The 144,179-nt window shown below is 39.9% G+C and overlaps 4 protein-coding genes across 7 annotated transcripts in view; 3 read left to right on the forward strand and 1 right to left on the reverse strand.

Moving 5' to 3' along the window:
- The first annotated feature begins 24,593 nt into the window (after positions 1-24,593).
- Positions 24,594-83,404, forward strand: wnt4 (wingless-type MMTV integration site family, member 4). Of its 2 annotated transcripts, none has more exons than XM_088339067.1 (6): positions 24,594-25,035; positions 73,738-73,819; positions 77,302-77,455; positions 78,568-78,699; positions 80,289-80,431; positions 81,688-83,404. In XM_088339067.1, the coding sequence occupies exons 1-6, from the start codon at positions 24,959-24,961 to the stop codon at positions 82,156-82,158; spliced, it is 1,059 nt and encodes a 352-aa protein (XP_088195193.1). In that variant the 5' UTR covers positions 24,594-24,958; the 3' UTR covers positions 82,159-83,404. The 2 variants fall into 2 exon arrangements, with proteins under 2 accessions (XP_088195193.1, XP_088195194.1); XM_088339068.1 differs by lacking the exon at positions 24,594-25,035 and adding an exon at positions 62,890-62,943.
- A 21,648-nt stretch (positions 83,405-105,052) lies between these two features.
- On the forward strand, positions 105,053-120,641 carry rtf2 (replication termination factor 2). Its single transcript, XM_088339071.1, has 9 exons — positions 105,053-105,220; positions 107,307-107,401; positions 107,658-107,751; positions 107,852-107,991; positions 108,641-108,719; positions 113,642-113,752; positions 115,743-115,794; positions 119,729-119,794; positions 119,880-120,641. Exons 1-9 carry the CDS (start codon positions 105,152-105,154, stop codon positions 120,059-120,061), a joined length of 888 nt encoding a protein of 295 aa, XP_088195197.1. The 5' UTR covers positions 105,053-105,151; the 3' UTR covers positions 120,062-120,641.
- Positions 108,498-113,202, reverse strand: gcnt7 (glucosaminyl (N-acetyl) transferase family member 7). 2 transcript variants are annotated; one of them, XM_088339069.1, is made up of 5 exons: positions 113,043-113,202; positions 110,993-111,248; positions 110,168-110,909; positions 109,364-109,459; positions 108,498-109,072 (listed from the first exon to the last, which is right to left on the reverse strand). In XM_088339069.1, the coding sequence occupies exons 2-5, from the start codon at positions 111,221-111,223 to the stop codon at positions 108,861-108,863; spliced, it is 1,281 nt and encodes a 426-aa protein (XP_088195195.1). In that variant the 5' UTR covers positions 111,224-111,248; positions 113,043-113,202; the 3' UTR covers positions 108,498-108,860. The 2 variants fall into 2 exon arrangements, with proteins under 2 accessions (XP_088195195.1, XP_088195196.1); XM_088339070.1 differs by lacking the exon at positions 109,364-109,459.
- A 17,081-nt stretch (positions 120,642-137,722) lies between the features above and the next one.
- Positions 137,723-144,179, forward strand: part of tfap2c (transcription factor AP-2 gamma (activating enhancer binding protein 2 gamma)) — a 45,031-nt gene continuing 38,574 nt past the window's right edge. For both annotated transcript variants that reach the window (XM_088339072.1, XM_088339073.1), the window contains exon 1: positions 137,723-138,046. In XM_088339072.1, coding sequence (XP_088195198.1) covers positions 137,999-138,046 — 48 coding nt within the window. In that variant the 5' untranslated portion in view covers positions 137,723-137,998. The remainder of the gene's footprint in view (positions 138,047-144,179) is intronic.

The following is a 144,179-nucleotide window of genomic DNA, read 5'->3' on the forward strand; positions in this document are numbered from 1 at the left end:
CTCAAAGGACTGCACAGGATTACAATGACACGATCACCTGATCTTAAACCAACATGCGGGCAAGGAAAAACTCGAAACCTCAGCGTAAGGAAAATAAGAAACCTTGAGAAGGGGCCTCACAAGTGTTAATCTCCCTTCCAGGATGACCAGGGTGGAATAGATTTAGCATTGGGTCACAGTAACCAAACATAGTAAACATCAATCAAAGAGAACACTAGGTAACATGTTGAAATTTGTCCGGAAAGTGCATGACTGCAACGACGCCTTAAACCTGTAAAAGTGTCCAAAAAAAATCCATAACAGCAATGATGCAGCCTCCCATCTCTGCCAGGTGGTCCATACAGGCGTTCACATGCTTCAGGTCAAACGCTGGTCCGCTGACTCATCTCAAATCATCCTTCTCCTTCGTATCACCACCAGGCAGGCGGTCGGAAAAAGACAAGACAATACAAAATATGAGGTGGGCATCAATCATAAGCTTTTGAAGAGAAGTATGTCTTAAGTCTGGATTTAAAAACTTCCACTGAGGTTGCAGATCTTATTTCCGGAGGCAAAGCATTCCAGAGCTCGGATGGAGAACGCTCTAGAGCCTGCAGACTTTTTCTTGGCTCTTGGAGTCACAAGTATACCGGCATTTTCAGAGCGGAGGCTCCGTGCAGGAGCATAGGGGGAAATCAGATCTGAGAGATAAGAGGGCGCAAGTCCATGCAAACATGTGTCTGTTAGTAAGAGAACCCTAAAGTCACATCTTAAGTGGACTGGGAGCCAGTGCAAGTTGGCCAATGCAGGAGTAATATGCTCAAACTTTTTTCTCTTAGTCAAAAGTCTCGCTGTTTTTAATAGTGGGAACCTGCTAAGGTGATTGCATAGGATGACAGTTATTTTGACCATTTTTGAACACTGTTGTTTGTTGTTTTGATTATTAGGCATTGTTGACATTGTAACTCTCAGCAAATCATGTAGCATTTCTTTGATTTCCACACCCTTTTGAGCAGCTCTGCTTCTTTAACCTGGGGGTTTTAATACAAAGAGAGAGCTCTGTGAGAGTTTTTAGAACAGGTTGGAATTTCTTATCCAACATTTGAGCTCTCTTCCTGTTTTCCTTGCAAGTTCGATATTTATTGTTGTCTTCTCTCCTTATCTTAAATATCTACTGAACAGGGTTGGTTAGGGTTACTTTAACTGGATTACTTTCATTTACTTTTGGATTACTCCAACACCAAATATGCTAATAAAAGACGAACAAAATATGAACAAAATGACTGAATTTTTGTGCAGGCTTGGGGAGTAACGGAATACATGGAACGGCAAAAATGATGTTGGCAAGCTGTTTGGATTTATTTTTATTTTGTTTCTGTCGTATTTTATGTTAGTTTTGCCGGAGATCAAAGAGATCAAAGCCAGGAAAGAAAGCTTACCACGTGTTGGGAGTCATCATTTTATTCATATTTAGTTTCTTTTGTCTTTTATTAGCATATTTGGTATTGGAGTCATCCAAAAGTCATTGAAAGTAATCCAGTTAAAATAACCCTACCCAACCCTACTACTGAAATGATCTCCTCAAACTTGTTTCACGGACAGACTGAGGAGGTCATTTCTTCCTCATGCCATGAGGCTCTTTAACTCCACCGGGGGGAGTAAAAGCCACACCCCTCATTGCATATTACCGTAATTTTATTACATCTATCTATCTATATATCTATCTATCTATCTATCTATCTATCTATCTATCTATCTATCTATCTATCTATCTATCTATCTATCTATCTATCTATCTATCTATCTATCTATCTATCTATCTGTCTGTCTGTCTGTCTGTCTGTCTGTCTGTCTGTCTGTCTGTCTGTCTGTCTGTCTGTCTGTCTGTCTGTCTGTCTGTCTGTCTATCTATCTATCTATCTATCTATCTATCTATCTATCTATCTATCTATCTATCTATCTATCTATCTATCTATCTATCTATCTAAACTTTAAACGTATGAGTTACCACGAATCATGTCTTAGATGCTTGAACCAAAGTTTATTTTCATATTTTCTTTTCAAGAAAAACGTTAAAAAGATGTTAGATGGAGGTTCATTTCTTTGCAAATCTGTGTTTCACCAGACACATGTTTCACCACACATGAAATATATAAACAATACAATTTTTTCGTTTTCTTTATTTAAAAAAAATATTGTAATAAATGTAACACGGGTGCTTAGAATGATAGAAAAGTGTGGGCTTTGATGACGTACAACCTGCAAAAAAGGGAGACAAGTTAAAAAAACCCCACAGGTTTAGATTTTTACAGAAATTACTTTTTTTGCGTAATGACTGAAAAAAAAATAAGTTTTTGTGTGAGTTAATTTCAGCAGAAGCCACTTGTGCAATGCACACTAGCGACTATCACTGACAATCACATTTACTGGAGCATTTTGCCCTTTTATGTACAGAGCACCTGGGCTGCAAAAGAAGTGCACCCTTTGGCTGAGTTTTCGCAACAGTGAAAAAAGACGCAGTTGAGCACCTTAAGAAAACAGAGGCTGGAAGAAAATTAAACTCTGTCCCATGCAGTGTTCCCTCTAAGCTGCTCGCACATTCTCTGCGCACAAGAAAATCTAGCCGCCGCACAAAAAAGAGAGCTCAAATTGCTAATTAAGAAGCAACTTAAGTCTAAGTTACAGTGCATGAAGGTAAAAATACACAGGTTGCCCTGACGTTGTGTCCTAAATGCGGTATTTTGAAGTCGAGTAGAAGTAGAACGAAGTTGAGTAAAGTTAGTAGAGTTGGTTGAGAACCGGCTTCTTCGGCTCGGCTCACTAAATGGAACCGGCTCTTTCGGGTCCTAAACGGCTCTTCAGGTTGTTTTTGCTTCTTTAATCCCAACATGACCAAATATTATGTAAAACTATGCACAAAATGACTTAAAAGAAGGGGGGAATACAACAAAAAAGAAAAAAAAAAGAAAAATGAAAAAATACGGAAACATTTTTTAAAAAAGCCAGAAAAAAAGAAAAGAAAGAAATGTAGGAAAAATGCAAACAGAGAACAAAAAGAAAAAAGTAACAGCTCGGAAAAAATAAACAAAGGAAGTTAACAAAAAGTAGAAAAAACACAGAAAAAATAACTAAAAAGTTTGTGTCGCATTCAAATAATTTCCAATTATATCAAGTGAATCTTGTTGCCAACATTATACTTCCACTAAAAAAATGATTAAGTAGAGTTCTTAATCTTACAACCGACTCAATAAGCCCCCAATAATGTTAATATTATGCGACAAAATATATCGGGAAATAAAAAGAAATGGATATCTTGTGAAAGAATTGTAAGAACAAACAACGTTTATAGGCCGTACAACCTTTGCAATAGTACATGAGTCAATTCATTCAAAAGAGAAAAATAATTTTGCATTGCCAAAAACTCATCAAAATGTAACGTGATGTCAAGTTTTGGACATGTTTGATAATGATTTAGTTGCCACACTTGGGATTGCTGTCGCTCACTGTTGTTTCAAGCGTTGCTCACCGACTTTGTGTGAACGCTCAGACCTGTAAGGAAAATTACAGGGAACATTGGTCCTATGTTTTTTTTTTTGTGCTGGACAAAATGACATTGGCTCGGATAGCGAAGGAAACCTCACGTGCACTTGCGTCCCGGAGCTGTCGACCATTGTTTTCACACTGCTCTTCTGGTTTTGGCTTGGAATACTTGGGCGGACTTTTGTAGCTGAGCGCAAAATATATGATTTCCGGGTCTAAGGCACAAACCTCTGATAAGATTTGTGAACATGCCCTTAGGAAAAGGAGCTTCTGCCATCTAATACGCTCCTGACATTATAGCCTTAACTCCGCTTCTCCTGTTCATGCAGACAGGAAATTGGAACTTACGGTTGAAAAACACAGCCCGTGAATGCATGATATTACCATTTTCCCATCACTAGTAGGAAAATAGAGCGATGCCTAGGCGTTAACATGCATAGCTGTGGCTTCTGTCAAAAAACAGGAAGTCACAGACAGTAAACTTGTGGAAGGAGAACAAAACTGACTGTCATCTGATAGAAAAACGTCTTCAATTATAATGAGTTCAACAATGGTGGGCTGTCAGGGCCTGCAAGGACTTCTCTGCTAGTCTAAAATATATCTGAATAATCTCATCTCATCTCATCAGCTGCACCGCTTATCCTCAGTAGGGTCGCGGGGATGCTGGAGCCCATCCCAGCAATCATCGGGCTGTGGGCAGGGGACACCCTGAACTGGTTGCCAGCCAATCGCAGGGCACACAGGGACAGACAACTCGCTCGCTCATTCACACCTAGGGACAATTTGGACCGGCCAATCCACTTGAAATGCATGTCTTTGGAATGTGGGAGGAAACCGGAGTGCCCGGAGGAAACCCACGCAAGCACGGGGAGAACATACAAACTATGTTAATTAGATTTTGGCCATCAATAATTTGTATATAATTCCAAATTGTCCGTCAGCTTCCTTTCATTGCTTCTCTCTGGTCGCGCTGCTTTCAGATGTCTCATCATCTCTCATCAGCTGCATCGCTTATCCTCAGTAGGGTCGCGGGGTGCTGGAGCCCATCCCAGCAATCATCGGACAGTGGGCACGGGACACCCTGAACTGGTTGCCAGCCAATCGCAGGGCACACAGGGACAGACAACTCGCTCGCTCATTCACACCTAGGGACAATTTGGACCGGCCAATCCACCTGAAATGCATGTTCTTGGAATGTGGGAGGAAACCGGAGTTCCCGGAGGAAACCCACGCAAGCACGGGGAGAACATACAAACTATGTTAATTAGATTTTGGCCATCAATAATTTGTATATAATTCCAAATTGTCCGTCAGCTTCCTTTCATTGCTTCTCTCTGGTCGTGCTGCTTTCAGATGTCTCATCATCTCTCATCAGCTGCATCGCTTATCCTCAGTAGGGTCGCGGGGTGCTGGAGCCCATCCCAGCAATCATCGGACAGTGGGCAGGGGACACCCTGAACTGGTTGCCAGCCAATCGCAGGGCACACAGGGACAGACAACTCGCTCGCTCATTCACACCTAGGGACAATTTGGACCGGCCAATTCACCTGAAATGCATGTCTTTGGAATGTGGGAGGAAACCGGAGTGCCCGGAGGAAACCCACGCAAGCACGGGGAGAACATACAAACTATGTTAATTAAATTTTGGCCATCAATAATTTGTATATAATTCCAACTTGTCCATCAGCTTCCTATCATTGCTTCTCTCTGGTCGCGCTGCTTTCAGATTTATACTTTCATATTTAATGTCACAGACCAGAACGGACACAGGACTCAATTGCATGTGTTTCTCAGATTTTATTGAAAAGAGTAAGTGTTAGGTTTGCTTGATTGCTGGATCCGTGGACTGGCGGAGAGCGTGATCGAGCAAGGCGGGGGTGACACTTCCGTGTTGGAAGACGTCAGGCGGGAATGGCACGTCGTTTGACCAGGGCTGGAGATCAGAGGCGATGTTGAGTTCGTAATTGTGATCCCAGGCGGGCGGCAGGCAGAACAGGTGTAGTCAGGTTCAGAAATGGGTCGAAAACAGGGATCAGGCAGAAAACAGATTTAACAGGGACGGAGTCGGACGGGAACGCTCACTGAGTGAAACACAACAGCTCGCAACGATCTGACAAAGTTTGAACTGAAGTCGGGGCTTAAGAAGGGTGAGGCCACCAATCAGCTTGTCCGGGCTGTTGGCGCCAATCAAGCTGCCACAGGTGTTCCAGATAGGGCAATCATGACAAGGATTTAACCAGTAATATTTGAGCCTTGCTAGGCTCAGAAATGTACCTGTAAGCCTTCACAAAGACTTCTGAAGGCCATGAGACATATAACATCAGTGTTCGAGAAAGCTGTTGGTTAAGCCCGGTGGTTCTCATATAGTGGGCGCCCCATGGGGTGGCTTCATCAAGGGGTCACGATAATAATCGCCTGACGAATGCTTTGTCTGTAGTACCCACTATTTGGATTTACACTGGAACACCGCCCCATCCCCTAAATCTTGTACCATGAAATGAAAGGAAATGATTTGCATTCATATAGCGCTTTTCAAGTCAAGACTTCCCAAAGCGCTTTACAGTGTGCTTCACATTTGCCAATAGCGGCTGTGCAGCCATGTAAGGCGCTAACCTGCATATTGGGAGTATTAGGGGTTCAGTGTCTTACCCAAGGACACTTCAAAATGTAACACGGAGGAGCCGGGATTCGAACTGCGATCTCTTGATCCCAAGACGAGCGCTCTACCTCCTGAGCCACTGCCGCCCCATGATTTTTGCCTTGCTACCCAACTGTGTACCGAACCCTGCCTGAATAAAATGACAGTTTGCTGTACTAATCAGTGCTGGTTCTGGACAGTTTTCGTTTTGGATTGACTTTTAATGATGCCAAACCTCTTGGACAGCAGGGTTGGGTAGGATTACTTTAACTTGATTATTTTCAATTACTTTTGGATGACTCCAATACCAAATGTGCTTACAAAAGACAAAATAAACTAAATATGAATAAAATGATGACTCACTACACGTGGTGAGCTTTCTCTCCTGGCTTTGATCTCCGGCAAAACGAACATAAAAGGTGACGGAAACAAAATTAAAATAAATCCAAACAGCTTGCCAACATCATTTTTGCCGTTCCATGTATTCCGTTACTCCCCAAGCCTGCACAAAATTTAGTCATTTTATTCATATTTAGTTTCTTTTGTCTTTTATGAGCATATTTGGTATTGGAGTAATCCAAAAGTAATTGAAATTAATCAAGTTAAAGTAACCCTACCTAACCCTGTTGGACAGTTATATAAAATAGTATGCAAAATTACCAGGGTAACTTTACAATCTCCAGACATCTATCTGATAGGTTGTTCATTTTAGTTGTCCAATTTTTGTATGTTTTTGTCCGTTTTTGTTTTATCCTGTTTTTCCAGCAAGAGACATTCCTTGGAGGAGAGAAAGTTTTTTTCCTTGTTTGAAGGTGTTTGCCTCTCCGTGTGATTACCAATCTATTTTTTTTAATTCTTCGAGATTAACAACAGAGGGGAAAATGTCAGGTTTTCAATGTAATCTCTCGAATTTCTGTCTCAAGGTAATTAGCTTGTTTTTATATTACTAAATATAAAAACAATGTTTCTCATACACACACACACACATGAAGTAACGTTTCAATAATCAGTCTAATTGCATCTCTTGTACGTTTATCAATCTTATATTCTTTTATTGTGAAATGCTCATGTGAACTTTCCTGAAGTATAATAAATCACGCCCATGTTGTGGGCGGGGTCTCTTTCCCTTGTACCGACATCACATGGAGGACGTGAGTGAAATCTGCTCTTGGGTATGATTAGATTTTAACAATATATATGTATTTTATTTGGGTAAATATGGCCACGAAATAGTCTTAATAATGATTGACTTTAACACTATCAAGTACAACATACACCCAGACAAGAAACACTTTCCCCCCTAACCTTGAAACCGAATGTGTATGCAGTTTTGTGATCGGTGTTAGCTTTTTTGCTTCAAGCTAAAGCGCCTCCAAAGCCACAGACAAAGCCACAGCAGGTGGATGGGTTGCAGCACGGAGGAAAGGAAAGGAACAGGGTGGGCTTCGGACCAGAGGGGCATGGATTACAGGAGGCTCTGTGCCTCTCCTCATCACGCTCCTCGACTCTGAAGAAAAGGTTGATTAATCGGAACCTAATAGGCTGGATGGGCCACACTTGCCCTTTCACTCTGCCTGGACAGGCTTTCAGGACATGAAAATGGAACGGGACTGTCTTGAGACGGGTCGGGAAGCAGGAAGTAGGAACTCATTTGCGTAGATGATCTGTCACTTTATCGTATCGATCGTAGATTTAGCCATGCTGTATTCCCTAGCAAGATCAGACACTCGCACACTTCTTTCATATTTTGCTATTATTTCTTTCTTAAATGCAATAGTTGTACGCACTACTTTTCTTTTTTCACCTGTAGCAACTTTGCTGCCTGCACTGACTTTCTTCGGAGGCATAATAAGGGGCTAAAACACCCGTACGCCGCTCAGCATCGCACCCTAGCGAACGCACTTACGCATTACCGGCGTTCGAACTCCGATATTTTGACCGGACAGCGAAGCAAGAATTTCTGGAAATTTTTGGTCGGACTCCGGTTTGTTCGAACTGAGAGGCGTTCGAAAACCCAGGTTCCACTGTATTGTACTTTTATCTGTTAAACAAATGCTCGAGCCTTAAAATAGGGTTTGATATGTGGTTTTGGTGTGTTGAATAAATGATTCAATGAATAAATGAATACATGAATGAATGAATAAATAAATGAAGGTTTCTACATTGCAGATATTGACTATCATGGGGACTTCTGTATCATTTTTCAAAGTTGTTCTCTGTCATGTCCAGCATGGTCGCCGTGGCGACCGGCTGGCCCCGCCCCTTGGCACCGGCTGTAGCAGATTTTCTAATTTGCGTGTGTGCTTCTTAAGGGCGGTTTTTGGGGATTGCCGGTTGCGGGTTCATTGCATTACTTTGCATTATTCTGTTCTGTTTGACTTAAGGAAACCTGTACTTGCCCGTTCTGAGTAAAAGCCTGTTTTGTGAGTATTCCTAGTCTGAGTTCCTGTTTTCCTGTAAGCCTGTTTTTGTTTTTGTCCCTGAGTGTTGGACGACTTTTATTTCCTTAATAAAAGTAACTGATCGTCAACGCGAATGAGTTCACCCTTCCTGCCTCTTGCCTCAGATCTGGTCCGGTCCCGTGACAGTTCTCTAAAGTTCTGTTTTTCGAACGTTCAACTTGTCCAACTTAAATAAGGGATTAGATTTCTAATGCAACTATCATATAGAAAAAAGGTTTCTCATCATGTTATGCAGCAGCCTTGCCCTTGCATAAACAGAAGTGACAACACAAACAAGACACAAGAATAGATTGATAGTAAAAGTGAATTTTAAAATGAGTCAGAGGCTATCAAAGTTCAAAGGTTTGGTACAATGGCAAAAAAAAAAAGTGCTATACCGTGGCTTTGGAATCCCACACAGAGCTAACATCTCCCACAGAGATTAACGCTGGCCTGCCAGTTTTCGAGCACATTAACAAAAACAATCCAACGCCAATTTTTGACATCCCTCATCCTGTGTAGGGTGACAGGGCGTTTGAGCCTATCCCACTCAGACAACGATGTGGCTCATGGATGGGGAGGACAGTCTTACTCGCAGTAGTCCGGTGATGTCTGACAGGCTTTGTAATGGACACCTCTTTGGGTCTTTCAATTGAGCCCAGTCTGGCCCCTGGACCTTCACAAGACCTCTGGGTGCCCTCCATTGACTCTCCATTGTCTGCATAAGCGTGTGTGTATGGTTGTGTGCGTGTCTTTGGAAGCCTCCTGGGGCCCGGGGACTTCTCTTTGTCTCTGCTTGGCTTGCTGTCAGATTGTGTCTTTGTTATGACAGTTGGGCTGCTTCTATACGGGCTAAATCACCTCTCTCAGCTGTTCATTTACTGACCTAACCTTTGAAAAGACACACATACACAAGAATTCTCACATTGAACACACACACAAATGAAATTCAGACTTTTCGTCTTCACTAGATCTGATTTCCCCTATGTTCCGGCCCGGAGCCTTCGTTCTGTAAGCGCTGGTCTACTGATGATCCCAAGAGCCAAGAAGAGTTCCGCTGGTTCGAGAGCGTTCTCCATCCGGGCACCGGTGCTGTGGAATGCTCTTCCCCCTGAGATCCGATCTGCAACCTCAGTGGAAATGTTTAAATCTAAGCTTAAAACACACTTCTACTCTATAGCATATGAATAACCTATACTTTTCTTGGACAATAGCTCTGTATTATTTGTGATTGCAACATCCTTTGCTGTCTGGTCATCCTGAAAGGGGGATGACCTCATGTGCCGGTCCCCTCTCAAGGTTTCTTCATTTTCCTCATGTTGAGGTTTTTGAGTTTTTCCTTGCCCTCATGTTGGTTCCAGATCAGGGGATGGTGTAATGATAGTCTGGAAAAATAGTCTGTGTAATAACCTGTGAAGCCCTTTGAGACTCTTTGTGATTAAGGGCTATAAAAATAAAAATGACTTGACTTGACTACACCAAGTGAAAATCTTCACATTTTCCAAGAAAAAGAACAGAGGAAGAAGACAACAGGAGGATGATACGGAGCAGCAACAAAGTGAGGGAGGGTCGGGCCAAAGGGCATTTGGCCTGTGACCCCTGTGTTGTTGGTGGGACTTTAGGGGCCACAGACCACAACAACCTTAGCTAATGAGTAACTACACGCTTGGAACAACACACAAATAGCCAGAAAAAGGAAAAAGGAGTTCAATTTCAATCTGGTGAATTTGGATGACAGCAACCATTCCCTTGCTGTCAAACAGGGTTGGGTAGGGTTACTTTAACTTGATTACTTTCATTTACTTTTGGATGACTCCAATACCAAATATGCTAATAAAAGACAAAAGAAACTCAATATGAATCAAATGATGACTCACAACACGTGGTAAGCTTTCTCTCCTGGCTTTGATCTCTTTGATCTCCGGCAAAACAAACATAAAATGCCAACATCATTTTTGCCGTTCCATGCATTCCGTTACTCCCCAAGCCTTCACAAAATGTAGTCATTTTATTCATATTTAGTTTCTTTTCTCTTTTATTAGTATATTTGGTATTGGAGTCATCCAAAAGTAATGGAAAGTAATCCAGTTAAAGTAACCCTACCCAACCCTGCTGTCAAAGCAGTCGAATGTCCATTTGAGAGGCATTTTAAGCATCACAAGCTCAAGATTCCTCTTTCAATTCAGCCACTCAGACAGGCATTTAAAAGCCCTCCCAGGGATTTGAGGACAAATGAAAGGTAATTTGAAGACCACGCTTGCAGAAAATCTTCCCAATGTGAAATGAAATGAAATGTTCTGCATTGATATAGTGCTTTTCAAGTCAAGACTTCCCAAAGCGCTTTACAGTGTGCTTCACATTTCCCAATAGCGGCCGTGCGGCCATGTAAGGCGCTAACCTGCTTATTGGGGGAATTAGGGGTTCAGTGTCTTACCCAAGGACACTTCGACATGTAACACGGAGGAGCCGGGAATCGAACCTGCGATCTCTTGATCCCAAGACGAGCTCTCTACCTCCTGAGCCACTGCCGCCAGTGTTCATCATTTATTTTAATGATTATTGTTGGATGGATGGATGGATGCACTTAAAAGTACCGGTGTGCTAAATTGAGTTGCAAATACAGTCATACTACTAATTGTACCAATAAATGTATATTGTAAATGTAAATGCCGTATATAATGAAACGCCGGTATATAAATCCCAGCATACACCGCAGACGACTTCACCTTCGGGGGAAAATCTAGTCGGCGGCTGCTTGCCTTAGTTACAAGGCTTTGCGACTTAATATTGATCCATATATAAGGCGCACTGTATTATAAGGCGCATGGTCAGATTTTGAAAAAAATAAAGGCTTTTAGGTGCGCCTTATAGTGCGGAAAATACGGTAAGCTTTTTTCTTGATTACTATGCAAACCTTTTTTGTGCCGAAGAGCAAATAGCAAGGCCCAAAGTATGGCAAGTTACAGTGCAAGTCATAAAAAGTAGCCAAGGATTGACATCAGGGAAGGGTCAGCAAGTGAAAAAGGAAGGACTTGTCAGAACTGACATAACTCTTGCTTGTGTTCATGTGCATCGGTGCGTACGTGTGAATGTGCGATTGTGTTTCTCGCAAGAAAGTAAATGTTAGAGTTCTGAGAAGCGCCGATGTTGCCCGGGCAATGGCCTGGGAGCGTAAAGCCGACCCCAATATAAAACCTGCGTTTTACCCCGATGCCTTTGTGCCGGTGTGTGTGGCGGATCGAGTTGCCATGGGGATAAGAGGTCGATAGGGTAACACCTCCGAGCCGGGCCATTTTCTCTCGTGACCCCTTTTGCGTCGTCTTTATCTCTCATCAAGACGTAGAATGCAATTGTCCTGAATATAGCTTAACTACCAGCTCATGCCACAAACCGTCGTTGAAACGGATTAAGAACAACTCTGTAAGGTTGAGATTTTCCAACATTGCAATGACCCAAAAAGAGGCCAGGAACTGTCAGCAGCAATGTTCCCTGGAATTATCCTTACGGGTCTGAGCGTTCACACAAAGTCGGTGAGCAACGCTTGAAACAACAGAGAGCAACGGCAATCCCAAGTGTGGCAACTAAGTCATTATCAAACATGTCCAAAACTTGACATCACGTTACATTTTGCTGAGTTTCCGGCAATGCAAAAAGAAATTTCACTTTTGAATGAATTGACTAATGTATTATTGCAAAGGTTGTATGGCATACAAACGTCATTTGTTTTTACAACAATTCTTTCACAAGTTTTCCATTTCTTATTTTTTTCCTGGTATCTTTTGTCGCATAATACTAACATTTTTGGGGGCTTATTGAGTCGGTTACACGATACACAGCTGTATTTAATCACTTTTTAGTGGTAGTACAATGTTGGCAATGAGATTGACTCGGTATAATTGGAAATAACTTTACTTTTTCTTCTTTTTCCCTGTTTTTTTTCTCCTTTTTTCTAAATTCCTTTAAAAAAAATCTCATTGTGTTTATTTTTTCCGAGCTGTTATTTATTTTTTTTTTGTTCTCCATTTTCTTGTTTTCCTTTGTTTCTTTCTTTTCTTTTTTTCTGGCTTTTTCTGAATTTTTCCTTCTTTTTTATTTTCCTTTTGTTTCTTTTTTCTCAGCTTTTCACTACTTTTTCATTTTGGTATTTTTTTCTTTTTTATTCTATTCCCCCTTCCTTTAAGTCATTTTGTGCATAATTTTACATAATATTTAGTCATATAGGGATGAAGGAAGCAAAAACACCCCGAAGAGCCCTTTAGGACCCAAAAGAGCCGGTTCCTTTTAGTGAGCCGAGCCGAAGAAGCCGGTTCTCGAAAAACTGACTTTACTCAACTTCGTTCTACTTCGACGTTGACTTCAAAATACCGCATTTAGAACACAACGTCAGGGGAACCCGTGTATTTTTACCTTCATGCATTGTAACTTTGACTTAATTTTCTTCTTAATTAGCAATTTTGAGCCCGGATTTTTGTGAGCTGGCTAGATCTTTTTGTGCGCTGAATAGCTCTGGGTAGTGCGCAATTGCGCACACAAGCAGCTTAGAGGGAAGATTGCGCTGGATAGATTTTCTTGTGCGCTGAGAATGTGCGCAGCTTAGAGGGGACGTTGATCATGTGTATTGAAAACTGTTATGTGCTCTACCGTAAAGTTTATATTGCTGGAATGAGCTGTCAAATCCTCAATGTATAAAACTGGAGACGGATGTTCAGAAGATAGGCTAAGGTGTCATATCGCCAAAGTACCGTATTTTCCGCACTACAAGGCGCACCTAAAAGTCTTAATTTTTTTCAAAAGCTGACCATGCGCCTTATAATACAGTGCGCCTTATTTATGGATCAACATTAAATCACAAGGTCTCGCAATTTACGCAACAGCCGCCGACTCGATTTCCCCCCGAACGTGGAGTAGTCCGCGGTGTATGCTGGGATTTATTTACCGGCGTTTCATTGGCTAACCAATGTGTCAATCATCATTTGAATCGATCACTATTGGCTAAAGTTATTCGGAGGTAAAGGGGGCGGATCCTTTTTATCATTTACAGGCTGGCATAGGCTTAAGCTGTAAAACAAAACCTGCAATTGGACAAAAAAGATGTGTCAATCATCATTTGACTCGATCACTATTGGCTAAAGTTATTCGGAGGTCAAGGGGCGGATCCTTTTTATCATTTCCAGGCTGGCATTGGCTTGAACGGCAAACAAAGCCTGCAAGTGGCCGAAAAAGATGAATGCGTATAGCATGTGGCTGACGGCATAGAGAAAGCATTTTTTTCTATTCTGTATTTGTAAATATTGTATTCTCTTGGATTTACTACCCTCACGGATATAAGAGGACATTGGCTGCACATTATTATTGAATACAACGACTTCGGTGAGCTACTTCGGCTATATATTTTCCCTGTATCTTGTTTCAGACTGAACTCTATGTTTCTGTGATAAGCGGTGCAGATAATGGATGGAATGGAGTGTCTATTTTTAAATTAAACTCAATTCCAAGTGTTTATTGTCATATGCACAGTAAAGTTGCGAGTGAAAATAGAAACTAAGGAATGGTTGGCATTTCTTGAATCCCAAGACTTTAACCTTCCGAATGATGGAACGATGCATTTGAGTGACATCGTACGGACACCGCATCCGCACGTGTTCTAGACACGTATTTGCGTCTTTGCAAGCTTTGGGAATGTTAAGGGGGTAATAAGTTGGACTGAACTATCTGACTTTTTTGTCGACGTTCCCATTGTAGCGCCTTATGATCCGGTGCGTCTTATGTATGTCAAATATAGGACCAAAAACTATTAATTGGGGGTGCGCCCTATAACCCGGTGCGCCTTATAGTGCGGAAAATACGGTAAGTATTTTCCACTCGCTCACAAGTGATTTCTATACAAGTTGCAAGTTCTCCAGAGTACTTTGAGGGATGCTCGTCCCTCCCATTGATTGCAGATATGCGTCACCATCTTCTGTCTTCATCAAAAGGGATATGATAAAATGCCCAGTTGGGCTTAGAACCTTGCCGGTTCTCACATCCAACCATGCAGCAAGAAATAAATCTATCCATTTTCTGCACCGCTTATCCTCACTAGGGTCGCGGGGGGTGCTGGAGCACATCCCAGCCATCGTCGGGCAGTGGGCAGGGGACACTCTGAATTGGTTGCCAGGAAGATTTCAGACCAAACCATTAACCTAACTGGCATTTTTGGGGGGAACATGGAAGGATACTGTGTGCCTGAAAAAACCCAGGCAGGCACAGAGAGAACATGCAAGCACAGCAAGAATTTGCGATGCTAAAAAGTGGTTGTTATATATAAAACACACTTCTACACTATAACATATGAATAACCAATACTTTTTGTGAACAAAATTATTTGTAATTGCAACATCCTTTGTAATCCTGAAAGGGGAATACCACATGTGCGGTCCCTTCTCAAGGTTTCTTCATTTTCCTCATGTTGAGGTTTTTGAGTTTTTCCTTGCCCTCATGTTGGTTCCAGATCAGGGGATGGTGTAATAATAGTCTGAAATAATAGTCTGTGCAATAACCTGTGCAGCCCTTTGACACTCTTTGTGATTAAGGGCTATATAAATAAAAAAGACTTGACTTGACTATTCGTCCGCCGTGGTTATTGATAATTGTTTCAACTCAACTGTTCATTCAACTGCTGTCCACTAGGGTGCTTCTGCGGTCCATCGTGGAACTTATACCCCTGGCCAATGCAACGTGACATTACGTGCAAAGGGTGAATAAGAGGCAAAAAGCCAAACCAAATTCCAAAAAGTGGCTCGTACTGTCGTGATTACCTAACTGGAGCCACCTGAGGTAATCAGCTGGTGTGCTGGAACGCGATTTCCTGATTGGTGGAAGCTTTCTACATAAGCTGTCAGCGTCCAGAGATGGACGTTCGAGTGTACTCCTCGTTTCCCTGAGTGAGCCTCCAACATTTAAGGTACCACGACCCCTTTATGTATTCCAAGTCTGATTCTCGTTGCCTGACCCTTGTCTGTTAAAAGTTTACGATCCACTCTTCCGTCCCGGCCACCGACTTACCTGCTACGTTACTCGTCACGCGTTTTCACCACGGAGTTGCCATATCGTCCAAAGAGGCTTTCTGCTACCAAGAGACGACGTCCCAAGCCTGCTCCACCGAACCTTGTCCAAATAAATCCTTTAACTGACGCTATTGGATCCGAGTGCTTGTTCTGGTCCCTGAAAGAACACTCGAACCAAAAAATGGATCCAGCGTCATTTTTTCCCACCTCCGAGAAATGCGGAAATGCCGAGCAGGAATCCGCGCTACAGCGCCTACTACATACCGAAGGCGCAGTACAACAGATCGCCCATGACGTATCCACACTGGTCCGGCAAGTACAACGTCACCAACAATTTTTTGAGCAACAGTGCGAAGCTTCCCCGGCAACACGACCACAAGATCCGGTTCCGCCTCTTTCTGATCAGGTCGGCAGTGTTGAACCACGAGTAGGTTCGCCAGAGAGATTCAGTGGAGAGCCCGCCCAGATCCGCCCCTTTCTCATAAATTGCCGATTAATTTTTGATCTACAACCGCGAGCGTTTGTGAACGAAAAGACGAAGGTGGCCTATGTAATAAATCATTTGACTGGCAGAGCCCGCCTTTGGGGAACGGCAGAATACGAACGAGGGGCGACAGCATGCACCTCTTTTAGTTTGCTAAGCCAGGAAATGATTAAAGTATTTGATTCTGGTTCCTCATCAGTCGATGCTGCTCGTTCCATCTTGAACATCCGCCAGGGGAGACGCTCCATTGCCGACTATGCCATTGACTTCCGCACTCTAGCAGCCCAGAGTCACTGGAACGAAGAGGCGCTGGTCGACGCCTACCTCCATAGCTTGTCCGGTTATCTCAAAGACGAATTGGTATCCCACGCTCCTCCGGTAACTCTTGACAACGCTATCGAACTGACCGCCCGGATCGACCGTAGGGTCCAGGCAAGACGCCGAGAGAGAGAAGATCCCAGCCAATCCATCACCAGGCAAAGTCAAGACATGAGTAAGATACCGAACCCCCCAACCACTTCTACCGCACTTCATGAGATGATGGAGGTGGACCGCACCTTTCTCTCCGTCGAAGAGCGCCAGCGAAGGCGTTCCGAACGGTTATGTTTTTACTGCGGCGGCCAGGGACATAGGGTGGTCAATTGCCCGTTAAAAGCCAACGCTCGTCGGATATAGGGGACGTCCGATTGAGCTCGGCTTTAGTATCGTCCCCCAAGACTGATAGACCTGTTCTCCGGGCAAATCTCATTATTTCCGGTTCATCTCAGCCCTTCCATGCCCTGATCGATTCTGGCGCCGAAACAAATATCCTGGATTTGTCACTCGCACACAAGATGGGGATACCTGTTAAAACCCTTCCTAACCCGGTATCAGCTCGGGCTTTGGATGGTCACCTATTAGGCACCGTATCCCAAATAACTGAACCCATAGAACTACAGTTGTCTGGAAATCACAGAGAGAAGATCCGATTTCATTTACTCCACTCCCCTAACCAACCCCTTGTTCTGGGTCATCCTTGGTTGGTGCAACACAACCCCCATTTCGACTGGCGCACTGGGTCGATACTTGAATGGGGCATGGACTGTCACCAAACCTGTCTGCGAGCCGCTCCTTACCCAAATCATCCTGTTTCCACGAGGGCCCCACCCAATCTGTCCAAGGTCCCAGCCTGTTACCACCACCTACGGGAGGTCTTCAGTAAAGCTAAGGCCTCTTCCTTGCCCCCTCATAGACCTTATGACTGCGCGATTGATCTCCTGCCAGGGTCCGCTCCTCCTCGGGGCCGCCTCTACTCCCTGTCCATTCCCGAGAGGAAGGCCATGGAGGAGTACATTTCCGATGCCTTGGCGGCTGGTATCATTCGACCCTCCTCTTCTCCTGCAGGGGCGGGGTTCTTTTTTGTGGGAAAGAAGGACGGGTCACTCCGGCCCTGTATAGATTATCGGGGCCTTAATGAGATCACGGTTAAAAATCGCTATCCCTTGCCTCTGCTTGCCTCTGCATTTGAGCTTCTACAGGGGGCCACGATCTTCACTAAACTTGATCTGCGCAACGCCTACCACTTAGTCCGTATCCGGGAGGGTGATGAGTGGAAGACAGCATTCAACACACCCACCGGTCACTACGAGTACCTGGTAATGCCGTTCGGATTAACCAATGCTCCAGCCGTTTTCCAATCCTTGATAAATGACATTTTACGAGATGTGCTTAATCGTTTTGTTTTTGTGTATCTGGACGATATCTTAATTTTCTCAAAGTCCCTCGATGAACACCGAAAACATGTCCAGCTGGTTCTCCGTCGTCTCCTAGAGAACTCTTTATTTGTTAAAGCAGAGAAGTGCGAGTTTCACGCCAAGACAGTCTCGTTCCTGGGCTACATCGTGGCGGAGGGGAACCTTCAGATGGATCCTGCGAAGGTATCAGCAGTCACCTCTTGGCCTGTCCCTGAGTCTCGGAAAAAACTCCAACAATTCCTTGGTTTTGCCAATTTCTACCGGAGGTTCATCAGGAACTACAGTTCGGTGGCAGCTCCTCTCACGCTTCTTACCAGCCCTAAAGAGCCATTTCGGTGGTCTTCCGAGGCTAATGCAGCTTTCAACCGTCTAAAAACTCATTTCTCTACGGCCCCCATACTCCAGGTGCCTGATCCTGCGCGCCAACTGGTGGTGGAGGTGGACGCCTCAGATGTGGGAGTGGGTGCTGTCCTGTCCCAGCGGTCTGACAAGGACCAGAAGATGCACCCGTGCGCCTTCTTTTCCCGGCGGTTGTCCCAGGCCGAACGCAACTACGACGTGGGGGATCGTGAGTTGTTGGCCGTCAAGCTAGCCCTGGAGGAATGGCGACATTGGTTGGAGGGGGTAACGGTGCCGTTCATAGTTTGGACTGACCACAAGAACTTAGAATATATTAGATCGGCCAAGCGGCTCAACCCTCGCCAGTCACGTTGGGCCCTGTTTTTCACCCGCTTTAACTTTACTCTGTCCTACAGACCCGGATCTCGTAATGTGAAGCCCGACGCGCTCTCCCGGCAATTCCCGAATTCCAATGAAACACCTCAGGATCCCGCAACGGTCCTTCCAGCTTCCCGTATGGTGGCAGCAGTTTCCTGGGATATCGAGTCCCGAGTCAGAGAGGCGTTACCCGATCAGGCGGGCCCCAGCTCCTGTCCCGAGGGTCGACTATTCGTCTCCGAACCCTTACGGTCCGAGGTCCTCCAATGGGGGCACAATTCTCACTTTTCTTGCCATCCGGGGTCGGCTCGGACTCACAGTTTCTTGTCCCGACGCTTCTGGTGGCCTACCATGGCCAAGGACGTTAGGGAATATGTCTCCGCCTGTCAAGTGTGCGCCCAGAACAAAGCATCCCACCAACGTCCGGCCGGTCTGTTACATCCACTTCCGGTTCCCCGCCGCCCATGGTCCCACATCTCCTTGGACTTTGTGACGGGGTTGCCAGTATCCGAGGGGATGACGACTGTACTAACTATCGTGGACCGGTTCAGTAAGATGGTCCATTTCGTGGCACTACCAAAGCTCCCCTCCGCCAAGGAAACTGCATTGATAGTCCAGCAACATGTGTTCCGCCTCCATGGCATCCCTCTGGACATTGTTTCTGACCGGGGTCCCCAATTCTCATCCGCGTTTTGGAAGGAGTTCTGTCGTCTGTTGGGTGCCTCAGTCAGCCTCTCATCGGGGTTCCACCCTCAATCCAATGGTCAGTCTGAGCGAGTGAACCAAGATTTGGAAACGGCACTTCACTGTATGGTCTCTAGTGAACCGTTGTCTTGGGCTCGGCAATTGGCATGGGTGGAGTATGCTCACAATTCCTTGGTTAGCTCCTCCACTGGAATGTCCCCCTTCCAGTGCGTATATGGGTACCAACCCCCTATGTTCCCTAGTCAAGAAGAGGAAGTAAACTGCCCGTCAGCTACGGCGAACGCACGCCGTTGTCGGCGAACTTGGGCTCGTGCTCGGGCCACACTCCTTCGGGCAAGCAAGGCTCATTCCGTCGGGGCTAATCGACGGAGGAGTCCTGCTCCGAATTACCAGGTGGGCCAGAAGGTGTGGCTTGCATCAGCTGATCTTCCACTGAAGGCTGAGTCGAGGAAACTGGCTCCTCGGTATCTTGGTCCGTTTCCTATAGTAAGAATTATCAACTCCTCAGCAGTCCGTCTCCGTCTACCAAGATCTATGAGAGTGCACCCCACGTTTCATGTCTCCCGAATCAAACCCGTCTGCCAGAGCCCGTTGGCACCCATTCCACCTCCTCCCCCGGCTCCACGCTCCTTGGACGGGGAGCCTATCTATACAGTGCGCCGCCTGCTCCGCTCCCGACGCAGGGGTCGGGGCTTCCAGTACTTGGTCGATTGGGAGGGATATGGTCCGGAGGAGAGATCATGGATTCCCAGCAGGCAGATCCTGGACCGATCTCTTGTGGCAGAATTCCATCGACTGCATCCTGACCAACCAGCGCCACGCCGTGGTCGTCGTCGTAAGTCCGGTGCTGCTACCCTTCCACCGGCGGACCCACCCGCTACCGCCCCTTCAGATGCGGACGAAGGGGTGTCTATTCACTCGGAAGAATTCTGAGGTACTGTGCTGTTTGTTCTCAGTTTACCTGTGGATATTTTTTTTTTTGTTTTGTGCACTGCAAACGGATTTATTATCAGTCCCCGGGGATCGCTGGTGTGATGGTGACCTTCTGGGGTTCATCGGACGACCTCTGGGCCCTCCATTTTGGATTATTGGTGATGTATTTTGGGTTTTGGGGGATTATTCGTAACTGGCCTGTGACTTTTGTTCCTTGGATTACCGGTGTTTCCATGTGACGTGTTTGGATTATTTTTTTTTCCCTGGGGGACTTCTGGAGCCGTCCCTTGAGGGGGGGGTTCTGTCGTGATTACCTAACTGGAGCCACCTGAGGTAATCAGCTGGTGTGCTGGAACGCGATTTCCTGATTGGTGGAAGCTTTCTACATAAGCTGTCAGCGTCCAGAGATGGACGTTCGAGTGTACTCCTCGTTTCCCTGAGTGAGCCTCCAACATTTAAGGTACCACGACCCCTTTATGTATTCCAAGTCTGATTCTCGTTGCCTGACCCTTGTCTGTTAAAAGTTTACGATCTACTCTTCCGTCCCGGCCACCGACTTACCTGCTACGTTACTCGTCACGCGTTTTCACCACGGAGTTGCCATATCGTCCAAAGAGGCTTTCTGCTTCCAAGAGCCGACGTCCCAAGCCTGCTCCACCGAACCTTGTCCAAATAAATCCTTTAACTGACGCTATTGGATCCGAGTGCTTGTTCTGGTCCATGACACGTACAGTCTGTTAAGTGCCGATGAAAAAGCATTTTTGTTTTTTCAACTTTGCTCTCTAAAATAAAGTCTTTTTGCTTGCACATACTTTGTGCTTATAGTATTTGAGAGGTTACTGTCAGCGATCCACGCTCATTTTGTGTTAATTGGCTCGTATAAACTGACATGAGTTCCGCTGTTCTGCTTTAACAGCTTGGCAATGTCACTTGTTTACAAACACGAAAAGGGGTTTATTTACTCACAGCATGACCAAATATATAGAATAAAAACTGAGAGAATTTTATAAGTTTATTTCATTTACCGAGTCAACAACACAAAAATGTCTTTCAGCAACTTATTTTTCCCCCAATTGCAGTAAATTTCGTGTTGCTTGAGTAGCAGTATTTTTTTTTCTGTACATTTTTATAGCGCACACACAATTTGAAATTTAAAAAACGTATAAAATATAGGGGAACATATAAGTTGGGGGTTTTGGTACAATGTTATCTCAACGCATCTTCATCAAATTATGTTCCCCGCCTGGATCATGTTTGTCAGATTACCCCAATTTTAGCTAACCTGCATTGGCTCCCAGTTAACTTAAGATGTGATTTTAATCTTCTGTTGGTAGTACACAAAGAAACTAAACTAAATATGAATAAAATGATGACTCACAACACGCGGTAAGCTTTCTCTCCTGGCTTTGATCGCTTTGATCAAACAGCTTGCCAACATCATGTATTCCGTTACTCCCCCAACCTGCACAAAATTTGGTAACTTTATTCATATTTAGTTTCTTTTGTCTTTTATTAGCATATTTGGTATTGGAGTAATCCAAAAGTCATTGAACGTAATCAAGTTAAAGTAACCCTACCCAACCCTGCTTACAAAGTACACTGCATTGTTGTCATTGCCAATAAAGACAATTCAATTTGCTGCACTACACCCCAAAGATGCTGACATCAATTACCAGGGACCTTCACATTTTCTCATTAGTGTTAGTTTGATTTGCAGGCTTCAACTCAGAAGTTAAGCCTTCAACCTTCGGATTGCTCATCGACAATGTTCCCCCTAATTTTCCACAGGTCTGAGCGTTCACACAGTTGGTGAGCAACGCTTGAAACAACAGTGAGCAGCAGCAATCCCAAGTGTGGCAACTAAGTCATTATCAAACATGTCCAAAACTTGACATCACGTTACATTTTGCTGAGTTTCCGGCAATGGAATAAAATGTTTCACTTTTGACTGAATTGACAAATGTATTTTTGCAAAGGTTGTACGGCCTACAAACGTCATTTGTTTTTACAACAATTCTTTCACAAGATATTCTTTTTTTTTCCCTGGTATCTTTTGACGCATAATACTAACATTTTGGGGGGCTGATTTCGTCGGTTGTAAGATACAGAACTGTACTTAATCACATTTTTGAGTGGAAGTACAATGTTGGCAACAAGATTCACTTGATATCATTGGAAATTATTTGTATGCAACACAAACTTTTTCTTCTTTTTTCCTTGATTTTTTTCTACTTTTTTTAAAATTCCTTTAAAAAAATTAATTGTGTTTATTTTTTCCAAGCTGTTACTTTTTTTCTGTTTGTTCTCTATTTACTTGTTTCCTTTGATTCTTTCTTTTTTTTTTATTGGCGTTTTTTTCTGAATTTTTCCTTCTTTTTTCTCTTCCTTTTGTTTCTTTTTTTCTCAGTTTTTCACTACTTTTTCATTTTGGTATTTTTTTTTCTTTTTTGTTCTATTTCCCCCCTTCCTTTAAGTCATTTTGTGCACAATTTTACATAATAGTTGGTCGTGTAGGGATTAAAGAAGCAAAAACAACCTGAAGAGCCGTTTGGGACCCAAAAGAGCCGGTTCTTTTTAGTGAGCTGAGCCGAAGAAGCCGGTTCTTGAAAAACTCTACTGACTTTACTCAACTTTGTTCTCCTCAAACCGTGTATTTTTACCTTCATGCACTGTAATTTTGACATAATTTGCTTCTTAATTAGCAATTTCGAGCCCTGATTTTTGTGATAGATTTTCCTGTGCGCGGAAAAGCTCTGGGTAGTGCGCAACCGCGCACACACGCAGTTTAGAGGGAACATTGCGCTGGATAGATTTTCTTGTGCGCTTTGAATATGCGATTGCGCACGCGCACAGCTTAGAGAGAACACTGCTCATCGACCGCAAAAAATTAGGTAAAGTGTGAGACGGTGAGCGTCAGCTCCTGCCAAAAAAGTGGTTTCTTGTGCGCGTGCTTGTGCGTAAGTGTGTTTATGTGAGTGTTGGAAAGTGGGGATAGATGGGGAGGGCATTAGTGAATGGCTGTGCTATTGCATCTTCCCAGGAGACCTCTAAAACACATAGTGCCGTCTACACAAATGCATACTTGGACACACTGGCTCATGAACCCGCCCCCATTATACCTCCTCAAATTCCCATCTTTTTGCCATACCCAGTGTTGGGCGCCTTACTGAAAAAAAAAAGGTAATCACCATATTTTCCGGATTATAAGGAGTGTTCATTTGACCTGTGAATAGTGATGGGTCCCAGGGATCTATGGGTCCCCAAAATGTTGTGTTATCCAGGTTGAAATTGTAAATCGGCGACAAATATATAATATAAATATAAATATTCATTCAGTTTGAATCATCATAGTTTATTGGTAATACAAATCAGTTATCACTTCAAGATTTTTCACTCCACAACAATATTTTACATTATGCAAAATAATATTGCTGAAATAATTATATGAATCTATATTTTCATTCAGTTTTAATCATCACAGTTAATTGGTAATACAAAGCAGTTATCACTTCAGATTTTTCAGTTCATATATTCTTCGTGGTTTGCTGTCCCGCCACAGTTGTATTGCCTTCTCAAGGTCCAATCCATTATCATGCTCCTCATAGCATAACCAGGAATATAATTTCTCCATTTTGGCAGAAGAGTCCTTTTCTTTTGTTTATTTTCTTTTGTCGAATCGTTCCAAAGAATTTCTCCACTGTTTTTTCGTGCCGGAATTATTGGTTATCACATTCTGCATTATGTTTCTATTTATTACCGACACTGAAGAAATTACCAATTTTGTGTTGATTTTCACATATATATATATATATATATATATATATATATATATATATATATATATATATATATATGTATATATATATGTATATATATATAATTAAAATGATGACTCACAACACGTGGTAAGCTTTCTCTCCTGGCTTTGATCTCTTTGATCTCTGGCAAAACTAACATCAAATGCAACTGAAACAAAATAAATCCAAACAGCTTGCCAACATCATTTTTGCCGTTCCATGTGTTCCGTTTCTCCCCAAGCCTGCACAAAATTGAGTCATTTTATTCATATTTAGTTGTCTTTTATTAGCATATTTGGTATTGGAGTAATCCAAAAGTCATTGAAAGTAATCAAGTTAAAGTAACCCTACCCAACCCTGTAAGTGTCAGTAGTAGGATGGGGGATGTGGTGATTTGGTGCGCAATTGCTTTTTAAAAGAAGTAACTAATAACAGTAACTAATTACTTGTTCAGGAACGTGCCAAACAGTACTCATGAACCCGCCCCCATCATACCCCCTCAAACTCCCATCTCTCTGCCATACCTCCACATCTTCGCACCGCCCCTGAACTAAGTCAGCATGCGCGCTCTCTTCCCCTCCAAATGGACCCACGCGCGAGTTTTTGCAAGTGTGTGTCTGTTACAACTCTTTTGTGATGACAGGGTAGACACGCAAGCTTTTCAGGACGTTTCCCTGTTTGGTTACCCCAACTGGGGGAATGTAAAGTGCCTATTTTGAGAAAATCCCATCATTATAGACGCGCAAGAAAGAAGCGGACGAGAATTTTTGAGTCACCTTGTAGCTGCGCGCCGGAGCGGCCGTGGCCCGAGCGCTGGATGCGAATGCGATGGATTAGCAGCAGAAGCCTCCTCGGAACCGAGCCGGTTTTTCTATCCAATCCAGGGCAAGCGCTCCAGGGGATTATTTGCACTCTCCAGGAGCTTCTCCTGTACGTTCAGCTGAGATGACAGAGGAGTGTGTGTTGCGGTGCGCGCTGATGCTCTGCTGCGTGCTCCTCTCGGCCAATGCCAGCAATTGGCTGTAAGTTCAAGTCCATTTTTTTCTGTTCATGGATCATTTTAATATCGAGTGTCTCCTTTTTTAATCCATTCGTTTAAACTCGGATTGTGGAAGACAGGGTTGGGTAGGGTTACTTTAACCGGATTACTTTCAATCTCTTTTGGAGGACTCCAATACCAAATACGCTAATAAAATACAAAAGAAACTGAATATAAATACAAATATGACTCACAACACGTGGTAAGCTTTCTCTCCTGGCTTTGACATATTTGATCTCCGGCAAAACTAACATAAAATGCGACAGAAACAAAATGAAAATAAATCCAAACAGCATTTTTGCCGTTCCATGTATCCCGTTACTCCCCAAGCCTGCACAACATTGAGTCATTTTATTCATATTTAGTATCTTTTGTCTTTTATTAGCATATTTGATTTTGGAGTAATCCAAAAGTAATTGAAAGTAATCCAGTTAAAGTAACCCTACCCAACCCTGTACATCCATATACTTAATCACTTATTCAAATGCCTGATTGTGATATCCAATCCTCGCAAAATCTATACATTTTCAATTGAATGAACCAGGGTTTGGTAGGGTTACTTTACCTGGATTACTTTCAATTACTTTTGGATTACTCCAATACCAAATATGCTAATAAAAGAGAAAAGAAACTAAATATGAATAAAATGACTACATTTTGTGCAGGCTTGGGGAGTAACGGAATACATGGAACGGCAAAAATGATTGGATTTATTTTCATTTTGTTTCTGTCGCATTTTTTGTTCGTTTTGCCGGGGATCAAAGAGATCAAAGCCAGGAGAGAAAGCTTACCACTTGTTGTGAGTCATCATTTTATTCATATTTAGTTTCTTTTGTCTTTTATTAGCATATTTGGTATTGGAGTCATCCAAAAGTAATTGAAAGTAATCAAGTTAAAGTAACCCTACCCAACACTGATTATTAGTTACTTCATTTAAAAAGTAATTGCGCACCGGACCACCACATCCCCCACCCTATTACTGACACGCATAAGCACCACGTTACTTTGAAAGTAGCTATCTAGTTACAAACAGGGTTGGCTAGGGTTACTTTAACTGGATTACTTTCAATGACTTTTGGATTACTCCAATACCAAACATGCTAATAAAAGACAAAAGAAACTAAATATGAATAAAATGATTCAATTTTGTGCAGGCTTGGGGAGTAACGGAATACACGGAACGGCAAAAATGATGTTTGGATTGATTTTCATTTTGTTTCTGTCGCATTTTTTGTTCGTTTTGCCGGGGATCAAAGAGATCAAAGCCAGGAGAGAAAGCTTACCACGTGTTGTGAGTCATCATTTTATTCATATTTAGTTTCTTTTGTCTTTTTTTAGCATATTTGGTATTGGAGTAATCCAAAAGTAATTGAAAGTAATCAAGTTAAAGTAACCCTACCCAACCCTGTAAAAGACTATGATAATGACATGTATTTTGTAAAAGTGTAAATTAGTATTTTTTTAATATTTGAGTGTGCAGGAAAAGTTGTTTGCTGACATCATCACACTTAGTAAGAAGAGAGACTATAATTACAGATTACAGAAAATACAAAATTGGAGCCGCGCAAATAAGCATTTGCGGGAAAAAAAATATTTGTTGGGATTCCAGCTAGCAAGGAAGATTTTGTTGGGAGTAGAGTACGATTATGTTAATGTGACGTATTTGTCCCGATCAAGTGACCCCAAAGCAAGTGTTGTGTATGCTGGTGTGATGAAAATGGTTGTGCGCGTGCGCACACTGCACTCATGTGGTATACTATTAGCGGGTTTGTCGCATTCCTCCACATGTATGCACTCTTTTTTTTGGCATATACAGTAATCCCTCGTTTATCATGGGGGTTGTGTTCCAAAATGAACCAGTAATGGGCGAAATCCTTCTATTAAAAACCTTTATTTTTCATAATTGTTTTGCAATTACCGTAAATTCCGGACTATAGAGCGCACCTGATTATAAGCCGCACCCACCACATTACGAGAGGAAAACCAATTTTGTACATACACAAGCCGCACCTGTATATTAGCCGCATGCGCCCACATTGAAAATATGCAACACAAACACAAAATTAACCCATACCCGACACAGTCCAAAAATCACAGCCGGCAAAATGAATGGAAAATGATACCGGTACTTAAGGTTTGAGGCAGACCTGCAAAGTAAATACTCTTGTATGCACTGAAACCAATTCTTTTTTTTTTAGACAGGCTTAAGCATTTGGTTATGAAATAAAAGTACTATATGAATCTCATCTCATCTCATTAGCTGCACCGCTTATCCTCAGTAGGGTCGCGGGGGTGCTGGAGCCCATCCCAGCAATTATCGGGCAGTGGGCAGGGGACACCCTAAACTGGTTGCCAGCCAATCGCAGGGCACACAGGGACAGACAACCCGCTCGCTCATTCACACCTAGGGACAATTTGGACCGGCCAATTCACCTGAAATGCATGTTTTTGGAATGTGGGAGGAAACCGGAGTGCCCGGAGGAAACCCACGCAAGCACGGGGAGAACATACAAACTCCGCACAGGAAGTCTGGAGCTGGATTTGAACCCACGCAAGACATGAACTGTGCCGCACATGCGCTAACCACTGCGCTGCCGTGCTGCCCTATTATTATTATTATTATTATTATTTCACAAATAACTACTGTACCGTTAAATGATAATTCGTGGGGAGACTCTTTAGCCAATCAGAATGCAGAATACAATGCACGATGCAAATATGAGAAGTCGCGACACTGTAAAGAGTGATCCAAGGGATTAATGGACTCTCTTATCTAACAAGTGGCCGAGATCATTTATAGACCTGCCCTTTAAAATGTACTTCACACAAAGATGACTTTTTTTACTCATTGGAAATAGGTTGAAACAACGTTAAATAGACGCACAGTTCCGTACAAAAGGCATCTCTATTGGGTTATATTGGGTACTACAGTGCTACAGTGTTATTGTTACTGTACAGTGACTTGTTTACCTGACTGCCCATTTTGCACATCTGGTTAGTTGCTCCTCTTGCACTCTTTGCACTATTGTATAATACTATACATAGCCATAATTATTTAGTATATTATTAGTACTTCAATACTCCAACTCAATACAACATTTTATTTATAGCTGTACATTCAAGGAAACTGTGCGGGTCAGATGTATCGACATTTCGTTCTGTATACACGTGTACTAGAATGACAATAAAGTATATCTGAATCTGAATCTGAAAAAAATCTCAATCTTAAAAGGTTTGAGTGGAAAATGCGGATGTTTCAAAGAATTAAAAAGACAACTTTTTTTGTGGGCCAAATTTGGATATTGTTCAAGAGACACTATGTAATATTTGACCAATAGATGTTGCTGTATTAGTAGTGCAACCAGAAACAACCACATCAAGAATACATGGAAGAATACAAACCGAAATTCAGTGACCAAAAAGCACTTTTTTTGCCTTTTTTTGTCCGGCCTTTCACAAGGTTTTTGTTTTTTGGAGAGCCTTGTGTTATGTTAAGTCAAGTTAAGTTCTTTTTATAGCCCTCAATCGCAAGGAGACTCAAAGGGATGTACAGACTGCAGACGACCATTACACTATCCCCTGATTTAAAACCTACATGAGGGCAAGGGAAAAAAAAAACAAAAAATCAAAAATCAGCATGCGAAAATGAAAAAAACCTTGAAATAAATACAAATTTCATAACTCAAGAGTATTTACAAAAATACACATTGATGCAGTAGTGTTTTTTTGTGCTTATTATTCAAATGTATATTATTACATCTTTTTTTTGTGAATTACATTTTTTTTTACCATTAATAGGCGCTAAATAAAACAAAATGTCCTTTGATAGTAAAGACGTACAACTGCAACCATTTTCGACAACAATTTAGTGGTCATTTTTGGACTAAAGCATGCCTAAAACAGACCTGACCAGATACTGCCCAAAATCAAACGTCCAAAACAGGGGTGGCGAACAAATTTGACACAAATTTTTAACTGTGAGTCAAAGAGAAATGAAATGATTTGCATTTATGTAGCGCTTTTCAAGTCAAGACTTCCCAACGCGCTTTACAGTGTGCTTCACATTTCCCAATAGCGGCCGTGCAGCCATGTAAGGTGCTAACCTTCTTATCGGGGGTATTAGTGTTCAGTGTCTTACCCAAGGACACTTTGACATGTAACACGGATGAGCTGGGATTCGAACTGCGATCTCTTGATCCCAAGACAAGCGCTCTACCTCCTGAGCCACACCATGCACTGACCAGCAGTAGACGTAACCTAACCTGCGTTGGGTAGGGTTACTTTAATTGGATTACTTTCAATTACTTTTGGATTACTCCAATACCAAATAAACGGATACATGGAACGGCAAAAATGATGTTGGCAAGCTGTTTGGATTTATCTTCATTTTGTTTCTGTCGCATTTTGTGTTAGTTTTGCCGGAGATCAAAGAGATCAAAGCCAGGAGAGAAAGATTACCGTGTGTTGGGAGTCATCATTTTATTCATATTTAGTTTCTTTTGTCTTTTATGAGCATATTTGGTATCGGAGTAATCCAAAAGTAATTGAAGGTAATCCAGTCAAAGTAACCTTACCCAACCCTGTCAGAACGCTTATTTTGTTATTTTCCCCATTTTAGCAGGGTTGGGTGGGTTACTTTGACTGGATTACTTTCAATTACTTTTGGATTACTCCAATACAAAATATGCTCATAAAAGACCAAAGAAACTAAATATGAATAAAATGACTCAATTTTGTGCAGGCTTGGGGAGTAACGGACAGCAAAAATGATTGGATTTTTTTTCATTTTGTTTCTGTCGCATTTTAGCTTAGTTTTGCCGGAGATCAAAGCCAGGAGAGAAAGCTTACCACGTGTTGTGAGTCATCATTTTATTCATATTCATTTTCTTTTGTCTTTTAATAGCATATTTGGTATTGGAATAATCTAAAAGCAATTGAAAGTAATCCAGTTAAAGTAACCCTACCCAACCCTGGACGTAGCCTACGCAGATGATTGGCAGTCAGTTATGTGTCCGGAGCAGCATAAAAACAAAAAATCTGCCAAATTAATTTCAAAATATTATTTATCATTTGTTATTAACTCTGATGGATTCAAGTGTGTTTTAAGAGGGGGAAAAAAGTAAACATGAAACGAGGGAAAGAGCCACTGTATATAGAAAATATGATCAGGCAAAGAGCTGCATTCTGATTGGCCAAGAGCCACCCCAGGTCCAAAAGAATGATTCTGTATGGAGGGTACTTAAAACCTATAATGAATTACCCCTGCACGTTGACGTTCCGATATCATGAGAAGAAGTTTGACGATGAAAGCTTTGCCCAACACCTTGAACTCTGCTACGGAGTGCAGAGTAATTGGGCTGTTTGTGAGTGAAGGTGTGGTGACAGCAGACATGTGCAGGCAAGCTTGCGGAGCTGCCAGTCTACGAGGCGGGATTACTACACCACAGCGCCTCCGATTTCACCGGCAGATTTTAAACGGGTGCGCGATGAAATAATTTCATCAAGATTAGCCTCATCTATAACTATAAATCGATCCAAACATCGATATTATCGATACAGAGAACTTGGAGAGGATCGATACTATTGTCTTGGAAAGGTAATGTCTTCCCATTTTAGCTATCACTATAATAAGTTTGTTCAGTGTTCATTTGAGCTGTGAAAAGTGAAGGGTCCCGGGGACTCGCATGCTCAAAAATCTATGGGTCCCAACAGAGATCTATGGCTCCCCAAAATTGAGTCTTATCGACGTTGAAATTGTAAATCGGCGACAAATATATTATATAAATCTATATATTCATTCAGTTTTAATCATCACAGTTAATTGGTAATAGAAAGCAGTTATCACTTCAGATTTTTCAGTTCACAATATTGTACATTATACATAATAATATTGCTGAAATATTGGCTGGCAACCAGTTCAGGGTGTCCCCTGCCCACTGCCCGATGATTGCTGGGATGGGCTCCAGCACCCCCGCGACCCTACTGAGGATAAGCGGTGCAGCTAATGAGATGAGATGAGATTAATCTATGTTTTCATTCAGTTTTAATCATCACATTTAACTGAGGCGTGTTCAGGAGAGTGAGCGATTGCTATCGCTAGCTATCGCTAGCTTCTGAACGGCCAATGATTATTGAGCGCTCGCGTGCCCGAGTAATCACGGGAGAAAGACCGCTTACTTTGATTTCCAACATGGCGTCGACAGTGCTGAACATGGAGGATCTCACCCTGACGAGTGCTGTTGGCGATGTAATATATCGTCTTACATTGCCTGGTAATGTTTGTGAACAATGCAAGACAGGTATGACCCTTCCACTGCGTTTAGGATAACCTTAACTGTGTCAATATGCGAACTGTCGCTCATATCAGCCAACTCGCTCAAAGCAAGCTGTAGAACGAAATCCATTGTACTGTCGTCGGCCATTTTGGATCAGTAAGGCAATCACAGTGAGCGATTACAAAACGTTCAGCAGTGTGCGGCAAGCGATTAACAAGCGACTACATGTCTGATTACTCTCCTGAACACGCCTCTGGTAATACAAAGCAGTTATCACTTCAGATTTTTCAGTTCACAAAAATATTGTACATTATACAAAATAAAATTGCTGAAATATTAGTCTATATATTCATGCAGTTTTAATCATCACAGTTCATTGGTAATACAAAGCAGTTATCACTTCAGTTTTTTCAGTTCATATATTCTTCGTGGTTTGCTGTCCCGTCACAGTTGTAATGCCTTCTCAAAGTCCAATCCATTATCATCCTCCTCATAGCGTAACCACGAATATAATTTAGTCCATTTTGGCAGAAAAGTCCTTTTCTTGCTAGGAGAATTCTTTTGTTTATTTTCTTTCGTCGAATCATTCGCTTCACCACACGTGTTATCCTTGCCTCCGCGATCTTCCGAAGAATTGCTCCGCCGTTCTTTCGTGCCGGAATTATTGCCGTTGTTATCACTTTCTGCATTATGTTTCGACTTATTACTGAGAGTGAAGAAATTACCAATTTTGTGTTGATTTTCACCTTCCCTTGACGACAAGCACCACAACAATGACGTCATCTCGAAGCAACTAGATCTCGTTGGCCGAGATCGGCGTGCAGACAAATACTCGAACCGCGAGACTTATTCATAAATGCTTACTGTATTTAGAACTGTATTTACTGTATATACAGTATATTTTTTTGTACAACCTATTCAATTAAAAGTTATTGTCTACTGAGGGTAGTGATTGAAAAGCAAGGGACTCGCCAACCTGTTTTCTATTAATGGTACAGGCATTTTTGAATTAATGAATGAACGAATGAATAACAATGAATGAGTGAATGAATAACACTAAACGAATGATTAAATCCATGAATGAATGAATAAATAAATGAATGAATGTTTGAATAAATAAAGTGTTTTAGCCACAACACTAAAACAACAGCAACAGCCACTAATTAACGATCCCAGGACAATAGTTTTCATCAAATCCAAGTACTTGCTTGGTATCGATAATCTCAATACAGTGGAACCTCGGTTCTCGACCATAATCCGTTCCAGAACCCTGTTCGAAAACTGATTTGTTCGATTACCGAAATCATTTTTCCCATTAAAAATAATGTAAATCGTTATAATCCGTTCCAACACCCTGAATGTTTACCTTGAATGTTTTACGTAAACATAAAGCTAACCCAGGCTAATCGTACGTTCGCGTTATCGTAATCTTCCTACGAAAGATTACGCTAACATGAACGTATAAAAATAAAAAAAAATCAGGTCGTTTACAAGTCATTTACCACCCGGGTCTTCACAACAAGTGGTGAGCGGTTCATTGGAAAGGGGGCTCCGTTCCAACACCCTGAATGTTGGGCTCCGTTCCAACACCCTGAATGTTTAACGTAAACTTAAAGCTAACCCAGGCTAATCGTACGTTCGCGTTATCGTAATCCTATGAATAGGATTTCTTACCTTTGTGGTGGTCAGCAGAAGGCGCTCGCACACCTCCTTCATATTTGGCTATTATTTCTTTCTTAAATAGTTGTACGCACTACTTTTCTTTTTTCACCTGTAGCAACTTTGCTGCTTGCACTGACTTTCTTCGGAGACATAATTAGGGGCTAAAACACTTGGTACACCTATATTAAAAGCGAAAGCAAAATGAAGCACCTCCGGACGCGATAACGGTCGGTCAGGAAAAGAGCGATCTACACTCGTACGCCGCTCAGCATCGCACCCTAGCGTACCGGCGTTCGAACTCCGATTTTTTGACCGAACAGCGAAGCAAAGAATTTCTCGAAATTTTTGGTCGGACTCCGATTTGTTCGAACTGAGAGGCGTTCGAAAACCGAGGTTCCACTGTGTTTGGGTCGATTTGCCCAACCGTACTTAAAATTCGAAACAGCCAATCATTGGAAAAGAACTTGAAATTCTTCATTCATGAAAACAAATCTGAATTGCTACTGCTAGAAACCACTGTTTGCATAAAAACATAAAAAAGCAGTAGTGTATAACAATTCTGTAGCTGTTTTTCATGTGCAATGCTGTAGCCAGCAGATGTTGCTAATGTTTCTGTTCAGTGTTATCACAAAAAGCAGTGTGCATGGCTCGAGGATAGTGTTCCCTCTAAGCTGCGCGCGTGCGCAATCGCGCACTGCTCGCACATTCTCAGCGCACAAGAAAATCTAGCCAGCGCACAAAAACCAGGGCTCAAAATTACTTATTAAGAAGCGACTTAAGTCAAAGTTACAGTGCATGAAGGTAAAAATACACAGGTTCCCCTGACGTTGTGTCCTAAATGCGGTATTTGGAAGTCGAGTCGAAATAGGACGAAGTTGAGTAAAGTTAGTAGAGTATGTTGAGAACCGGCTTCTTCGGCTCAGCTCACTAAAAAGGGTCCTAAATGGCTCTTCAGGTTGTTTTTGCTTCTTTAATCCCAACATGACCAAATATTAAGTAAAATTATGCACAAAATGACTTAAAGGAATGGGGGAATAGAACAAAAAAGAAAAAAATATCAAAATGAAAAAGTAGTGAAAAGCTGAGAAAAAAAGAAACAAAAGGTAGAGGAAAAAAAGAAAGAAAAATTGAGATAAAAGCCAGAAAAAAAGTAGGAAAAAGGTAAAAACAAAAAGAAAAAAGTAACAGCTCGGAAAAAATAAACACAATGAGATTTTTTTTAAAGGAATTAAAAAAAAACAAAGTAGAAAAAAACCCACCGAAAAAAGAATAAAACGTTTGTGTTGCATTTAAATAATTTCCAATGATATCAAGTGAATCTTGTTGCCAACATTGTACTTCCACTCAAAAATGTGATTAAATACAGTTCTGTATATTAAAGCCAACTAAATAAGCCCCCAAAAATGTTAAGATTATGCTACAAAATTTATCAGGAAATAAAAAGAATTGGATATCTTGTGAAAGAATTGTAAGAACAAACGACGTATGTAGGCCGTACAAGCTTTGCAATAGTACATGAGTCAATTCATTCAAAAGAGAAAAATCATTTTGCATTGCCGGAAACTCAGCAAAATGTAACGTGATGTCAAGTTTTGGACATGACTTAGTTGCCACACTTGGGATTGCTGTTGCTCACTGTTGTTTCAAGCGTTGCTCACCGACTTTGTGTGAACGCTCAGATCTGTGGAAAATTAGAGGGAATATTGCTCGAGGACTCATTCTAATACTGTTTTCATAGATCCACATAGGAAAAAATGGATGCATGTGGCGGAGAGAGAATAAAGACAACAAACCAATCAAGGCGTCTCCTCACATACCCTTTAAAACAGGAATGTCAAACTCGGTTTGTCTCGTTTGCCGGATCCAGACTTTCTCTTCTCAAGAGGACCGGATCGGTAAAAGAATCTCAAGTCCAAATATTTAGCTCACCGTGGTCAATTGATGCGTTATTATTCAGCCTATTTTAGTAGCCTCCAATGTTCCCTCTAAGCTGCGTGTGGGCGCAATTGCGCACTACCCGGAGCTTTTTCACGCACAAGAAAATCTAGCCAGCTCACAAAAATCAGGGCTCGAAATTGCTAATTCAGAAGCGAATTACGTCAAAGTTACAGTGCATGAAGGTAGAAATACACGGGTTCCCCTGACGTTGTGTTCTAATATTTGGAAGTCAAGGTCGAAGTAGAACCAAGTTGAGCAAAGTCAGTAGAGTTTTTCGAGAACCGGCTTCTTCGGCTCGGCTCACTAAAAAGGACCGGCTCTTTCGGGTCCCGAACGGCTCTTCAGGATCTTTTTGCTTCTTTCATCCCTACATGACCAAATGATATGTAAAAATTATGCACAAATTGACAAAGGAAGGGGGGGAAATAGAGCAAAAAAGAAAAAAAATACCACAATGAAAAAGTAGTGAAAAGCTGAGAAGAAACAAAAGGAGAGAAAACAAGAAAAAAAAAAGATTTGGCTTTTGGTGATGAAAAGACTTTCCTCAACATCCATCAATCAATTATCTGCACCGCTTATCCTCAGTAGGGTCGCGGGGGTGCTCGAGCCCATCCCAGCTATATTCGGGTAGTGGGCAGCCAATCGCAGGGCACACAAGGACAGACAACTCATTCGCTCATTCACTCCCAGGGAAAATTTGGACCCTCCAATTAACCTGACATGCATGTTTTTGGAATGTGGGAGGAAACCAGAGTGCCTGGAGGAAACCCGCGCAAGCACGGAGAGAACATGCAAACTCCACACAGGGAGTTCGAACTCACGACCTCAGAACTGTGCCACACTTGTGCTAACCACTGCGCCGCCGTGCTGCCCCTTTCCCCTACAATTTCTTACTTCTATTTAACACATGTAAGATGCAAATTAGTCTATTTCATCTTCCATATTAATATCAATTAAAGGGAGAGTTTTTATTGAATATATATCATTTTTTGATCCATTATTTGTTTTTTATTGAACAGTTGCAAAACGTTAGAATATGCTTAATGGAAGCTCTGCAATGCAGAGAATGTACTGGCAGGAGTGTTCACTCAAAAATGGCATGATTTACTGGTGAAGAAATGTGCTTGTTTTTACAGTAGAGGTGTAAATGTTTGGTGGGCTCGGCCCAGCTGTGAGCAAGAACAATTTGGACTTGTGAGGCCTCCTTTCACTCATGCTGGAGCAGCAACCGATGCCGAGCAGTTCGAGGAGTCCCCTTAAGGCACAGGTGTCAAACAGGCGGCCCGCGGGCCAGATCAGGCCCGCTAAGGGATTGAATCCGGCCCGCGAGACAACACTCAGAGAAGCGCAAGAGAAAAACAAGCTGCAGGTTGAAATATGTCAACTTGATGTTGCTAAAGAAAGGTGCCTCCAACAAAGACACTGTACTTGTATTTCTTTTTCTTTCTCACTCTCCCTGTTTTCCACCCCCTTTCTCCCACTCTCTGTCTCTGTCTCTTTCACTCTTTGTGTCTCTCTTTTTCGCTTTCTTTGTTGCTCTTTGTCTCTTTCTCTCTCTGTGTCTTTTTAACTTCTTTTGCTCTAACTTCCTTTTTTCCTTTTCTCTCTTTTCTCTTTCTCTCTTCCTACCCTTCACGCTTTCTTTTCTGTTTTCTCTCCTGTCTTTCTATTTCTCTTTGGAATTCTTTCTTCATCTCCCTTTCTTTTCCCCTTCTCTCACGACTTTGTATCTTTTGTTTCTCACGCTCTCTCTCTCTCCCTCTTTTGCAGCCCTTTTCTTCCACTCTCTGTCTTTGTCTCTTTCACTCTTTGTGTCCCTCTTTTTCTCTTTGTTTGTTGCTCTTTGTCTCTTTCTCTCTCTGTGTCTTTTTAACTTCTTTTGCTCTAACTTCCTTTTTTCCTTTTCTCTCTTTTCTCTTTCTCTCTTCCTACCCTTCGCGCTTTCTTTTCTGTTTTCTCTCCTTCTGTCTTTCTATTTCTTTTTGGATTTCTTTCTTCATCTCCTTTTCCTTTCCCCCTCTCTCACGACTTTTTATCTTTTGTTTCTCACGCTCTCTCTCTCTCCCTCTTTTGCACCCCTTTTCTTCCACTCTCTGTCTCTGTCTCTCTCACTCTCCGTGTCTCTCTTTTTCCCTTTCTTTGTTGCTCTTTGTCTCTTTCTCTCTCTGTGTCTTTTTAACTTCTTTTGCTCCAACTTCCTTTTTTCCTTTTCTCTCTTTTCTCTTTCTCTCTTCCTACCCTTCACGCTTTCTTTTCTGTTTTCTCTCCTGTCTTTCTATTTCTCTTTGGAATTCTTTCTTCATCTCCCTTTCTTTTCCCCTTCTCTCACGACTTTGTATCTTTTGTTTCTCACGCTCTCTCTCTCTCCCTCTTTTGCAGCCCTTTTCTTCCACTCTCTGTCTTTGTCTCTTTCACTCTTTGTGTCCCTCTTTTTCTCTTTGTTTGTTGCTCTTTGTCTCTTTCTCTCTCTGTGTCTTTTTAACTTCTTTTGCTCTAACTTCCTTTTTTCCTTTTCTCTCTTTTCTCTTTCTCTCTTCCTACCCTTCGCGCTTTCTTTTCTGTTTTCTCTCCTTCTGTCTTTCTATTTCTTTTTGGATTTCTTTCTTCATCTCCTTTTCCTTTCCCCCTCTCTCACGACTTTTTATCTTTTGTTTCTCACGCTCTCTCTCTCTCCCTCTTTTGCACCCCTTTTCTTCCACTCTCTGTCTCTGTCTCTCTCACTCTCCGTGTCTCTCTTTTTCCCTTTCTTTGTTGCTCTTTGTCTCTTTCTCTCTCTGTGTCTTTTTAACTTCTTTTGCTCCAACTTCCTTTTTTCCTTTTCTCTCTTTTCTCTTTCTCTCTTCCTACCCTTCGCGCTTTCTTTTCTGTTTTCTCTCCTTCTGTCTTTCTATTTTTTTGGGATTTCTTTCTTCATCTCCTTTTCTTTTCCCCCTCTCTCACGACTTTTTATCTTCTGTTTCTCACGCTCTCTCTCTCCTTCTTTATTTGTCCGGCCCTCTCTCCTTTTCACTCCCTCTTTCTCTTATTCCTTTCTCTCTATTTTTCTTTCTCTTTAATCTACTAGTCCGGCCCCCGACAGAATGTTTGTTCTATCGTGTGGCCCCCGAGTTAAAATGAGTTTGAGCAGTAGGGGTGGGCGGATCCCTGCACACAGAGCAAGGCACTTCCTTCTCTCTCTCTCTCACTCAGTGCAGTCTACACCAGAAGTGAATATGACCATATGCTTATCGTTTGCAGTCATTTGTGACATTTTTACAAAAGAACTTTGCATGCACATTGTTTTGAAACCGTCATTAAGGACAAATTTCATGGGAAAAAATGGCCTCAACACTCTTAACTGAAGGTGGAAGACAAATTGTAAATGGCACATGTACATTGATTTGGGACACATGATTAGGCATTATTATCATTTCATACATTTGATTAAATCATCAAATGACACACAGTGAAATAAAATGTGCTGAAGGATTAGCTTTAGTCTAGAGAGCGTGTTTGGTAGTTTTTTCAATTTTGTCTGAAAAGATATGATGTGGCTCTCTCAATTTCTTTTTAAAACATTGTTTTGCTTATATGGCTCTTTGGGTTAAAAAGGTTCCTGACCCCTGGTATACAATAATAAAAGTGTGAGTAGGGTTAGTGACTGATAGTATTCCTGTTCCTGTTATGAGATCAAAACTACATTACATTCTTATTTTTGGGGTCCAATGTACCTCAATTTAAGGTAACTATATTTAGGTGCATAAGACTTGATATTTCTTTTGAATATGGTTGGTTTCTGCTCTTGGTGATGAGCAATGTTCCCTCTAAACTGCATGTGTGCACAACTGCGGACTACCCAGAGCTTTTCCGCGCACAAGAAAATCTAGCCAGCTCACAAAAATCAGGGCTCGAAATTGCTAATTAAGAAGCGAATTAAGTCAAAGTTACAGTGAATGAAGGTAAAAATACAAGGGTTCCCCTGACGTTGTGTTCTAAATGCGGTATTTGGAAGTCAAGGACGAAGTAGAACCAAGTGGAGTAAAGTCAGTAGAGTTTTTCGAGAGCCGGCTTCTTCGGCTGGGCTCACTATAAGGAACCGGTGTTATGCCGAGAAATGCATCCCTGCCAAGATTTGCATCCCTAGCTACTATAAACACTTTTACCTGGTTTCATCTCAATTTTATATCACTTTTCGGGAATGTAATGGCGAACATATAACCAAAACCACTTCGTCTTGCATTTGTTGGGAATGTAATACAACTTAAACCATTGCGTCTTTGTATTTGTTGTGAATGTCATCGAACGGTAATGCACACCGTATATAAATCGCTTTTGAGAACTGTTATGCACTCTACCATAAAGCTTATTATGCTGAAATAAGCTTTATGGTAGCGTGCATAACAGTTTTAATACGAGCGATTTGAGTAGAAAAAGGCAAAATAAACATGTTACCTGCTCAAAAGTTTAATGTCAAGATGAATTATTTTGATAGATTAAACTGAATGACCAAGCAAATAAGGCAAATACAGCCATTTTGTGTTTTATAACCATGGTCGAGCAGATAAAACATGTTTAACACAAAGAATAATTCACCAAAGCTTATTTGCGAGGTGCATGCATTGTCCTTTGGGCTTCATTTATACCACAGTGATGATCTACTCCCCGAAATTAACATCCATATCAAACTCTACTTTAACTTGCATATTCAGACAAAGGGCCTCAAAATATCCTCTTGTGGCTTGCAACTGATGCTCGTGGTGCGTGTTTGTGACCCCTGCTTTTGGATGTTATAAGAGAATTCCTAAGTGAGATGCAAAATCAGCAGAAGTTACATTTATCTGTAAAGCCTTTAATCACAAAATGTCTCAAAGGACTGCACAAATACACTATCCCCTGATCTTTTTGTCACCAACATGTTGGTTCATTAAGGACTCTATATCTGAACTATGACAAGATAGAGGGTGTTTCACAAAATTGGATATCCTTTGAGCTGTAAATATAAGTACATGATCAAGTCAGAATAAATTAAAAAGCATTATTGTGAAATGTAATGATAATATAATACATTGGACCCCATCAGTGTTCATTTGACCTGTGAAAAGTGATGGGTCCCGGGGACTCGCATGCTCAAAAATCTATGGGTCCCAACAGAGATCTATGGCTCCCCAAAATTTAGTCTTATCCAGGTTGAAATTGTAAATCGGCGACAAATATATAATATAAATCTATATATTCATTCAGTTTTAATCATCACAGTTTATTGGTAATACAAATCAGTTATCACTTCAAGATTTTTCAGTTCACAACAATATTGTACATTATACAAAATAATATTGCTGAAATAATTACATTAATCTATATTTTCATTTAGTTTTAATCATCACAGTTATTTGGTAATACAAAGCAGTTATCACTTCAAATTTTTCAGTTCAAAATATTGTACATTATACAAAATAATATTGTTGAAATATTAGTCTATATATTCATGCGGTTTTAATCATCACAGTTAATTGGTAATACAAAGCAGTTATCACTTCAGATATTTCAGTTCATAGTATTGTACATTATACAAAATAATATTGCTGAAATATTAGTTTATATATTCATGCAGGTTTAATCATCACAGTTAATTGGTAATACAAAGCAGTTATCACTTCAGATTTTTCAGTTCATATATTCTTCGTGGTTTGCTGTCCCGCCACAGTTGTAATGCCCTCTCAAGGTCCAATCCATTATCATCCTCCTCATAGCGTCACCAGGAATATAATTGAGTCCATTTGGGCAGAAAAGTCCTCTTCTTGCTAGGAGTATTCTTTTGTTTATTTTCTTTCGTCGAATCGTTCGCTTCAACACACGTGTTTTCCTAGCCTCCGCGATCTTCCGAAGAATTTCTCCGCCGTTTTTTGGTGCCGGAATTATTGCCGTTGTTATCACTTTCTGGATTCTGTTTCGACTTATTACTGAGACCGAAGAAATTACCAAATTTGTGTTGATTTTCACCTTCCCTCGACGACAAGCACCACAACAATGACGCCATCTCGAAGCAACGAGATCTCGTTGGCAAAGACAGGCGTGCAGATGAAAACTCGAACCGCGAGACCAAAACAACAATGGCGGATCTGCCTGACGAAAAGTTTGGAGTGCGGTAAATCTTTGTCTAAAAAAAAAAGTAATGTGACATTTATGTTAGTTTTGCCGGAGTTACATTAATAATGACAATTTTGTGTCGAAAAAGTTGCGTCCCGGGGACGCACGTTGATTTGAGACTATGCGTCCCCAGCAAAAATGATGCGTCTAGGACGCAGGGACGCGGGCAAACAAGAGCATTGCCTAAAACAGTAATGATAGAAATGGTGACTATAAATCAAACATGTCTCTTATTGTTCACATCATCGCTAGCTCCACTGTGCATGTCCTGCATAATCATTGTGAGGTTCTAAATAGATGAGAAGGTAACCAGAGAAAGAGGAGACCTTGGCAGTCCAGGCTGGCGTCTCACACTTTCTTCACGTGTGCATGACTGCAAGAAGGTTGCGACATGTTATTCTAAGGCCTCTTGTCACCGCCGGGTGTGCAATTATCATGGGACAATTGAATCAGTGAAGGGGATGGGGATTTCTTGGGATGACCAGATGAGGACTAGAATTAGTGGCCTGTCAATATGTACAGGCCAGTGGGAGGCTGGTCTGCTCCACAAAGGGCTTAGTCTTATTGTATTATTTTTATTAAAAATATAAAGAGACAAGCAATGTTCCCTCTAAGCTGCGCACGTGCGCAATTGAGCACTACCCACAGCTTTTCCGTGCATAAGAAAATCTAGCCAGCACACAAAAATCAGGGCTCGAAATTGCTAATAAGGAAGCGAATTAAGTCAAAGTTACAGGCCATGAAGGTAAAATACAAGGGTTCCCCTGACGTTGTGTTCTAAATGCGGTATTTTGAAGTCCAGGTTGAAGTAGAACAAAGTTGAGTAGAGTCAGTAGAGTTTTTCGAGAACCGGCTTCTTCGGCTAGGCTCACTAAAAGGAACTGGCTCTTTCGGGTTCTTAACGGCTCTTCAGGTTGTTTTCGCTTCCTTAATCCCTACACGACCAAATATTATGCAAAATTATGCACAAAATGTCTTAAAGGAAGGGGGAATAGAACAAAAAAGAAAAAAATACCAAAATGAAAAAGCAGTGAAAAGCTGAAAAAAAAGGAACAAAAGGAAGAGAAAAAAGAAGGAAACATTCAGAAAAAAAGCCAGAAAAAAAAATAAAGAAAAAGGAAAAAAGAAAATAGAGAACAAAAAGAAAAAAGTAACAGCTAGGAAAATATAAACACAATGAGATTTTTTAAAGGAATTTGAAAAGTTGGAAAAAAAACAGGGAAAAAGAAGAAAAAGTTTGTGTTCCATTCAAATAATTTCCAATTATACCAAGTCAACCTTGTTGCCAACATTGTACTTACACTAAAAATGTGATTAAATGCAGTTGCAACAAAAGATACCAGGAAAAAAAAGAAATGAAATCTTGTGAAAGAATTGTTGTAAAAACAAATGACGTTTGTAGGCCGCACAACCTTTGCAATAATACATGAGTCAATTCATTCAAAAGTGAAAAATGATTTTGCATTGCCGTAAACAGCAAAATGTAACGTGCTCCGCAAAGGGCTTAGTCTTGTTGTATTATTTTTATTATTAAAAATATAAAGAGACAAGTGTGGTTTACTTTCATTATAGCCTGTACAGTTAGTCTATGTAGCTAAGTGATATAACCTACCTACATTACTACGTCAATGTTCCCGTGCACACCGCTGCACAATTTGTTTTTGCTAGTGACTGTCTCCAGTAAAAAATTCAAACGACTAGAAACAAGCGTGGGAACAGGCGAGGGCTTAAACAAGCATGAAACTTTAAAAGAACATTTAGCCTGTAAAACAATGTGGATATATTCGGAAAAAACATAGAAAAACAAGAAAAGACATGTCCACTCTCTTAAATTCAGAACAACTGGCTTACAACGGATATTACAGCTCAGACGTAATTGATATTGTGGAATTTTTAGCTTCCAATAAACTGCCGTTATGAGGAGATAATGGTTTGCAAGAGTACAGAGAGTCCATGGTGATATCTTGTCTCTCTTTCAGTATTCCATGCTCGAACATCCAGAACTGAATACAATTACAAGAACAATCCAAGCCCAAAGATACGGAACGAGATAATAGAAATGATGAGCAAACTTGTGAGAGGACATAGTGAGACAAGTACAGGATAGCTAGTATTTTTTTAAAGTAGATGGCACAAGGGATCCTATAGACCAGGGATGTCAAACTCAATTGCACAAGGGGCCAAAATTCAAAACACACTTAGGGTCGCGGGCCAACCAGGATAAATATTTATTGAACACACTTAAACTAAATGTTTTTAGAACATAAATATGACTAAAAACAGACAAAAATATAACATTTAAACCTTAAATCGCTTATACAGTATTCATTATTTTGCTGTAAATAAAAATATCTTGTTAAATTATACAAATTAGAACTTAACTTAAACCACTTAACATTAAAATAGCATTCAAATGCCTTTGCTCCTATGTCAATGTATATATTAAAAAAAAAAAAATATCCCAAATGATTTTGCTCTCCTTAATATAGCTCCTGTCAAAAGTAGAAAGTATGAAAATGCTACACAAGTTATTTTGTAAAAACGTCACAACATTCTGAGAACACGGAGCCTGATGTGCTTACCTTTGGCGCAGACGGAGTAGGGCGAGATGGGAGGGAGTGCTTGCACTTTTTGCATAGCTCCACCCATCCCTCCCACTCACCCAATCAACTTGAAATTCTCTTCCGGTGTTTTGGCGTAGTTACAATTTGCTCCATGGATTCATTAAAAAGTATCTGAACACTGAACACAGATTATATAGTGAGCTTTTATATAAAGGATTCTTTAGCGTTGTACAGCCAAAACGAGCTGTTTTTTGTGTGACACATTGACTGTAAATTGTAGTGAAAACGTGCCCGATATATTTTGAAAGGTACTGCTTTATGATTCAGCCTTGGTTTGGCTTTGCGTGTATCTGAACAGGATCAATGGCTCAAGTTTTGAACGAGATGGAGAAAATTTGCATGCAATTAAATCCGTCCCTGAGCAATAGGTACTCATAGAAAGTGACGTCTGGCTCGCGAGCCATAGGTTCCCGACCCCTGGTATATAGTATAGTATAAATAAGGAATAGGTACAGTGACTAAAACGTCAGAATATGATGTCCAGAGATGAGATGGCGTTGTTCATATTGACGGGCCATTAATAACAATAATGTAAGATGGTCTTGCGGGCCGGATATGATTACACAGCGGGCCGGACGTGGACCTGGGGGCCGGGGGTTTGACACATGTGCTATAGACCAAGAAAATATATCTATAGTTGTGCGTTTCATTGACGAAATATGTGCTGCCGGTGAGCGCCTGTTGGAAAGGGTTACATCGGAAAAAGGCGGTGCAGAGGCTCTGACAGGTGTAACGATTGATGAACTGACCAGCGTTGGACTGTTTCAAAGCGCATCCACTGCAGTGCTTTTTCTCTTTGAAAGATGCTTTTGCAGATGGATGTGTTAAGTAGATATTGAAAACATTTCTTCTTTCTTTTGTTTTCATTAATGAAGTCTGATGTAAGCTGGTGCTTGATGTGCAGTTGGTCTAACTTGCAGTGTACTGGTTCGCCCGCGTCCCTGCGTCCTAGACGCATCATTTTTGCTGGGGACGCATAGTCTCAAATCAACGTGCGTCCCCGGGACGCAACCTTTTTGCCACAAAATTGTCATTATTAACCGATTACTTTTTTTTTTTTTAAAAATTGACCGCACTCCAAACTTTTCGTCAGGCAGATCAGCCATTGTTGTTTTGGTCTCGCGGTTCGAATTTTTGTCTGCACTGCCGATCTCGGCCAACGAGATCTTGTTGTTTCGAGATTACGTCATTTTTGTGGTCGATTTCAGGTGAAAATTGGTAATTTCTTTAGTGTCAGTAATAAGTCGAAACATAATCCAGAAAGTGATAACTGCAATAATTCCGGCACGAAAAAACGGCGGAAAAATTCTTCGGAAGATCGCAGAGGCTAGGAAAACACGTGTGTTGAAGTGGACGATTCAACGAAAGAAAATAAACAAAAGAATATTCTTAGCAAGAAAAGGACTTTTCTGCCAAAATGGACTAAATTATATTCCTGGTTACGCTATGAGGAAGATGATAATGCATTGGACCCTGAGAAGGCATTACAATTGTGGCGGGACAGCAAACCACGAAGAATATATGAACTGAAAAATCTGAAGTGATAACTTGCTTTGTATTACCAATTAACTGTGATGATTAAAACTGCATGAATATATGGACTAATATTTCAGCAATATCTTTTTGTATAATGTACAATATTGTTGTGAACTGAAAAATCTTGAAGTGATAACTGATTTGTATTACCAATAAACTGTGATGAATAAAACTGAATAAATATATAGATTTATATTATATATTTGTCGCCGATTTACAATTTCAACCCCGATAACACTAAATTTTGGGGACCCATAGATCTCTGTTGGGACTCATAGATTTTTGAGCATGCGAGTCCCCGGGACCCATCACTTTTCACAGGTCAAATGAACACTGAACTTGCATCAGTGTTCCCAAAAAGTTTTTGCATTTGCCCCCCTCAGACTGATGTCTGGTGATGGCCCTGAGGGGATGGCAGATCAGGACTGACAGGCGAATAAGGGAGGCTTGACTGAAAGATGAGATACAATCGCAACACTCAGCAGAAAAGTGTACGAGGCTTTCGGGAGAGACAAAAGACAATCTCTTGCTGCTATCAAGTTGGCCTGACGTTTACCGACGACGATGACTCTGAACAGCTGATTGCAGATAGGCTGTGCACTGTCATTGCATCTGTTCAATGCAGGTGGGCAGTATCAAAAATAAGATGTGACTTTCACTGCCATTGTGTTCGTTTTAAAGGGCTGCCGTCTGTAATTTAAAAAAAAGTAAAGAACACGTTTCTGTTCAGGTAGATATATATATAGATAGATACTTTATTCATCCCTGCAGGGAAATTCACATTTCCAGCAGCATCCCTGCTCTGAGAACAATACAATAATAAAGCAAAAGGAATACAATATACAAATACCTAATGTGACGTGCTAATACCCACTGTAGCGTGTTGTATAGAGTATTTAAATAGTGCTACATAAAATACACACTACAATAAAAGTACGGTAATATGCAATGTAGGGGGTGTGGTTTAATGTGGGCCTTTACTCCGCCGGGTGGAGTTAAAGAGCCTCATGGCATGAGGAAGAAAAGATCTCTTCAGTCTGTCCGTGGTACAAGACAGTCAAAGCAGTCTGTCGCTGAAGCTGCTCTTCTGCCTGGATATAATGCTGTGTAGTGGATGTGATGAATTGTCCATAATTGACCGCAGCTTTTTCAGTTCCCGTCTCTCAGCTTCTGTTGTCAGGCTGTCTAGCTCCGTGCCCACAACAGAGCTCGCTTTCCTCGCCAGTTTATTGAGATGAGAGGCAATGTGTAATCATCACTTCATTGTTAAACATATAATTAAATGTGTGTTATAAAATTAACAACCCACATTTACGTGAAACATGTAATTAGCCTTTTTAGCATACTAGAAGAATCAGCCACAAGCGCTGTGTCATCTGCAAACAACCACAAAGATAACAAAGGTGATGAAGTGTTCACGTGATGGAGTGGGCATGGCGTTGGATATAAGGTGCTAGAGAAGTTGAAAGCTTTAGGTACTTAGGTTGTGATGTGGCTGCAGTTGGTGGAATGGGGTGCGAGGTAGTGCACAGAGTGACTCAAGGAAGCAAGGTTTTCGGTGTTCTGAGGAGAGTATGAGTATGGATGTTAAGAGGGGACTCTATGAGAGTGTGATTGTGCCGACTGTGTTGTATAGTGCAGAGACTTGGAGCCTGAACGCAGATTTGAGAAGGAAATTAAATGTTTTTGAGATCAAGTGTTTGAGGAGTATGTTAGGAGTGACAAGATTAAAGAGATTGAGAAACTCAGTTGGACCAAAACAACAATGGCGGATCTGCCTGACGAAAAGTTTGGAGTGCGGTAAATCTTTGTTAAAAAAAAAAAAAACTAATCGGGTAATAATGACAATTTTGTGTCGAAAAAGTTGCGTCCCGGGGACGCACGATGATTTGACACGATGCGTCCCCCAGCAAAAATGATGCGTTTAGGACGCAGGGACGCGGACAAACAAGAACGCTGCCTCATTGAAGGTACCTTTAGTTTATTCTTCTTCAATATTATTTTACGTATTTTTTGTCATACTTCCTCAAGCTTGTGCAGGTTACATAAAAACCTATATTTTTCACAATTATCATATAATTTAATACTATTTCATACATTGAAAACAACATACAAAACCTTTTTACAAGCACAAACATTCATTAAACAACTATGACTAAAAACTGTATACCGTATTTTCCGCACTATAAGGCGCACCTAAAAGCATTATTTTTTTCAAAAGCTGACCATGCGCCTTATAATACAGTGCGCCTTATATATGAATCAATATTTAGTCGCAAAGTCTTGCAACTAATGCAGCAGCCGCCGACTAGATTTTCCCCCGAAGGCGAAGTCGTCTGCGGTGTATCCTGGGATTTATATACCGGCGTTTCATTTCCTAACCAATGTGTCAATCATCATTTGAATCAGTCACTATTGGCTGAAGTTATTCGGAGGTAAAGGGGGCGGATCCTTTTTATCATTTACAGGCTCGCATAGGCTAAAGGGGCGAAAAAAAGCCTGCAATTGGCCGAAAAAGATGAATTTGAATCACACGTTGGGTTGCACTACGGCACAGAGAAAACATTTTTTACTATTCTATATTTGTAAATATTTGACTCTCCTGGATTTACTACACTCACGGTTGTAAGAAGACCATGGTTACGTATCATTAATGAACGTGATGGCCGCAAGAGAACTTAGGTGGCTTTATATTTTCCCGGTATCTTGTTTTACAACGATCTTGATGTTATTGTGATGAGTCTATTTTTAAATTCAATTCAATTCAAAGTGTTTATTGTCATATGCACAGTAAAGAACCCCGTTTCCCTGCACAATAAAATTCTTACTTTACTGTCCACACAGTTGCCAGCAAAAAAATAAATGGAAACTAAGAAATGATATTTGGAACGATGCATTTGAGTGATTGGTGACATCGTACAGACACTGTTTCCGTACATGTCTGAGACACGTATTTGCTTCTTTGCTAGCTTTGGGAATGTTAAGGGGGTAATAAGTTTGACTCAACTGTCTGACTGTTTTGTCCACGTTCCCATTGTAGCGCCTTATAATCCGGTGCGCCTTATGTATGGAAAATATAGGACCAAAAACTATTTTTGGGGGGTGCGCCCTATAACCCGGTGCGCCTAATGGTGCAGAAAATACGGTAAAAATTTGTTCCCAAAAACTACTCTTTTCGGGACTGTTCAACCTATAACAATTTAGAACACATTGAGTGATGAAATCCTTGAAGCAGCAAGACCATAAAAGGTGAACAGTGTTATAGGGAGGGATAACGGTATTTCTATCATCAAGTGTATAATCGTAACCAAGGTGTACCTGTCCCACCAAAGATCCACATTCACGCTGGACTGGATGATGAGGTTTTTATTACAGTTGCTGCAAATGAATGGGTCACAACACAACACGTGGTAAGCTTCTCTACTGGCTTTGATCCCGTTGACCGCACGCTGTTAGACTGCCAAAAGCATATCAAAGGGCTTTCTTTTCAGTTTACATAAAATACATTTTAGAATATCAACCATCACAATACATTTTTACATCCATTTTAACAAGATACTTTTAACAAGAGATCGTATAGTGTTTTTTTAACGTTTACAATGAATTCAACATATTTTTCTTTAAATAGAATTTTAACCAACATCATCCTTTTTATATATAGGAGAAATAATAACAATAATGAGTATAAAAACGGGTACAATTTACCTGCAAATGAATGAGTCACAACACAACACAACAGAACACAACACATGGTAAGCTTCTCTGCTGGCTTTGATCTCTATAAGGGGAATTAGCATTTTAGCACAACATGCAACGTCCGGCAAAACTAACATAAAAGGCGACAGAAACAAAACGAAAATAAATCCAAACAGCTTGACAACATCAATCACATTACTGTGCATGTTGAGAGATGTGTCAGCTGTGGTTTTAATGTTTAAAATTAACTTTTTTGCGGAGCACCAAAAGATCGTGGCTTACCGTTGACAGCACGCTGTTAGACTGCCAACAAACCCCGCCTTCCGGTCTAAAGCCAAACCAAACCTTACCCCATACCAACAGGTGGCACTGCTGGACTCATCATTGCAGGAGACTTACACAAAAACTATACAACATATTTCCGCAGGAATTTCAATAAAACAAAAGTTATTATTACACCCGTAATCACCATTTTTTTTACATTTTTACTTTCAAAGCAGTCACATTTAATGGAAAACTTTGCACATTTGTGTGTGTGTCACTATCAGTTATCGTGTTTCACCCTGACTCAATGCACATACCTGACCCTCTCATGACCTTCATCCACATTTCATCCTGATCTGAGGTTTAAAAGGCAAAGTTTGAAGAAGGAGTTTCAGCGCAAACGAGTTGAGGGCCAAATATGTATTCTAGCCTCCTGCACAGATACGTCTTTATTCATACAAATATGTGTGTACAACACATAGTTTACACATGTGTGATAACTGTGTAAATAGAAAGCTGGATGGTGCGTGCCCAAACGTGCCCACTTTGCATGAATGATCGCAATTCCGCAAGCAGGGACATTTCCACATCTCTCCGATGAATGAATGTTAGTCTTAGAAATGCTCTTTTAACTAATCACCTTAATTGCACACAATCCATAAATTGTTTATGGGACTGTGTGAATAAACGCTGTACTCAAGCAGTTATTTGCAGAGGAATGGCACATTTAAGCAGTTCATTTTAAATCTTATTCAATGCAGGAAACTGTTGGAAGAGCTTTGGCTGTTTACCTGGGATCACGCTTAAACAGGGTTGGGTAGGTTTACTTTAACTTGATTACTTTCAATTCCTTTTGGATTACTCCAATACCAAATATGCTAATAAAAGACAAAAGAAACTAAATATGAATGAAATGACTAAATTGTGTGCAGGCTTGGGGAGTAACGGAATACACGGAACGGCAAAAATGATGTTGGCCAGCTGCTTGGATTTATTTTCATTTTGTTTCTGTCGCATTTTATGTGAGTTTTGCCGGAGATTAAAGAGATCAAAGCCAGGAGAGAAATCTTACCACGTGTTGTGAGTCATAGTTTTATTCATATTTAGTTTATTTCGTCTTTTATTAGCATATTCGGTATTGGAGTAATCCAAACGTCATTTAAAGTAATCAAGTTAAAGTAACCCTACCCAACCCTGCGCTTAAATTGTCCAATTATAAAATAGACAGAAGTAAAAAAAAAACAAGTAAAATCTCTTTGTTTTGCTGAAATGTCATTTTTGCTCATTCAAATACTGTTTTTTTGTATTTTATGACTAACTTTAAGATCATCTTTTGGAAAATAATACTTCTAATCAACCATAATAAACATATTTATCATTTTAGGTAAAAAATTGTGTCATATAAAATTACTAAAAGACAGAAATATTGCTTAAAACAAAAATGATGTAGAAAAATTAGCAAGACGATGAATGAATGTTAGTTTTAGAAATGCTCTTTTAACTAATCACCTTAATTGCACACAATCCACAAATTGTTTATGGGACTGTATGAATAAAAGCTGTACTCACGCAATTATTTGCAGAGGAATAGCAAATTTAAGCAGTTAATTTTAAATCTTATTCTAAATCTTTTAGGTATTATTTTATTCATCTAAAATTACTAAAAGAAAGAAATATTGCTTAAAACAAAAAATTTGTAGAACAATTGGCAAAACGATCTACTTAAAAAACATTTTAGAAATAAATATATGCTTAAAAATAACCAAACTTTCTGGTGGTGCCATGCATAAGGTTACACATAGGCTGCAGTCAAACTTTAAACCACATTTGGCAATTGTGAGTTAAAAAATAGACAGACAACTTATGCAATGTTTAATTGGACATTCTCAGATTCAGATTCAGATTCAGATATACTTTATTGTCATTTTTATACACATGTATAAAGAACGAAATGTCGATACATCTGACCCGCACAGTTTCCTTCAATGTACAGATATAAATAAAATGTTTTATTGAGTTGGAGTATTGAAGTACTAATAATATACTAAATAATTATGGCTATGTATAGTATTATACAGTAGTGCAAAGAGTGCAAGAGGAGCAGCTAACCAGATGTGCAAAATGGGCAGTCAGGTAAACAAGTCACTGTACAATAACAATAGCACTGGAGTATGATAGTGCAGAGGAGAACAGATGTGCAAAGGAGTGGCTAGGTATAAGAGAACTGCCAGTAGTGCAAAAAAATTCTTTAGCACCTCCTGGTTGTAAAAAAAGAAAAAAAGAATTGTCATTTAACCGTGTATTTTTAAATTACTTCTGAGTCAAGAGTGTTTTAATTGATTTTATTGTCAGGCAGGACAGAAGGAAAACTGAGATCACTTGCAATCGTTTCTTGGTTTTTATTGGAAGGAAGGAATGACAAGGCGTGATTCTTCGATCCGTTGTTTGACGGATTGACGAAGCTTGACAGGCGGGCGAAGGCTTGGCAGGGAATGGTCGCGGACAGGCGGAATCGTCGTGTTGTTGGTCGGGGCTGGAGAAGAAGGGCGTCGTCGTGTTCGGAAATGTGATCAGAAATCAGACGGGCAGGGCAGGTCGTAGGCAAATTCGGAAACGGGTCGGCAACAGAGATCAAGTAAAAACAGGAGGCAGGCAAAGAGTCGGAGGTACGGGCTTTCTGAACAGATGGCAACAGGTAGCATAGTACAATCAGACAGCTTGTTTCCGGAAGCTGAGGATTTAAATGGACAGGGTGCGCCAATCAGCTGTCCTGGCTGTTGGCGCCAAATCCTGAGCACAGGTGTTACAGATCCGGGTGATTGTGAAATTTATATAACATAAGGCTCAACTTGAGGGAGCTGGCATAGCCGTCTGCCATTTTGATGCTACGTTTACACCCCAAGAAAATTGGCAAAATATTGTGAATAAAAATGGTTCGATTTGGTCAATTTGAGTGTCCATAGTTTGCTTTCTTTCTAGTGATTTGTGGCACACCTTTTTGTTCGCATAACTTAAAGTTTAGTAGACACTTGAAAAAAATTCGAAAAGGCATCTATGGATTTTAAACTTTCAAGGAGAACAGGGGAGCGAGCCCTCTGATTTGAAATTTCAACTTGTTCTAAAGGCTGAGACCTTTTTTTTTTAAATAATAAAAGTAAAGACGCCCTTAAGGGTGTGGAATCAAAGAATGGCAAAATGATTGTCTGCTAGAGACAATCATGATAATCAAAACAACGATCAACAGTGCACAATAACAGTCAAAATAACAAACTGGCATCGTATGCAATCTCCATTTATTAAAAAAACCGAATAAATGTAAAGTAAGCTACTTTTAGTTGTGTATTTCTCAGACTCCTATGCTATGAAATTAACCTGTTTTTCTATTCTTAATATACAAGTAATCATCACATACACAGTCACATTTTCAAAGATCTACGTTTTCAGTCTAACTCCATTGTTTTTAATACATTTTCAATGTTTTTCCGTTGTATGAAATGTAATACGCATGCGCGACTCCATTGTCAGGGTTTGGTAGGGTTACTTTAACTGGATTACTTTCAATGACTTTTGGATTACTCCAATATCAAATACGCTAATAAAAGAAAAAATAAACTAAAAATGAATAAAATGATGACTCAAAACACGTAGTAAGCTTTCTCTCCTGGCTTTGATCTCTTTGATCTCCGGCAAAACGAACATAAAATGCGACAGAAACAAAATGAAAATAAATCCAAACAGCTTGCCAACATCATTTTTGCCATTCCATGTATTCCGTTACTCCCCAAGCCTGCACAAAATGTTGTAATTTTATTCATATTTAGTTTATTTTGTCTTTTATTAGCATATTTGGTATTGGAGTCATCCAAAAGTCATTGAAAGTAATCCAGTTAAAGTAACCCTACCCGACCCTGTCTACAGAATACAGGGGCATTTTGTGGTCAAACATTACACAGTGTCCCTTCAATATTGCTGGTGCTTTATTAAACGTAGGTGCCAGTATTGACAAAGATCTTCAACTCCGAAGAAATAAAAAAAAACGAAGAATTTGGGGTCTCACATTGGAAACATAGCTTTGCTTATCGTCAGGGAAATCGTGACTGGCACGATATGAGGGCGGTACGCCAGCCTTAGCTGCTAAAGGTGCAACAAGAGAGAACAAGCTGGCACAACTAAGATATCTTCTAAGAATGCTGACGTGGCACAACCAGTTTCGTCTGTTGTTTGCATTGCATACAATACAGTTTTGTAGACTTGGGAATCATCAACATGCAGAACTTAATACTGTGTTGTTTTTTTTTTTTTAATTATCTGATTTATTGAAAAAAAAAAGGTACACTGTAGCCATCGTATACCATAGAGGAGAACTATTGTACAAGGCTCTCAGTCTTGCTTCAAATTAAAGCATCAGTAGACAAAAATCTCATTCACAAGTCACGTTTTTTTTCCTATAGGAAAGCATTTTTAAGTGGAGAAAAATGGTAGTCTTGTACTTAAAGTGTTGGGAGGTACTGGGACACACTAAATAAAAATCTGATTTCATAGATAATGATTGGAAGACCAAAGAAAGAATGAAAATTACTCTACCAGTCAATTAGATCTCATCGTCCATCCATCCATCCATCCATTATCTGCACCGCTTATCCTCAGTGGGGTCGCGGGCGTGCTGGAGCCCATCCCAGCTATCTTTGGGCAGGGCATGGGACAATCTGTACTGGTTTCCAGCCAGTCGCAGGGCACACAGGGACAGACAATTCGCTCGCTCATTCACACCTAGGGACAATTTGAACCGACCAATTCACATGATAATGCATGTTGGGAGGAAACCAGAGTGCCCGGAGGACACCAACGCAAGCATGGGGAGAACATGCAAACTCCACACAGGAAGGGTGGTAGCTGGATTTGAACCCATGACCTCAGAATTGTGCTGCACACGCGCTAACCACTGTGCCACCGTGCTGCCCCAGATCTCTGTCACGCGACCGGACCAGAACAGAGGCAGGAGGCAGGAAGGGAGAACTCACTCGCGTTAACGATATTAAGGAAATAAAAGTCGTCCAACACTCAGGGACAAAACAAAACAAAAACAGGCTTACAGGCAAACAGGAACAAAGACTAGGGATACTCACAAAACGGGCTTTTACTCAAAACGTGCAAACACAGGTTTCCTCCGAATCAAACAAAACAGGACCGAGCAAAACAGAACAGAAAATGCAGTGAACCAGCAACCCGCAATACCCACAACCCACCCTTAAGTAGCCCACACGCAAATTAGACGATCTGCTCCAGCCGGTGCCCAGGGGGCGGGGCCAGCCGGCCGCCACGGCGACCATGCTGGACATGACAATCTCATTGTTTTTGCCAGGTATATGTTCCAACATAGCAGTCAACAATATGTCTACATTTGCTGGAATATTCAAATACAGTCGGATTTAAATACTATTTTAGTTCATTAACAAATAAAAGCAAATCCTGAATGATGATTGGTTTGTTTCATTTAAACGTGTGCATCACTCGTCAATCTCCTTCCACGTGCGAAATGGTGAAAATATCCAATACGAAACATGGCGGGATCACCTCTTCAACCTATTTAGGCGTAGTATTAATAATAATCGAGGAATTAAATAATAGAAACATAGTAAACACAATATAATAACATGAAAACAGTTGTTATTTCAGAAATGCACATTGTTGGAATATTGTCATCAGGGTTACGTAGGGTTACTTTAACTGGATTACTTTCAATTACTTTTGGATGACTCCAATACCAAATATACTAATAAAAGACAAAAGAAACTAAATATGAATCAAATTATGACTCCCAACATGTGGTAAGCTTTCTCTCCTGGCTTTGATTTCTTTGATCTCCGGCAAAACTAACACAACATGCGACAGAAACAAAATGAAAATAAATCCAAACAGCTTGCCGACATCATTTTTGCCGTTCCATGTATTCCGTTACTCCCCAAGCCTGCACAAAATTTAGGCATTTTATTCATATTTAGTTTATTTTGTCTTTTTTTAGCATATTTGGAATCAGCAAGTTTGGAATCAGTCAGCTGATCCAACCTCTGTTTCCTAGGAAGCAAAAGACCTGAAACATGGAGGTCACGACCAATGTTCCCTCTAAGCTGCGCGCGTGCGCAATCGCGCACTGCCGGCACATTCTCAGCGCACAACAAAATCTAGCCAGCTCACAAAACTGAGGGATCAGAATTGCTAACTGCATAAAGGTAAAAGAACACGGGTTCCCCTGATGCTGTGTTCTAAATGTGGTATTTGGAAGTCAATGTCGAAGTAGAACGAAGTTGAATAAAGTCAGTAGAGTTTTTCGAGAACCGGCTTCTTCGGCTCGGCTCACTAAAAAGAACCGCCTCTTTCGGGTCTCAAACAGCTCTTCAGGTTGTTTTTGCTTCTTTAATCCCAACATGATCAAATATTATGTAAAATTATGCACAAAATGACTTAAATGAAGGGGGTAATAGAACAAAAAAAGAAAAAAAAAATACCAAAATAAAAAAGTAGTGAAAAGCTGAGAAAAAAGAAACAAAAGGAAGAGAAAAAAAGAAGGAAAAATTTAGAAAAAAGCCAGAAAAAAAAGAAAAGAAAGAAATGTAGGAAAAAAGTAAATAGAGAACAAAAAGAAAAAAGTAACAGCTCGGAAAAAATAAACAAAATGAGATTTTTTTTTGTAAGGAATTTTAAAAAAAGTAGAAAAAAACAAGGAAAAAGAAGAAAAAGTTTGTGTTGCATTCAAATAATTTCCAATTATATCAAGTGAATTTTGTTGCCAACATTGTACTTCCACTCAAAAATGTGATTAAATACAGTTTCAAATCGTGCAACCAACGAAATAAGCCCCCAAAAACTTTAGTATTATGCAACAAAAGATAATAGGAATAAAAAAAAATGGGAATTTTGTAAAAGAATTGTAAAAACAAATGACATTTGTAGGCCATACAACCTTTGCAATAATACATTAGTCAATTCATTCAAAAGGGAAACAATTTTTTGCATTGCAGCAAGATGTAACATGTCAAGTTTTGGACATTTTTGATAATGACTTAAATGCCACACTTGGGATTACTGTTGCTCACTGTGGTTTCAAGCGTTGCCCACCGACTTTGCGTGAACGCTCAGACCCGTAAGGAAAATTACTGGGAACATTGGTCAGGACTGGTGTTATTATTACATTACCTGGAATACCCCAGTGGCTGATTTTCAATCCATTGTGAAATGCGGCACAAAGGTAACAGACACACATAGACACTAGCAATAAGAAATATTTCCCAACCTTATTGGGTGATGTCTCTGATGGCAGGTGAAAGGTTAGTCCAAGGATTTTCCTGTCTTTAATTGATTTTCCCAATTTGGCATGAAGCGGCGGGTATATGAATGTGCCTGTGTTTCAGCATATGAGAGAGGTTTGGTGTTAGTGCAGCATTTTATTTTTAGAGCGCAATGAGCTCTCATGGAGCCACTGGCTTATAAATACACCCAGACACACGTGTAAGCTCATAAACACGCCAACAAACACACATATTACCATCGTATCGTCCACGGTAGTGCACATTTACGAGGGCTTGACTTCCACATTGTGATGTGTTCATCGAGTGACTTCACCATGTTTCTTTAAATGCTCCTTGTATCCATCCCATATGAAGTAATCAGGGTTGGGTAGGGTTACTTTAACTGGATTACTTTCAATTACTTTTGGATGACTTCAATACCAAATATGCTAATAAAAGACAAAAGAAACTAAATAGGAATAAAATGACTACCGTATTTTCCGCACTATAAGGCGCACCTAAGAGTTTTATTTTTTTTCAAAAGCTGACCATGCGCCTTATAATACAGTGCGTCTTATTTATGGATCAACATTAAATCACAAGGTCTCGCAACTTACGCAACAGCCGCCGACTCGATTTTCCCCCGAACGTGGAGTAGTCCGCGGTGTATGCTGGGATTTATATACCGGCGTTTCATTGGCTAACCAATGTGTCAATCATCATTTGAATCGATCACTATTGGCTAAAGTTATTTGGAGCCTCGGATAGGCTAGAGGGCCGAAACAAACCCTGCAATTGGCCGAAAAAGATGTGTCAATCATCCGTTAAATCGATCGCTATTGGCTGAAGTTTTTCGGAGCCTCCGATTGGCTAGATGGCCAAAACAAACCCTGCAATTGGCCGAGTTTAGCAATGGCGTAGCAAGCTTAGCAAGCTTGCTAAAGTACACCATAAAGAAACATGTTTCATTAGTCTGTATTTTACTCTCCTGGATTAACTACACTCACGGTTGTAAGAAGACCATGATTGCGTATCATTATTGAACGTGAGAACTTAGGTGAGTTATGCGGCTTTATATTTTCCCGGTATCTTGTTTTAGAACCATCTTGATGTTGCTGTGATGAGTTGAGTGAATTAAACTCAATTCCAAGTGTTTATCGTCATATGCACGGTAAAGTTGCGGGCGAAAAAGAAAATAGAAACTAAGGAATGGTTGGCATTTCTTGAATCCCAAGACTTTAACCTTCCGAATGATATTTGAAACGATGCATTTAAGTGACATCGACACGTATTTGCTTCTTTGCAAGCTTTGGGAATGTAAAGGGGGTAATAAATTTGACTGAACTATCTGACTGTTTTGTCGACGTTCCCATTGTAGCGCCTTATAATCCGGTGCGCCTTATCTATGGAAGATATAGGACCAAAAACTATTTTTTGGGGGTGCGCCCTATAACCCGGTGCGCCCTATAGTGCGGAAAATACGGTACATTTTGTGCAGGCTTGGGGAGTAACTGTCAGGCGGGACGGAAGAAAAACTGAGATCACTTGCACTCGTTTCTTGGTTTTTATTGGAAGGAAGGAATGACAAGACGTGAATCTTCGATCCGTTGTTTGACGGATTGTCGAGACTTGGCAGGCGGGTGAAGGCTTGGCGGGAATGGTCGTGGACAGGCGTAGTCGTCGTGTTGTTGGTTGGGGCTGGAGAAGAAGGACGTCGATCAGGAGTCAGGCGGGCAGGGGAGGTCGTAGGCAAATTCGGAAACGGGTCCGCAACAGAGATCAGGAAGGAAAACAGGAGGCAGGCAAAGAGTCGGAGGTACGGGCTTTCTCAGCAGATGGCAACAGATCGCATAGTACAATCGGACAAAGTGTTACCGGAAGCTGGGGATTTAAATGTACAGGGTGCGCCAATCAGCTGTCCTGGCTGTTAGCGCCAAATCCTGAGCACAGGTGTTCCCAATCCAGGTGATTGTGACAGTAACGGAATACATGGAACGGCAAAAATAATGTTGGCAAGCTGTTTGGATTTATTTTAATTTTGTTTCTGTCGTATTTTATGTTAGTTTTGCCGGAGATCAAAGAGATCAAAGCCAGGAGAGAAAGCTTACCACGTGTTGTGAGTCATCATTTTATTCATATTTACCGTAAATTCCGGACTATAGAGCGCACTTGATTATAAGCCGCACCCACCACATTTTAAGAGGATAACCGCTTATGTACTTACACAAGCCGCACCTGTATATAAGCCGCATGCGCGCACATTAAAACATGTAACACAATCACGAAATTAACCCCAACCCGACTTTGAGTCCCGCAATTGTAACTGAATATGAAGGTCACAGTTCAAAAACAACAGCCGGCAAATTGAATGTAAAATGATACCGGTACTTAATATATGACGCAGACCTGAAGAGTCCGGGTCCCGTTGAAAGTAATCCAAGGAAAAAAGTGTATATTTCCAAAGGTAAGGGTGGGAAAAATATATATCCACTATTGTCCGCTGCGTCCACAAACACGTCTCACCTTTACTCCACTTTCCATCAGCCCCCGTTGTATTTGCCCCTTCTTTTTGATTCGCCCGTGGAAAACATATCAGAATAAGTCTCTAAAATAAATACATTACAAAAATAAACAGTTGCAAATACATATTATACATGGTTACACACATTTACAAAGAAAGACGGTACACGGAGAGAGTTTTCAAAGCTTTAATAATAATATTATAATTTTCATCCTAAACCGTGTCTGTGAAGGGTAGCAAAACGCTCCTAGAAACACGCTCGCAACACGAGGAGACGGGTCTGTCAAAAAAAAAAATACGGTATTTGTAGAAATCATGGTAAACCGTGCTCATCTTCCTCCTTATAACTGACGTCATTAAAGTCGTCTTCCCCAGTATGGGAAAGAGATTTTGTCATATAGGCGTCGTCCTACGCTCCTTTATTCAAAAACACGCTTGCAGCACACTCGCATATATTCCACCGGACTAAATCTTACCTTTTGTACTCGAGCGCCGCTGGCGGCTGTTAGAAAAAATACATAAATTGGCCGCATCACTGAATAAGCCGCAGGGTTGAACATTTTGGGAAAAAAGTAGCGGCTTAAAGTCCGGAATTTACGGTAGTTTCTTTTGTCTTTTATTAGCATATTTGGTATTGGAGTAATCCAAAAGTAATTGATGGTTATCCAGTTAAAGTAACCCTACCCAACCCTGGAAGTAATTTACGATTTACTAGTCCTGGTGTGAATAGATTTCATCTGCAAGGACCGCGCACAATAAAAACAAATGGTGAAATAGTGCCCTCTACAGGTTTTAGAATCGCTTAAAACAGCATAGTTATCTTTGCTAGTCACATCATTGAGGAGGCTTGTACTGACATTTTTGGCTCTGCACGCCAGTTACTGTCTGATGTCTTCCAAAAACAAGGGGAGAGTTTTACATATGTGTCCATTTTTGATGATTGTTTTAATACTGATTTATTACAAATTGATTAGGTATTTATTTAGATATTTTGGGGGTGTTGCATTTGTTTGAGTTTTATCAAATGACTAGAGCATATAACAGTATAAAATACAGTACTATATCCTGCTTTTACATTTTTTCATAGAATTCCATCTACAAAATTCCATCCATTCATTGCCTGCACCACTTATCCTCAGTAGGGTCGCGGGGGGTGCTGGAGCCAATTCCAGCTATTTTCGGGCAGTGGGCAGGGGACACCCTGAACTGGTTGCAGAGCACACAGGGAAAGACAATTCGCTCGCTCATCCACACCGAGGGACAATTTGGACCAATTAACCTAACATGCATGTTTTGGAATCTATCTACCCTGGTCGAGAAGGGTGACTGACAGAGGACTGAAAGTGGCGGACAAAAAACCTTTTCCTGGTTGCAACAGTCTTGCCAGCTTCGGAGTTGTCCGACCTTTCTTAATGACTTCCAGGTATTCTTGAAGGGTCCATCTTTGAAAGGGCTTTGACGGTAAATCCGCGCCCAAATCAATTTCTCCTCATTCAGCCATCAGGGTTGACAAAATTGCTATTAAATCAACACAACAATAAATTTGCTTGTGCAGGTTTCTACATATAGTTTCATAGCACTGGCGAGTACACTCTATTAATAGCCACTAATTATTCTTCAAGTTTAACAGCGGTTGGCACTACGACTGTGGTGAATTACCGCCCCGAGCCGATCATGGCTTGTGAAAACGCTGAAGTTTACCTACGCCTGCTAGAAGGCCCTGGTGTTCCCGACTCAAAATCTGATTTGTTAAAGCAACAACTTTATTTACTATTCATATACTAATTTTCAGAGTTGGGTAGGGTTACTTGAACTTGATCACTTTCAATTACTTTTGGATTACTCCAATACCAAATATGCTAATAAAAGGCAAAAGAAACTAAATATGAATAAAATGATGACTCACAACACGTGGTAAGCTTTCTCTCCTGGCTTTGATCTCTTTGATCCAAACAGCTTGCCAACATCATTTTTGCCCTTCCATGTATTCCGTTACTCCCCAAGCCTGCACGAAATGCAGTCATTTTATTCATATTTAGTTTCTTTTGTCTTTTATTAGCATATTTGGTATTGGAGTAATCCAAAAGTAATTGAAAGTAATCAAGTTAAAGTAACCCTACCCAACCCTGCTAGTTTTATGCAACAGGATTTGCAACACTAGCTGTGAATTCCCCCAGGTACATTTCTGACCTTGGCTGAAATGTGATGGGTTACATGCTCAAATAAAAAAAAAAAAAATCTGAAAGCCGCACAACCAGTGGAAAGGAAATAAGAGGAAGCTGACAGACATGTTGGAATTATTTTATAAGTATTAGTGGACGAAATATAATTAAAATCACACAATTTAGTTGTTTTGGGCCCACAGAGAAAGCCCTGCAGGCCCTGATGGCCCACTACCAGTGTTCCCTCTAAGCTGCGCGCGTGCGCAATTGCACAAGAAAATCTGGCCAGCGCACAAAAATGAGGGCTCAAAATTACTAATTAAGAAGCAATTCAGTCATAGTTACAGTGCATGAAGGTAAAAATACACGGGCTCCCCTGACGTTGTGTTCTAAATGCGGTATTTGGAAGTCAAGGTCGAAGTAGAACCAAGTCGAGTAAAGTCAGTAGAGTTTTTCAAGAACTGGCTTCTTCGGCTCGGCTCACTAAAAGGAACCGGCTCTTTCGGGTCCTAAATGGCTCTTCAGGTTGTTTTGCTTCTTTAATCCCTATATGACCAATTTCTATGTAAAATTATGCACACAATGACTTAAAAGAAGGGGAAATAGAACAAAAAAAGATAAAAATACCAAAATGAAACAGTAGTGAAAAGCTGAGAAAAAAGAAACAAAAGGAAGAGAAAAAAGACGGAAAAATTCAGAAAAAAGCCAGAAAAAAAGAAAAGAAAGAAACAAAGGGAAAAAAAATGAGAACAAAAAGAAAAAGTAACAGCTAGGAAAAATAAACACAATGAGATTTATTTTAAAGGAATTTAAAAAAATAGAAAAAAACAGGGAAAAAGAAGAAAAAGTTTTGTTGCATTCAAATAATTTCCAATTATACCAAGTCAATCTTGTCCCAACATTTTACACCCACTAAAAAATGTGATTAAATAGAGTTTAGCATCGTGCAACCGACTCAATGAGCCCCCAAAAATGTTAGTATTATGCCAAAAAAGATATTACGAAAAAGAAATGGAAATCTAATAAAATAATTTTTGTAAAAACAAATGACGTTTGTAGGCCGTACAGCCTTTGCAATAATACATAAGTCAATTCATTCAATAGTGAAAAAAGAATTTTGCATTGCCGGAAACTCAGCAAAATGTAACATGATTTCAAGTTTGTGACATGTTTGCTAATGACTTAGTTGCCACATTTGGGATTGCCGTTGCTCACTGTTGTTTCAAGCGTTGCCCACCAACTTTGTGTGAACGCTCAGACCCCTGGAAAATTACAGGGAACATTGCCCACTACTCCTGTATACATGCATGGACACACTTTACACTCCATACATCGAATTCAATCTGCACGTTTTAAAAACATGACATAAATATTGTTTTTAATAGTGACCGATTTCCACTGAAGTTACTCTCCCCCCAAGATAGAAGTCACCCTGGTTTTGTTTTATCTCTTTTTCATAAAGCCACAGGGGGTTCTAAGTGGGAGGCTGGCTTTATTCCACCTGGACCCAAGCGCATCTCGTGGCTATTTGTGGGTTTTTGTTGCATTACCCATTGCGGGGTGCACAATAACGCCGGCTCTATAGAGTTTCGGTCGGTAAGATTTGCACAGGAAGGAAAAGACGTCAGAAGGATTGCCAGCATCTGTGTGCTTGTGTGTTGCTTTGCCCTTCTAAGGGTGGACTCCTCTGCCGCTAAGATGAGGTGTTTTGTTAACCTCGTCTGAGGGAAGCAAGGGTAAACGCTGCAGAATGAACAGATAACCGGAAAGGAGGGCTCAAAATCTCATACGCTTGCTCAAGGTCTGTCTGTTTCTTTCCCATGACTTAATAGCGAAAACAAATGTTCAAAATCACAATAAACGTGTATATATATAGATAGATAGATAGATAGATAGATAGATAGATAGATAGATAGATAGATAGATAGATAGATAGATAGATAGATAGATAGATAGATAGATAGATAGATAGATAGATAGATAGATAGATAGATAGATAGATAGATAGATAGATAGATAGATAGATAGATAGATAGATAGATAGATAGATAGATAGATAGATAGATAGATAGATAGATAGATAGATAGATAGATAGATAGATAGATAGATAGATACTTTATTCATCCCCGCAGGGAAATTCACATTTCCAGCAGCATCCCTGTGCTGAGAAAAATACAATAATAAACCAAAAAGAATACAATATACAAATACTCAATGTGAGGTGCTAATACCCACTGTAGCGTGTTATATAGAGTATCTAGATAGTGCTACACAGAATACACATTGCAATAAAACACAGTAATATGCAATGTAGGGGGTGTGGTTTAATGTGGGCCTTTACTCCGCCGGGTGGAGTTAAAGAGCCTCATGGCATGAGGAAGAAAAGATCTCTTCAGTCTGTCTGTGGTACAAGACTGTGACAGCAGTCTGTCGCTGAAGCTGCTCTTCTGTCTGGAGATAATGCTGTGTCGTGGATGTGATGAATTGTCCATGATTGAGCGCAGCTTTTCCAGTGCCCGTCTCTCAGCTGTGTGTGTGTAAAAATAGTGATTTTTTAGAATCTATTTATTCTATCTTTTCAATTTGAACTGTACTTTAATAGTTAATAGTTTAATAGTTTGTATCAGCATGTCATAAGAAAAAATACTGAAAAACAACAACAGATATCAAAATCTGAAATGTGATATCTTCCAACTGAACCACTAAGTGTAAAAGTATTAGACTATATTTTTTTCTTATTGTTCCATATTTTGTTCCAGTTTTCCATCTATTGATTTATCAATTCATCCATCTATCTATCAATTTATCAATTTATCAATTCATCTATCTATCTATCTATCTATCTATCTATCTATCTATCTATCTATCTATCTATCTATCTATCTATCTATCTATCTATCTATCTATCTATCTATCTATCTATCTATCTATCTATCTATCTATCTATCTATCTATCTAATAATCTTTTATGTATCTAGACGAATGCACACGTATATGCAAATATATTAAGGTATTTTTATTCATTTATGAGAAAAATTATTATTAAAACAAAAACAATAAAAATACTTGCTAAGTAAAACAAAATCCTTAGTTTCCTCTGTGTCGCATAAAAGTGTGACTCACAACACGTGGTAAGCTTTCTCTCCTGGCTTTGATCTCTTTAAACTTCTGCAAAACGAACATACAATGCGACAGGAACAAAATGAAAATAAATCCAAACAGCTTGCCAACATCATTTTTGCCGTTCCATGTATTCCGTTACTCCTCAAGCCTGCTCAAAATTGAGTCATTTTATTCATATTTAGTTCCTTTTGTCTTTTATTAGCATATTTGGTATTGGAGTAATCCAAAAGTCATTGAAAGTAATCCAGTTAAAGTAACCCTACCCAACCCTGGTGCTCACATCATGGAAACTGCATCCACTTCAACTTTTGGAGACCTTCTAAGTCCACCGCAATAAAGTGAGTCAATGTTAGGTCACTTCCAAGTGTGTGCTCTTACTGTACGTGTATGGATACGGCTGAGATGCTGTGGAGTGGCGAGGAGCGAGGTTATCTCAGTGACGAGTGCTGAATACCGACATTGTCTGCTCGGCTTGATCGCGACCTTCAAAGAGGCACTGAAAGGAGGATTATCGGCGATGGTGAGAGGATGAGATGAGAGGACCTGGGAAGAGAGCGAGGTGTCTGACCACCAAGGTGTCTGAAAGAATGACAGCACATAAGTTAGCCTGCATTTTTCTCCATTCCAAAAATCGATCTATCTACCTTGGTCATATCCCCCAAGAGGGGTATCCGACAGCAAGGCAAACACATACAATAACAAAGAAAATAAAAGGGGAAAAATAGCAAAGAAACACACACAAAAGGTTTTGGACCATGGCCAACCCAATTGCCCAAACACCCAAACAAGTTAGGCATCTCGGCACCTAAGTTGGTTATGCTTTCGTCCCTCCAGATGAAATGGGACACCACGTCACTCGGGTCAGGGTGACACAACACACTCTTTTGTTCAACAGCAGGGCCCGACAGCTTTCGCTGGTTTACCCCTGCCGCATTATACAGGTGCCCTGCCCATCCCTTAGAACAGGGGTGTCCAACTCATTTTAACTCGGGGGCCACAAGATAGAACAAACATTCTGTCGGGGGCCGGACTAGTAGATTAAAGAGAAAGAAAAAGAGAGATAAAGAAATAAGAGAAAGAGGGAGGGAAAAGGAGAGAGAGTGGGACAAAGAAAGAGAGAGAGGGAGATAGCGTGAGAAACAAAAGAGATGAAAAGAGAAGTCGTGAGAGAGGGGGAAAGAAAGGGAGTGGAAGAAAGAAGTCCAAAGAGAAATAGAAAGACAGAAGAAGAGAAAAGAAAGCGCGAAGGGTAGGAAGAGAGAAAGAGAAGAGAGAGAAAAGGAAAAAAGGAAGTTAGAGGAAAATAAGTTAAAAAGACACAGAGAGAGAAAGAGACAAAGAGCAACAATGGAAGAGAAAAAGAGAGACACAGAGAGTGAAAGAGACAGAGACAGAGAGTGGGAGAAAAGGGGTTTTGTGTCCAAACCAACTGAGTACTCTCTTATCAACACGCTTGCTCAGTTCCACGACTACTCCAGTTCTGTCTCTCACAATTTCATTTCTCAATCTATCCAATTTTGTCACTCATTCAAAAAATATCAATTATTAATTTTCAGCTTTTTTTAAATACAGTAATCCCTCGTTTTTCACAGGGGTTGTGTTCCAAAAATAACCTGCGATAGGCAAAATATCCAAAGTAGAAACCTCTATTTATGTATTTATTAAATATCTTATTATACATTAAAACCAAAGAACAACCCCTATTTACATATTCAAGCATTTCCCAACATATAAAAGTACAGTATTTTCCTCCATCCATGTTCTGCGCCGCTTAGCCTCACAAGGGTCGTGGAGTGATGGAGACCATCACAGCTGTCCTCGGGCAGCGGGCAATGGACACCCTGAACTGGTTGCCAGCCAGTACACACAGAGACAGACCACCTACTCACACATTCACACCTAGGGACAACCTGACATAGACTTTAAGTGGCATTTTTTTTGCCTGAAAAGTGCTTAACAAATATATTTGATTTGATTTTGATCTGATGTGTCTTTTTCGTGGTATGTGTGAGGGAAACTCACACAAGCACGGGGAGAACATGCAAATACTTGTGCGATTATCATTGAGTCAATGTTGTGGATAATTTTTTATACATTAAGAAGAAGATTTAACAAGGAAATTAAATGTTTTTGAGATGAAGTGTTTGAGGACTATGTTAGGAGTGACAAGATTGGATGGATTGAGAAATGAAATGGTGAGAGACAGAACTGGAGTAGTAGTGGAACTGAGCAAGCGTGTGGATAAGAGAGTACTCGGTTGGTTTGGACACATGGAGAGGATGGATGAGGAGCCAATGTTGAAGAGGATCTACAGAGCAGAAGTCAATGGAAGGAGACAAGAGAATGGCCGCGATTGACGTGGATGGATAGTGTAATGAGTGCACTGCAAGAAAGAGGTCTAAATATAATGGAAGCTCAAGCTCTTGTTGGTGATAGGAAGGAGTGGAGAGGTGTTGTGAAAGGATAGTGGGATGTTGGGCTCGTTCTAAGGGATGGGCAGGGAACCCGTATGATGCAGCAGGGGTAAACCAGTGAAAGCTGTCGGGCCCTGCTGTTGAACAAAAGAGTGTGTTGTGTCACCCTGACCCGAGTGACATGGTCGCTTTCTGGTGTCCCATTTCATCTGGAGGGACGAAAGCATGACCAACTTAGGTGCTGAGGTGCCTAACTTGTTTGGGTGTTTGGGCAATTGGGTTGGCCATGGTCCCAAAAATTTTGTGTGTGTTTTTTGCAATTTTTTTCCCTCTTTTATTTTCTTTGTTATGGTATGTGTTTGTCTTGCTGTCGGTCACCCCTCTTGAGGGATATGACCAAGGTAGAAAGATAGATAGAATTTATACATAAATCTTACATATTTAATAGGAAATTTTGATTTTCTCTCCAAATCAATTGTTTTGGTCTCGGAAACCTTTCCGCTGGAAATCGATATGTTGTCTACCTTTTCAGTTTAGTAGTATCCCGAAAAAAGCAATAATTTCAGCAGAATGCCTTGGGCGTTTGCCACTCCATCGCACTGAAATAGACAAAAAGGGCTTTTCAGAGGTATGTGTGGTCTTGGGAACTCATAACCAAGGACTCATAAACCAGACTTAAAAAATCCTAGGGAACACAGTGTAGAGAGTGTAGAGAAACAGAATAAGAGCTGCTAGAGGGCCTAATTTTTTTCCGTGCTGCCCTCTCAAACTTTTGGAATAGTTTTCAAAACAAAAGATAAAATGCTAAGCGTTTGTTTTACAGTCATGCGAAAACATTGATGGTAGCAATACCACCACTAATTTGTTTTTGCAATGGTTAGCGCTTGTGCGGCACAGTTCATGTCATGGGAACCTGTCAGGGGTTCAAATCCAGCTCCAGACTTCCTGTGCGGAGTTTGTATGTTCTCCCCGTGCTTGCGTGGGTTTCCTCCGGGCACTCCGGTTCAAAACATGCATTTCAGGGGAATTGGCCGGTCCAAATTGTCCCTAGGTGTGAATGAGCGAATGAGTTGTCTGTCCCTGAGTGCCCTGCGATTGGCTGGCAACCAGTTAATGGTGTCCCCTGCCCACTGCTCGGAGATGGATGAGATGGGCTCCAGCCCCCCCGCGACCCTAATGAGGATAAGCGGTACGGCTATTGAGATGAGATGAGTTTAAGTCTTTAGTTTAGCTTATTTTCTTTGATTCTTATAACATATTTTGAACTAAAATATATCCAAATTGGACTAATTATCTATCTATCTATCTAATTGAATATATAAATACATATTCTATTTCAACCAAAATGTCCCGGCTATAGGGGGTTGTTTTATCCATACAATATGCGCAGGGTTGGGTAGGGTTACTTTACCTTGATTACTTTCAATTACTTTTGGATTACTCCAATACCAAATATGCTAATAAAAGACAAAAGAAACTAAATATGAATACAATTACTAAATTTTGTGCAGGCTTGGTGAGTAACGGAATACATGGAACGGCAAAAATGATGTTGGCAAGCTGTTTCGATTTATTTTCATTTTGTTTCTGTCGCATTTGATGTTCGTTTTGCCGGAGATCAAAGGGATCAAAGTCGGGAGAGAAAGCTTACCACGTGTTGTGAGTCATCTTTTGATTCATATTTAGTTTCTTTTGTCTTTTATTAGCATATTTGGTATTGGAGTAATCCCAAAGTCATTGAAAGTAATCAAGTTAAAGTAACCCTACCCAACCCTAAATATGTGTTTGCTGTCCTTAAATAAAATGATGCAGATCTTTTGGGTTGTTTGTACAGCCGGTGGCCATTTTGTAATCTGTCATGGATAAAAGACAAAGCTTTTGAGAGCTCAATGCAAAATTTGCACAATCTGTGGGCTATTTTGAAAAGAAATGATCAAGTTTGTAGGGGTTGTTTTATATAACCAACATTTTTAGGATTTTATAAACAGACACAATTTATGGCGTGTTAAAACAAATCAGCAACACTGTTTCTTGTTATTTTGAACACTGGGCGAAGGCTAAGTATGCCTCAGAAAAAACAGTTAGTATTAGGTGAAAATCAACACAAGATTGGTAATTTCTTCAGTGTCAATAATAAGTCGAAACAATGCAGAAACTGGGCAGCACGGCGGGGCAGTGGTTAGCGCGTGTGCGGCACAGTTCTGAGGTCGTGGGATCGAACCTCCTGTATGGAGTTTGCATGTTCTCCCCGTGCTTGGGTGGGTGTCCTCCGGGCGTTCCGATTTCCTCCTACATTCCAAAAACATGCATGTCAGGTTAATTGGCCGGTCCAAATTGTCCCTTGGTGTGACTGAGCGAGCAAATTGTCTGTCCCTGTGTGCCCTGCGACTGGCTGGCAGTTCATGGTGTCCCCTGCCCACTGCCCGAAGATAGCTGGGATAGGCTCCAGCACCCTTCGCGACCCTACTGAGGATAAGCGGTGCAGATAATGGATGGATGGATATTGCCGAAACTGATACCAACGGCAATAATTCCGGCACGGAAAATCGGCGGAGAAATTCTTCAAAAGATCGCGCAGGCAAGGAAAACATGTGTGTTTAAGCGAACGATTCGACGAAAGAAAATAAACAAAAGAATACTCTTAGCAAGAAAACGACCATTCTGCCAAAATGGACTAAATGATATTCCTGGTTACGCTCTGAGGAGGATGATAATGGATTGGACCTCGAGAAGGCATTACAACTGTGGCGGGAGAGCAAACCATGAAGAATATATGAACTGAAAAATCTGAAGTGATAACTGCTTTGTATTACCAATTAACTGTGATGATTCAAACTGAATGAAAATACAGATTGATATAATTATATCAGTAATATTATTTTGTATCATGTACAATATTGTTGTGAACTGAAAAATCTTGAAGTGATAACTGATTTGTATTACCAATAAATTGTGATGATTAAAACTGATTGAATATATAGATTTATATTATATATTTGTCGCCGATTTAAATTTTCAACCCCGATAACACTCAATTTTGGGGACCCATAGATCTTTGTTGGGACCCATAGATTTTTGAGCATGCGAGTCCCCGGGACCCATCACTTTTCACAGGTAAAATAAACACTGTGTATGTACTTTGTGTTATTTCAATCAGGTGCTTCTGCCCCCACAAAAAAACTAGACTTGTTTTAGACTCAACAAGATATCAAATATGACTTGTTAAGAATCCTTAGACGGAACATAATCAAGGCTTCGACCTCAAAGGGGAATTTAGAGTCGGAAATTGTGAAAGCCTATTTCGGTAAAGCGCAGCTGGGTTTGGAGATATGAGAGTGAAATGAGGTAGGGCGGTTGTGTATGCACGTAGGGGGGGTTAGGGCATCAAGACCGATATCCTTTTCTCACACTTTCACAATTGTGTGTGTACGCGGGATATCTGTCTGACCCGTCTGGCCTGGAGGTGCTGTCTGTGATAAACCACTTTCCCTCCTCACTGTGTACTCACAACCACACTTTCATTCCAAAAACATTCTCACAACATCATGGGAACACAGCCTGCCCGGTATAATCTAAACGGCGCTTTCCAGTAAAGTCACACGTCCTGCTTTGAAATACAACCACAAAAACCACTTTGTGCAGCCGTCATTTTTGCGACACAAATTGGAGTTTTCTTTGTTTTTTTGCAATAGTTTAATGTACTTTATATCTCCACATTTTACACAAGAACTCTTACCTGTCAACCTCCACGGCACCATACCCTTACAAACTGCCGTGTTTTCCCTTTCAAAATAGGAAAAAAAATCTCATACCATGTGTTCATTTATGTAGTTTAACATGTTAGAATAGAACAGAATAGAATAAAATATACTTTTATTGTCATTGTTACAAAATGGGTTAACATATTGTGACAACGAAATTGGGCATGACCCTCCAGTTTCACACATTTACAGTGAGGTAAAAGATAAAGGAACAGAGAAGATAAGGTTATAAAACAAGGAGGATACGGTTATACTTATAATTTACACAATATTTACACAATGTTATATTGTACAGGTGTTTCGTTATATCATATACATATATTGTTAATTACACGTTTTGTTGTGAGATACTGAGTTGCTTGACATGAATAAGGTTTATTATATAAAAAATTGAAAAATTAAGTAGCTTGGATGTTTACCGTAGAAGGAAAAAATACATGCAAATATAATTAAATAGAATAATACATTTTCTTATTCAAGTTATGAATTCATTTTCTGCATGAAATTATTGTTGGTAATATACTGATTCAAGGGATAACCACAAACCTGTCTTTTTTCTTTTTTATTCTCTTGATTTTGGACTTTGGGAGACCGGAGAGTAGTACATTACAGTAATCGAGACGGGAGGGAACACACACATGAATTATAATCTCTGAATTAGACTGGGACAGCATAGGGCAAATTTTAGCAATGTTTGCGAAAATAGAAAAAAGCTGTTCTAGTAATATTCTTAACGTGTGTTTGGAAGGACAGATTGGGGTCAAATGTGACACCTAAATTTTTGACTGAGTCACCCTGGGTGATATTACATTTGTCAAAATTCAAAGCAGTTTTTGAGAACAAGTCACGACATTTACATGGACCAATAATTAACATTCCGGTCTTTTTATAGTTTAGACGCAAGAAGTTAAGTGACATCCATCTTTTTATCTCAGTGAGGAACAAATTTCCACAGTTTAGTGGGGCAAATTCCTTCATCGAAAGATACAGTTAAGTGTCATCAGTGTAGCAATAGAAACTGATATTATACTTGAGAATAATATCAGAATAATATCACCTAAATGGAAGCATGTATTGTAAATGTTGAAAAGAAGAAGGCCAAGTACTGAACCCTGCGGAACACCACAGGTAACACTAAACAGCCCAGATGTCATTTAACCATAATTAAGAGAATGCATCCTATCTGAGAGGTAGGATCTGAACTATTAGAGGACGGTTCCTGAGAGACCAATCCATTTTTCCATAGTCTTGTAAGATATTATGGTCCACAGTGTCAAATGAAGCACTAATGTACAGCAGCAGCAACAGGGATGAAGCGTCGGAGTCCATTGCCAGTATAAGATCATTGGTTACCCTAACCAAGGCTGTCTCAGTAGAGTGAATCACCCTGAATCTTGATTGCATTGATTCAAAAAGAGTAATCTAAGATATAAAATCCTTTAGCTGCTGTGCCACAACATTTCAAATAAAAAGAAACGGTAGGTTTGACACAGGTCTGTAATTACATAAGCTTTCTGGGTAAGGGTTGGGTCATTTCGGTGTAGGATTAATTACTGTCTTAATTGCCCTATTTGGAACACCTGTGGCAGCTTGATTGGTGCCAACAGCCCGGACAAGCTTATTGGTGGCCACACCGTTCTTAAGCCCACGACTTCAGTTCAAACTTTGTCAGATCGTTGCGAGCTGTTGTGTTTCACTCAGTGAGCGTTCCCATACGACTCCGTCCCTGTTAAAACCTGTTTCCTGTCTGATTCCCGTTTTTCGACCCGTTTCCGAACCTGACTACGCCTGTTTTGCCTGCCGCCTGCCTTCGACCACTATTGCGAACTTGACATCGCCTCTGATCTCCAGCCCTGGTCAAACAACTTGCCATTCCCGCCTGTCTTCTTCCGACACGGAAGTGTCACTCCCGCCTTGCTCGTTCCCTTCAAGCAGGCCTTACTCTCGCTCTCTTTCAACGAAATCTGAGAAACGCATGCAATTGAGTCCTGTGTCTGTTCTGGTTTGTGACAAATTACAGCGAACTTAGAAGCCGCTGGAATAACACCTGAGGAGAGTGATATGTTTTTAATATTTAGAACTGAAGGACCAAGGACCATGCGGTTAGGCCGTGGGGTTAAAAACAACCCCCCAAAACTGGGTCATATTTTAAAAATAACCCAAAACTACAAAAAATAGTCATTTGGTTTGAATGAATTAACTCGATTCGGTCATATCGTTTAAAAAAACTTTTTTTTTCAAATCTTCACAAACAACCACAAAATTGCAAAACAGAGTAAAAAGGGTTATTATGGATCAAACAAATAGGAAACTGGAAAATTGTGTACAAATGATCTTGAACTTTGGTTCCTATGGATTGAATGGGTAAACTTTTATGCAATTTGACTTATGTTTTTAAACTAGAACCTACCGTAAATTCCGGACTATAAGCTGTTACTTTATTCCCTAACTTTCAACCCTGCGGCTTATTCAGTGATGCGGCCAATTTATGTCATTTTTCTAACGGCCGCCAGCGGCGCTCGAGTGTTGCTACCATTAACTGCCCTGTCTCAGTCACCGTTTGGGATGAAAGCTATATTATTAATAATAAAGCTTTGAAAACTCTCTCGGCGTACCGTCTTTCTATGCAAATATGTGTAACCCATGTATAATATGTATTTGCAACTGTATATTTTTGTAATGTATTTTTGGGGATTTATTTTAGACACTTATTCCGATATGTTTTGCACGGGTAAACGAAAAAGGAGGGGTGGAACAAACGTGGGGTGCCGAGTTTAAGTGGGGACCGCTAAAGGTGAGGGACGGACAAGGAAAGAAGAGGAGGTAAAAAGTTGGTTAAAGAAAAAGCAGTTGCGTGGGTAAATGTGTTCATCTGATATATTTTTCCCACCCTTACCTTTGGAAATATATACTTTTTTCCTTGGATGACTTTCAATGGGACCCGGACTCTGCAGGTCTGCATCAAACCTTAAGTACCGGTATCATTTTCCGTTCAGTTTGCCAGCTATGATTATTGGACTGTGGACTTTAATGAGGGACATTTAGTTTCAATCGGGGGACTTGAAGTCGGTTTGGGTTAATTTTGTGTTTGTGTTACATGTTTAGATGTGGGCGCATGTGGCTTATATACAGGTGCGGCTTGTATATGTGCAAAATCAGTTTTCCTCTTAGAATGTAGTGGGTGCGGCTTATAATCAGGTGCGCTCTATAGTCCGGAATTTACGGTATATCATTTTGAAGGTACTGTTATTATTTCTCTGCTCAAGTTCCATGTCTTCTGTTATTACTTCCACCAGGTACCTGGCCAAACTATCATCAGTAGGAAGCATTCGGGATGAAGAAACTTGTGAGAGGTTACGAGGCCTCATCCAGAGACAGGTTCGTCCACCTATGACCTGAGAATCTTGACTTTTTGCACAGGGTGTCCTTTTCAAAAGATGTATTCTTTCAAGCTATAAAATTAGGGTAGTAAGAGCTTTCAGTTTTCCACTGTAATGTTTTCTCACATGCCTTAATTCCCTTAAACACTTATATTAGGAGAGACTGAGTCATGGGGGAGGGTTTCTCTTGTGCCATTACGTTTTAGAAATTGGGTCTAATTCTTGTGACTATGGCATGTCTAAGTAAAGAAGGAGGCTTACTTATGTTATCTATTTAGGATTTAATTTGTAGATCTGTGTGAACAATGCCAACTCTGTTTCCTGTCCCTGAAAGTGTCAAGTCAAGTCATTTTTATTTAGCCCTTAATCACAAAGAGTCTCAAAGGGATGCACAGGTTTTTTCACAGACTATTATTTCAGACTATTATTACACCATCCCCTGATCTGGAAACAACATGAGGGCAAGGAAAAACTCAAAACCTCAACATGAGGAAAATGAAGAAACCTTGAGAAGGGACCGCACATGTGGTCCACAAAAAGTATAGGTTATTTATATGCTATAGAGTAGAATTGTGTGTTAAGCTTAGTTATAAACATTTCCACTGAGGTTGCAGATCGGATATCAGGGGGGGAGCATTCCACAGCACCGGTGCCCGGATGGAGAACGCTTTCGAACATGCGAAACACTTCTTGGCTCTTGGGATCACCAGAAGACCGGCGCTCTCAGAACGAAGGCTTCGGACCAGAAAATAGGGGGAAATCAGATCTGAAAGATATGAGGGAGCAAGTCCATGTATGGTTTTGTATAATACTAAGAGAACCTTGAAATCACATCTTAGGCTAACAGGGAGCCAATGCAGGTTAGCCAAAATCGGCGTGATGTGATTGGACTTTTTTGTCCTAGTTAAAAGCCTCGCTGCGGCATTTTGTACCAGCTGAAGACTCTTGATTCTGGACTTCGGTAGACCGGAGAGTAGTGAATTACAGTCATCGAGACGGGAGGTAACAAACGCGTGAATTATAATCTCAGCATCCGACTGAGACAGCATAGGACGAATTTTAGCAATGTTGCGAAGATGGAAGAAAGCGGTTCTAGTAATTTTCTTCACATGTGTTTGAAAGGACAGATCGGGGTCAAATATGACACCTAAATTTTTAACTGAGTCACTCTGTGTGATGTGACATTTGTCAATGTTCACAGGAGTTTTTGAGAATAAGTCACGGCATTTGGGTCTCTCCAAATTACCAAATTACCTTCAAATGTATCCAAACAGAGGCCTACACAATCACTGACATTGATGCAAAGATGATTATAAAAATTTTAATAGGTTTGATTCCTTAAATAATTCAGACTGGGACTGTTATCAGATTTATGACTGAAATACAATGACACACAATATAGTATTCACCAAAAACACATTTAACCACCTGCGCCTCAACTTACACATGGTTTCAATAATACATTTTCTTATACAAATTATTAATTCATTGTCTGCATTAAATTGTTGTTGGTAATATACTCATTAAAGGGATAACCACAAACCTGTCTTTTTTCATTTTCTCATTTTATACTTCCTTTTTTTTCTTAACTTCTTTATACAACATCATCATTCGTAATATAATGCATCAAAGCAAGTGAGCCGTTGGAGAGCCGGCTCTCTTCAATAGGTTGAGCCGAAAAAGCCGGTTCTCTAAAAAGAGACGGACTTCCTTTCACTACACAAACTACCACATGAAATCCGAGGCGGCAGATGCATGCGCACAGTAGCATCAAACCGCTCGCTTCGTTTGCAGAAAAAAAAAAACGAAAAAGAGAAAGAGGCTACCGCGGCTAACTGGTTTGACTTGATTGATTTGCCGTTTCGTGATAGTCAGTGTATATCACTGACATTGGGGCGGCAGTAGCTCAGGAGGTAAAGCGCTCGTCTTGGGATCAAGGGATCCCAGTTCGAATCCCGGCTTGTCCGTGTTACATGTCGAAGTGTCCTTGGGTAAGACACTGAACCCCTAATACCCCCAATAAGCAGGTTAGCGCCTTACATGGCTGCAAGGCCGCTGTTGGGAAATGTGGAGCACATTGTACAGCGCTTTGAGAAGTCATTGACTTGAAAAGCGCTATAGAAATACAAATCATTTCATTTCATTTCATGCAAAGATGATTATAAAAATTGTAATAGGTTTGATTCCTTAAATAATTCAGACTGGGACTGTTGTCAGACAAAAAACTGAAAACTCTTGCAAACACACTACCTCATACGAACGTAAAATGGTACTCATGTCTATGCTTCTTGCACAATGTTGACTGCACTATGTTTACTGCTGTCCTAGCACAATGTTGACTATTTTTTTGCACTATTTTGACTATTTTTGCACCAAATGCATATTGCACAAACCCTTACGATACCAAATGTATGTAACATCCTACATGCCATCATTTCTTTGTGTAAATATTGTGTAAATTATAACTACAGTGGAACCTCGGTTCTCGACCATAATCCGTTCCATTTCTTTGTACGAAAACCGATTTGTACGATCACCGAAGCCGTTTTTTCCTATTAAAAGTAATGTAAAATTGTTTTAATCCGTTCCAACACCCTGAATGTTTATCTTGAATATTTAACGTAAAGCTAACCCGGGCTAATCGTACGTTCGCGTTAGCGTAATCTTCCGTACGAAAGATTACACTAACGTGAACGTGTAAAAATAAAAAAATCAGGTAGTTTACATGTCATTTAGCACCCGGGTCTCCACAACAAGTGGTGAGCGGTTAAAGGATAAAGAAAAGAATAATGGATAGGATTTCTTACCGGTCGGCAGAAGCCATGCTGTATTGCTGAAAGAAGGGAAACTCGCACACCTTCTTCATATTTTGCTAATATTTCTTTCTTAAATGCAATAGTTGTACGCACTACTCCTCTTTTTTCACCTGTAGCAACTTTGCTGCTTGCACCAACCTTCTTCCGAGGCATAACTAGGGGTTAAAACACTCCCTTCACCGCTTTTTGAAACGAAAACAGAAAAGGAGTGCGCGTTGCCGTGACAACAGTTCTCCACGAGGGGTGGGGGCAATCTACACTCGTACGCCGCTCAGCGTCGCCCCTAGCGTACCGGCGTTGGAACTCCGATTTTTTGAACGAAAAGCGAAGCAAGAATTTCTCGAAATTTTTGGTCGAGAACCGATTTGTTCGAACTGAGAGGCGTTCGAAAACCGAGGTTCCACTGTATAACCTTATCCTCCTTGTTTTATAACCTTATCTTCTCTCTTCCTTATCTTCTTGGTTTCTTTACCTCACTGTGAATGTGTGAAACTGGAGTGTCATGCCCAATTTCGTTGTCACAATATGTTAACCCATTTTGTAACAATGACAATAAAGGCATATTCTATTCTATTCTATTTTTATTTCTCTCACCAAATAGTCTCTTGATCCAAATAAAGTCTGATACATTTGACAAAGCCATTTTGGGTCTGGTTTGCTGCAGGTTCAGATTTGTAAGCGCAGTGTGGAAGTGATGGACGCGGTACGTCGCGGTGCTCAGCTGGCGATAGACGAGTGTCAATTCCAATTCCGGAACCGTCGGTGGAACTGCTCTACTCTTGAAAGCATGCCGGTGTTTGGCAAAGTTGTTACCCAGGGTAGGTTTTTGAAGAGCTCGGTTAACTTTAGGACACAAGTGAACTACCGTAAATTCCGGACTATAAGCCGTTACTTTTTTCCAAAATTTTCAACCCTGCGGCTTATTCAGAGATGCGGCCAATTTATGTAAAATTTGTAACGCTCGGTTATGAGAGGTAAGGTTTAGACTGGTGAAATACATGCGCCGAGGAAGATCACAACTTATGAACGTAAACACACCCTCATCGTACAAATTGCATAAAATAAGGTTCATGACGCAGCTTCCATGTCAAAAGCAAACGGGCATAATACTGGGGAGTATTAAAGTAGGGAGCGTGGAACAACGTCATCATGATTAAGTTTCTTTCCGACATTGAGAAAGACAACTTAGACGTAATTACCAAGGAGGAATGCAGGTATGCGAGCGTCTTGTTAGTAGCGTGAGGCCACCTCCCAAAGGCACAGTTTAGGATGAAAGTTACAATATTATTATTAAAGCTTTGAAAACTCTCTCGGTGTACCGTCTTTCTTTGTAAATATGTGTAAAATGTATATGCAACTGTATATTTTTGTAATGTATTTATTTGTATTTATTTGAGACACTTATTCTGCACGAGCAATATAAAAAGAGGGGCGGAACAAACGCGGGCTGATGGGAAAGTGGAGACCGGTAAAGGTGAGTTTTTGTGGACACGGCGGACAATAATGGATATATATTTTCCCCACCCTTACCTTTGGAAATATACACTTTTTTTCCTTGGATTACTATCAACGGGCACCCAGAATCTGCAGGTCTGCAACAAATTTTAAGTACCTATATCATCCTTCGTTCATTTTGGCGGCTGTGATTTATGGACTGAGTGCTTCAATGAAGGACATTTTGTTTCAATCGCGGGACTTGAAGTTTGACTTGGATTAACTTCGTGTCTATTTGATGTGGGTGCATGCAGCTTATATACAGGTGCGGCTTGTGTATGGACAACATCGGTTTTCCCCTTAAAATGTCATGGGTGCGGCTTATAATCAGGTGGGCTCTATAGTTCGGAATTTACGGTAATATTCATTTGAATCCATCTGAAATACTTTTGTAATTTGTTCATAGAGTGACTGCAAGTGTGTGTGTTGGTTTTAGGCACTCGCGAGGCAGCTTTTGTGTATGCCATCTCAGCAGCCAGTGTGGCGTTTGCGGTCACAAGGGCCTGCAGCAGTGGGGAGCTCGAAAAATGTGGCTGTGACCACAACGTACATGGAGTCAGTCCAGAAGGTTTGTATCACTCCCTCCTGTTTCCAAATACACACGGAAAAAAACTAGCACAGCAACACATCGAATTAATTACTTTTAACATTTGGAGAGAGCATCTGTTGTTTGCCATTTGTAATAATCTGACATAAAAAAGTAGTTAAACTTTTCTATCCTAAGCCATATGGCTTTAAAGATCATAACTAAAGTACCGTATTTTCAGCACTATAAGGCGCACCTAAAAGCCTTTATTTTTTTCAAAAGCTGACCATGCGCTTTACAATAGAGTGCCCCTTATATATGGATCAATATTAAGTCACAAAGTCTTGCAACTAATCCAAGCAGCCGCCGACTAGATTTTCCCCCGAACGCGAGTGGTCCGCGGTGTATGCTGGGATTTATATACCGGCGTTTCATTGGCTAACCAATGTGTCAATCATCATTTGAATCGATCACTATGGGCTAAAGTTATTCGGAAGTAAAGGGGGCGGATCCGTTTTATCATTTACAGGCTTGTATAGGCTAAGGGGCAAAACAAAGCCTGCAATTGGCCGAAAAAGATGTGTCAATCATCACTTGAATCGATCACTATTGGCTTAAGTTATTCGGAGGTAAAGAGGCGGATCCTTTTTAATCATTTACAGGCTTGTATAGGCTAAAGGGGCAAAACAAAGCCTGCAATTGGCCAAAAAAGATGAATGTGAATAGCAAGTGTGGTTGTCTACGGCATAGAGGAAACATGTTTTACCATTCTGTATTTGTAAATATTTTACTCTCCTGGATTTAGTACACTCACGGATATAAGAGGACCATGGATGCGCATTCTTATTAAACACAACGACTTCGGTGAGTTACTCCGGCTATATATTTTCCCAGTATCTTGTTTCAGACTGAACTCGATGTTTCTGTGATAAGCGGTGCAGATAATGGATGGAATGGAGTGTCTATTTTCTAAATTAAACTCAATTCCAAGTGTTTATTGTCATATGCACAGTAAAGTTGCGAGCGAAAAAGAAAATAGAAACTAAGGAATGTTTGGCATTTCTTGAATCCCAAGACTTTAACCTTCCGAATGATGGAACGATGCATTTGAGTGACATCGTACGGACACCGCATCCGCACGTGTCTACGACACGTATTTGCTTCTTTGCAAGCTTTGGGAATGTTAAGGGGGTAATAAGTTGGACTGAACTATCTGACTGTTTTGTCGACGTTCCCATTGTAGCGCCTTATAATCCGGTGCGCCTTATGTATGTCAAATATAGGACCAAAAACTATTTCTTCGGGTGCGCCCTACAACCCGGTGCGCCTTATAGTGCGGAAAATACGGTATAAAAAACTGTTGCTTAAATGTGTATGGAGTAAAAGTGGCGCTTGTGGATTATCATTGAGTCAATGTTGTGCTGGTGTCAAACTGTGGTTGCTGCCAGACTGCAAAACAATGAGACCTCTTATAAGTCAAATGCAAAGCTGCTGACTTGTGGGTAATAGTTTGCTGCTTCAACACTATACGGATCACCTCAGACATTTTAGTGTAATTTGATACAGTACTTTTTTTATCCGCGTACTTGAGTGTGTGTGCATTTTACTGATTTTCTAATGTCTTGTCATAGGATTCCAGTGGTCGGGCTGCAGCGACAACATTGCTTACGGAGTGGCTTTTTCTCAGTCCTTTGTGGATGTGAGGGAGAGGAGTAAAGGCCAGTCCTCCAGTCGGGCCCTTATGAACTTGCACAACAATGAAGCCGGAAGGAAGGTAAATTCAATATTTGCTGCGCCGTCACATTCTGTCATTCACTTTTTTCTAAATGTAAAATTCCCAATCACAACAACAAAGCTGGTCAATCTCAGATCAGTTTAAATTTGAACTACTACAGTGAAAAAATATTATGCTAGAGTTGTCATCACTGGCAGTGTTCCCTCTAAACAGCGCACGTGCGTAATTGCCGGCTGCTCGCATATTCTCAGCGCACAAGAAAATCTAGCCAGCGCACAAAAAATGAGGGCTCAAAATTACTAATTAACAAGTGACTTAAGTCAAAGTTACAGTGCATGAAGGTAAAAATACACGGGTTCCCCTGACGTTGTGTCCTAAATGCGGTGTTTGGAAGTCGAGTCGAAAGAAGTTGAGTAAAGTTAGTAAAGTTTGTCGAGAACCGGCTTCTTCGGCTCGGCTCACTAAAAGGAACCGGCTCTTTCGGGTCCTAAACGGCTCTTCAGGTTGTTTTTGCTTGTTTAATCCCAACATGACTAAATATTATGTAAAATTATGCACAAAATGACTTAAAGGAAAAGGGAATAGAACAAAAAAAGAAAAAAATACCAAAATGAAAAAGTAGTGAAAAGCTGAGAAAAAAAGAAACAAAAGGAAGAGAAAAAAAGAAGGAAAAATTTAGAAAAAAAGCCAGAAAAAAAAAGAAAGAAACATAGAAAAAAAGTAAATAGAGAACAAAAAGAAATAGTAACAGCTCGGAAAAAAATAAACGCAATGAGACTTTTTTTAAAAGGAATTTTTAAAAAAGTAGAAAAAAACATGTAAAAAAGAAGAAAAAGTTTGTGTTGCATTCAAATAATTTCCAATTATATCAAGTGAATCTTGTTGCCAACGTCTTACTTCCACTAAAAAATGTGCTTAAGTACAGTTCTGTATCTTACAACAAGGGCAAGGAGTTGATTCCTTGAATAAACGCATTTTTGTGCGCTAAAACCCATGTCCATAGGATAGAAGTAATCCATAGTGTAGTTGTCAAAACGGGAAGAAAAACACCGAAGATAGGAGCAGACAATAAAACAATAGGGCTTCTGCTGGAAAAGGCAGCCGCTCGTGGCAGCGCCGCTTTGATGGCTTGTATGTATGGATGGATCTATGGATAGATTGATACATAGACAGATGGATGAATGGATAATTAAAAAGCCTTTAGTCATCCCAATATGTGCTTATTTTTTAACCTATCTGGTACAATTTGAATGTATTTATTCTGTCACCTCATTGCATTTGTTGCATCTTTTCAGGCCATCCTGGCTCACATGCGAGTGGAGTGCAAATGTCATGGTGTGTCAGGCTCATGTGAGGTGAAGACCTGCTGGAAAGCAATGCCTCCCTTTCGCAAGGTGGGCAACATCATCAAAGAGAAGTTCGATGGGGCCACTGAAGTGGAACAACGCAAAATGGGCTCCGCAAAAGTCCTAGTGCCTCGCAATTCACAGTTCAAACCTCACACTGATGAAGATCTGGTCTACTTAGAACCCAGCCCGGACTTCTGCGACCATGACCCCCGTACCCCAGGCATGCTGGGCACCGTAGGCCGCCAGTGTAACAGAACCTCAAAGGCTATCGATGGCTGCGAGCTACTGTGCTGCGGTCGCGGTTTTCAAACGCAGCAAGTGGAGGTGGTGGACCGGTGCAGCTGTAAATTCCACTGGTGCTGCTACGTCAAATGCAGGCAGTGCCGCAAAATGGAGGAGATGCACACGTGTAGATGATGACGGGAGCACTTCAGACAAGAAAATATGCCTCCTACTCCTTCAGAGGTCATGTCGAGGACTCACCAAGCTCCCTTCAGCTGGACAGGACCAATGTTTCTTGTACTTGTTGTGGGAAACACCGTCTTCTCAAATAGAAAGCATTGTCTCCCTCCCTGTTTGCCTTCTTGTAATGTTTAACTTATTTGTTGAGACTGAAGAGCTTATCTGGGATTGACTAAGAAGGAGGGAGACGTCTAGTGGAGATAAGGAAGGGCAAACAGGTGAATGGGGTTAAGGGGGTTTGGGTCTCAAGGAGGGCCCTATGTCCTTGCTGCTGCCGCTTCTGGGACACAATTCCAGAGCCGCGCATTAAAGGGGCCCCTTTGAAGAGACACTGTAAAGACTGAAGTGAAACTTTTGTGTGTGCGTGGCTGCACTGAGCAAAGATCCCGGTGTGTACAGTTGTGTTTAGTACCGGGTTGTACCTGATGATGTTATATTTATAACATGCAGACAAGAAAGCCACTATCATCTCCTTCTTCTCACTCTATAAATTCACAGCAAGAGCACTCATGGTTTAATAAAAAAAGAATTGTATATTGCTTTAAAATATCTGTGCACATTAAACGGATTTGTTAGAACATGTTGACACCGGGCTGGGTTCGTTATGAAAATTTTTCAGTTGTTGAAATCCAGGGTTGGGTAGGGTTACTTTAACTTGATTACTTTCAATTACTTTTGGATGACTCCGATACCAAATATGCTAATAAAAGACAAAAGAAACAAAACATGACTCACAACACGTGGTAAGCTTTCTCTCCTGGCTTTGATCACTTTTGATCTCCGGCAACATATAATGCGACAGAAAAAAAATGAAAATAAATCCAAACAGCTTGCCAACATCATTTTTTGCCAATCCATGTGTTCCTTTACTCCCCAAGCCTGCACAGAATTTAGTCATTTTATTCATATTTAGTTTATTTTTTCTTTTATTAGCATATTTGGTATTGGAGTAATCCAAAAGTAATTGAAAGTAATCAAGTTAAAGTAACCCTACCGAACCCTGTTGAAATCTATGAGGCACCGCAAAAAATTGAATTGCAGATCATCAAATCCATTACATCTGTGTTTCTCAACCAGGGTGCCTCAACACACTACAGTGTGCCATGAGAAATTGTGCATTTTAATTTAATTGCTCACATCAAATAGAATAGAATAGAATAGAATATACCTTTATTGTCATTGTTACAAAATGGGTTAACATATTGTGACAGCGAAATTGGGCATGACACTCCAGTTTTACACATTCAAATAGAAAATCAGGGTTGGGTAGGGTTACTTGAACTTGATTACTTTCAATGACTTTTGGATGACTCCAATACCAAATATGCTGATAAAAGACAAAAGAAACTAAATATGAATAAAATGATGACTCACAACACGTGGTAAGCTTTCTCTCCTGGCTTTGATCTCTTTGATCTCCGGCAAAACTAACATAAAATGCGACAGAAATAAAATGAAAATAAATCCAAACAGCTTGCCAACATCATTTTTGCCGTTCCATGTGTTCCGTTACTCCCCAAGCCTGCACAGAATTTAGTCATTTTATTCATATTTAGTTTATTTTGGTCTTTTATTAGCATATTTGGTATTGGAGTAATCCAAAAGTAATTGAAAGTAATCCAGTTAAAGTAACCCTACCCAACCCTGTAGATAATTAATCGCAAAATGTGTGCCACAGTCGAGTATCCTTGGAGTAGGGGTGGGCGATGGTAAGAATTCTGATGTCGATACAATAACAAGTAGTAAAACAAAGGGTAGTGTCAGCCGATATTGAAACGATACCTTTCTGCTTGGAAATTTCATGATCATTGAATAATTGAATACCCTCCAGTGAGTTAGTTAAATCAAATTTGGTTAAACATAGCACAAAAAAAATCGGAGGACCTATAAATGTTTTATTTTTGTTTTAAACAAAATAATTAACAATGCAAACTTTATCAGTAAATGAAATGAAATAAAATGATCTGCATTTATATAGCGCTTTTCAAGTCACTTACTTCCCAAAGCGCTTTACAATGTGCTCCACATTTGCCATTAGCGGCCGTGCAGCCATGTAAGGCGCTAACCTGCTTATTGGGGGTATTAGGGGTCCAGTGTCTTACCCAAGGACACTTCGACATGTAACACGGACGAGCCGGGATTCGAACTGCGATCCCTTGATCCCAAGACGAGAGCTCTACCTCCTGAGCCACTGCCGCCCCAACATAGAAAATGTATAGAAAAAATTGAAATGTTTCTACTACAACAACTGTTCTAGAGCTAAAGTCGAGAGTCAAACCAAAAAAGCAGCAATGTGACTGAATTACTACTATAAGAATGTCAACATGAGGCTTATAATTCCCTTCCTTGCACAATATTTGAAAATAAAATAAAAAAGTGCAAATAGTATCCCATCTCATCTCATTAGCCGTACCGCTTATCCTCATTAGGGTCGCGGGGGGGCTGGAGCCCATCCCAGCCATCTCCGGGCAGTGGGCAGGGGACACCCTGAACTGGTTGCCAGCCAATCGCAGGGCACACAGGGACAGACAACTCATTCGCTCATTCACACCTAGGGACCATTTGGACCGGCCAATTCACCTGAAATGCATGTCTTTGGAATGTGGGAGGAAACCGGAGTGCCCGGAGGAAACCCACGCAAGCATGGGGAGAACATACAAACTCCGCACAGGAAGTCTGGAGCTGTATTTGAACCCACGACAGGTTCTCATGACATGAACTGTGCCGCACAAGAGCTAACCACTGCGCCGCCGTGCTGCCCTTGCAAATAGTATATAGATTGCAATATAATAAACATTTAACATTGTAAAAAAAATAAGATACTTCTTCAGAACAAATGTCAAGAGAATCAAACCAAAAAAGCGTCTATCTAACGAAAATACAAATACTGTGTAACAACGAAACAACAAAAATACCTTCTGTTGCACAATGCTTGGTACATAAAGTCAATTTTGCAAAAAAAGTGTAAACACAATATAATGTATGTTTAATCTTACAACCTATTGTCAACATTATTATAGTGATAGTTAAAATGGAGAGACAGTATTGATCCCAAAACAATAAATGAAATGACATGATCTGCTTTTATAGAGCGCTTTTCAAGTCAATGACTTCCCAAAGCGCTTTACAATGTGCTCTACGTTTCCCAATAGCGGCCTTGCAGCCATCTAAGGCGCTAACCTGCTTATTGGGGTATTACGGGTTCAGTGTCTTACCCAAGGACACTTCCACATGTAACACGGACGAGCCGGGATTCGAACTGAGATCCGTTGATCCCAAGACGAGCGCTCTACCTCCTGAGCTACTGCCGCCCCCAATAGTACTCACTGAGTATTGAAAATATTTATATTTGGATCAATATGCCAACGCTTACTGTATAGTTTTCAAGTCATCAGCAGTGTTGATGTAATATCCTTCCTTATCGAGAAGGTAGCAGCCGATCGCTATTTTCTTAATTATTTAATTGTTTTCGCCCCTTCTTTTTGATTTGCCCATGGAAAACATATCGGAATAAGTCTCTAAAATAAATACACTACGAAAATATACAGTTGCAAATAAGTATTATACATGGTTACACATATTTACAAAGAAAGACGGTACACCGAGAGAGTTTTCAAAGCTTTGATAATAATATTATAACTTTCATCCCAAACCGTGCCTGTGAAGGGTAGCAAAATGCTACTAGCAACACGCTCGCATCACAGTAAACGAGTCTGTTAAGGAAACATACCGTACTCGTAGAAATCACGGTCAACCCTCCTCATCTTCGTCCTTATAAATGACGTCATCAAAGTCGTCTTCCCCAGTTTGGGAAAGATACTTTGTCATATAGTCGTCGTCCCACACTCCCTTATTCGAAAAACTTGCTAGCAACACGCTCGCAAAGTATAGTTTACGTGCAGTAGCTCTGTTTCCTTCTTAATCGGACTCCACGATTGCTTTTAGCTTGAAAGCTGCGTCATGTGCCTTTCTTTTTGCAATTTGCATGATGAGGATATATCTACGCTAATTTGATTTGTGCACAAGCTAAGGAGTTGCAGTCTTCCTCGGCGCATATATTCCACCGGTCTAAATCTTACCTTTTGTACTCGAGCGCCGCTGGCTGCCGTTGGAAAAATGACATAAATTGGCCGCATCACTGAATAAGCCGCAGGGTTGAACGTTTGGGAAAAAAGTAGCGGCTTATAGTCCGGAATTTACGGTAATATTTTCAGTATTTTCAACGGGCAATGATTTATTTCACTGAAAAAAGTGTGGCTGGCTTTAAATAAGGTTAAGAAACAAAGCACTGTGGTAAAGAATTCAGTGGCCCTGACCATTAAATGTTACAAGAAAAAAAAAATACAATGACTTTATTGTAAAACCAGAAACCAACACCGAAACTTAAAATGTTTAATGAATAAATGAGGCTTGAGGAGAGCCAATATCATATTGAAGTATAGTAATCCCTCACTGTATCATCTACTCATCTTGGTTTCCCTACTTCGCAGATTTTCTGTGTTCTGATTGGCTAAAGAGTCACAGCCCCTTTTCTGCCTGTGTCTGCCAGTCCATCAATAACGTTGCAGTCTAAGCTGTACACCTGCGTAAAGCAGATGTTGAACATACATAAGGTAGACTTTAATCTTTTTCATTTTCATCATTTCAACCAAACACTCTGGGCTGAAAAAGCACCAAAAGGCATAGGAAGACGCTTTCTATCGCCAACAAAAGAGGGATTCTCAACCAGATCATGCGGGTCTTTGGCATTCCTTAGTGGCTCCGTGGCACCTTTTCAAAAATATATGGATTCTGTAGAAGAAAACCAGAGGGTAAATTGGGTTTTCTTAACGACTGCAAGATGGTAGCAAAGTAGCATGTAAAGTAAAGTGGATCGTGTCCTTAAGCCATTCAGTTGTCCAATAAAATGGCCAGAATTTTTGTTTTAAATTACAATTTCACACTAAACAATTGTTTTGTATAAAAAAACAATATAAAGTACAGTACTTTTTGAATAAATAAATAAATAAATGTTCATATTTGGCAGATGTTGACTATCATGGGCCATTTTTTAACGCAATCCCTGCGAAAAACGAGGGATTACTTAACAACAAATGTCCAAAACATGAATTCCGTGAGAAAGAGATTAAAACAGTGAATGCTGCTTACCGTAAATTCCGGACTATAGAGCGCACCTGATTATAAGCTGCACCCACCACATTTCGGGAGGAAAACCGATTTTGTACATACACAAGCCGCACCTGTATATTAGCCGCATGCGCCCACATTGAAAAAAACGCAATTCAAACACGAAATTAACCAATACTCGATTAAGTTAAAAAAAACAGCCGGCAAATTGAACGGAAAATGATACCGGTGCTTAACATTTAATGCAGACCTGCAGAGTCCAGGTGCCCATTGAAAGTAATCCAAGGAAAAAAGTGTATATTTCCAAAGGTAAGGGTGGGAAAAATATATATCCACTATTGTCGGCCGCGTCCACAAACACGTCTCACCTTTACTCCACTTCCCTTCAGCCCGCGTTTGCCCCGCCCCTTCCTTCTCATTTGCTCGTACAAAACATATCAGAATACGTTTCTAAAATGAATACATTACAAATATATACAGTTGCAAATACATATTATACATGGTTACACATATTTACAAAGAAAGACGGTACACCGAGAGAGTTTTCAAAGCTTTAATTATAATATTATAACTTTCATCCCAAACCGTGCCTGTGAAGGGTAGCAAAATGCTACTATGCTATACGTTCTCAACACAGTAAACAGCTCTGTTAAAAAAACATATTGTACTTGAAATTAGCACGGTAAACCATTCTAATCTTCCCCCTTATAATCGACGTAATCAAAGTCGACTTCCTTCAGTGTGGGAAAGAGACTTTGACATATAAACGTCGTCCCACGCTCCCTAATTACAAAACACGCTTGCATCACGCTCGCAAAGTCAAGTTTCCTTCCATATCGAACTGCTCGATTGCGTTTAATTTGAAGGTTGCGTCATGTGCCTTTTTTGTTTCAATTAGCATGATGAGGATATGTCTTCCATAATTTAATTTGTGCACAAGCTGAGAAGTTACAGTCTAAATCTTACCTTTTGTACTCAAGCGCCGCTGGCACCTGTTAGAGAAATGACATAAATTGGCCGCATCACTGAATAAGCCGCAGGGTTGAAAGTTTGGGAAAAAAGTAGCGGCTTAGAGTCCGGAATTTACGGTATTTTATATTCCACTACCCACACAAAAATTAAGACTAGTGGGCATGCACAGAACAGTTTATCTGGAAAAAAAAAGGTTTTATGTTCACTTCAGCTTTAACATTCACTAGTTCAGGGTTTTGGATTAAAAAGGGCTAGTCCAACAATTTACCTATAGCCGAACATTTTCTTGTTTTTGTCAATCTCAGGGGGCATCCATTGAGAGGGTGATTCCATGTCAAGCTGGTTTGAGATCATTATACCATCTCATCTCATCGCATTAGCTGCACCGCTTATCCTCAGTAGGGTCGCGGGGGTGCTGGAGCCCATCCCAGCAATCATCGGGCAGTGGGCAGGGGACACCCTGAACTGGTTGCCAGCCAATCGCAGGGCCATTATACCATAAACATCAAAACAAACACCAGATGGTGAGCTGTACGGGAATAAATGAACTTTGGGATATCAAATTCTTTGAGAAAGGATGGAAACCGACAGTCTGACAATACGAACACATAACAGGCACGAAACACATTGTATTAAAAATGCTTTGAGGTCTCCCGGATGGTTGCTGAGCACGATTGCCACGCATGATCACTGAAGCACTTTCTCTCCAACAGCACATAAAACCTTCGCCCCAATTTTTTCTACCAAAAGGTCATGCTTGCCCATCACAATGTGCTACCGATATCATAATCATATTATAGATCAGTAAAGACGCACTGTATACACTGAAGATCATACTGCCTATGAATGTAAATTAATGTTAAATATACGCTGTGTCAAATTCATTTGTTGTCATGACTGTTCTTTTCGATACTGTTGGTCGCTTTGAAAACGATGATCCGTTTCTATGTGTAACGGGTGTAACAATAACTTTTGTTTTATTGAAATTCCTGCTGAAATATGTTGTATAGTTTTTGGGTAAGTGTCCTGCAAATGAATGAGTCACAACACAACACGTGGTAAGCTTCTCTGCTGGCTTTGATCTCTATAAGGGGAATTAGCATTTTAGCACAACATGCAACGTCCGTCAAAACTAACATAAAAGGCGACAGAAACAAAACGAAAATAAATCCAAACAGCTTGACAACATCAATCACATTCCTGTGCATGTTGAGAGATTTGTCAGCTGTGGTTTTAATGTTTAAAATTAACTTTTTTGCCGAGCACCAAAAGATCGTGGCTTACCATTGACAGCACGCTGTTAGACTGCCAACAAACCCCGCCTTCCGGTCACATGTCTAAAGCCAAACCAAACCTTACCCCATACCAGCAGGTGGCACTGTTGGACTCATCTTTGCAGGACACTTACACAGAAACTATACAACATATTTCAGCAGGAATTTCAATAAAACAAAAGTTATTAGTACACCCGTTACATATGCATGCAGTGTATCCACTCAAAGACATAAATTGATACCTCCAAGATCATATGAAACGATTATAATATGCACATGTTTTCTATCTATCCATCTACCCTGGTCATATTCCTGGGGTACCGACAGCAAGACAACGCATTCACAAAAATAAAGAAAATAAAAATAAAATCTTTCTCTCTTTAATTTCCACCCCTTTTCTCCCACTCTGTCTCTTTCACTCTCTGTGTCTCTTTTTCTCTTCCTTTGTTGCTCTTTGTCTCTTTCTCACTCTGTGTCTTTTAACCTCTTTTGCTGTAACTTCCTTTTTTCCTTTTCTCTCTTTTCTCTTTCTCTCTTCATACCCTCCGTACTTTATTTTCTCTTTCCTCTCCTTCTGTCTTTCTATTTCTCTTTGGATTTCTTTCTTCCCCTCTCTTTCTTTTCCCCCTCTCTCACGACTTTTTATCTTTTGTTTCTCCCGCTCTCTCCCTCTCTCTCTTTTTCTTTCTTTGTCCCGCCCTCTCTCCTTTTCCCTCCCGATTTCTCTTATTTCTTTATCTCTCTTTTTCTTTCTCTTTAATCTACTAGCCTGGCCCCCGACAGAATGTTTGTTCTATCGTGTGGCCCCCGAGTTAAAATGAGTTTGACACCCCTGCCCTAGTGGGAGGTGGCTAGAGTCAAGAACACACTTACATTCACAAAACATTCATTCCACTTTGCTCTCCCCCACCTGTCAACGAACATTAAGCCCACAGCGCAACAGGTAGTGAGCAGGGTTGGGTAGGGTTACTCTAACTGGATTACTTTCAATGACTTTTGGATGACTCCAATACCAAATATGCTAATAAAAGACAAAAGAAACTAAATATGAATCAAATGATGACTCACAACACGTGGTAAGCTTTCTCTCCTGGCTTTGATCTCTTTGATCCCCGGCAAAACGAACATAAAATGCGACAGAAACAAAATGGAAATAAATCCAAACAGCTTGCCGACATCTTTTTTGCCATTCCATCTATTCCGTTACTCCCCAAGCCTGCACAAAATTTAGTAATTATTATGAATATATCACCTGGAATGACCACAAAGCCACTTGTACGTATGCTACATTGGGAAAAAGCAGGGTGGCCGCCTACTTTATGGTCTACTTCAGAGTCATGAGGAATAATGAAAACACACAGGCACATGTACACTATATTCCGCAATAACTTTGCATTACGTTGATTCCATTGCGGTCCTCCACTGCGGTGAGTGTGTCTGTAACAAATGCTGGGATGTGTCCTCCATTACGCTACCAGGACAGTCTTTATAATATGTAGGTGGAAATGTGGGTGAGTTCTTTTGGGCAGGGTTGGGTAGGGTTACTTTAACTGGATTACTTTCAATTACTTTTGGATGACTCCAATACCAAATATGCTATAGACAAAATGAAATGAAATGAAATGATCTGCATTTATATAGCGCTTTTCAAGTCAATGACTTCCCAAAGCGCTTTACAATGTGCTTCACATTTCCCAATAGCGGCCTTGCATGTAAGGCGCTAACCTGCTTATTGGGGGTATTAGGGGTTCAGTGTCTTACCCAAGGACACTTCGACATGTAACACGGACGAGCCGGGATTCGAACTGGGATCCCTTAATCCCAAGACGAGCGCTCTACCTCCTGAGCCACTGCCGCTCCTAAACTAAAAGAAACTAAATATGAATAAAATGACTAAATTTTGTGCAGGCTTGGGGAGTAACAGAACATGGAACGGCAAAAATGATGTTGGCAAGCTGTTTGGATTTATTTTCATTTTGTTTCTGTCGCATTTTATGTTAGTTTTGCCGGAGATCAAAGCCAGGAGAGAAAGCTTACCACGTGTTGTGAGTCATCATTTTATTCATTTTTAGTTTCTCTCATCTCTCATCAGCCGTACCGTTTATCCTCATTAGGGTCGCGGGGGGGACTGGAGCCCATCCCAGCCATCTCCGGGCAGTGGGCAGGGGACACCCTGAACTGGTTGCCAGCCAATCGCAGGGCACACAGGGACAGACAACTCATTTGTTCATTCACACCTAGGGACAATTTGGACCGGCCATTTCACCTGAAATGCATGTTTTTGGAATGTGGGAGGAAACCGGAGTGCCCGGAGGAAACCCACGCAAGCACGGGGAGAACATACAAACTCCGCACAGGAAGTCTGGAGCTGGATTTGAACCCACGACAGGTTCCCATGACATGAACTGTGCCGCACAAGCGCTAACCGCTGTGCCGCCGTGCTGCCTATTTAGTTTCTTTTGTCTTTTATTAGCATATTTGGTATTGGAGTCATCCAAAAGTCATTGAAAGTAATCCAGTTAAAGTAACCCTACCCAACCCTGCTTTTGGAGTACACTGGTGAGCGGCGTATTACTACAATGAGGGGAGTACAGGTATGTAAGGACAATTTAGGACATTTTGAGGACATCGTCTGGTAGGCACAGAACTGTCAAACTTGTGTGCCTGCGTGGGTTGATGTGTTTGCTTGTGCACTTCAGCATGAAGTGTATTTTACGGAAAAAAAAACCTCCCTTTAATAAAAAACTGCACTCTGAAAAATACATGTTTACATCATTGGCAGAAGAAAACGTAAAAAAAAAAACACTAATTCCTTGTGTGTTCCCTCTAAGCTGCGCGCGTGCGCAATTGCGCACTGCTTGCACATTCTCAGCGCACAAGAAAATCTAGCCAGCTCACAAAAATCAGGGCTCAAAATTGCTAATTAAGAAGCAACTTAAGTCAAAGTTACAGTGCATGAAGGTAAAAATACACGGGTTCCCCTGACGTTGTGTCCTAAATGCGGTATTTTGAAGTCAAGGTCCAAGTAGAACGAAGTTGAGTAAAGTCAGTAGAGTTTTTTGTGAACCGACTTCATCGGCTCGGCTCACTTAAAGGAACCGGCTCTTTCGGGTCCTAAACGGCTCTTCAGGTAGTTTTTGCTTCTTTAATCCCAACATGACCAAATATGATGTAAAATTATGCACACAATGACTTAAAGGAAGGGGGGAATAGAACAAAAAAGAAAAAAATACCAAAATGAAAAAGTAGTGAAAAGTTGAGAAAAAAAACAAAAGGAAGAGAAAAAAAGGAAAAGTTTAGAAAAAAGCCAGAAAAAAAGAAAAGAAAGAAATGTAGGAAAAAGTAAATAGAGAACGAAAAGAAAAAAGTAACAGCTAGGAAAAAAAAAACACAATGAGATTTTTTTAAAGGAATTTTTAAAAATTGGAAAAAAAACGGAAAAAAAATTGTGTTGCATTCAAATAATTTCCAATGATATCAAGTGAATCTTGTTGCCAACATTGTACTTCCACTCAAAACTGTGATCAAGTACAGTTCTGTATCTTACAACCGACTAAATAAGCCCCGAAAAATGTTAATAATACGCGACAAAATATATCAGGAAATAAAAAGAAATGGATATCCTGTGAAAGAATTGTAAGAACTAACGACGTTTGTAGGCCGTACAACCTTTGCAATAGTACATGAGTCAATTCATTCAAAAGAGAAAAATATTTTTGCATTGCCGGAAACTCAGCACATGTTTGATAATGACTTAGTTGCCACACTTGGGATTGCTGTTGCTCACTGTTGTTTCAAGCCTTGCACACCGACTTTGTGTGATCGCTCAGACCCGTTAGGAAAATTACAGGGAACATTGGTTCCAACACTGCTGACTAACCCACCCACTATGATTCAAAACCATATACCAAGCAGACCCACTTGCAGGTGTGTCCTGCAAAACATATCTCCACTAACTATTTTCAAGACAGAATCCCCACCATCTTCAGAGTTTTCCACAAGTCATCTTCATTTCATGTGACTTAAAAAGTCCAAAACAGACTGACTGCACATCCATCCAGTTGAATCAGCAGTGGTGCGTTCTAGGGGTTAACAATGCAAGTTGGTGGAATAATAATGCCACTTGCTTAGACTCCAGAAGAAGACGGGCTTAAAACCAGCCTTCTCCTTGGCTCCCCTCAAACTCCGTGATCTTCTCAGACATAGTTCCCATATTAAAAGAAAACAAGTTGCACAAATGAGACAGATGGTTCTTGTTTGTGATGACTACTTTCTGCTCCAACCAATAGACCACTGCACCACCCCCCCTATGTTATTCCTCCTGCATTTTCATTCTCTAGTATTGTCACTGCTATATTGTCACAATGAGCATTGATGTTTGATTGAGACCCTTGGATGTATATAATATTATATTTATATAGCGCTTTTCAAGTCAAGACTTCCCAAAGCGCTTTACAGTGTGCTTCACATTTCCCAATAGCGGCCGTGCAGCCATGTAAGGCGCTAACCTGCTTATTGGGGTTCAGTGTCTTACCCAAGGACACTTCGACATGTAACACGGAGGAGCCAGGATTCGAACTGCGATCTCTTGATCCCAAGACGAGCGCTCTATCTCCTGAGCCACTGCCGCCCCTGTATTGTGATGCAAGTAAAATTTAAGATATTGTGACTGGCCATCTAATTATAATTATAATATGAACGCACATAAGGTGCCAAGCCTAGATTTTTGTGATTACCGTAAATTCCGGACAATAAGCCGCTACTTTTTCCCCACACGTTCAACCCTGCGGCTTATTCAGTGATGCGGGCAATTTATGTCATTTTTCTAACGGCCGCCAGCGGCGCTCGAGTACAAAAGATTTAAGACCGCTGGAATATATGCGCCGAGGAAGACTGCAACTTCTTAGTTTGTGCACAGATTAAATAAGCGTAGACATATCCTCATCATGCAAATTGCAAAAAGGAAGGCACATGACGCAGCTTTCAAGCTAAAAGCAATCGAGCAGTCCTATAAAGAAGGAAACAGAGCTACTGCACGTAAACTTTACTTTGCGAGCGTGTTGCTAGCGTGTTTATGAATTAGGGAGCGTGGGACCACGTCTATATGGCATAATCTCATTCCCATACTGGGGAAGACGACTTTAATGACGTCAGTAATTAGGAAGAAGATGAGGACGGTTTTACCATGATTACCACAAGTACGGTGTGTTTTTTTGACAGAGTCATCTACTGTGTTGCAAGCGTGTTGCTAGTAGCGTTTTGCTACCCTTCACAGGCACGGTTTGGGATGAAAGTTATAATATTATTATTAAAGCTTTGAAAACTCTCTCGGTGTACCATCTTTCTTTGTAAATATGTGTAACCCATGTATGATATGTATTTGCACCTGTATATTTTTGTAATGTATTTATTTGAGACACTTATTCTGATACGTTTTGCGAATTAAATAAGAGGGGTGGAGAAAACGCGGGCTGACAGGAAGTGAGGTAAAGGTGAGTGAGACCTGTTGTCGCGGCAGACAATAGTGGATATATATTTTTCCCACCCTTACCTTTGGAAATATAGACTTTTTTCCTTGGATTAGTTTCAACAGGTACCCGGACTCTGCAGGTCTGCATCAAACCTTAACTACCAGTATCATTTAACGTTCATTTTGCCGGCTTTGATTTTTGAATTGTGTACTTCAATAAAGGACATTTAATTTCAACCGCGCGACTTGAAGTTGGGTCTGGATAAATGTAATGTTTGTGTTACAATTTTTTAACGTGGGCGCATGCGGCTTATATACAGCTGCGGCTTGTGTATGTACGAAATCGGTTTTCCCCTGGAAAGTGGTGGGTGCGGCCTATAATCAGGTGCGCTCTATAGTCCGGAATTTACGGTATATTAAATCCCTTATAGTCAATTAAAAAAATAATAAATCCTTCACTATCTATCCATCTCTCCCTCTCTCTCTCTCTCATATATATATATATATATATATATATATGGTTATAGGATAGAGGCTCATAGTTGGTTTATCTTTCCATACTCACTCTCCAGTACTGTCACAGCCCAGCATCTGTCACTATGCAGATTTCAGATGAACTACAATGAACCCTTCCTTCACACCTGGATTGGATATGTACTCTTGAAGACATGCGTGGACAAAGCTGAAAGGAGGAGAAGGGTAAACGTGTGCGTTACATGTATCTTTAAGTCAACAGCAATCGGCCATGTCAAAATTATCCTTGCGGTGACCAGGAACAGTGTCACGTGATGGCCACCTGGCTACCAAAAGCACTTGGAGTGTGCAAAATACACAGTCGTGTGATTTCTAAGAGAGCGGCAACAGTTCATGTGGAAAAAGATTGCAGACATCAACAATTTCACTCAGGTAAATACAGCTGAATAGATAAGAATTTCTAGAGTTTGTTCGAGCTGATCGACAAGTTGAAGGAAAAAAGTCCCTATTGCTGGTAGTTCACGCTGAGATCATGTTTTTTACTGCTGTCATTATGATTTATAATCATGGCACACGGCCAATGGTGAATTGCTTCAGATGATCTATTATCAAACTTTAAATACACTTTTTTTTTGTAATTCCAGTCATTTAAAAAACATATTGGCACTTGTGGTAAATGGAATGAAATGATCTTCATTTATATAGCGCTTTTCAAGTCAAGACTTCCCAAAGCGCTTTACATTGTGCTTCACATTTCCCAATAGCGGCCGTGCAGCCATGTAAGGCGCTAACCTGCTTTTTGGGGGTATTAGGGGTTCAGTGTCTTACCCAAGGACACTTCGACATGTAACTCACAGGAGCCGGGATTCGAACTGCGATCTCTTGATCCCAAGACGAGCGCTCTACCTCCTGAGCCACTGCCACCCCTAGTAGTAGAAAAACAATCATAAAAACAACCTTCAAAGAAGTACAATATTTGTTCAATTATCATTTTATACTGTATACTGTTGTATTTAAAAAAAGGAAAAAAAAAACAAGATTGATTAGCATAAGAGTCAAACATTTATGAACGATCATATGAATGTGCATTATCCATCCATTATCTGCACCGCTTATCCTCAGTAGGGTCGCGGGGATGCTGGAGTCCATCCCAGCTATCTTCGGGCAGTGGGGGGCAGGGGACACCCTGATCTGGTAGCCAGCCAATCGCAGGGCACACAGGGACAGACGATCCATTCGCTCATTCACTCCCAGGGACAATTTGGACCTGCCAATTAACCTGACAAGCATGTTTTTGGAATATGGGAGGAAACCCACACAAGCACGGGGAAAACATGCAAACTCCACACAGGGGGTTTATATAAGACTTAAAAACCTGACTCTACTCAAGGGCAAATAAATGTAAATTATTCTTATTTGGCCTGCCAAAGAGGCATAGTTGCTTTTTGAGGCAAGCTAATATTTTCAAACAGTGCATCCTAGGGTTGGGTAGGGTTACTTTAACTGGATTACTTTCAATTACTTTTGGATTACTCCAATACTAAATATGCTAATAAAAGACAAAAGAAACTAAATATGAATAAAATGACTACATTTTGTGCAGGCTTGGGGAGTAACGGAATACATGGAACGGCAAAAATGTTGTTGGCAAGCTGTTTGGATTTATTTTCATTTTGTTTCCGTGGCATTTTATGTTATGTTTATGTCAAAGAGATGAAAGCCAGGAGAGAAAGCTTACCACGTGTTGTGAGTCATCATTTTATTCATATTTAGTTTCTTTTGTCTTTTATTAGCATATTCGGTATTGGAGTCATCCAAAAGTAATTGAAAGTAATCAAGTTAAAGTAACCCTACCCAACCCTGGTGCGTCCAAAGTATAACATTATTGTAAACTACATGACAGATGCAGATTTGTTATACTCTTGCACGAGTGAAACGATGTTAGGTTTGCTTAAACAATTTGCCATGTCTCAGTTAAATTAAAGTGGCAGTCAAAACCAAAAGATTTACGAAAAGGCATATGGTTATGTGAAAAAAGTATCAAGTTACATGATAAAATTGGATAGTAAAAATACGCTTTATACGAACATTGAATGTAAACGGGATCAGCTGCCTGAAAACAGCTGCAGGAAGTGCCTTGTGATTTGCGATGGACAAAAAACAGAGACATTCTATAAACCAAGCATTAGCAATTAATTCAACATGCTCATTTGTTTTCAATTGTAAAGCACCAGTTGCTCATTCTGTGCAGATTTTTGATATGACCGAAACATGAAAAGTTTGAATGTTGCATCTGGATGAGTAAGAAAGGGAATTTTTGAATTGATATTGGATGGAAGGCCCAGTGTTCATTTTACCTCTGAAAAGTGATGGGCCCCGGGGACTCGCATGCTCTAAAATCTATGGGTCCCCAAAAAATTAGTGTTATCGAGGTTGAAATTGTAAATCGGCGTCAAATATATAATATAAATCTATATATTCTTTCAGTTTTAACCATTACAGTTTATTGGTAATACAAAGCAGTTATCACTTCAGATCTTTCAGTTCACAATATTGTACGTTATACAAAATAATATTGCTGAAATATTACCGGTGGTCTATATATTCATGCAGTTTTAATCATCCCAGTAATTGGTAATACAAAGCAGTTATCACTTCAGATTTTTCAGTTCATTTATTCTTCGTGGTTTGCTCTCCCGCCACAGTTGTAATGCCTTCTCGAGGTCCAATTGTTTGGTAATATGCACCTTCATAAGCTGGTGATGGGTAGCCTCCATAATCAACCTCCTCATTGCGTAACCAGGAATACAATTGAGTCCATTTTGGCAGAAAAGTCCTTTTCTTGCTAGGAGTATTCTTTTGTTGAATTTCTTACATCGAATCGTTCGCTTCAACATACGTGTTTTTGTTGCCTCCGCGATCTTCCGAAGAATTTTTCCGACGTTTTTTCGTGCCGGAATTATTGCCGTTGTTATCACTTTCTGTATTATGTTTCGACTTATTACTGAAACCGAAGAAATGACCAATTTTGTGTTGATTTTCCCCTTCCACCGATGACAACCACCACAATCATGACGTCATCTCGAAGCAATGAGATCTCGTTTGTCGAGATCGGCGTGCAGACGAAAACTCGAACCGCGAGACAAAAACAACAATGGCGGATCTGCCTGACGAAAAGTTTGGAGTGCAATAAATCTTTGTTAAAAAAATGTAATCGGGTAATAATGACAATTTTGTGTCAAAAAAGATGCGTCCCGGGGACGCATGTTGATTTGACACGATGCGTCCCCAGAAAAAATGATGCGTCTAGGATGCAGGGACGCGGGCAAACGAGAACACTGAAAGCCATTTGAGCATTTACCACAAAATTCAATATCATTGGTCCGCAACCTTTTCTGTTTCGAAGACCGTTTTAATGTCTGACAATATTATTGTGGCCCGGTCCAATAACAACATTAATAATAATAATATACGCCTAAATCCACTGTGTAGTCACTAAACCAACAGGGATCTGGATGATCTACAAAAAGGCATTAGATTTTATCTCATCATTACACCATTATTACTCACAATACCATATTGTACAACGTTGTTTTGACTGAACTGTTTTCCAAAATGCTCCATTACAACGTTGTAAATCTTGCCACCATGAGTACAGATATAAAAACTGAATGCCTTTTCCTAACTCATCTACATTCCAAATGGTTCAGTGGTCGGGAATTGGTGCTCTCACCACCGCAACCCGGATTCAATTCCCGTTGCAAACAATGTCAAGTCAAGTCATTTTTATTTGTGACGCCCTTAATCACAAAGAGTCTCAAAGGGCTTCACAGGTTATTACACAGACTATTTTTTCAGACTATTATTACACCATCCCCTGATCTGGAACCAACATGAGGGCAAGGAAAAACTCAAAAACCTCAACATGAGGAAAATGAAGAAACCTTGAGAAGGGACTGCACATGTGGCATCCCCCTTCCAGGATTACCAGCTTCTAAGCTAATTTTGTCAGTCGTGAATTTCTTCAAGGTTTGTTTTTGTTACAAAATGCCTGTAATACAAGATTTAATCCAGTAAAAACTCTAGAAATAAGACAGCATGTATTTCTTTCTGTGCAGCCCAGTACCGGTCTGCAGCCCGGTGGTGTCAGGAGGACCAGAACAGAGCAGGAGACCCCAGAGCGTTCGTTACAAGTCTTTTATTTGGGGAAGCGTACAGGGTTAGCGGGAGACGCGATGACCGTCGAACGTCAGCAGGAACGCCGTGAAGACAACTTCGGAACACGTAGCCAATCGTAGCGTGGGACGGAAGCAGGTCGAGTTTACCGGGACTGGAGAGAAGATCGTAGCGTGGGACGGAAGCAGGTCGAGTTTACCGGGACTGGAGAGAAGATCGTAGCGTGGGACGGAAGCAGGTCGGATCGGAGGCAGGCAGGCAGAATCAGGTAAACAAGAAGGCACAGGTAATCGGGAGAGTCATACGGGGTACAGAAGTATCCTCAGACGAAGAGGTCTACGCGTAGCGTGCTTAAAAAGGGAATATAAACCAATCAGGGAGCGCATTCCAGCGCGTCAGATGATTACCCCAGGTGGCTCCATTTAGGTAATCATGACAGAACCCCCCCCCCCCTCAAGGGACGGCTCCAGAAGTCCCCCAGGAAAAAAAAAATTTAAATCCAAGACACGTCACAGGGAAACACGGGTAATCGAGGAACTATGTAACAGCACAGTACCTCTCCCTGGGCCAAATGGAGGGAAGCCCCCTCATCAACATCCGAAGGGGCGGCAGAGGGTGGGTCCGGAGGGCAAACAGGAAGAATCAGGACCGGCGATTCAGACAGGACAGGCAGAATCAGGACCGGAGATACAGACAGAACAGGCAGAATCAGGACCGGCAAAAACAGGAGAGTCGACTCAGAACAGGCAAACAGGAGAGTCGACTCAGAACCGGCAGAATCAGAACAGGCAGAATCAGAACAGGCAGAATCAGAACCGGCAAACAGAACAGGCAAAAAGGACAGAATCAGAGCCGGCAGCGGAGTCGGACTGGCAGGCAGCTGAGCCGGACAGGCAGGCCGGAGAGTCGAAGTCGGACTGGCAGGCAGGAGAGTCGGACTGGCAGGCAGGAGAATCGGACTGGCAGGCAGGGGAGTCGAACAGGCAGGCATGGGAGTCATTGCGCAGTCATAAGGCCGATGGTGCCCGGTCAGTGTTGGGCACCGATGAAGTGGCTTGATGGGTCATTACTTTGGAGAGATAGGACCAGTCCCGACCCAACAGATCCCACTCGAACCGTAACTGACTCGCTTGCTTAGCCAATTTCGCCACGTCGGAAATGACTTGCCGAACTGCACATTCTAAAGGGGGATTGGGCTGCTGGTTCTTGCTTTCATAGTCGTCAGGGGGCAGATGTACGAACGCGGGGTCCATTCTGGTCTGAGGATTCTGTCAGGAGGACCAGAACAGAGCAGGAGACCCCAGAGCGTTCGTTACAAGTCTTTTATTTGGGGAAGCGTACAGGGTTAGCGGGAGACGCGATGACCGTCGAACGTTAGCAGCAACGCTGTGAAGACAACTTCGGAACACGTGGCCAATCGTAGCGTGGGACGGAAGCAGGTCGAGTTTACCGGGACTGGAGAGAAGATCGTAGCGTGGGACAGAAGCAGGTCGGATCGGAGGCAGGCAGGCAGAATCAGGTAAACAAGAAGGCACAGGTAATCGGGAGAGTCATACGGGGTACAGAAGTATCCTCAGACGAAGAGGTCTCCGCGTAGCGTGCTTAAAAAGGGAACATAAACCAATCAGGGAGCGCATTCCAGCGCGTCAGATGATTACCCCAGGTGGCTCCATTTAGGTAATCATGACAGGTGGTTGCTGACCACTGTGTTGAAACATAAAAGTAGAACATACCATAAGTGTGTTAAAACTGGGTGCATGAGTCTCTTTACTCTTGAAAGATCACGTGATAGGAAGCAGAAACAATTTCATTTGCAAGCAGTTTTCAACTAATAGAATAGAATAGAATAGAATAGAATAGAATAGAATAGAATAGAATAGAATAGAATAGAATAGAATAGAATAGAATAGAATAGAATAGAATATACCTTTAATGTAATTGTTACAGAATGGGTTAACATATTGTGACAACGAAATTGGGCATGACACTCCAGTTTCACACACTCACAGTGAGGTAAAAAAAACAAGAAGATAAAGTAACAGAGAAGACAAGGTTATAAAACAAGAAGGATGAGGTTATACTTATAATTTACACAATATTTACACAAGAAATGTCGGCATGTAGGATGTCACATACAGTAATCACTACTAATAGAAAAACATACAAACAATGCGAATAGTGCTTGTCATAAGTTGCCATTTAAAAGTTTGAGAGCATCCTGAGCTCACTTACTGCACAGATTTAATGATGATTGGATTCTCCCAGAGGACAAAACATTTACACTCATTTGTCAAACACGATGAAGGCCGATCCAGACCAGGTGCTATTCCTCTATGAATGTGCGTATAACAAGCAGACACAGCAGACGGTGATGCCCTTCGTTCAGCCTTTGTGATAATTAATGGCTGTCAGTGTCTCTTCGGTGGAAGAAAGTGCTGACAGACAGCACTTGAATAATGCAAGGAATGTGTGAAGCCCTCAGAAATCCATGCGGGCGAAGGAGGTTTGCGCTCGAGGAAAAGAAGAACAGTCCAAAATCGCTGACCCGATGTCAACCCCGAACGACCAATGTGGGCCAAATGACCTGGTATATCGCCATCGATTTGTACTATACATCTCTGAGGGTGTGAGCTGGATTGCTCCTTTCACAACTGACAGATTTTTTTGCACAGCTACATTTTGTTCAGCGGTGTGTATAAGGATTATTTTTCTGTAGGACTTTTAGATCGTGTGTGTATAGCAATGTTCCCTCAAAGCTGCGTGTGCGCAATTGCGCACTACCCACAGCTTTTCCGCGCACAAAAAAATCTAGCCAGCTCACAAAAATCAGGGTTCGAAATTGCTAATTAAGAAGCGAATTAAGTCAAAGTTACAATGCATGAAGGTAAAAATACAAGGGTTTCCCTGACGTTGTGTTCTAAATGCGGTATTCTGAAGTCAATGTCGAAGTAGAACGAAGTTGAGTAAAGTTAGTAGAGTTTTTCGAGAACCGGCTTCTTCGGCTCAGCTCACTAAAAGGAACCGGCTCTTTCGGGTCCTAAACGGCTCTTCAGGTTGTTTTTGCTTCTTTCATCCCTATATGACCAAATATTGTGTAAAATTATGCACAAAATGACTTAAAGTAAGGGGGTGGAGGGAATTGAACATAAAAGAAAAAAATACCAAAATGAAAAAGTTGCGAACAGCTGAGAAAAAAAAGGAACAAAAGGAAGAGAAAAACTAAGAAAAAAATCGGAAAAAAGCCAGAAAAAAAAAGAAAAGAAACAAACAAAGGAAAAAAGTAAATAGAGAAAAAAAGGAAAAAAATAACAGCTAGGAAAAAATAAACACAATGAGATTTTATTTTAAAGGAATTAAAAAAAATGGAAAAAAACAGGAAAAAGAAGAAAAAGTTTGTGTTGCATTCAAATAATTTCCAATTACATCAAGTCAATCTTGTTGCCAATATTGTACTCCCACTAAAAATGTGATTAAATACAGTTGTTTATCATGCAACCGACTCAATAAGCCGCCCAAAATGTTAGTATTATGCGACAAAAGATACCAGGAAAAAAAAGAAATGGAAATCTTGTGAAAGAATTGAAAGAAATGACGTTTGTAGGCCGTACAACCTTTGCAATAATACATTAGCCAATTCATTCAAAAGGGAAACATTTTTTTGCATTGCCAGAAACTCAGCAAAATGTAACGTGATGTCAAGTTTTGGACATGTTTGATAATGATTTAGTTGCCACACTTGGGGTTGCCGTTGCTCACTGTTGTTTCAAACGTTGCTCACCGACTTTGTGTGCAGACCCGTAGGGAAAATTAGAGGGAACATTGGTGTATAGTCATCAGATTCGCTGAGGTCGTGATCTGATGCACTCACAACTTAGGTAAGTTTCCATGCAGGATCTTGTCAATACATCGGCTCGCTACAACGGGTCAGGTGTATCGACATTTCGTTCTGTGTACATTGTTACAAAGAATGACAATACAAAGGAAATTATCATTATTATTATTATTATTATTATTACTTATGCGCTTTTATCCTGACATTCTTTTTCACGTTCTTCCCCCTTTAATAAGTCTTGATTATGTATTTTATCTTTAAGTGCCATGTCTTATCTCGTTGTAAACTATATACGGTGTCAGGGACAGAAAAAACCCGTCGATAGCCGGGATAGGAGAGCAAAAACGTGGTCGGGATCAAAAACTGGTCGTAAACCAGGATGGGAAAGCAGACTTGGTTGGGTTCAAAAACGGGTCGTAAGTCGGGACGGAAGAGCAAACGTCGTCGGGATCAAAAACAGGTCATAGCCAGATACGGCGAGATCAGGAACTCACAGGCGGGAGTCAGGGTCAAAAAAGGCTTGCTTTGCAACAACAGAGGTTCGCAGACGGACGGACAAACGGAGGGTGACAGGACTGAGCTTAAAAAGAGACAGGGAGCCAATCAGATAGCCCGCAGCGGCTGGCGCCAAACAAGCGGGCACAGGTGATCCCAAATCAGTAATCATGACAAAAACATTTCCCTTAAGTATATTATATCGAATGTGTATGTAGGGGTGGTTGATTATATTCAAATATATCAACAATTTTTAAAAATGACAACATTTTGGAAAGTGGAGTTTTAATTTAAATATTTTTTGTGGATAAAAATAATTTGTCCGGATATAAAATCTGATTAATTCATCATTCATGGTCCTTTTTGTGTAAAAGTCCAAATATAATATGATCTCTGGTTACGTAGGTACAAAGAGTAAATTTGAGATGATAAGAGTGATTCAGAGCAAAATAACTTCCCTGAATATCTCTGTATCATTTGTAATTGCAACACCCGTTGCCTGGTAATCCTGAAAGGGGGATAGCACATGTGCGGTCCCTTCTCAAGGTTTCTTCATTTTCCTCATGTTGAGGTTTTTGAGTTTTTCCTTGCCCTCATGTTGGTTCCAGATCAGGGGATGGTGTCATAATAATCTGAAATAATAGTCTGTGCAATAACTTGTGCAGCCCTTCGAGACTCCTTGTGATTAAGGGCTATACAAATAAAAATGACTTGACTTGACTTGAACTTTTGTATAATTGGAAATGTCGCTGGAAACAATGTCCTCTACGTTATCAATGACATTTAAAAAAATGTAATCGTCAGTATCAAAATCAGCATATAATAAAAACTAAAGACGCAATTATTATTTTCATGTGAATTATTGTTATTACACCCCTAAAAATACCTGTATGCTATAAAACGAACGATGGATGATTTTCCACAAACAGGTATCATTCATCTTTTAGCCAGTAGATGGCGAGAATGTCTCTTTTTCGTCTAACGTAAAGCCCTCACTATTTAAGCAAAGAACATGACGTATTTCCGCTTTATTCCGGAAGTACCCCGTGCTGTTGTTTTCCCTGAACCATTTTGACGTTAGCCCTCGGTAGTAAAAAGCACAAAAGACATATTCACTCACCTTTAAAAATGGGATGCGATGGAGGAACTATTCCCAAAAGGCACGAATTGGTAAAAGGACCGAAGAAAGTTGAGAAGGTTGGTTACTCGTCATGTTTAACAGTTGTTTACGTCGATATACATGGCTAAATCGACTATGGGTAACTAGCTAACAGCTAACACCAAAAGTTAAACCCTTAATGTTATTCAGGAAACCGTTCTTGTTGCTTGCCTGTTTTCTTAATGTGACATTAAACATGAATAGTGCAACAGAAAATAAAGCCCAAAGTTACCTATTAATATCGTTAGACGTGTTATTAATGATTTCGTTTTGACGCTACTAACGTTTCTTTGACTAGATAGATACTTTATTCATGCCCGCAGGGAAATTCACATTTCCAGCAGCATCCCTGCGCTGAGAACAATACAATAATAAAGCAAAAAGAATACAATATACAAATACCCAATGTAGACGTGCTAATACCCACTGTAGCGTGTTATATAGAGTATCTAGATAGTGCCACACAGAATAAACATTGCAATAAAATACGGTAATATGCAATGTAGGTGGTGTGGCTTAATGTGGGCCTTTACTCCGCTGGGAGGAGTTAAAGAGCCTCGTGGCATAAGGAAGAAAATATCTCTTCAGTCTGTCCGCGGTACAATACATTGACAGCAGTCTGTCGCTGAGCTGCTCTTCTGTCTGGAGATAATGCTGTGTAGTGGATGAGATGAATCGTCCATGATTGACCGCAGCTTTTTCAGTGCCCGTCTCTCAGCTACTGTTGTCAGGCTGTCCAGCTCTGTGCCCACAACAGAGCTCGCTTTCCTCACCAGTTTATTGAGACAAGAGGCATCCTTCTTCATGACGCTGCCTCCCCAACACGCTGCCGCATAGAAGAGGGCGCTTTCCACAACTGTCTCATAGAATATTTTCAGGAGCTTTTTGCAGATGTTGAAGGAGGCCAGCCTTCTGAGGAAGTAAAGTCTGCTTTGACCTTTCCTACATAGAGCTTCTGTGTTTCCAGTCCAGTTTATTGTCCAGCTGCACACCCAGGTACAGTGGAACCTTGGTTTTCGAACGCCTCTCAGTTCGAACAAATCGGTTCTCGACCAAAAATTTCAAGAAATTCTTGCTTCGCTTTTCGTTCAAAAAAATCGGAGTTCGGACGCCGGTACGCTAGGGTGCGTTGCTGTAGATTGCCCCCACCCCTCGTGAAGAACTGTTATGACGTGCGCGCGCATTCTTTTTGCTTTCGCTTTAGATATCGGTGAACGGAGTGTTTTATCCCCTAATTATGCCTCCAAAGAAGGTCGGTGCAAGCAGCAAAGTTGCTACAGGTGAAAAAAGAAGGGTAGTGCGTACAACTATTGCATTTAAGAAAGAAATAATAGCAAAATATGAAGACGGTGTGCGAGTTTCCCTTCTTTCGAGGGAATAGAGCATGGCTTCTGCAGACCTTCACAAAGGTAAGAAATCCTATTCATAATTCTTTTCTTTATCCTTTAACCGCTCACCACTTTTTGTGGAGACCCGGGTGCTAAATGACGTGTAAACGACCTGATTTTTTTTTTAGTTGTACACGTTTATGTTAGCGTAATCTTTCGTACGGAAGATTGCGCTAACGCAAACGTACGATTGGGTTAGCTTCATGTTTACGTTCATGGTAAGCATTCAACGGATTAAAACGATCTTACATTACTTTTAATGGAAAAAACGATTTTCGGTGATCGAACAAATCGGTTTTCGAACAGGGTTCTGGAACGGATTATGGTCGAAAACCGAGGTTCTACTGTATTTATAGGTCTGGACAAATTCTACACATTCTCCTTTGATGGTTACGGGAACCGGGTGAGTTGTTCTCCTGAAGTCCACCACCATCTCCCTGGTCTTGGTGGTGTTCAGGTGCAGGGTGGTTTGCGTCGCTCCATCGGACAAAGTCCTGAATCAATTTCCTGTACTCCTCCTCCTGCCCACTTCTGATACATCCCACGATCGCAGTGTCATCAGCAAACTTTTGCACGTGGCAGGACTCAGAGTTGTACTGAAAGTCCGATGTATACAGAGTGATTAGGAACGGAGAGAGCACGGTCCCCTGCGGAGATCTTGTGCTGCTAACCACAGTGTCTGATGTACAGCCCCCCTGTTTCACACACTATTCAACGTTTGTTTCGAATCTTATAGGTTGACAAAAATGCCGAGTTAGCCGCAAAATGGAAGTATTGTGCACTGAGCCAGGAAGAACTTAGACGTCCAATCGTCTCCTGTGACCTGGGAAGGTCAGTGTTTTTGTTGTGTGTTACTATTAAATTCCGGAATTAAATGTCTAAAAATTAGCTACTCTAATCATACAAAATGTATAATTACCTGTATCTGTGATTTTATATAAGTTTCTGTCATTATCTCCTTCATCTCACTGTCAGTACTCAGATGCATAGAGGGGAAAGCCTTGGGGTTCATGTGATGCTTCTAGCAGCAAAACGGGTAACACATACATATTAAATACAGCTAAAACAGTAATCTAATATTTTGTAGGCTTTACAACAAAGTTGCCATACTTGAGTACCTCCTGGACAAGTCTGCCGAGCGGCCCAACACCGATGCTGTAACACACATCCGCGGAACTAAGGTGTGTATAAACATGAACTAGAATTACTCCTACTAAGAATCATTCCCATCTTCAATCAAGACAAAAACAATTTAATTTCTTTTAATTTCTCCTTTTGTAGGACATAAAAGAGCTCAACTTGACGGATAACCCGGAGTGGAAAGGAGAGAGAAGTAACTCTAAAGGAGACATATATGAGGACATCCATCGTGGAATGTTTATTTGCCCTGTTGTTGGGCTTGAAATGAACGGCAAACACAGGTAACAATACAAGGTTGTGTTGCATTCGTGATGCGTGCATGGTTCAGTTTTAGGGGTGGGCAATATAATGATATTGTATTCATCAGAAAATACAAGTGATTTTGATTTTATAAAATCAACAAGGTTGGTAAGCATTATTACCTCTTTGTTAGTTGCAAGAAAGTGACTAGAGGTCCAAAGTTAATAGTTTTCCATTGCTAGGTGAAGCTCCAGCCGGCTAACAGGTCTGGAAGTCTATATATGGGTTTTTGTACAATATCAGACGTCTGTAATAGCGAAAGGCTTTTTAGCGCACAAGTTGGGTGTAGAGTACTAAACCAAATTAAGCTTTGCATCAAAATCAACAATGACATGGCTTGAGTTTGCTCAACCTAAACAAACAAAAAACAAATCTAATCCACAACAATAACATCTTTGATTTAATATGATCGAAGTACATTAAGCCACCAGCATTTTATAGCAACATATTCACAAAGGTATTGTTCTTGAGTCATTTTATATCAATATGATGCCAATAATGTTGGTAATTATCCCTTTGCCTTTATTATTTGAGATTTAAATCTTCGACGTTGTGTCAAAACGTACTCGTCTTCTGCTGAAATAAAATGTAAACTGAATGCGTGTGTTATTTTTTTACTTTTTTTTACAGGTTCTGTTATCTACGGACATGTGGATGTGTCTTTTCTGACCGAGCCGTCAAGGAAGTGAAGACAGAAATTTGCCACAAGGTCAATGAATTTCATTTTAAATTGTTAAAAATAATCGGTTCAGTAAATTGTCAGCCTATTGCCTGCTTTTTTAAAGCTAGCTTTATTCATCAACCCCTTAGATAGCATCACAGGCAAGGAATTCATACAGCTCTTTAATTGTCATTTACTGTTAGGTTGTGTGGCCAACAGCCATGACGACTCAATTGGAACACTGGCACTGGCCAGCAGCTTGATTCTGTGCCACTGTTCCAGACAGTCCAGAGCTTCGGGCATGTAGTTGTTCTCAAACTTGTTGGCAAACATGCAGTTCTTCTTTATGAGCCATGGCAGGTCTTTTATTCCGTAGATGCAGATTGAGTGCACATAACGACCTAATGAAAAAGAAAAAGCATTTTTGTCTGAAAGGTGGAATGATCATTGTATTAAAGAACCTCGCATTGCCAGGGTCTACTATGATCCACAATAAATAGAACTCTGATCTTAAAGTTCTACTTTTTGAAGCTATCATCTTTGTGTTTTGTTTGTAGCAGTTAGTGAACTTCTAAATAATTGGTTGTGTCATTCGATAAACATTTTTATTTATTATGGTAGTTGGCAAAATACTTTCATCAAGCTAACATAAATAGTAAATCATATTTATAGGAAAAAAACATGTACAGCACCATTGCAGCCATTGTGAGTCTGTCCTTCTTGGTCCTTCCACTTTACAGCATGAGTGTTTCCTTCCCAGCCAGCCTTAATATTGCTGCCTGGTGCCTCTTCAGATCAGAAGAGAGAACAAGGCAGTGTGGATCAGGTTATTGTGTCTTGCCGTGTAAAAGCTGGCCTTGTTTTGAAACAAAGCCCTAGGACTTAGTTGTTGTTGTGTTTTTTTTCCCACCTGCCACCACTGTCAACAATTTGTCTTTATGGTACGACTTCTGTGAATCCAAAGTGATTCAGCACAAGACCAAAATACCTGTTTCGGCTTGAATAGAAAATTGTACTGTATAATCACAGGTCGCACAAGCCAACTAAGAGTTATTAAGCGTCCCCGCTAATATGCAACAAGGAAAGATGCAAAATAAATTGAGTCGTTTAATTGTTTGTTCAAAGGCACATGAGAAGATCTCATAAAATATGTGTTCTTTTAAGACACTTTTTTTAAAATTAAGACTATCCACAAATAAAATGGGATGTTTAGCGTAGTCTCTGTCATACGAAAATGTTTTCGTTCTAAAGAAATCTACCTAAGAGTAAACGGAAGCAGAGGGTCTCAGGTTTAGGTATTTCTTGCGTTGCTTAAACGTTAACAGCTACTGTTCTACAAAAGGCAGTAGTGGTTCCGTCTAAAGTCAAACCTTGGCTTCTTGGATTGGTTTATTGAGTATTGATCTTTTAATCTGATACCGCATCCCAAAATTGTATGCATTTTCTATCATACTCGAAATCCCCATTTTCTTGTATCTAATACATGCTTTGTTTACCTGGGATATGGTTGAGCGTTACCCAGTAGGTTTCATCAGGACTGTATGTGTCTCTGGTCCACTCCAAAAAGTCACGAGCAACAGGGCTCTCAAGAACAAAGTTGACAAAACTTCTTGTGAGTGCATAGTAGGCTGACCCAAAATATAATCGCAGGTTGTGAGGAGGTGGATCTTTATATGCATTCCTTCCAACAAGATCTACATGTGAACCTATGATCTCCCTGTACTGGAGTTTTGTACGTTTGCTTATATGCGGTGGCTGCACAATCCCCGGTGTCATGTTCTTGTCCCGCCACTCTTTGCTCTGCAGGTAGCGCACCATCTCCAAGTTACTCATGAGGGGGAAGTCTTGGCCGCACAGATTAATTACCTTTCTCCAATCGACCTTAGACATGGCCAAATCGGTCATGCAGTTTAAGTCCGCCTTCAGGCGTGAAAAACCACCGTAGGTGACTACCTCATTGTGGCTGGACTGGAAAATGTTTTTAAAGCAGCCTACCAGGTGCTCTATGGCTACACGGTACTTCCTTGTTGCCTTGGCATCCACGTGAATGCAGTAGACATTTTGCGGTGCGTAGATGGCACGCAGTAGCCGTACTAAAAGCTCCAGCTCTTTGTGAACGGTCAAAATGAAGGCCAATGGGTACTCTTCTTCCTCTTTGCTCAGAGGTCTTGTGATGAAGTGAAGGTCCCTTGTCAAATTGGAGCACTGAAGCTTGTTGTTGGTAATGTAGTTTTCAATCTATTGAGAGACACGACATCACAGCATCAAAACGGAAAGCAATGCGCTATTTAAACCACCATAGAAGATATTATCAGCCGTACCTGACAGTCATGTCGATGCCATTCAATCCTTCTACCAGTGGCATTAAGAAAAGTTTGACACTCGGCAGACAAGGGCCGACAATATTTTGATACCGTGGACCTGGGCCACCACGTTGGTATTATTTTCTTCAAGTCAAGAACCCAAAATACTGCAGCGCTTATCACAAGGGATAACAGCAAGCCGCATTTGGCCCGCCTAAGATGGCATAACGTAGACTTCGTTCTTGTCATCCTGGTAGTGTTGCTTCCACCAGAACTGCAGAGACAAAAGTGTAATATGCCTCAAGGGGTTCAGAAGAAGGGCAATTATATAGGTTGATGTTAATTGCTACATTGACCGTATTTACATGCAGGCAATTGCCCTGTCAAACCGAAATTGGGAGCATATTTTTGGGGTGGGGTTCGGTCGCATAATTTTGCTTGGAAACACGAATATTCTCTTATTTGTTTTTTTATGTCACAATAAAACGTCTAGATTACAAATTGCATAAGTGGAATTCTCGTTCATGTAAACACAGTCACAATACTTTGATTTTCATTATGGCCCATGCACATTTCTTTTTTGGGACTTTTTTTAAAATATGGGAGCTTGGTCATTTCATTTACATGAAAGCCTCTTTTCTCTATGGCAAACATGCAGCCAAATAATCTTTTCACCCTCATCGTGTAGATCTCTTCTTAGTGTTGAGGCTGACCTGACATCTGACAAGAGAAATTTCTGTTAATACTGGTAAAGACGAAACATCAACCTTGTTAAGAAGCAGACAAGATGAACATTAATCTGCCACCATGTCGTTTCCTTTAACAAAATAGCTAGGTTTTTTTGAACCGCGAGGAAAAAACATTGAGGCAATGTTTTCATTACCAAAGCTTAGTTCACCAAATGGTGTCACTGGTAGTTCAAGTTAGTAGTTGAAATTAAAATTCTCACAATTGTATTATTCAAGAAAGGATAAGCCCCTGTTCTTCTCATGTACATTGTCAATATAGTAAAGTGCTATTGACCAACACAATATTTGTATGTAGTATAGATATTCTGTAATCAGTGCCACCATGTCTGTCTCTGTGATATTAAAATTAATTTGTTGCATATTTGCTCTCGATCAATTGGCATCAGCCCACATTCGATTTATATCTTAAATAATTAAATCTTGGTTACAATAGAATAATGCCCGAATGCACAGCTCTACTACACCCTTACAAAGGAGAACCTCACATTGATAAAGTTCTTTGTTCGTCATACACTGTTTTGGGTCTCAATTTGCATACTAAGAGTGGGCAGGAGTTTGACATACTCATCACAGAGTTTGCCCTACTAATTTGCAAGACAAACTCTCCTAGCATGAGGCATGACCTGATCCAATCCACAGAAATCAGTGTCAAGTCAAATCCTTGCTAACATGACAACATTGAGATAGAATAGTTAAATTAAAGGAAAATTCACGTTCAATCCATAAACCGTAATCCTCAAATTCATGTTCATTCTCTTTTAAACGCGATTGCAATTTCTTTTTTATTTATTCTAGCAATTTATCTCTTAATTTTGGGCGCCCCCTTCTCCTAAACGCAACGGATAACATTTTTTGGGGACATACAGAACAAGCATTACATTCACGTTTTATGATTAAATTTTCATTTGACAAAATCAGAACGATGGATACATATCCAGCTCGGAGATGAACATATTAGTGTAACACAAAATCTCTCATTTGCTGTTCAAAATATATTTTCAATACACATTGCATGAATATAAAGGAAACTGTTACCTCCAAAGCAAAAGGGCGGTCTCCCCAGGAACAAGACAACTCAATAATAGTACATCCAGGTTCCCAAAAATTTCAAAGAAGCAAAAGACCTTCTTTACATCCGATCAGTTTGTCATTATCAAGAGCGGGATGTTCATGTACTCTCATTACATGAGCTCACACACTTCCCTGCCGCCCCTGAGATCAAGATAATAGTCCCCTCCCTGGTTACCGACAGTTGACACAAGTTTCCACCTTGCACATTCACACATACAGTATCCCTGAGGTTATCATCCCTCACACACCTGCCTACTCACAACTTTCCATTATTATCCACAGATGTATTCCGTTGCCTTTAGCTTCAGTTCGATGCGTGCATACTGGAAAAGGGGTGCCGGCCTTCCCTCTCGGTCTCTGCTTTGGTCGTCCGTGCCATCCGTTTGTGGCTGTCACACTGGCCGCCGATCTGTGGCCCACGGAGTTTGTTTGGCGCTTGCTAATTTCCTGGGATGATCCCTCCTGTGTCGCACAAAGCACATGGCAACAGCTCACGCCTACTGGGTCTGTACTGCTGCAAGACAATAGAAAGCATTCCTACCCTCCAGTTACTCTGATCTTTCATATTTGTGTTGGACTCTGCACTGGTCTTGTCTTATGAGCCAGACTGCATTCTACCATATCAGCTCATCCAATTTTGTCTTTCCTGGGCCTGCCTTTGTTATGTTGTATCTATTAGTTTTGTCAGAACATAAAAAACTGGTGGAGGATTACCTGACCAGGGCTGCTAGAAGTTTTTATTCAAGGCTTTAGTTTTATTTAAAACATTCTACAGGATCAATGGCTTTAGGGGTTTTGACTGTCTGATTGGGTAATCATTATATGTGCTTCTTTTCTTTTTTTTTAGTGTGGAGACCCTTTTCAGATTTCTGACCTAGTGGTTCTCAACGGAACAAAGGAGGAAGTGGAAGCGCTCAGGGAGAAAATGGAGGAGAGAAGAGCAAAGGCCAAAACAAAGGTTATTTTATTACTCAATCGCAAAAAGTCATAATTGTAGTTAAATGGTAATGGCTTCAGTCATTTTTTTACTAAAATCATTGGTGCACAAAAGCTGAGTTGTTTTTGTTTTTATCTTTGTGCCATCATTAAACATGTTATTTTTACTATTTTTTTTACTAATCATTCTTTCCAACATTTGTTTATGTTTTAAATTGTTAATTTGTTACTAAATTTTTGAACAATATTAGTTGGACGTAACATGATTGGAACATATGATTTAGCAATTTCTACCTGTGGTGTTAGTGGGTACTTGAGCAAGCTTATGGCAAATATGTTTGAGTTTCAAATTTGCTGTCCTCTGTCTCCTTATGGACATCATTAGTGCAGTTTGTCTGTGAAGGAAGTATGGAGTTTTAACTTTTCGGTCAATTGTGGCGATAATCAGTGAGATTTCTTACATTAGGCAACTATTCTGAAGTAAGCAGCTGCTTTAGGAGGTGAGATTGCACCGGGCTCTTCTTTTTGCTGAAACTTCTCTAAGTATTCAAATAACAGAACAGGTGAATGATAAGTCTTTGTAAAATACTTAGGTGCTGAAATTACTTTTCCTTATTTTGTTAATAGAATTAAAACAGACATGTTTTTAAATTTTGTTTGTCAAATGACATTGTTTTTTTAAATTACTACTATCATTAGATTAATTTGATCTCAATCACGGTTCACGGATCTCTTAACCACTAGTGTCGTCGGGGCACCACTTCCTGTGGTGTGTCTTGGGCAAGTACAGCCAATATAGAAATATAAAACACATTTTTTTTTAGAAGAATAAAATCCCCAAATATTTCGTTTATAGTTACTATCGCTTCCGTGTGAAAAATGTGTCTCCTAAATGTGTTTTTTTTAGGATGGTAATAAAATATTGTTTTTCCCCCGAAAATCAATTTAATTTTTTTGATAATTTTTACGTCGTTAAATAATTTGATGGCAGTTTTGATAATAATGAACCAAAAACAAATTTCAGAGTTGCGTTTTCTTTGCTAGATGACATCATTTAACCACAACACTGATGGTAAATTTCCTTTTCACTCACCTTCATCGAGGTGGTTCGCAGCCTAATGCTATGCCATAGCGAGCGAATTCAAGGATACTTTGCTTCCTTGTCCCTTGCACCTATGAATCTCACTCCAGAGCTCAAAGTTTGCTACTGGATCCTGGCCTTGAACCGAGGAGGCGCTCGGAGCACATGACTGCTTTGAATTGATTAGGTCTGTGTCTGGTGGAACATGTGCCTAGAACACATTAAATGATTTTTGCTGTTTTTCTACAACAGTTGCCCTATCAAATGTCCTGACTGTGTCGCTGACCATACATAGTACGTAGTATCTCTACAAATCTGAAACCAATACCCATTGCACAGGTAGTTTTGCCAAAAGCCAACTTCAGCAACGCTTAATGTTGGCCGCTCTCTTTTCAGAAAGTTAAAAAAGACTAATCAAATCATATACTGGAGTCACTTTTTTACCCGCAGTTTCAACCGCCATGTATCCCAGTTGCAAAATGTGTGTGCGTTCAAAGTCACGATGAGCGGTCATATTTGGATGGATACTTTTTTGTGCGTCAATAGGATGATAACACCTAAAATATGGCAATATGTGAAAGTGAAAAATAAATACATAAATGAATATGACTTGCGTTGTGTAGAAACGTGCAAGATAAATGAGAACTTCCACTTTGTACTTGTAACTGTAAGTTGTGAAAGTTGAAAGTATATCACGTGACAAATAAGGTACAGGAGATGCACGATGGGTGTAGTGTTGTTTGGTGGCTTTATGGCAGGAAGCGTATTACCATGAGGTATTTTAATCTACGGTGCTGTATGCCTTTATGCACACTGCATGGCAATTTATGACCATAATGGGTATTATTCCCTTTGTGTCTGCAAAATCTTTGCAACTTGAGGGCTACTTGTATTAACGATTGTAATGTTGTTGTTTTTTTTTATTTTTTAGAAATCGAAGAAAAGCAAAGCTGTAACTGTGTCCACCCCATCAGAAGCCAAAGGTTTGTGCAACGCACGCAACTGCCCTACGTTTTGTTTTTTAAAAAGACAATATCCAACAACCTAAATTCTCCCGTGTTACTCCCCACTGAACATTGTTTAATCTACATACGACTATATATTTTTAATGTTTTTTTTTTTATAGCAATGTATTCAATTGCCTTTTCAACAAATAAATTCAGAACTAATTACACTCTTGAGACAACCATGGTCCAGATTGGTCACGTTTGTTTCAATGCACACACTTGTTACAATAGCAAGCAACAACGACAAACGACATAATAGAGAAAATCTAGAGTTTAAAGGTAAAGAGACTCGTGTCTGAGATCAGAAGCTCCTCCCCTGCTTTACTGGTGTGGTTTCCTGCTTGGCTATACACCTGCTGTTTATTTGTTCAGCCCCTACCACAAAGTGAGTTTCAGTGAAATGAATGTGTGGTGTTTTCTTTTCCTGAACATGTAGCTCTTTTGTTTTTAGCAGGGTTTGATACTGTGAAGTTTTTCATTTGGGATTCCTCAACTTCAACATTTGTTTAATTCACAACATTTGTATTACTTCCACTCTAGTGTAACTGAAATAATTGACCATAAATGCTTCATCAAGGTTTTCAAATTCAGTACATGTTGACGTCCAATCAATCGGAGCATTTGTCAATGGTTACTTTTTGTGATGGGTGTGTTTATCGGATCCATAGGGATTCTTACCTGAAATTGCTGCTCTCAAGTTGGAGCAGAAATTATCATATTACAAAACTCAAATTGTTGGTTCGTCTGGTTATTTTTATGATGCTAATGTGCTGGGCAGCACGTCAGCGCAGTGGTTGGCGCGTGTGCGGGACAGTTCTGAGGTCATAGGATCAAACCTTCCTGTGTTGAGTGTGCATGTTCTACTCGTGCTTGCATGGGTTTCCGCCGGGCGCTCTGGTATCCTCCCACATTCCAAACACATGCATGTCAGGTTAATTGGCCGGTCCAAATTGTCCCTAGGTGTAAATGAGCAAATGAGTTGTCTGTCTCTGTGTGCCCTGCGACTGGTAGCCAGTTCGGGGTGTCCCCTGCCCACTGCCCGAAGATAGCTGGGATGGATGACCCTATTGAGGATAAGCGGTGCAGATAATGTATTGGTGTGTAATGAATCAGGAAAGTCGATCCACCATAGAACAGATCATTTTTTGGGGATCTCCTTAAAACAAAGTTAAGTCAATTTAGATATTTGAAATCAACTTGAACTGGTAAAATCAGTTATCTTATACCTAGCCACTCCTTTGCACATCTGTTCTCCTCTGCACTATCGTACTCCAGTGTTATTGTTATTGTATAATGACTTGTTTACCTGACTGCCCATTTTGCACATCTGGTTAGCTGCTCCTCTTGCACTCTTTGCACTACTGTATAATACTATACATAGCTATAAATAATTTAGCATATTATTAGTACTTCAATACTCTAACTCAGTACAACATTTATTTTTATATCTGTACATTCAAGAAAACTGTGCGGGTCAGATGTATCGACATTTCGTTCTGTATACACGTGTACAAGAATGACAATAAAGTATATCTGAATCTGAATAAAATGTTATTACAAAGACTAGATTCATATTAGTGAACAACAATGACGTCATGAGATAGTTATGCAAATCACATATAAACAAGGCCAAAGCCTGTTCCGAATGAAATCCTTGAACATGCTTGAATTTTAATGTTGTTTTCAACAATTGAAAAGTGCTTAAATTTCTGACGAAGTGCTTGTAAATGCTTGAAATTGTTGCCATGTTTCTCAACAAGTCTGCCTGGTGGCTTTGCTTTGCCATTGCATTTTTCCTCCCTCGTGATTAACAGCAGCTGGCATTAGTTTGTGTAGCATTCTCCTATGAAGCACATATGCCCCCTGCAGGTTGCACCCAATATGAGAGGTGCATGCTAGACCAAAACAGGACACTATGAAATGTGTATTAGTGTAAGGAGTACTTATCAATTATGGACATTTACTACGGTCCATGTAAAAGATGTAGGTAGTGTTTCCCAGTGGTAAATTATAAGAAGAAGAACTTACTGCAACTGAAAATATAAGCTATTAATGTCATTTTCACCCAAGTCCTATCGTATTTTACAGACTGAGTTGCAATTTTTCTCTTAGTTTGGCCTGGGTTGCGACTTCTACTCCAGTGAGACTTATCTGTAAAAAAACTTAACACATAATTATGTCCTGTGCCGAAAAAATGCACCCCTTTTCTTACTAATTGGGACCTCAACGTTTGGAAGATAAGGCATCATTTGGCTAAAAGGGATTTCTATACAAGGTGCTTTATTTTTCTATTAAATTTCCCCCCGAAATTAGATGTTTGCAGATGCACACATTTTTGTGACATTTGCTGTGTAGAATTTTACACTGGGGGACTTTTTTTTGCCACAACACCGGTAACTTATTAAAACAACTGAGCAAAAAAGCACTGAAAATAAAATCACATTCCCCAGATTACAAGCTGCAAAGAGTGAAATATGTTACCGATAAGCAGTGAGTTTGGAGCTAGAAAGAAAGCTGTAAGAGACTGGCGAAAAGCAGAGGTGACAATGAATCTGACGTGAGCGACATACAAGCGGAAAGAAGAAACAAACAACGGAAATATTTCTTGATAAATGCACACGCAAGATTAAAAATTGCACATGTAAATGGCAAGTATATTTGTGGTTCTTCAAAATGGACGATTTACACACAATTTTAATGTTACCATAGAAATTGGAAAATTGGCTTTGAAAATCCCTAAAGTGCTTTAATTTGGCCATAAAAAAGGTGTATGAACCCTGATTTTAACATGCTATAATGTGAACACTGTAAAGACGATCTTAGTCTCGGGATAACTCGGCCACTGCTGTTGTCTTTTCACTCTCAATTTTGGTCATAATTATTTTAATAAAAGTCGGCAAAACACCGTGGTTACATGCGGCTGCATTCCTTTGTTCTACATTATCACTCTATGTGAAAATTGCACAATTGCTCTAGACCAGGGGGTCTTCAACTTGGTGCCCGTTAGAACCAGGGTGACCCCTAAGGAGAGTTGAGGTGCCCGCGGACTTGTTCTGAAAATAACTCGCCAATGCTGGGTCATTGTGATTATCTTTTATTTTTTTCTATTTGTTGTACTGAGTCTATTTAACCATTCTTCCAATAATTAACCTGGTGATAACATAGTAACAACAAATTGTTCTTTTAGAAATTCAAATAATTTCCAGTTCATGGACTTTATGGACAAAACAATTGTTAAAGTATTGATCATCATTTTTAAACAATTGAGAGTAGAATGAGAATTAAACAAAATGTAATTGTTCATCTTTTTATTGTTTTATTTACAGGAAATACAACAAACTTAATTCCAATGTATGGGTTTTATAAAGCAAATGACCACAAAATGCATTTTTTAGCCAGCTATCTGGCTACCTTTTGAGCTTCGGAGCCAGCTATTTAGCAAGCTATCTAGCGTTCTTTTTACATTTTTTTTTGCATGCTAACTAGCTGAAATTCTACCTTTTTTGCTAGTTGTCAAGCTAAATGTTTGACTTCTTTCTATCTAGCAACTTAGCTTTTTTTCAGCTTTTTATATGGCTTTTTACTCTTAGCTTGCTATTGAGATCCCATTAGTTTTTTTACCTGATTACATATCTAGCTAACTATCAAGCTAACTGTTTAGCAAGCCATCTAGCTAAGTTAATATTTTAGAAATTTACATCAAACTGGGTGCCCTCCGTGCTAATTAGTGACACAATTTAGCCGTCGGCTTGAAAAAGGTTGAAGACCCCTGCTCTAGACGTTGTATTATTATTTTTTCAAGTGATCCTCGACTCACGTGTGTTCAGAACCCTAAACATTTGTGATGATCTATTGCATCCCCACCAATATATCAGAAACCTAATATTTCCTCGTGATCAACTTTTTGCAGGCGACACTAAAGTTGAGGAACAACAAAATGGCTCACATGAAAATGGTGGCAAAAGCAGCCAATTAGGTATGTAAACGTATTTCTTTGTGTTTTCTTTGAACGAAAATCTTTATTCTCTGTCACTTTATCTTTCTGTGCTCATCTCCATTAGAAGATCCTCGCCCCTCAAGCTCCAACGGTACCGGGCCATCGATGGCCGCACCCAAGCGATCGATCCAAGAAATGGAGGAGAAGTCGGAGGCCTTCAAATCAATCTTCACCACCCACAGTTCAGCCAAGCGTACCAAAGATCAAACCTCCAATTGGGTTACCCACACACCGTACCACTTCTAGCTCTCACACATGCACGACTTCCCTCAACGTGGGCGCGTTGCTCGGCAACTTCCTGTGTTTTCTCCATGCGTTGAAGACGCTTTAATGGCTCCCCGGGCTGCACACACACTCATCCCTTTTTTTTTCTTACCAGACCCTTGGAGACCATCTTCAGAAGTGTTAACAAGGTTGACCTGTTCATGCCCTATGTTAAGTCATTTTTCCTGTTGCAATGTACCCGTATCATGTACTTGCGATGTTCACTAACCCTACTTTGCGGGTGTTTGGAGCTTAAAATGTGGAAAGTAGAAAAGATTTATTTGCAAACGTGCGTATCCGCTTTTAATTTTGTACTTGCCATTCAGCCGCTAGGATTGGACTGAAAATGAGATCACACATGCTATGGTCATCTTGTGAACCTAATTCAGGGGGAAAAAGGAGAGCCATGATTGGTTGTTACAAGAATCATGAATTGGTGATATTATTTTTAAGTTTGGAATGCTTGATAGGAAGGCCCCCAGGCTTGCTTGGTTCGGATAGTAAACAGGGGTGCCTTGAATTATTGTAATCACAAGTATAAGTCAATAAATATGCAATTTGATTTGTTGGAGCTTTATTTCCGTTGCATTTAGGAAGTGTCTGAAATAACGTCTGCCCGGACGCCCGGGGCGTGCATCTTTTACATCGGGCGTACAACTTGCAAAACGTCTCTGCTGTTTTTTTTTTTGTTTTTTTTTTTCAGATCAAACGTTTGCTTTATTCCAATTTTAAATTCTTTGTTGGGTTTGGGAATTTCGGTTCGTTTGGCAATTTGCATAGTCGGCAGCCAATCAGAGGCCTGCATCAAATAACTTCTTGCTTCCGGACTTTCCCAAGCGTTATAAGGTCGGGCATTTGCATATGATTTTTCAAAGTAGACGCACAGAGAATACAAGAAAAATGGATGAGTGGTTAGAAAGAAGCCAAAACCTCTGCCCCAGAAGAAGCTAACAAAATGTATGACGCTACAAAACATAAACGTACATTAAGAGGATGGTGGAAAAGAGTTCACGTGGCTTGTAGCAGATGATGCAACGCAAACATTGCATGAATGAAGATAAGTGAATACAGGTACATGCTGATGGCGAATGGAAAACAGCGATGTCATATACATGCAATGAATGCATACCTGTCAACCTGTACGGTTTTGCCGTACAAAGTAAGTTTATGATGCATTTTCAGACGTGTATGACGTACAAGAAAATCTGTACGGAAAAACGCAAATTTGTCAATTATGGCTACCATCCGGTATTCACCGACTATCACCAAACGGCAAATCAATCAAGTCAAACGAGTTTGCCGCGGAAGCCTCTATCTCTGTATCGTTATTTTTGTTGCGAGCGGTCTGATGTAGTGAAAGGAAGTCCGTCTCTTCAGAGAACCGGCTTTTTCAGCTCAACTCATTAAAGAGAGCCGGCTCTCCAACGGCTCACTTGCTTTTATCATTATATTATGAATGATTATGTTGTATAAAGAAGTTAAGAAAAAAAAAAGGATGTATAAAAGGAGAAAATGAAAAAAGACAGGTTTGTGATTATCCCTTTAATCAGTATATTACCAACAATAATTTAATGCGGAAAATTAATTCATAATTTGAATAGGAAAATGTATTATTCTATTTAATTTTATTTGCATGTATTTTTTCCTTCTACACAGTGAACGTCCAAGCGACTTCATTGTTTAACCTTTTTTATAATAAACCTCATTCATGTCGAGCAACTCAGGATCTCACAACAAAATCTTAATTAACAATATGTATGATTTAACAAAACACGTGTACAATATAACATGTTAAACTACATACATAAACACGTTTTAAAAAAAATATGGTGTAAGATTATTTTGTAAGGGAAAATACGACAGTTTGTAAGGGCATGGAGCCCTGGAGCGCAACAGGTATGTGAATGTTATAAGTGGATTTATAATACACTTAATTTCAAAGTGTTGTTCTGTTATATATTCTGATTATCAATCCTTAATACTTTGCAATAACGGGCTTTTTTGCGATGAGTCGTTTTATTGTGTGTCATGTTGTTAAATTGGGCAGGCAACTTTATGACTGGGCAGGCAACTTTTCAGAGTTGTCCAGTAACTATTTTGTCACGAGTTTCAGACACTGATTTAAGTCACTAATTTCAGGACAAGTGTAATTTGATTTATGCGTGGACCTTCCCCGGCCTGTGTAGAATTCAGCCACACTAGCAGACTCGTGTGTCTCTATAGATCAGGGGTACGGAACCTATGGCTCGGGAGCCATATATGGCTCTTTTCATGAGTATATATGGCTCCGAAATAAAATGTAACTGTTGCACATCTCTCTGCGGCGTTCCAAAGTCAAGTGATTTCGTCCCGATTTTGGTCCATGTAAAGCCGAAGCAACTTCATGCAGAAGTTCGGTAAGAAGCCATTTAAACTGATGAATAATAACGCTGGCAAACGACTTAGATTGGGTGAGCAGTACGGGTGGGCGGATCCTTCCTTCTCTCTCTCTTGATCAGTGCAGTCTACACCCAAAGTGAATATGACGATATGCTTATCGTTTGCAGTCATTTGTGACAATTTTACAAAAGAACTTTGCATGCACATTGTTTTGAAACCGTTATTAAGGACAAATTTCATGGAAAAAAAATGGCCTCAACACATTCAACTCAAGGTGGAAGACAAATTGTAAATGGCATATTTACATTGATTTGGGACACAGGATTTGGCATTATTATCATTTCATACATTTGATGAAATCATCAAATGACACACAGTGAAACAAAATGTGCTAAAGAATTAGCTTTTGTCTAGAGAGCGTGTTTGGCAGTTTTTTTCAATTTTGTCTGTAAATATATGATGTGGCTCTCTCAATTTATTTTTAAAACATTTTTTGCTTTTATGGCTCTTTGGGTCAAAAAGGTTCCTGAGCCCTGCTATAGATCAAGAGTGGCCAACCTGGTCCTCAAGAGCCGCATGTCTGGCATGTTATGGACAGGGTTGGGTAGGGTTATTTTTAACTCGATTACTTTCAATTACTTTTGGATTACTCCAATACCAAACATGCTAATAAAAGACAAAAGAAACTAAATATGAATAAAATGACTATAACTTTTGTGCAGGCTTGGGGAGTAACGGAATACATGGAACGGCAAAAATGATGTTGGCAAGCCGTTTGGATTTGTTTTCATTTTGGTTCTGTCGCATTTTATGTTCGTTTTGCCGGAGATCAAAGAGATCAAAGTCAGGAGAGACAGCTTACCACGTGTTGTGAGTCATCATTCTATTCATATTTAGTTTCTTTTGTCTTTTATTAGCATATTTGGTATTAGAGTCATCCAAAAGTAATTGAAAGTAACCCTACCCAACCCTGGTTATGGAGGTTTCTCTTCAACCGAAGGGATGTCAATGTCTACCTTGTTAGCAAACTGTGTAGAAGCTTGATAAGGATCCACAATTTCCTGAATTTGAGCAGACAAACTTCAAACACATGCAGGACATGCGGCTCTTGAGGACCCCTTCTGTAGATCTTCGTTTTTTTCCTCGTGAAATTCTACTAATGTGTGTTACACGGAGAACATTCCCGTAATGTGCCAAAACAGCCACAAGAGGTCACCAGATGTCTGTTTTTTAAGTTATTTGTATATACCGAGTTCACATAATCCATAGTTGCCAGTGTTTTTTTAAGAGTATTAATTATTCCTTGACAAGTTTTTTTTTATCAATTCACAAAACTTGAAAAAAACTTTGATGAGAATATAGCTCTTTATCAACATTTCTTTTCCTTGATCAAAACAATAATAATGTAGCACTTAGGGGGAAGTAAACAATGATTACTGTTTTATTTAAGTGGGCAGCGGAACATTCTGACAATCATCGTAGGAACCAGGAAAAATCAAAGCAGACACGTTAAATATTGCCTTCAACTCCCCGTCTGTTACGATATTCATTTGTTTCCTGTTGCATTTTTTTCAGACATAAATATGCTTCTCAATCTGACGTGTGACCATATTCAATGTACAAAACCAAACCTTTTTTACCCCACCCAATTTTCCAGACCGTCATATAGACAAGAACACTACATAGAAGATTGTTTATTTCATTCACTACAAAAAAAATCCAGTGTAATTATTTTTCATTCCACGCTTGTGCTCGAGGTTTACTTTTATTCTAGGATGAAAATGGTGAAAGTAAGAAAAGGACTTTCAAATCCAGTCCAAATGCCGACCAAACCCCCCAAAAAAATGAAAAAAAAAAAGCGTCTCTAAGAGGGACCTGTACGTGCCAAACAAGCAGCTTGACAGACTGCAATGATGACTTCAGACGGAAGATGCCGTCATCAACTAGAGCAGGGGTGTCCAACTCACTTTAACTCGGGGGCCACACGATAGAACAAACATTCGGTCGGGGGCCGGACTAGTAGATTAGAGAGAAAGAAAAAGAGATAAAGAAATAAGAGAAAGAGGGAGGGAAAAAGAGAGAGAAGAGCGTGAGAAATAAAAGATAAAAAGTCGTGAGAGAGGGGGAAAAGAAAGGGAGAGGAAGAAAGAAATCCAAAGAGAAATAGAAAGACAAAAGGAGAGAAAAGAGAGAAGAAAGCGCGAAGGGTATGAAGAGAGAAAGAGAAAAGAGAGAAAAGGAATAAAGGAAGTAAGAGGTTAAAAGACACAGAGAGAGAAAGAGACAAAGAGCAACAAAGGAAAAAAAAAGAGAGACACGGAGAGTGAAAGAGACAGAGTGGGAGAAAAGGGGGTAGAAAAGAAAGAGAGAGAGAAATAAATATAAGTACAGTGTCTTTGTTCGAGGCACATGGCATTGGCAACATCAAGTGGACATATTTCAACCTGCAGCTTGTTTTTTTCTTGCACTTCTCTGAATGTTGTCTCACGGGCCGGATTCAATCCCTTAGCGGGCCTGATCTGGCCCGCGGGCCGCCTGTTTGACACCTGTGAACTAGAGCATTTTGTAGAAATGTTGTTTTTTGTTAAAGAAAAGACATAGTGTAGGCAAGGGGTGTCAAACTCATTTTAACTCGGGGGCCACAGGATAGAACATTCTGTCGGGGCCCGGACTAGTAGACTAAAGAGAAAGAAAAAGAGAGATAAAGGAATAAGAGAAAGAGGGAGGGAAAAGTAGAGAGGGCGGGATAAAGAAAGAAAAAGAGGGAGAGAGCGTGAGAAACAAAAAATAAAAAGTCGCCAGAGAGGGGGAAGAGAAAAGGAGATGAAGAAAGAAATCCAAAGAGAAATAGAAAGACAGAAGGAGAGAAAAGAGAAAAGAAAGCGCAAAGGGTATGAAGAGAGAAAGAGAAAAGGAAAAAAGGAAGTTAGAGTGAAAGAGGTTAGAAGATAGAGAGAGAGAGAGAGACAAAGAGCAACAAAGAAGGAGAAAAAGAGAGACACAGAGAGTGGGTGAAAAGGGGTGGAAAATAAAGAGAGAGAGAGAGAAATAAATACAAGTACAGTGTCTTTGTGAGAGGCACCTGGCTTTGGCAACATCAAGTGGACATTTTTCAACCTGCAGCTTGTTTTTCTCTTGCGCTTCTCTGAGTGTTGTCTCGCGGGCCGAATTCAATCCCTTAGCGGGCCTGATCTGGCCCGCAGGCCGCCTGTTTGACACCTGTGGTCTAAGCCATTTACCCATTCAAAATTAGTTAAAGGGGTAGTGTGTATTATTTAGCGGGTACTCGTGGTTGGAAAAACAGTATTCATGTGCATTATAAACAAAAAATGTTAACTATGATATCAATGTGGATTTATTTTAAAATACTCGTAGGTCTTTTATTTGACATTCCATGAGCCAACCTAAGGGAGCTAATTGTCTGCCATCTTGCTGCTACCCAAAAACCTTAAAAAGGCTGGGCAATAAAAGAATGCGCTCAAGGACCGCTTGTCACTTTCATTCTCTATAGTTTGTATTGTGCTCGTGCTTTTTAGACCTCGTCTCGGTTGCACGACAATCCAGTGACGTTTAGTGGCCGAATACTAAATACTGTCCCTTGTTTTTCTCTTGCGCTTCTCTGAGTGTTGTCTCGCGGGCCGGATTCAATCCCTTAGCGGGCCTGATCTGCCCCGCGGGCCGCTGTTTGACACCTGTGGTCTAGGCATTTGTATTAGTTTTACACAGTAGAATATCAACCAGTAGTCACAGCCAAATTTGTCTGCAGTATTTCTGCGCTCTGTGGCATTGGATTTTGTTCACATTGGACAACAGTGCCATCTTGTGGTCAAATATTACACACTGGGTCTTTGAGTCGTTGACACTAATTCCCAATGACTCACCCGCCTCTATCTTAAAAAGGCTCATTATTTCAAAGACGGCACAGTTCTGAGGTCATGGGTTCAAATCCAGCTACCAACCTTCCTGTGTGGAGTTTGCATGTTCTCCCCGTGCTTGCGTGGGTTTCCTCCAGGCACTCCGGTTTCCTCCTACAATCCAAAAACATGTTAGGTTTATTATCCCTAGGTGTGAATGAGCGAGCGAATTGTCTGTCCCCTGCCCACTGCCCGATGATGGCTGGGATGAGCTCCAGCACCCCCGCGACCCTACTGAGGATAAGCGGTGCAGGTAACTGTTCATCCATTATACAATAAACGACTTTTTTACGTTGTTACACACCTCGGCCATTGACAGGGTTGGGGAGGGTTACTTTAGCTGGATTACTTTCAATTACTTTTGGATTACTCCAATACCAAATATGCTAATAAAAGACAAAAGAAACTAAATATGAATAAAATGACTCCATTTTGTGCAGGCTTGGGGAGTAACGGAATACATGGAACGGCAAAAAGCTGTTTGGATTTCTTTTCATTTGGTTTCTGTCGCATTTGATGTTAGTTTTGCCGGAGATCAAAGCCAGGAGAGAAAGCTTACCACGTGTTGTGAGTCATTATTTTATTCATATTTAGTTTCTTTTGTCTTTAATTAGCATATTTGTTATTGGACTTATCCAAAAGTCATTGAAAGTAATCCAGTTCAAGTAACCCTACCCAACCCTGGCCATTGAAGGAAAACGTACTCTGGGGGTAAGCCTTGTAGTACCGCAATAATACCACGGGGTGGCGGACTGTTTCTACCATTGGCCGTAGAGCTCTACGATAGTTGACATTTTGGTATTTTTATGTGGCTAATTCTGAAGCTAATGTTATAATTAATCGTGTACGTTCAATTAATGTTGTGGATTCTTAAATGATGTACCCAATAAGGAAACCCAAACTATATTGTTGTTGTTTCAAATCAAACTTTTTGCTGACGGGATTTCTTTCTAAGGAAACATAAATAGACAGCCATTGAAGTTATCATGATATCAGTTTTCTCTATTTTGCCTTAAAATCAACATTACTGAAATTCCTTGAGTCTTGTTTTCAATTTCAAACCAAAATCTCTTCGAATCAAGCTTGAGGTAAAACGTCACTAAATAATACACTACCTAAATGTAAATTATAATAAAGTTTAAAACAAAAAAATACAAAACAATCAAGCTTGTCCATTTGTAAAACATGTGTATTAAGCTAATAATCAAGAAAACAAATAAACAAATGAAAAAACATCCGTTGCTCTTTGATATCGAACCACTACTGAGTCAGGGTTGGGTAGGGTCACTTTAACTGGATTACTTTCAATGACTTTTGGATGACTCCAATACCAAATATACCAATGAAAGACAAAAGAAACTAAATATGAATAAAATTAAGACTCATGACACGTGGTAAGCTTTCTCTCCTGTAAAAAGTGACTAAAAGGGAGAAATAAAACACAAAGAAGGAAGCTGAAAGAGAGAAAAGAAAACGAGAGAGGGATACAGAAATAAAAAAGAGGAGGAGAAATACAGAAAGGAAAAGAGAGAGAAAGGACGAGAGGGAAAAGAAAGAGGGAAAGAGACAGAGAAGGAGAAAAGGAAATCAGAACAAAGAGATAGAGAGGGAGAGAGAAAGAAAAAGAAAGAGAGAGAGAGAGAGGGAGAGAGAAAAGAGAAAGAGAGAGATAGAATGAAACAAACAAACAAAGAGAAACACAGAGACACAAAGAAAGGGAGGAAGAGAGTAAAAAGTGACTAAAAAGGAGACATAAAACACAACGAAGGAAGCTGAAAGAGAGAAAAGAAAAAGAGAGAAGGATACAGAAATAAAAACAGGAAGGATAAATACAGAAAGGAAAAGAGAACAAATGGGCGAGAGGGAAAAGAAAGAGAGAAAGAGACAGAGAAGGAGAAAAGGAAATCAGAACAAAGAGATAGAGAGGGAGAGAGAAAGAAAAAGAAAGAGAGAGAGAGAGGGAGAGAGAAAAGAGAAAGAGAGAGATAGAATGAAACAAACAAACAAAGAGAAACACAGACACAAAGAAAGGGAGGAAGAGAGTAAAAAGTGACTAAAAAGGAGACATAAAACACAACGAAGGAAGCTGAAAGAGAGAAAAGAAAAAGAGAGAAGGATACAGAAATAAAAACAGGAAGGATAAATACAGAAAGGAAAAGAGAACAAATGGGCGAGAGGGAAAAGAAAGAGAGAAAGAGACAGAGAAGGAGAAAAGGAAATTAGAACAACAAGACAGAGGAAGAAAAAAAGAAAGAAACACAGGGAGACAGAGAGAGATAAAGAGAAAGAAAGAGAGAGAGTGAAAAATACAGAAAAGAGTGGAAAAGGGAGAAAAAAATCAAAATGGAGAGGGAGAAAGAGAGAGAAAGTGAAAGAGAAAGAGAGGGAGAGTAAGAAGGAACAAATGGTGCAAGAAGAAAGTTTCGGTCCCAGGACATTAGTACCAATCCGATCCAAGTGCTCACTCGGTACTGACAATATCGATTTTTGGATCAATCCTACCTCTCGTAGTTACTGATTACCCATTACCCAAACACGGTAATTTATCATCGTAAAAGCTCATAAATTTGAGATTATTTTTGGTAACAAAATATCTGCATAAAATAGCAATAAGCAAGGGATTTTTTTCTTTCTTTCTTTGCACTCGGTACCAAACGACCCAAGGCCCGGTTCCGGTCCGCGGCCCACAGGGTTGGGTAGGGTTACTTTAACTGGATTACTTTCAATTACTTTTGGATGACTCCAATACCAAATATGCTCATAAAAGACAAAAGAAACCTAATATGAATCAAATGATGACTCACAACACGTGGTAAGCTTTCTCTCCTGGCTTTGATCTCTTTGATCTCCGGCAAAACGAACATAAAATGCGACAGAAACAAAATGAAAATAAATCCAAAACATAGGTATTGGAGTAATCCAAAAGTAATTGAAAGTAATCCAGTTAAAGTAACCCTACCCAACCCTGCAAACGACCCAAGGCCCGGTTCCAATCCGCGGCCCAGTAGGATTTTACCACTGCTACAACAAACTATATCATCTATATTTTTATTTAGATTTCTGTTTCTCAAATATTTGCTCTTCTCTATGTTGAGAACATTTCACAATTCGATTTTTAAACGAGAAAGCAACCGGAGTTGAAACTGTATTCCAATCCCCTTTTATATTTAAAATCTCAGGTGAGTTGCGCGCCGTGCCGGGCGCATGCGCATTACACCTGAGCAGGTGAAAAGCAGAATGCACGGGGAAAGTCCTCATAGGGTTTTTTTTAAACTCGCTGGTCGAGTTGTGAGTTTTGCAGATGTCTTTGCTGGAAACTCGCATAAACTGGAGACGGGTGAGTCCATTTCTTCAAGTTGCTTCGAATATTGTTTGTTAATAGAGGATGCGCGATGTGTGTGTGTCTTTAAATCTTAGACTTTTGAAAAGTCTAAGATTTCTGAGTAGACACGATAGGCGGTTACACGTCACCTTTTAAAATATTCAATAGTTGCAGTCCTACTGCAGATAGGATAACTGAATTGCGAACTTTGCAAAAAAAATAATCATGCTGGTTATAATTTGAGCACAATTTGCATTATGCATAACTAATGTCACTTTTTTGTGTGTTTTAATGGTGTGGATTTTTTTTTAGCTATTAATCTTTACTGAATCGGATCAAAAGTATAACTTTTGTAAATACATTGAAAAAAAAAAAGATGGTTCTTGTAGCGAGCCAGCTACAAGAACCACCGGGTTAACCGAGAGGTTTTCTTAGGCAACCTTTTCCAAGTTAAATCTAGGCGCGTATTTCGCAAAAAAAGAACCGAAACTTTCAAAAACATGGTGGTAACTGTTTATTCGTAAAAAAAAGACGGATTTTGAAGAATAAAAACAAAGGTAATTTGTGTAAAACAAGTTTGCTACGGACCGGGTATCCAATGCGATTAATTCTTTCAGCATCGTTCTTACGTTTTTGCAGTCAATCTATTGTTATTTATCGAGAAAGTCCTATTTTTAAAAACAATATCTATGTGGAAAAAAAAGTTATACAGTGTATACAATTTAAAACGATCGAAAAACACATGAAATGCGCGGGGGAAGCATAAGTTGACATGGTGCCAAACTCGTGTGTGCACGAATAAAATAAATTGTAAAATAAGATATTTAAATCTCAACACATTGTTAGAATATGATAACATGAAATTGTGAATGTGTTTAATTGCTGTTAAAAATGTCGACAAAAATGGTTCAAACCTCATATTGTTAGAAAATGATATAATCGAATTGCGAATGTGTTTAATTGCTGTTAAAAGTGTCGATAAAAATTGTTCAAACCTCATATTGTCAGAATATGATATAATAAAATTGTGAATGTGTTTAATTGCAGTTAAAATGTCGACAAAAATTGTTCAAACCTAATATTTTTAGAAAATGATATGACAAAATTGTGAATATGTTTAATTGCTGTTAAAAATGTCGACAACAATTGCTCGAACCTCACATTGTTTATTTGCTGTTAAAAGTGTCAACAAAAATAGTTCAAACCCAAAAAACCCTAAAACTAAAACGAATCAACCGAACGGGCCTAAAACCAAACTCATGAACGAGGTTGTTACCTCAAACTGCCAGGCGCGTTGCATTCATATAACGCCGAGATTTAAAAAAATACTTCTATAAATGTAATGTATTCATTTTATTCATTGTACTTAATGTAAGGTCATGTATTATTTTCATTGGTGTTTTTTTTAAAATTTGAAATAATTGGGCCTATCTCTAAATAGATACAGATCTATAATATAATATAATATAATATAATATAATATAATATAATATAATATAATATAATATAATATAATATAATATAATATAATATAATATAATATAATATAATATAATATAATATAATATAATATAATATAATATAATATAATATAATATAATATAATATAATATAATATAATATAACATAACATAACAGAGTAGAGTAGAGTAGAGTAGAGTAGAGTAGAGTAGAGTAGAATATAACATAACTTAACATAAAATAACATAACATAACAGAATAAAGTAGAATAGAATGGAATAAAATATAATAGAATCGAATCAAATAGAATATAATTTAATATAATATAATATAATATAATATAATATAATATAATATAATATAATATAATATAATATAATATAATATAATATAATATAATATAATATAACATAACATAACTTAACATAACATAACATAACATAACATAACATAACATAACATAACATAACATAACATAACATAACATAACAGAGTAGAGTAGAGTAGAGTAGAGTAGAATAGAATAGAATAGAATAGAATAGAGTGGAATGTAATAAAAACCGAACATAACATAACATAACATAACATAACATAACATACCATAACAGAATAAAGTAGAATAGAATGGAATAAAATATAATCGAATCGAATCGAATCGAATAGAATAGAATAGAATAGAATAGAATAGAATAGAATAGAATAGAATAGAATAGAATAGAATAGAATAGAATAGAATAGAATAGAATAGAACAAATAACAGGTGAGATGCACAACCAAATTAAAAAGTGACATCCGTATGTTGCAAAAAACATTTTCAAGCTAAACTAACAAAGTTTTATGAGTAAAATGAATAACATATGATCCGTTTTTTTTGGGGTTTGAACAAATTTATTGACACTAATAACAGAAAAAAATCTTGACAATCTCAACAGCAATCAAGCACATTCACAATATTATATTTCAATATGACGTTTAACAGCAAACACAATGTGAGGTTTGAACAACCCTTCTCGAAAATCTTAATAGCAATCAAGCGTATTCACAATTTCGTTGTATAACATCTTTGTTAGTGTCAATAGATCCGTCCAGGCCAAAGTTGATTTTTTTTTGGTCTGAACAAATCCACCGACACCAACAGCAGCAAAACAAACACGACAATCTCAACAACCATCAAGCATAATCACAATTTTGTTACATCTGACAATATGACGTGACGATATGACGTTTTAACACTTTGATCAGTTACGGTAAATCTTATAAAAATAACTAATATTAGATCAAAAATAAATAAAAAACAGATTTCCCCCCAAATCCGCAGATGACTCCACCTTTTAAAAGAAAGGCATTTAAAGAATCTCCCTCCACACACGCACACGCACGCAACACGACGTGAGGCCAAGCATAATTAACTCGATGAAAAGCTCCTCTGACCCCTTTTACACCCAAAACATCTCATCTCATCAGCCGTACCGCTTATCCTCATTAGGGTCGCGGGGGGCTGGAGCCCATCCCAGCCATCTCCGGGCAGTGGGCAGGGGACACCCTCAACTGGTTGCCAGCCAATCGCAGGGCACACAGGGACAGACAACTCACTCGCTCATTCACAACTAGGGACAATTTGGACCGGCCAATTCTCCTGAAAGTCATGTTTTTGGAACGTGGGAGGAAACCGGAGTGCCCGCAAGTACGGGGAGAACATAAAAACTCCGCACAGGAAGTCTGGAGCTGGATTTGAACCCACGCAGGAGGTTCCCATGACATAAACTGTGCCGCACAAGCGCTAACCACTGCCCCGCTGTGCTGCTCCACACCCAAAACATATTCGACTAAATTCATAGTGCACATTAGGGATTCGGGATTTAGTGCCTTGCCCAAGGGCACCATACTGATACGGTCCCGAATCCAACACCTCGGCAATACATCAGTAAAATAAATAATATGCATGCAAACATGTACAGTGAGGGGCAGCAGTAGCTCAGGAGGTAAAGCGCTCGTCTTGCAGGTTCGATTCCCGGTTCCTCCGTGTTATTTGTTGAAGTGTCCTCGGGCGCTGATGTTTTTTAACCCAACAACTCAAAAGGTCCCCCACTCCCCCTGTAGTAAGCCATCATCATTCATATTTAAGTGATAAAACTCTTGCAATTATGCAGAATATTTCAAACTAATCTTTTTTTTAATTGAACAGCAAAAAAAATAAATAAAGGACTTTATGATTGCTGGGATGGGCTCCAGCACCCCCGCGACCCTACTGAGGATAAGCGGTGCAGCTGATGAGATGAGATAAGATGACTATATTCAAATATTCTGAAATGATCTTGTATATATTTGTTTACCCTTACAAAATGCTGCAGCGAGGCTTTTAACGAAGACAAGAAAGTTTGATCACGTGACCCCGATTTTAGCTAAACTGCATTGGCTCCCAGTTAGCTTAAGATGTGATTTTGAGGTTCTGTTGGTAGTATAGAAAATCATGCATGGACTTGCTCCCTCATAGCTTTCAGATTTAATTTCCCCCTATGTTCCGGTCCGGAGCCTTCGCTCTGAAAATGCTGGTCTACTAGTGATCCCAAGAGCCAAGAAGAGATCTCCATTCGGGCTCCGGTGCTGTGGAATGCTCTTCACCCGGAGATTCGATCTGCAACCTCAGTGGAGATGTTTAAAGCTAAGCTTAAAACACACTTCTACTCTATAGCATATGAATAACCTATATTTTATGCTGACAATATCAGGGGAGGGTGTCACTGTCAATGTGTGAAACTGGAGTGTCATGCCAAATTTCGTTGTCACAATATGTTAACCCATTTTGTAACAATGACAATAAAGGTAAATTCTATTCTATTCTTTTTTTATTCTAATAGTCTGTAATAATAGTTTGCAATAGTCTTTGATCTGTGCAGCCCTTTGAGACTCTTTGTGATTAAGGGCTATACAAATACACATGACTTGACTTGACCCTTTTATTGCAAAAGTTAAGAAGGGGGATTACCTCATGTGTGGTCCCTTCTCAAGGATTTTCATTTTCCTTATGCTGAGGTTTTTGGGTGTTTCCTTGCCCTCATGTAGGTTTTAGATCAGGGGATGGTGTCATAATAGTCTGTGGTTTGCAACAGTCTGTGGTCTGTGCAGCCCTTTGAGACTCTTTGTGATTAAGGGCTATTCAAATACACATGACTTGACTTGACCCTTTTATTACAAAAGTTAAGAAGATTTTTTTTAAAAATTGTATATAATGCTATTACTATTTATATATATATATATATATATATATATATATATATATATATATATATATATATATATATATATATATATATATATATATATATATATATATATATTTTGTTTTTTTTGTTTTTTTGTTTTTTTTCATCTTGTTTGTTATTGCAACATCCATTGTAGCCTGGTCATACTGGAAGGGGGATTACGTCATGTGTGGTCCCTTCTCAAGGAGTTTCATTTTCCTTATGTTGAGGTTTTTGGGTGTTTCCTTGCCCTCATGTAGGTTTTAGATCAGGGGATGGTGTCATAATAGTCTGTGGTTTGCAATAATCTGGTCTGTGCAGCCCTTTGAGACTCTTTGTGATTAAGGGCTATTCAAATACACATGACTTGACTTGACTTGACCCTTTTATTGCAAAAGTTAAGAAGAATTATTTTAAAGTTGTATGTAATGCTATAACTATATTATATTTCGATTTTTATCTTGTTTGTTATTGCAACATCCATTGCAGCTTGGTCATACTGGAAGGGGGATTACGTCATGTGTGGTCTCCTTTTCAAGGATTTTTATTTTCCTTATGTTGAGGTTTTTGGGTGTTTCCTTGCCCTCATGTAGGTTTTAGATCAGGGGATGGTGTCATAATAGTCTGTGGTTTGCAATAATCTGGTCTGTGCAGCCCTTTGAGACTCTTTGTGATTAAGGGCTATACAAATACACATGACTTGACTAAACTTGCAATATTTCCATCACACTAATGTTGTACTTTGGCTAGTCTCCAGAACTACCTTGAAGATATGTTTTCCTATTTACCCCGACATTCTTTTGATCTTACATTCCTCGTTTATAACGCGTTTATCACGGAGTCTTATATCGTTGTAAACAATGTTTCCTTAATTGTTATCAGCAGAATAAAAACAATTCATATCTCTAAATCCATTACCTCATGTGCAGTCAAGGTTTCTTATTTTCCTCATGCTAAGGTTTTTGAGTTTTTCCTAGCCTTCCTGTTGGTTTAAGATCAGGGGATGGTTTAGATTTACCCTGTGCAGTCCTTTGAGACATTTTGCGATTAGGGGTTATACAAAAATGTGACTCGACTATTCTATTTTCTTTGAACTGGTATTTTCGCGTCTGTCGCACGCATCGACTGTCCCCTAAATTTACATGAGATGTTCTGCTTCAGTTTCAAGCTTCAACGTGTGCTCCACCTAAATTGCAAATGAGAAAGTAGTTTCGTTGTGTGCGGGTGATGCATCCCCTCGAGGGTATTGCGACTTCAAACAAAAAAAAAGCACAGAGAAGACCCTGAAGCCACGCAAATGCTCAGAGTTGTAACTTTCCAACTGACGATTTGTGTGATTTTTTTTGCTGAATTTGATAGAAGTTTACGAGGAGCTCCACGAGTATTAGCTTTACGTTTCAGTTTTAATTAAACGCATTAAACCTCAAAACATAAATCAAAATGGATGTAGATAGCCTGTCTTCCTGCTTTCCTTTCTCAACATTTTTTTCGTTAAAAACATTTCGAGGCGGCAGCACGGCGGCGCAGTGGTTAGCGCGTGCGCGGCACAGTTCTGAGGTCTTGGGAACCTCCTGCGTGGGTTCAAATCCAGCTCCCGGCCTTACTGTGCGGAGTTTGTATGTTCTCCCCGTGCTTGCGTGGGTTTCCCCCGGGCACTCCGGTTTCCTCCCACATTCCAAAAACATGCATTTCAGGTGAATTGGCCGCTCCAAAAATTGTCCCTAGGTGTGACTGAGCGAGTGAGTTGTCTGTCCCTGTGTGCCCTGCGATTGGCTGGCAACCAGTTCAGGGTGTCCCCTACCCACTGCCCGGAGATGGCTGGGATGGGCTCCAGCGACCCTAATAAGGATAAGCGTTACGGCTAATGAGATGAGATGAGACATTTCGAGGTGCACTTGAAAATGTTAATAAACGTATTTCCTGCACCAGTTTTTGTTTTAGACTTAAATTATCATGTCACCTATTTTTCTTTAATCATTTGTGGTCACTTTGGTTTAGTAATTAATACAGTTTATTTATTTTGCTGTAATTTGATATTTTGCCATATTAATTTACCTGTTTTTTTAAAGTTAAGTTTTTTCTGTACTTTCAACTTGTTTTCTCATAAGATTACCTGAAATGACATAAAACATGGCAACACAGCCGTGCAGTGGTTAGCGCGTGTGCAGTGCAGTTCTGAGGTTATGAAATCGAAACGTCCTGTGTGAAGTTTGCATGTTCTCCCCGTACTTGCGTGGGTTTCTTTCGGGCACTCCGGTTTTCTCCCACATTTCAAATACGTGCATGGCTCCAGTACCCCTGAGACCCTACAGCGGATAAGCGGTGCATATAATGGATGGATGAATGGACACAAAACATATCTAACAGTGCAAGAACGCATTGCAACTTTAAAAAATGTAAAACAAGAAAGTATTATTTAAACTATGAAAAATATGTGCAAGATATTTCTTTTTGTTTGATTTTGAGAAGAAATCCAAACAGCTTGCCAACATCATTTTTGCCGTTCCATGTATTCCGTTACTCCCCAAACCTTTAGTAATTTTATTCATATTTAGTTTCTTTTGTCTTTTATTAGCATGTATGGTATCGGAGTAATCCAAAAATAATTGAAAGTAATCCAGTTAAAGTAACCCTACCCAACCCTGATTATTATTGTTAATAATAATAATAATTATAATAATAATAATAATCATAATAATAATCCCCGCGACCCTGCTGAGGATAAGCGGTGCAGATAATGGATGGATGGAATAATAATAATAACAATAATAATAATAATAATAATAATAATAATAGTAGTAGTAGTAGTAATATTTTATTGCCTTATTGAACAAAACGCAGACTCCCGTACAAAAACACTCCTGCAATGTTTCGTTAACATTAGAACCAAACTTGTTTTCTTTATCCTCACTGTAAAATGTGGAACTGGAGTGCCACGTCCAATTTCGTTGTCACAATATATCCCATGTTGTAACAATGACAATAAAGGTATATTCTATTCTAATCTATTCTACAAACAATCCAAATTACAGGACAACATAGATAAACAAAAAAAATCCAGTGTCAAACAGTTAAGTTACATAAAAATACCAAAAAGTTTTAAAATATTTTTAGTTTTTTTTGGTACAAAAAGGTTACAGACTGCTTCTTTATGGCAAACACGGAGCTCCCGGCGCTCCGTGTTTCAATTGGCTATTTCTTAAGCCAATCAGCGATAGCTCATCTTTTTTTTTCTCTGACGTCACTAATCAAGGCAACGCCTACTCAAGGCTCCCGCGCACTTCGGCGAGCCCGGTGCTTTTTGCGTCCATCAGAGGGAGTCAAGTTTCTTTCCGTCAAATGCGCGATCGAACTACGACCCCCTTAACAGACGCCGCGAACCGCCGCCGAGACCACAAGAGAAAGCTTTAGTTCTTTCTCTATTAAAGTGGAACTGATTCGGGTCGGAGGCTGGATCGCGGACTACTTTTTCCGGAGCTTCCTCAGCAAACTGGATTAGCCGCAAGCAGCTCTTTTCGCTTCGAGTTTGGTTTAATAGTATTGTGTATTTTGGTTTTGTTTTCTCGGGGGTGAATAACTTTTTCTCCCCCTGGGACTCACCATGTTGTGGAAATTAGCAGACAACGTCAAGTATGAGGATGACTGTGAGGTGAGTTCAGGGACAGTACTTGTCAATTTATACTTTTTCCCCGTATTGTATACTTTTTTGCTGGTGGGTGCGGCGTACATGCGACAAACTGACGCGTGTTTCCAATTCGTTTAATCATTTTTTCATGTTTAGTATAAGAATTCAAACCCCGTGCTAAAAAAAAGCGTTTTTTTGTTGGACCGATCTCATCTTGCACATATTGGATCTATCCGGCAGGGTTGGTAGGGTTACTTTAACTTGATTACTTTCAATTACTTTTGGATTACTCCAATACCAAATAGGCTAATAAAAGACAAAAGAAGCTAAATATGAATAAAATGATGACTCACGACACGTGGTAAGCTTTCTCTTCTGGCTTTGATCTCTTGGATCTCCGGCAAAACGAACATAAAATGCGACAGAAACAAAATGAAAATAAATCCAAACAGCTTTTTGCCGTTCCACGTATTCCGTTACTCCCCAAGCCTGCACAAAATGTAGTCATTTTATCCATATTTAGTTTCTTTTGTCTTTTATTGGCATATTTGGTATTGGAGTAATCCAAAAGTAATTAAAAGTAATCCAGTTAAAGTAACCCTGCTATCCGGATAATCTGGTTGCAAACGACAACGTAATTGCGGAGTTCTATTTACAAACAGACATATATTTAAAATAAAAGTGCTTTTGGGTGAGATCGCTTCCATTGACGAAATAAAAATACAACGTTCTGTTTTTCCCTTTTCACTCTAATGCCGACAGTGAACGACTTTTAAATCATGTAATGAAAGTACAAAGAGTATATAGGAAGAAAATCGGGCACATATACTCCAATATATTTGCGGCTAATTGAACTAAAATGTTTTTAATTAACAGTTTTTGTATCAAAGCAAAAACAACTGTCGTGCAAATGGAGTCTGCAAAATTGCGATGAATAATAAGCAAGATTAAATTTACTGCAAGTGGGGAAAAATATGCTGGAAGATGTGTTAGTGTTTTTATTTGATAAATTAAATTAAGTTTTAAATTATATATGTTTTTATTCTGCGCATCTTGTCATTCTGTGAGTCATTAGGTGCTCTATTGTGTTTATAAGGTTTATTGTGCTCAAGAAAGGCAATTTTAATAATTAATAAAATGAGCTATTTACTGAGAATGACAGGTATGAAAAACAGTCGCAATAGTTTAAAAAAAATAAGCAAAACCTTATTCATTTTTCGATCACAATTTAGCAATCCACGAGAGTCCAAACACAACATTTAACGATTTCACGGACTACAGTCGCTCTCTTATGGTTGGTTTAGTTCGGATTAACACTTAAAAAATGAATGAAGATTTACAATAAGACAAACAAATGTTGGTCTGAAAGGGGGAAAGTTTCTTTGAGTCTTATCTTGTTGTACATTGAATGTTATATTCAGTATTTTGAGTTGCATTTCGGTGTCTGAAAAGTTCTATACAAATCAATTTAAATTTGGATTAAAAATAAAAGAAACAAAACAAAATAAAAACTATTTAATAACGCAAAAGAGAAAAAAGGGTCAAAAACACACGCCAACAAATCAGCCTATAACCTCTCCAAACTTAAGGTTGTGTTGCTTTTGATTTTCTTACAAAGGACAAAGAGATTTTAAAATGTATTCAAAGGTAGGATAAGTATTATTGATTAATTATAATCTATATTTCAAATATTGGCCCTTGGGCAGTTATTTTCTAAATTTTAATATCAGCTAATACTTCTCATTTTAATAATTTCTCTTTTTATTAAAATAACAAATGAAGGATGAAAAACACAAGTGACAAGTACGTGAGGGCCCCATAGGAAAACATGAGATTTTAAAATGTATTCAAAGGTAGGATAAGTATTATTGATTAAATATAATCTATATTTCAAATATTGACCCAGGGGCAGTTATTTTCTAAATATTAATATTAGTTAATACTTTTTCATTTTAACAATTTTGATTAAAATAACAAATTAAGGATGAAAAACACATTTTGCCAGGAAACATGTTTGTAAAATGATTCTAAAATTAGAACTACTACAAAAAAAAATAAACAGTAGAAGTCCAATTTTGAAAAATCAGCTTTTAATACTCAGTAAAAACAGTTCATTTAACACCGCAGATAGGGTAGTATTAAAAATTCACTCTTTAAGTGTTAAACCAGCTCGTAATTCAAACCTTAAAGAGTAAATGTAGGAAAGAGTGTTCAATGAACACTGGTAATTTCACTGTGGAGCACAGCTTTATATTTTTCTAATTCAGAATGGGTTGCATCAATAAATGGGGTACACTACTGCAAAAATGGTTGGGGATCACTGATATCAAGGATACCCATGATTTTGTACCTCACAGTTAATGTAAAAATGGTGATTTTATTCTATCGAAAGTATTAGCTTTGGTGTGTTAGTTAAGGAATACAAAATCAAGTAGCATACTTTTAACCTCAGCCAATTGCTTTCCGTACTGACGATTGTAATTCCCCATACTTAGCAATAATAAACCTAACAAACACAACACAGTACTAATGTATTCACAGCAAGACAGATTATGCACCGATTGGGTGTCAAACCCCAAGGGCCACATCAGAAAAACAGTTAAAGGGCCTGATGTCACCTAAATGTAGATACATTGAAAAAAAAACCACTTTTTTATGGCTAATATCTCATCACAAACAGTAAAATTGCATTGATAAAAGGCGGAGACACATATATTATAAACTGTCAAAATAACCAAATCTTGAACATTTTCGGGATGATTTATTTCACAATTCCACTCATTGGCATTAGTGTGTAGTGCCGTGTAGTGATACTTCACTTTGCGGGTATGGTTGTTAAAAAGCATTGTTGCAAGTTTTTGGTCAAATAACTCTCGACTAATTCATTTTTACATGCATTTTAAACTCACCAGGCCACTTAAAATGACTTTTGGCCCTCGGGCCATGAGTTTGACACAGTGTTGCTATTTTTCTATTAAAACAAGATAAAAATGATGTAGAATAAAATATAAAAGATAATTTGTGTAAACAAGTTATTTTCTCATCTCATCATCAGCTACACCGCTTATCCTCAGTAGGGTCGCGGGGATGCTGGAGCCCATCCCAGCAGTCATCAGGCAGTGGGCAGGGGACATAAGTTATTTTCTTTTACCAAATAATCAACACTAACAAATCTATCAGCATCTTTATTAGTTATTTCCCTACTTACTGTAAATTCAATGTTGCTTCATACATGTATCGGTGTATAAAAGAAAAATATCCTGTGCAAAAATGATCCCACAGCTTACACAATTTGAAATTGTGTTAAAAAAGCTATTAAATGCGGAGAAATATATAAACTGCAAATCTGTTTGGAGGTTTAATATGCCAATTATTCTTATGTAGTGTTTCTCAAATGGTAGGCAGGGATGCAATAAATAAAATATGCATGTACTAACCAGTTTCAATTTTTTTTTAACGAATAATTTTTGTATATATACATATATAATGTATATATGTATACATTATGATAGGTACATATATACATTATATGTAAATATCATAATGTATATATATATATATATATATATATATTAAAATAAATAAAAATCAAATTAAAATTAAAATTAAATATATATATATTAGTATTAAAATGATACTAAGAAACCAGTTTCTTATATATATATATATATATACATTATATATATTAAAATATTAAAATAAATAAAAACAAAAATAAAATTAAAATTAAAAATATATATTAGTATTAAAATAATACTAAGAAACCAGTTTCTGCTCAGGCAAAATAATACTAAGAAAATATAGAAACATCACTTAACATCCTTAACAGTAGATGCTAATAATTGCCTGCAAATGCAGAAAAAGACCGAAAAATTGTGTTTGCACATGTTGAGCATTGCCAAATATGGAAGATAATATAGTAGATTTGGATTTTACCATCTAGAAGATAAAGTCACTGAAGTGAAGTTTTTTGGATTTTATCTAATTAAACATTAAAAATGAATGCAAATACTTCAAGTTGATTTAGTATTGCAGGTCTTTTTTATGTAGCTGTATTCTTCTATCTCTGATTTTAACCTCCAAATTAAGTATTGACCTTCAATTATTGACCAAATTAACTTCTCAATCAATACTCGACCGGTAACGGAAAACTGAATTGATTTGTCAAATAATTTGATGATTATTACTTTCTTATAAAATGTAGCATGGCGTCGATGTAATTATTATTAATTATCTCATCTCATCTCATCAGCTGCACCGCTTATCCTCAGTAGGGTCGCGGGGATGTTGGAGCCCATCCCAGCAATCATCGGGCAAAATGATTGTAAGCTCAGGAAACATGGGTGAAGTGAAAAATACATCTTTTATTGAACATACTGTGAAATCGTAGAAAAAAATGAATACATCTAAAACTAACTTAGGAAAAGGCAAAAAAAAAATAGGCGCGTTAGCAGCAGAAGAACAGAATACAAAACAAATCTAATTCCATTCATTATTCAACTGCAATGTCCGTAACAAAAGTACTTCATGATTCTGAATACATTTTCTTATACAAATTATTAATTCATTGTCTGCATTTAATTATTTTTGGTAATATACGGATTAAAGGGATAACCACAAACCTGTTTTTTTTCATTTTCTTCTTTCATACTTCCTTTTTTTCTTAACTTCTTTATACAACAGAATAATTCGTAATATAATGCATCAAAGCAAGTGAGCCGTTTGAGAGCCGGCTCTCTTCAATAGGTTGAGCCGTTTGAGCCGGTTCTCTAAAAAGAGACGGACTTCCTTTCACTACACAAACTACCACATGAAATCCGAGGCGGCAGATGCATGCGCACAGTAGCATCAAACCGCTCGCTTCGTTTGCAAAAAAAAAAAAAAAAAGAGAAATAGGCTACCGCGGCGAACTGGTTCGACTTGATTGATTTGCTGTTTCGTGATAGTCAGTGTATATCACTGACATTGGGGCGGCAGTAGCTCAGGAGGTAAAGCGCTCGTCTTGGGATCAAGGGATCCCGGTTCGAATCCCGGCTCGTCCGTGTTACATGTCGAAGTGTCCTTGGGTAAGACACTGAACCCCTCATACCCCCAATAAGCAGGTTAGCGTCTTACATGGCTGCAATACAAGGCCGCTATTGGGAAATGTGGAGCGCATTGTAAAGCGCTTTGGGAAGTCATTGACTTGAAAAGCGCTATAGAAATGCAGATCATTTAATTTCATTTCACCAAACGACGATTGATGTTTACAACATTTTAACACCTGACATTTTTTTCTTCGAACTGCATGCATTCATTTTCAAATATGCTTGTCAGGCACAGTCTGGCATAATGTTCAAGCTCTGTTTTATTGCCAAACATATGCATAATATGCGTATCAAATGACCAATGAACTTCATCAAAACCATGTTAGTAGGGTCGTGGGGGTGCTGGAGCCCATCCCAGCAATCATCGGGCAGTGGGCAGGGGACACCCTGAACTGGTTGCCAGCCAATCGCAGGGCACACGGGGACAGACAACTCACTCGCTCATTCACACCTAGGGACAATTTGGACCGGCCAATTCACCTGAAATGCATGTTTTTGGAATGTGGGAGGAAACCGGAGCGCCCGGAGGAAACCCACACAAGCACGGGCAGAACATACAAACTCCGCACAGGAAGTCTGGATTTGAACCCACGCAGGAGGTTCCCAAGACATGAACTGTGCCGCACATGCGCTAACCACTGCGCCGCCGTGCTGCCATGTTGGCATGTATGTTACGTAAATTTTTCCGAATGGAGTCCTACTCAGTTTTATTCAACTGCCTGCTGTTCTTTCTCTTTAAATGTTCATAAACCACCGAGGTACTGCCATGATACGCGAGGTCTGCTTTGCCAATTTTGCAAGTAGTGTTTTTATTCGCTGTATCCAGCCTAAACTGTCCCCAAACTATATACGTTTTGGGACGCGTCCTACATGTTGAGAGACCATTTCTGTATGTTTATGTTACTGCTCGCTACGCTATTGTGCACGTGTGACTCTCAACAGAGATTATAATCGTGCAAAGATGCATCCGTTGGAAAAAGATGCATCTGTTAGATGCATTTGTTGAAGAAAATAGTCAACGGCAATGTTCCCTGTAATTTTCCTTACGGGTCTGAGCGTTCACACAAAGT

This window comes from Urocampus carinirostris, chromosome 6 (assembly GCF_059441175.1).
Source record: "Urocampus carinirostris isolate Australia breed hairy pipefish chromosome 6, RoL_Ucar_1.0, whole genome shotgun sequence".
In the NCBI taxonomy this organism is placed as follows: Eukaryota; Metazoa; Chordata; class Actinopteri; order Syngnathiformes; family Syngnathidae; genus Urocampus; species Urocampus carinirostris.

Excerpts from the sequence above, each read along its gene's own strand:
- wnt4 (XM_088339067.1), top strand. The coding sequence starts at position 24,959 with ATGACAGAGGAGTGTGTGTTGCGGTGCGCGCTGATGCTCTGCTGCGTG. Across the intron at positions 73,820-77,301 it reads GAGGCCTCATCCAGAGACAG|GTTCAGATTTGTAAGCGCAG; the intron begins GTTCGTCCACCT and ends GGTTTGCTGCAG. Across the intron at positions 77,456-78,567 it reads TGGCAAAGTTGTTACCCAGG|GCACTCGCGAGGCAGCTTTT; the intron begins GTAGGTTTTTGA and ends TGTTGGTTTTAG.
- rtf2 (XM_088339071.1), top strand. The coding sequence starts at position 105,152 with ATGGGATGCGATGGAGGAACTATTCCCAAAAGGCACGAATTGGTAAAA. Across the intron at positions 113,753-115,742 it reads GAGCAAAGGCCAAAACAAAG|AAATCGAAGAAAAGCAAAGC; the intron begins GTTATTTTATTA and ends TTTATTTTTTAG. Across the intron at positions 115,795-119,728 it reads CACCCCATCAGAAGCCAAAG|GCGACACTAAAGTTGAGGAA; the intron begins GTTTGTGCAACG and ends AACTTTTTGCAG.
- gcnt7 (XM_088339069.1), bottom strand. The coding sequence starts at position 111,223 with ATGACAAGAACGAAGTCTACGTTATGCCATCTTAGGCGGGCCAAATGC. Across the intron at positions 110,910-110,992 it reads GGCATCGACATGACTGTCAG|ATTGAAAACTACATTACCAA; the intron begins GTACGGCTGATA and ends GTCTCTCAATAG. Across the intron at positions 109,073-109,363 it reads GACTCACAATGGCTGCAATG|GTCGTTATGTGCACTCAATC; the intron begins GTGCTGTACATG and ends CTTTTTCATTAG.